General features: G+C 35.6%; 10 protein-coding genes across 12 annotated transcripts; 5 read left to right on the forward strand and 5 right to left on the reverse strand.

The window, feature by feature from the left end:
- The first annotated feature begins 2,036 nt into the window (after positions 1 to 2,036).
- On the forward strand, positions 2,037 to 19,804 carry LOC125814256 (E3 ubiquitin-protein ligase UPL1-like). The gene is made up of 18 exons (XM_049493718.1): positions 2,037 to 2,199; positions 2,359 to 2,485; position 4,009; positions 6,709 to 6,803; positions 6,877 to 7,083; positions 7,190 to 13,712; positions 13,820 to 14,883; positions 15,057 to 15,341; positions 15,420 to 15,624; positions 15,746 to 16,017; positions 16,104 to 16,378; positions 16,816 to 17,935; positions 18,018 to 18,164; positions 18,239 to 18,319; positions 18,396 to 18,621; positions 18,738 to 18,877; positions 18,961 to 19,067; positions 19,523 to 19,804. Exons 2-18 carry the CDS (start codon positions 2,390 to 2,392, stop codon positions 19,623 to 19,625), a joined length of 10,947 nt encoding a protein of 3,648 aa, XP_049349675.1. The 5' UTR covers positions 2,037 to 2,199; positions 2,359 to 2,389; the 3' UTR covers positions 19,626 to 19,804.
- A 1,186-nt stretch (positions 19,805 to 20,990) lies between these two features.
- LOC125814248 (uncharacterized) lies at positions 20,991 to 24,196 on the forward strand. Its single transcript, XM_049493710.1, has 5 exons — positions 20,991 to 21,203; positions 21,575 to 21,622; positions 21,741 to 21,863; positions 22,749 to 23,121; positions 23,211 to 24,196. Exons 1-5 carry the CDS (start codon positions 21,154 to 21,156, stop codon positions 24,024 to 24,026), a joined length of 1,410 nt encoding a protein of 469 aa, XP_049349667.1. The 5' UTR covers positions 20,991 to 21,153; the 3' UTR covers positions 24,027 to 24,196.
- A 1,512-nt stretch (positions 24,197 to 25,708) lies between these two features.
- On the reverse strand, positions 25,709 to 27,720 carry LOC125814093 (uncharacterized). Its single transcript, XM_049493548.1, has 5 exons — positions 27,666 to 27,720; positions 27,109 to 27,195; positions 26,885 to 26,965; positions 26,513 to 26,658; positions 25,709 to 26,050 (listed from the first exon to the last, which is right to left on the reverse strand). The coding sequence occupies exons 1-5, from the start codon at positions 27,718 to 27,720 to the stop codon at positions 25,958 to 25,960; spliced, it is 462 nt and encodes a 153-aa protein (XP_049349505.1). The 3' UTR covers positions 25,709 to 25,957.
- A 2,674-nt stretch (positions 27,721 to 30,394) lies between these two features.
- LOC125814223 (transcription initiation factor TFIID subunit 7-like) lies at positions 30,395 to 34,901 on the reverse strand. Its single transcript, XM_049493683.1, has 6 exons — positions 34,828 to 34,901; positions 34,443 to 34,553; positions 31,956 to 32,089; positions 31,738 to 31,857; positions 31,314 to 31,387; positions 30,395 to 30,853 (listed from the first exon to the last, which is right to left on the reverse strand). The coding sequence occupies exons 2-6, from the start codon at positions 34,549 to 34,551 to the stop codon at positions 30,697 to 30,699; spliced, it is 594 nt and encodes a 197-aa protein (XP_049349640.1). The 5' UTR covers positions 34,552 to 34,553; positions 34,828 to 34,901; the 3' UTR covers positions 30,395 to 30,696.
- Positions 34,902 to 38,212: 3,311 nt separating this feature from the next.
- LOC125814252 (protein CLT2, chloroplastic) lies at positions 38,213 to 49,552 on the forward strand. The gene is made up of 10 exons (XM_049493715.1): positions 38,213 to 38,659; positions 40,623 to 40,768; positions 41,054 to 41,091; positions 44,779 to 44,894; positions 46,367 to 46,466; positions 46,542 to 46,577; positions 46,714 to 46,764; positions 47,756 to 47,879; positions 48,743 to 48,868; positions 48,976 to 49,552. Exons 1-10 carry the CDS (start codon positions 38,259 to 38,261, stop codon positions 49,128 to 49,130), a joined length of 1,293 nt encoding a protein of 430 aa, XP_049349672.1. The 5' UTR covers positions 38,213 to 38,258; the 3' UTR covers positions 49,131 to 49,552.
- A 1,654-nt stretch (positions 49,553 to 51,206) lies between these two features.
- LOC125814206 (uncharacterized) lies at positions 51,207 to 54,963 on the reverse strand. The gene is made up of 8 exons (XM_049493663.1): positions 54,842 to 54,963; positions 54,663 to 54,750; positions 52,962 to 53,141; positions 52,702 to 52,878; positions 52,348 to 52,521; positions 52,115 to 52,269; positions 51,797 to 51,923; positions 51,207 to 51,321 (listed from the first exon to the last, which is right to left on the reverse strand). The coding sequence occupies exons 1-8, from the start codon at positions 54,874 to 54,876 to the stop codon at positions 51,310 to 51,312; spliced, it is 948 nt and encodes a 315-aa protein (XP_049349620.1). The 5' UTR covers positions 54,877 to 54,963; the 3' UTR covers positions 51,207 to 51,309.
- Positions 54,964 to 60,619: 5,656 nt separating this feature from the next.
- LOC125814209 (protein SABRE) lies at positions 60,620 to 117,335 on the forward strand. 3 transcript variants are annotated; one of them, XM_049493667.1, is made up of 23 exons: positions 60,620 to 60,923; positions 70,893 to 71,004; positions 77,914 to 78,174; positions 79,127 to 79,386; positions 82,073 to 82,289; positions 86,484 to 86,654; positions 86,775 to 86,852; positions 88,005 to 88,256; positions 92,758 to 94,848; positions 99,727 to 101,572; positions 102,663 to 102,763; positions 105,235 to 105,591; positions 105,759 to 105,877; positions 106,065 to 106,311; positions 108,388 to 108,612; positions 109,490 to 109,629; positions 114,316 to 114,388; positions 114,609 to 114,710; positions 114,818 to 115,000; positions 115,198 to 115,539; positions 115,630 to 115,797; positions 115,963 to 116,344; positions 116,667 to 117,335. In XM_049493667.1, exons 1-23 carry the CDS (start codon positions 60,853 to 60,855, stop codon positions 116,774 to 116,776), a joined length of 7,908 nt encoding a protein of 2,635 aa, XP_049349624.1. In that variant the 5' UTR covers positions 60,620 to 60,852; the 3' UTR covers positions 116,777 to 117,335. The 3 variants fall into 3 exon arrangements, with proteins under 3 accessions (XP_049349624.1, XP_049349625.1, XP_049349626.1); XM_049493668.1 differs by lacking the exons at positions 60,620 to 60,923; positions 70,893 to 71,004; positions 77,914 to 78,174; positions 79,127 to 79,386 and having other exon boundaries at positions 86,489 to 86,654; XM_049493669.1 differs by lacking the exons at positions 60,620 to 60,923; positions 70,893 to 71,004; positions 77,914 to 78,174; positions 79,127 to 79,386; positions 82,073 to 82,289 and having other exon boundaries at positions 86,495 to 86,654; positions 87,988 to 88,256.
- Positions 117,336 to 119,650: 2,315 nt separating this feature from the next.
- On the reverse strand, positions 119,651 to 125,312 carry LOC125814218 (GATA transcription factor 24-like). The gene is made up of 10 exons (XM_049493680.1): positions 124,658 to 125,312; positions 122,673 to 122,753; positions 122,469 to 122,599; positions 121,723 to 121,836; positions 121,508 to 121,622; positions 121,074 to 121,133; positions 120,660 to 120,728; positions 120,178 to 120,258; positions 119,985 to 120,049; positions 119,651 to 119,912 (listed from the first exon to the last, which is right to left on the reverse strand). Coding segments are annotated over exons 1-10 (1,035 nt in total). The 5' UTR covers positions 124,976 to 125,312; the 3' UTR covers positions 119,651 to 119,911.
- A 1,803-nt stretch (positions 125,313 to 127,115) lies between these two features.
- Positions 127,116 to 130,579, reverse strand: LOC125814094 (GATA transcription factor 25-like). The gene is made up of 7 exons (XM_049493549.1): positions 130,305 to 130,579; positions 129,372 to 129,455; positions 129,162 to 129,295; positions 128,038 to 128,118; positions 127,752 to 127,857; positions 127,297 to 127,353; positions 127,116 to 127,196 (listed from the first exon to the last, which is right to left on the reverse strand). The coding sequence occupies exons 1-7, from the start codon at positions 130,569 to 130,571 to the stop codon at positions 127,116 to 127,118; spliced, it is 810 nt and encodes a 269-aa protein (XP_049349506.1). The 5' UTR covers positions 130,572 to 130,579.
- Positions 130,580 to 134,693: 4,114 nt separating this feature from the next.
- On the forward strand, positions 134,694 to 135,931 carry LOC125814095 (uncharacterized). The gene is made up of 4 exons (XM_049493550.1): positions 134,694 to 135,210; positions 135,305 to 135,360; positions 135,703 to 135,748; positions 135,816 to 135,931. Exons 1-4 carry the CDS (start codon positions 134,694 to 134,696, stop codon positions 135,929 to 135,931), a joined length of 735 nt encoding a protein of 244 aa, XP_049349507.1.
- Positions 135,932 to 142,804: the final 6,873 nt, after the last annotated feature.

Here is a 142,804-nt window from a genome sequence, read left to right on the forward strand (position 1 = left end):
TACTCGACAGTGAGAAGATTTTTGGCAGAAAATTGAAAAGAGAGAAACGTTGAACAAAAAAAAAAGGATAAAATCAGAATTTTAAATTAAGTTTAACTAATTTTAGTGAATTAAGGAAACTAAATATTCTTAATAAGTTTGAATTCCTTAATTCGTGCTAATTAGTAATTGTCTACACTCAATTCAAATTAAATTAGCACCCCTATTTCAGTTTTTTACCTTTTTGCCTTCAAAAATGTTTTTCTTTTTGTTTTTTTTTTATCTTTTTCTTTTTTAAAACAAATGTTTTCAATTATTAAAAATAACTTTTTTTTAAAAATAAATTGTTAGAACCTGAAACTTTTAATGTTACAACTTGAAAGTTTAAATCTACTGCTATAACTTGAAAATATTAATATAATATATGTCATATATGAAATTTTCACTAAAAATATATAATTATTCTAGATAATTATATATCTCCTTTTTCGTAGATGAGACTATTAGGATAAGCTTGAAAATATATAATCATTTTAGCTAATTTTACATCCCTTTTCAGAAGATGAGATTAAGATGAAAGTCTTAGCCAAAATTCATAAAAATATTTAAAAACTCCTTACTTTATTTTCTTCACCATCATGATATAATACATGTCAAGCACTTAAATTTAATATTCGTACATTTAAAGATAATATCATATTATTATTATTTTTGGTAACAAATATAAATATTGCTTTTAGCAATCAAATCAATACACCTAAAAACACCTAACTTCACAACTAGTTTCGTAGAAGGGGACTATGTAAGTTAAGCCTTATATATCGCTTTAATTACATGACAATTTTTTGAACCAAATAGGCGCATCAACTTTACTTAATCTGTGTAATATAGTCACAATTATACCCCTATACAATCTCCAATTTATTGTCCGTCACGTGTGATATACTATTGAGCCTCAAAGTGCTGTGATTATCTCCTTGTACAGTTGCTTCCAGTTCTTCCTCATAATTTTGTTCAGTACTTGTTTAACATCTCATATTGAAATCTACAATCCAACCCATTGAACCATTGTTTTAGTGATTTCCCTGCTCCAGTCACATTTAAAAAAAAAGTAATTTTGTGTCCCTACAACTTGCACATCACATAAACTACATATTGGGTTATCCACTGATATATTCATCTTTGTAATATGTTTTTAGTCAACAACGTCCCTTGCACAGCTAATCAAACTATGAATCCATGCCTTGATTGAGAGTTTTTGTTCCAGATTGAATCAACCGTTCTCATCTTACTTTGGGCCCCTATCAATGAAGCGTAACTTTCTCCCCTTAACCAAACTATGAATCAATTTCTTTTATTACTATTATCTTTACAAATTATTTATGTCCTTAGCATTATTCTAATTTTAAATTTAAAACATATAACTCTTGATACTTTCATTTTTTTCTGTGATTATGAAAATTTCTATTTAAAAGAGATGACATACTTTAAGTGTTCAATTTAACTACCTAATAGACAAATGAAATACACATGTTTTTTAAACTATAATTTGAATCGAAAATATCTAATTCGAACACCTTATTAAGAGTTGAGGTGTTCAATTCAAACATAACTTAGTTCGAGCGTCTAAATCAAATATACTAACAAATTTAAGAAGCTGACTATGTCTTAAACCAAAAATAAGAACTCCAGATGTGAATTAAACAAAAATATTTCATGAGTTTAAACAGTAATCAAACTATTTTAATATAAATAATAAAATAAATCATTTTAAATTTTTTTTATCTAACACGTCAAATCAAATATAAACATAAATTAATTTTAATTTTTTTTCCGAAATTATTACACTTACCTTAAGAAATAATTTCTTAAAGGCAAAATTAGAAGAGAAGGAAAAAAAGAGGACCAAATAGCCAAACCGACTTGAATAGAAGTCCCTCAAATAGAAGAAGACTCAATTTGTGTGCATCTCTACGTGTATATAAGCTTCTCCCCTGTCATCGTTCCCAGGGTTAGTACTAGTTAGACCAATTTCACACACAAAAGGCAAAAGGAACCCCCTTACCCCCACCTCACCCCCCCTTCTCACCATTTTTCTCTTTCTTGGCTTTGGGGTTTTCCTTGTTCTTCTCCTTCTTCTTCTCTCTATAAACCCTATTTTCTGTACAGTCTTTACACACTCTCTGGATGAGTCGCCCGTCCGTGACTTTGTTAATTCAGGTACCGATAGAATAAATCAGTTACTATCGATTCTGCTTTTGTTGTGTGTTTATTTGATCGATTTAATGTTCTATGCGTTTTTATCTGATGTATTTGAATGTGTGCAGAGATTTTGTTATTTTTTCTCTGATTTGTGTGTTGGATTTGTGTTTTGGTTAGTGAATACAAGGAGAGAAAGTAGAGGTTGGATATGACGACCTTAAGATCGAGTTTGCCGTCCAGGTTACGGCAACTTCTCTCCAGCGAAGGAGCCATTGGTCCATCTATTAAACTCGACTCTGAACCTGTATGTACTCATTTTACTCGTTCCTTTTTTGTTTTTCTTACTTTTATTATGCATTTGGTTGTTTTTGTGTGTTGTTGAACAGTTTCTTTTCATAGTTTTTTTTTGGAATCATTTCACAATGTGCATTTTCAGTGTTGTTTTATTCCAGACGTGTAATGTGTGCTGTTAGGGTTTAGTCTTGCTGTGGAGTTGAGAATCAGAAGTTAATTATTGTATGTTCTGTTGTTTCTTAGGGTTTATTTTTTATTGGAAATCATATTTCATAATGTACCTCTTCTCTATGTGGTTTATTGTTTTTAACTGTTATGTAATCTATACTTTTATTATCAGTCATTTACCTGCTTTTTTTCTTTGAATTTTGTTATTTCTTATGATTGGTACGTGGAAATTCTCTGTCACAAGTGTACTGATGATGCCTGGGTCTGAAACTTAATGTTTCTGTTACAAGTGTATTTATGCCATGTGAGTCAAAAATTGATTATTTTTCTTGTGTAGCAAGAACAGAATTTATAACATACCTCGAGTTTGATTTTGCATTTGGTATTTGGTTACAAGATACTGAAAATATCTAATTGATTTTATATTTTTGCTTACTTCGGTTTGCCACTGGAATTACATTTAAGGTCCTTTCTGCTGCTAAATTTGTTGTTGATTAACCTTTTTGCTTCTTTTTGTGGTCGCTATTGGAAATTGCGGCTATTTGCTTTTATGATTCCTTTGGGTTCTTTTTGTGAAATTTCTATGACAAGTACCCAGTCGTGCTAATTGTTACCACGGTGGAATTCCAGCTCTGTGTTACTGCTATTAGCTATGTACCCATACTTCTTTACCAAGAAAGTATACCTGTCCTTTCCTTCAGAACTGATATCGACATGGTCTCAAGCTTGTTTGAGAGCTGATACTACTAACTATATTAAGGTTCCGGTAGTAAATGTATCAAAAATAATATTGATCTTGACTATCTTTACCAATCTTTACCAGTCAACATCACAACTTTGCAACCACTCATATCAGGGAGATGCTTAGCTCTAGATCCTAGGATCTGAGATTGGATTCTGTTAAAGTTGATGAGAGTTGAAGTTGCAGGCTAATGTATAGGGGATTTATGGATTGGCTATAGTGCTGCGTGAAGTAGCAACTAGCAACTTCTTGTGTGATGCACAACATTTTTTATTCTGATCACGTTTGACTTTTTTGTGTCGAGTAATTCAATTTCTGCAGTCAATGAGTAGCAAATATCTGCCATTGCTCAAAGAAGTCATTGGTTGTAGCTAGTAGGACATTATTAAAGATAAATTAAAAACAAAGAGAACAATTTGGTACATTATTTAAATGAAGCGGAAAATATTAAGGATACTAGAAGGGCTCAAAGCATAAAGATTAATGAAGTTCCCTAACCAGTAACCACTCATAAATACACTCACTAGATGTTGCTTTAAGAAGAATGTTTTTTCCATGGAGGATCACATATGTTAGTTGGTGTTTTATGTTTAAGAATTTAGCTGAAAGTGTAGATCCTGTAGCGTTGCAAGGTGGCTAGTCGGTTATGGAGGGTGGCTCTCAGTTTAATTGGGATGCAATGGGTGATGCCAAGCACAGGAAGGTGGCTCTGCAAAGTTGGTCTGAGAAGGGGAAATAGAAGTCAAACGATAGGGAGGATTACCCCTTTAGCAATCATGTGGGTCATTTAGAAAAAGAGAAATAGGAAGAGTTTTGAAGGGTTGAAACAAGATTTTTAAAGATGTCAAGTAGTGTTTTATCTCTAGATTCATTTGGTCTACTTACGAGGTCCATTTTTGTATAGAGGATTGAATCTCTTTTGTTGAGAACCATATTTGATGTAGGTTCACTTCTTTTGGTATATGGCTTGTATTTGGGGTTTCCCCAATGATAATAAAATTATTTACCTATTAAAAAAAAGAATATTTTTCCTCTTCCATTGGGAGCCGACCCAACTTGTTTGGGACTAAGGCGTAGCTATTGTATTTGTAGCATGAGTACTTCCCCCCGTATAAGCCTACTAGTGTACATGTAGAAAATCTCATTTTACATTTAAGCACAAAAAGGACTAAATTATAGTAGATTGATGCCTTCCTTTGAGGATGGTTTGAGTATGTGAAGAGAATTTGCTCAGATGCGCCGGTAAGGAGGTGAGAGGTTGGTTATGGTAACATCAAGGTGCTGGTTGGATATCACTAAAATTGAGTCTCATTATTGTGATCATTAGCATGTTATCTTTAGAACCTCATAGCTAATAGGATGATGAAATGGGATGACTCTGGAATTGAATATGACAGGAGCTGGTCTAATATGAGACTATCAATTGAAACTGTATAATGTACATGTGTGAATCTCAAATATATTTAGATCTCAAAATAAACAAGATCCATTCGTCTTGGTCTCCTTTAGGGAGCTAGAGTTATCTGATGTTTCCATTAAACTAGCTTTGCTTTTTCTTAAATTCTTCTTTTTGGAGATATCATTTCGTCCATCATCACATTTTTTGAAGTGTTTTAGTACAAACCAAACTGAGATCTATCTGGAAAAAAAGATAGTTTCAGACTGACAGTGGTAATACTATTACTTCGCCAGCATGCATTTATTTTTTGAAGTTCAACTTCAAAACTGTTATTTTTTTTTTGTCCTTTTCTTGTTTCAAACTGACAGTGGTAATACTATTACTTCGCCAGCATACATTTATTTCTTGAAGTTCAACTTTAATACTATTATTTTTCTTTTTGTCCTTTTCTTGTTTCAAACTTACAGTGGTAATACTATTATTTCGCAAGCATACATTTATTTCTTTTTGTCCTTTCTTTTCCCTGTTACTTCTCAATATCAAACAATCTGTCAATCAGCTACATCTCAAGTCCAAACTAGTTGAGGTCAACAATAGATTCTCTATTTTCTTTTTTTCTCAACTCGGGCCAGTCAGTTTTGTTCTGCTAATGGTAGATATCAACAATTTGATTCTTAGTATCCGTTTTACTTTTCGAGCCAACTCATTTTCATTCGACAGTGGTGAATTTGTCTCCTAAGTCAAATAGGAGCTCCTTAAAAGTAGAAGCTATTCTACTTCACACTTGTCCCCATACTAAGATTCAAGTCTAACCAGCAATTTTGACAACAACTGAGCTAATGTAAACTTGATCAAACCAAGACTTTATCCTATATGTGCGAGTACACAATTTTCGTGTGCAGTCTATCTTTTATATATACAACATAAGTTACGTTCTCCCAAAAAGATACAAAAGACTTAATCCTGACTAGGTGGGTACCGGTAAGAATACTTCTACTATGTATTGCAGTCTATCTAAGTTCCTGTTGTTTCTATGAAATTGTGGGGGAGGGGTTGCGACAATTTTCAGCCATTTGATTGGCTCTTCTTTAGCATCTTTGATTATCATTCTTTGGCGCGTATACACACTTGGACCATTCATTTTTTTTTGTTGAAACTTGTGATGTATTCCTCAGCATTTAGGATATGCTGGTGACCTCCATAAAAAGGCTGTAACAAGCCAAAACAGAAGAGTAATTACAGGAATCCTAAGAGATCAACTATCTGTTCAGCATCTTCTATGCATTGTTCTTTACACCAAAAATAGGAAGTTGCAATACAACCCACTTTGATTTTCTGCACAATTGCATTTCCATGACAATCATTGAATTTGATAGTAATTCTCTTCCTTGTTACTTTTCAATGAGTACTCGTTTATGTAGCTGAAGATGCTGGTGTGTTTTGAGGATTGTTATTGTTTATCTTGGTAAAAAATGTTTAGTGACTCTTATGTTTTCTCGGTGTGTTTTATGTTTCTAGCACTGTTGTGTTCCTTAACATCAGGCAAGACCATAGCTATCATAAGAAAACAAAAAGAAAAATCAGGCAATACCATAGTATATTGCACTTTTTTACATTTTATTTGGATGAACTGTGGTTATTCTCGTAGGAGTAATTCTTAAGTTTGTGGGAGCCTTCTAAACATCCTTTCAGGGATCTAGAAATATACATCGATTTAGTCATATGCAAGGAAATAATAAAGCAATAAATCATCTGATTAGTGTCTTGACTTCAGCTGCTTGAAAGAATTGCATGGACTTCTGCTTTTCATACTGTTCTCTGTTGCAGTAGATTCCCGCTTCTATCTTTCCTGCTTCTATCTTTCTTTTCAAGCCTTCTCTCCATTATCTGCTATGATCTTATTGTGCATTTATCTTCATGTCAGCCCCCAAAATAAAGGCCTTTATTGACAAGGTCATCCAGTGTCCATTACAAGATATAGCAATACCTCTTTCTGGTTTCCGCTGGGAGTATGGCAAGGTAAATCCATCTTACCTCTGTTTATCCTGCCTTTATACTTTGGACTTTTACTTATTTGGCCTTCCCTTTTCAGGGAAATTTTCATCACTGGAGACCATTGTTTCTACATTTTGATACATATTTCAAGACCTACTTATGTAGTAGGAAAGATCTTGGCTTGTCTGATAATATATTAGGAGATGATAGCCCTTTCCCCAAGCAAGCAGTTCTACAGATCTTACGTGTGATGCAGATCATACTAGAGAATTGTCATAATAAGGGTTCATTTAGTGGCTTGGAGGTAAGCTGGAGATACTAGAACTTTTCACTCGTTTTTGAATGAATGTCTGTAACAAGTATTCACATGTACTGATGATGTCTGAATTTATTTACTTTGAACCTGGCAGCATTTCATGCTTTTGTTGGCTTCAACAGATCCTGAGATCCTCATTGCAACTTTAGAGACTCTTGCTGTATTAGTAAAAATAAATCCATCGAAGCTACATGCAAGTGGTAAATTGGTTGGGTGTGGTACTATAAATAGCTGTCTCCTGTCACTTGCGCAGGGGTGGGGAAGCAAGGAAGAAGGTCTGGGCTTGTATTATTGTGTTACTGTAAACGAAAGAAGTCAGGATGAAGGCCTATCTTTGTTTCCATCCAATGTGGAAAATGACGGTGACAAGTCACTTTATCACTTGGGTTCCACCCTTTATTTTGAGTTGCATAGTGCCAATGCTCAAAGCAATGCTGAATCTGAGGATGGCGCAGTATCAACGAGCATGAGTGTAATTAACATACCTGATCTCCATGTACGGAAAGAAGAAGATCTGTCGCTAATGAAGTTCTGTATTGAGCAGTACAATGTTCCTCCTGAGCAAAGGTTTGCGTTGCTGACAAGAATCAGATATGCACACGCATTCCGTTCCCCCAGAGTATGCAGACTTTACAGCAAGATTTGCCTTCTTGCTTTCATTGTGCTTGTCCAGGCTAGTGATTCCCATGATGAACTTGCGTCCTTTTTTGCTAATGAACCTGAATACACAAATGAGTTGATCAGGATTGTCAGATCTGAAGAAACCATCTCTGGAAATGTTAGAACGCTAGCAATGAATGCCTTGGGGGCACAATTAGCTGCTTATGCATCATCACATGAGCGGGCAAGGATTTTGAGTGGATCAAGCATCAGTTTTGCTGGTGGTAATCGCATGATCCTCCTGAATGTTTTACAGAGAGCAATCTTGTCACTAAGCAGCTCAAATGACTTGTCATCAGTATCCTTTGTTGAAGCTGTTCTGCAGTTTTACCTGCTACATGTCATATCCTCTTCAAGCTCCGGTAGTGTTATTCGAGGGTCTGGAATGGTGCCAACTTTTTTGCCTCTAGTAGAGGACGCTGATCCTGCACATATACATCTTGTTTGCCTGGCTGTGAAAACACTGCAAAAGCTTCTGGATTATAGTAATGCAGCAGTAACCCTTTTCAAAGATCTAGGTGGAGTTGAGCTTTTGGCTAATAGGTTACAGATAGAAGTGCACAGAGTGATTGCCGTGGCTGGAGATGATGACAATTCTATGGTCATTGGTGAGCATTTTAAATCTAGTGAAGAACAAATATATTCTCAAAAGAGACTTATTAGGGTCTTATTGAAGGCACTTGGGTCTGCTACCTATGCTCCTGCAAATTCGGCCAGATCACAGGGTTCTAATGATGCATCTTTACCTGCCACTTTGTGTCTGCTATTTAGTAATGTGGAAAAATTTGGAGGGGATATCTATTCCTCGGCCGTGACTGTTATGAGTGAAATAATTCACAAAGACCCGACATGTTTTCCTGCTCTGCATGAGTTGGGTCTTCCTATTGCTTTTTTGTCTTCAGTGGTATCTGGGATACTACCGTCTCCAAAAGCTCTTACTTGTGTGCCTAATGGTCTAGGTGCAATTTGCCTTAATCCGAAGGGACTGGAGTCGGTAAAAGAAACTTCAGCGTTGCGTTTCCTTGTTGACATATTTACCAACAAGAAGTACGTGGTAGCTATGAATGAAGGTATTGTCCCGTTGGCAAATGCTGTAGAAGAGCTGTTACGCCATGTATCTTCACTGAGAGGTACTGGAGTGGATTTAATTATTGAGATTGTTAACAGTATTGCTTCACGTGGTGATGGTGAACATGCTGAGTCATCAGGGAAATCAAGTGAGACTACTGAAATGGACACGGACACAGATAACAGAGAGAGTGTTGCATCCAGCTCATTGGTTGAATCAACTTATTCTTCTGGGGAAACTATCAGTGATGAACAGTTCATTCAGTTGGCTGTCTTTCATGTGATGGTACTTGTTCATCGTACAATGGAGAACTCTGAAACTTGTCGGTTATTTGTGGAGAAGTCGGGCATTGAATCTTTGTTGAAACTACTCCTACGGCCGAGTGTTGCACAGTCATCTGAAGGGATGTCCATAGCATTACACAGCACCATGGTCTTCAAGACTTTCACCCAACATCACTCTGCTGCTCTGGCTCGTGCTTTCTGTTTCTTTCTCAAGGATCATTTGAAAAAAGCGCTGTCTGGATTTGATGTGGTTTCTGGTGCTTTTATGTTGGATCCTAAAAGTACTCCAGATAGGACATTCTCTTCACTTTTTCTAGTTGAGTTTCTTTTATTTCTGGCTGCCTCCAAAGACAACCGATGGGTAACTGCTCTGTTAACAGAGTTTGGAAATGGAAGCAAAGATGTCTTGGAAGATATTGGTCGTATTCATCGTGAAATTCTTTGGCAGTTAGCGTTGCTTGAAGAATCTAAGGTTGATGTTGAGGAAGGTAGTGCTGGTGCAACTGATGAGGCACGGCAGTCAGAATTGAGTACAACTGATTCTGAAGAACAAAGATTAAATTCCTTCAGACAGTTCCTTGACCCGTTACTTCGCAGGAGGATGTCAGGGTGGAGTTTTGAATCACAGTTTTTTGATCTGATCAATCTATATCGTGATCTGACTAGAGCTTCTAGTATTCAGCAACGTCAGACCACCGATGGTCCTTCAAATGTCCGGATAGAAGTTAGTCATCAATCACAACAAGCAGGTTCTCTTGATGATGCTGGTGCCAGTAATAGAAAAGAGGACAAACAGAGGTCATATTATCATTCTTGCCGTGATATGGTGAAATCCCTGTCAATCCATATCACCCATTTGTTTCAAGAGATGGGCAAGGTAATGCTACTTCCATCACGTAGGCGGGATGATACACTCAATGTGTCAGCTCCCTCAAAATCTGTTGCTTCAACTTTTGCTTCAATTGCTATTGATCACATGAATTTTGGAGGTCATGTAACTTCTGGATCGGAGGCATCTGTGTCGACCAAATGTCGTTATTTTGGCAAGGTTATTGAATTTATTGATGGTATTCTGCTGGACAAGCCTGATTCTTGCAATGCTGTTATATTAAATTGCCTTTATGGGCGTGGGGTTATTCAGTCAGTGTTAACTACGTTTGAAGCTACTAGTCAGTTGCTCTTTGCTGTCAATAGAGCTCCTACTTCTCCTATGGAGACTGATGAGACACATACCAGGCAGGATGGAGTTGAGGATGCGGACCGTTCATGGATATATGGTCCCTTAGGTAGTTATGGGAAGCTGATGGATCATCTGGCGACTTCATCTTTAATTCTATCTCCTTTCACAAAGCATTTACTGACTCAACCTTTGGTTAGTGGTGATATCCCATTTCCACGGGATGAGGAGACATTTGTAAAGGTTCTTCAATCCATGGTATTGAAGACTGTACTTCCCGTTTGGACTCATCCACAATTCACAGAATGCAATTATGATTTCATTGCAGCTGTTCTCAACATCATTAGGCACATCTACTCTGGAGTAGAAGTCAAAAACACAAACAGTACTGCTGCTCGTGTGTCTGGTCCTCCCCCAAATGAAACTACAATTTCTACAATTGTTGAAATGGGGTTCTCCAGGAATAGAGCAGAAGAGGCTTTGAGGCAGGTTGGTTCGAACAGTGTTGAGCTGGCAATGGAGTGGTTGTTCTCGCATCCAGAGGAAGTACAAGAAGATGATGAACTTGCCCGTGCCCTTGCCATGTCACTTGGGAACTCTGGATCGGAGGCAAAGGAAGATGTTCCCAAAGAAAGCAGCGTGACCATTGAAGAAGAAATGGTTCAGCCTCCTCCTGTTGATGAGTTGTTGTCCACATGCCGAAAGCTTCTACAGATGAAAGACTCTCTTGCTTTTCCTGTCAGGGATCTTCTTGTGATGATATGCTCCCAGAATGATGGTGAACATCGGTCGGCTGTGGTTTCTTTTATTGTTGAACAAGTGAAGCTTTCTAGTAATATGTCTGAGGATGGAAACCGCAGCATTCTTTCTAATCTCTTTCATGTTCTTGCTCTGATTCTTAATGAAGATACTGATGCCAGAGAGATAGCTGCAAAGAATGGTTTGGTGAATGTCTCATCTGATCTTCTTTCACAATGGATTTCCAGTACATTTGATAGGGAGAAAGTCCCCAAATGGGTGACAGCAGCTTTTGTTGCTATTGATCGGCTTGCTCAAGTGGATCAGAAGGTGAATGCTGATATACTGGAACAGCTTAAGGGAGATGACGCTACACAGAAATCAGTTTCGATCAACGAGGATAAGTATAATAAGTTGCAGTCTTCTTTGTCTCCAAAATATCTGGATGTCCAAGAGCAGAAGCAGCTTGTTGAAATAGCTTGTGGTTGTATGAGAAACCAGCTTCCCTCGGAAACAATGCATGCTGTGTTGCAGCTGTGTGCAACTCTTACAAGAACTCACTCTGTTGCTGTTAACTTTCTGGATGCCGGTGGATTGCAGTTGCTGCTTTCCTTGCCGACCAGCAGCTTGTTTATTGGGTTTGACAACATCGCCGCTACTATAATAAGACATGTTCTTGAGGATCCCCAGACTCTACAGCAAGCTATGGAAGCAGAGATACGGCATAATGTTGTGTCTGCTTCTAATAGACAGTCAAGTGGAAGGCTCACACCTCGTAATTTCCTGTTGAATTTGACTTCTGTTATTCAGCGGGATCCAGTGATTTTCATGCGGGCTGCTCGTTCTGTGTGCCAAGTGGAGATGGTTGGTGAACGACCTTATGTGGTCTTGTTGAGGGACCGTGAGAAGGACAAAAAGGACAAAGACAGGGAGAAAGAGAAATCAGAAGACAAAGATAAAATGCAGAATGCAGATTTGAAGTCTGGTGTTGGTAATGTGAGCCATGGAGTGCATGGCAAGAGTCTTGATGCGAGTTCTAAGAATGTGAAAGTTCATCGAAAGCCGCCTCACAGCTTTGTAAGCGTTATTGAGCTTCTCTTGGATCCAGTTGTCAAGTTTGTTCCTCCTTTGAAAGATGAACCAGCAACAAAAGAGAACCTTGGTTCAACGGATATGGAGATTGATATTTCTGCGAACAAGGGCAAAGGGAAAGCTATCGCCTCTGCTTCTGAAGCAAGTGAAGCTGATAACCATGAATTGTCTGCATATATGGCTAAGATTGTATTCATTTTGAAGCTTCTGACTGAGATTCTTTTGATGTATACTGCTTCAGTTCACATTTTGCTTAGAAAAGATTCTGAAGTTAGCAGTTGCATAGCTGTTCCTTTACGGACAGGGCACCTTGCTGGTGGAATTTTTCATCATATTCTTCACAAGTTTTTACCGTATACCAAGAGTTCTAAGAAAGAGAGAAAAACTGATGTGGACTGGAGGCAAAAACTTTCAAGCAGAGCTAGCCAGTTTCTCGTGGCATCTTGTGTTCGCTCAACAGAGGCAAGGAAAAGAATCTTTACTGAGATTAACAGTGTGTTTAGTGATTTTATTGAGTTTGGAAGTGGTTTTAGGGCACCTGGAATCAAAATTCAAGCTTTTATTGATCTTCTCAGTGATGTACTGACTGCTCGTGCACCTACAGGTTCTTCCATCTCAGCAGAAGCTTCAGCTACTTTCATAGATGTCGGTCTGGTTCAATCTCTGACCCGAGCTCTTCATGTCTTGGACCTGGATCATACTGATTCTTCCAAGGTTGTTACTGGTGTTGTAAAAGTTCTGGAGTTGGTAACAAAGGAGCATGTCCATGCGGCTGAGTCCAATGCTGGAAGGGGAGAACAGTCAACAAAAACTCAGGATCATAATCAATCTGGAACTGCTATTGATGCCCTTGCAGTCCTGGCTAATGAAACTTTATCACAGCCTAATGTGAATTCAGTGCCAACAGATCACATTGAGCCCTTTGGCGCAGCTCAAAACTTTGGTGGGTCTGAAGCTGTCACTGATGATATGGAACATGACCAGGATATTGATGGAGGTTTTGGTCCATCCAATGAAGATGATTACATGCATGAAAGTAATGAGGACACTAGAAATCTGGAAAATGGCCTTGAGATAAGATTTGAAATCCAGCCTGATGTACAAGAGCATCTTGATGAAGATGAGGATGATGAGGACGATGATGATGATGATGAGATGTCAGGTGATGAAGGAGATGAGGTTGATGAAGACGAAGAGGGGGATGAAGAACATAATGACCTCGAGGAAGATGAAGCTCATCACTTACAACATCCTGATACTGATCAAGATGACCAAGAGATTGATGAAGATGACTTTGATGAGGAGGTAATGGATGAAGAGGATGAGGATGAGGAGGATGGTGTAATACTTCGTCTGGGTGATGGAATGAATGGAATAAATGTATTTGACCATATTGAAGTTTTTGGTCGAGAGCATAGTCTCTCCAGTGAAACTTTACATGTTATGCCTGTTGAAGTTTTTGGCTCTAGGCGCCAGGGTCGCACGACATCCATCTACAATCTTTTGGGAAGAGGTGGTGACAGCATTGCTCCTTCACAACATCCCCTTCTGGTGGAACCCTCTTCCTTGCTGCAGTTGGGTCAGCCACGTCAATCAGGTATCTGTACTACTGGTTAATATCGTAATTTTTATCTGATGAGAAATCTCATTGCTTTTGTTTATTGGTTTCAAAAAATATCTCATTGCTTTCTTCCTTTTCATCAGAGAGTATCCGTGATGCTTATTCCGATAGGAGCTCAGAAGGAACCTCATCGCGCTTGGATTCTGTTTTCCGTTCTCTCCGGAGCAGTCGTCATGGCCAACGGTTCAATTTTTGGACCAATGATAACCAACAAAGCGGTGGATCAGGTGCCTCTGCTCTTCCACAGGGTTTTGAGGATTTGCTTGTTTCCCACTTGAGGCGGCCTAGCCCTGAGAAATCAGCTGATCAAGATGCTACAGAAGGGTCTCAGAATAGAGGTGAGGCCACCCAGTTTGTTGGATCAGGTGAAATGGCAGCTGAAAGTGCTATGGAGAACAATAACAACAATGAAGCCAGAGATGCCTCTACCCCCTCAACAGTGTTGGATGAATCTGGTGGTGCTAATGTGACACCTGTAGCAAATGTGTCTTCTCAGGGAACAGATGCACCAAGTAGCCAATCTCAACCTGTCGAAATGCAGTTTGAACAGAACGATGTTGCCATAAGGGATGTTGAGGCAGTTAGCCAAGAAAGCAGTGGAAGTGGTGCAACTCTGGGTGAAAGTCTTCGAAGTCTTGATGTTGAAATTGGAAGTGCCGATGGGCATGATGATGGTGGTGATAGACAAGGTTCAGCAGATGCTCGAATTAGGAGGACTAATGTATCGTTTGGAAATTCTACTCAGGTAAGTGCGAGGGACATTGCCCTTCACAGTGTATCTGAAGCTTCAGAACATCCAAATCAAGAAGCAGAACAAAGTGGACCCAATGATGAACAGCAACGTAATGTAGATGCTGATTCTGGATCAATTGATCCTGCATTTCTAGAGGCGCTTCCTGAGGAGTTGCGAGCCGAGGTTCTCTCAGCTCAACAGGGTCAAGCAACTCAACCACCAAATTCTGAGCCTCAAAATGGTGGAGATATTGATCCAGAATTTCTGGCAGCCCTTCCGTCTGACATCCGAGAAGAAGTGTTGGCACAGCAAAGGGCACAGCGGCTGCAGCAGTCGCAAGAATTAGAAGGCCAGCCTGTTGAGATGGACACTGTGTCAATTATTGCTACATTCCCTTCAGAACTACGGGAAGAGGTACTTCTTTAGATGAATTAAGTGTAATCGATGTGAATTTTTGTTTCATTTACTCTATTACAAGTAGCGACCTTGTTTTCCTATTTCTTTTTTTTTTTTTCAAGTTCTGATTTTAGTTTGGTTTTCTTGAATCCTTTTATGGCTATTATTGGATCTGACATTGTATCTCGCAGGTCCTTCTGACATCTTCTGATGCCATTCTTGCTAATTTAACACCTGCTCTTGTGGCGGAAGCAAATATGTTGCGTGAGAGGTTTGCACGTAGGTATAACCGAACACTTTTTGGTATGTATCCTAGAAGTCGTAGAGGCGACTCTAGGCGGAATGAACAATTGGACAGGGCTGGTGGAACCCTTTCACGTAGATCAGCTGGAAGTAAGCCTCTGGAGGCAGATGGGTCTCCCTTAGTCGACACTGAGGGCTTAAGAGCTTTGGTGCGGTTGCTCCGCGTATTCCAGGTATAAACTTGGTGAGGTTGAATTACTGTTTTTCTTGCTTCTATGATTTGAACATTGACACCTCTGGTTCTTTTGCAGCCAATTTACAAAGTTCCTCTACAGAGGCTGATGTTGAATCTCAGTGCACATGCAGAAACAAGAACTGCTTTAGTGAAAATATTTATGGACTTGTTGATGCTTGATGTCGGACAGCCTGCTAATGATCTGAATACAGCTGAACCCCCATATCGACTATATGGTTGCCAAAGTAATGTGATGTATTCGCGTCCTCAACATCTTGATGGTGAGACCTTATCATCTTGCTTAACTTTTTATCATGCATCAGTATCACTTCTATTGTTACTACTGTTGTATTTGTGTTGTTTTTTGCCTTGGCTAAATTTTATTTATCTCATGGCTTGTAGGAATTCCTCCATTGCTATCTCGTCGTGTTCTTGAGACACTTACATACTTGGCAAAGAACCATTCTTTAGTTGCAAAGACTCTACTTGAATTCAGGCTCCCTCGACCAGTGCTGGAAGGGCCAATAGTTCCAGATCAGAGGCGGGGAAAAGCTGTTATGGTTGAGGCTGATGGACCAGATAGATGGCAGCTTGAAGGACAAGTATCTCTTGCATTGCTTTTGGGCCTCTTGAATCATCCCCTTTATTTGAGAAGTGTTGCACATCTAGAGCAGGTAGTTTGCACAAGTAGGATGTCTCTTTGAGTAGTCATTATCTGGTGTTTCTTGCTGTCGTTAACTAATTTCCTTTTTGTATCTAGCTGTTAAATCTGCTAGATGTTGTAGTCCAAAACACAGAAAGCAAATCAAATGCGCGTGAAGAACCTGGCACATCCTCTACAGAGCAACTGACTGGTCCTCCAATCCAATCTGCTGCAGAAATGAATACTGAATCTCATGCAGCTTCATCTGAGGTTGAGGACAAATCTGGAGCATCGTCCTCTGTTGCAAGCAGAGACCAAAGTACTGAAAGTATTCTACTCAGTCTACCACAATTAGAGCTTCGACGCCTGTGCTCATTGCTTGCCAGAGAAGGGTAAGCTAGTTCCTAATCCTGTGATGTGTATTTGAAATTGTAGATACTATGGTTTGATGTGACAAGTTCTGTAGATATTATTTCTGTGAGACACTCCTTAATTTAGAGACTTGTGTGTTTGCCAGCAGGTTGATAATACTTTACTAATTTTGCACTTAACATATTTTCATTCTTGTTTTAAAAGTGGGATCAGTAAATTAACTGACTGCTTGGTGTGACGGTCTTGTCAAAATTTCCGTGCCTATGGCTTCTATTTCAGGCATTGAATTATCTGTTTGGTTGTACATGCACTTATTTGATATTTTAATACTTTGCTATTGTCTTCACATGACCAAGTAATTTTGAACCTTCAGTGGGTTATTTTTACTCGAGTCTCGCTGAATAATGTATTACTTTATTTGTTATTGAAGCTTTTTAATGCTTTCTTCTTTTATCAGTCTTTCAGACAATGCTTACTCTTTGGTAGCTGAGGTACTGAAAAAGTTGGTGGCCATAGCTCCTGCCATTTGTCATTTATTTATTACTGAGCTTGCTGGCTCTGTGCAAAGTCTGACCAGATCTGCGATGGATGAGTTAAACAAGTTTAGGGAAGTGGAAAAAGCACTGCTCAGTACCACTTCAACTGATGGCGCTGTGATACTCAGGGTTTTACAAGCCTTAAGCTCTCTTGTTGCTTCAATTGGCGACAAGAACAACGAGAATCAAATTATTTCTGAGAAGGAGCACGGTGCTACTATCTCCCTGGTTTGGGACATTAACACAGCTTTAGAACCTCTATGGCAGGAGCTAAGCACTTGCATTAGCACAATAGAGAGTTTTTCTGAAACAGCACCCAACCTGCCTCGTTCATCCATTGTTACCTTATCTAAACCTGCTGGAGCAATGCCTCCGCTCCCTGCAGGCACACAAAACATTTTACCGTACATAGAGTCCTTTTTTGTGATGTGTGAGAAGTTGCATCCTGGGCATTTGGGTGCAGGGCAGGAGTTCAGTATTGCGACAGTTCCTGATCCAGAAGAAGCTACTGCATCTGCTATGCAGCCAAAAACACCTACATCGGCAACAAAAGTTGATGAGAAGCACATTGCTTTTGTAAAATTTGCAGAGAAGCACAAAAAACTTCTTAATGCTTTTGTTCGGCAGAATCCTGGACTACTGGAGAAGTCTTTCTCCATCATGCTGAAGGTTCCTCGTTTTGTTGATTTTGACAATAAAAGGTCATACTTTAGATCTAAGATTAAACATCAACACGATCATCATCACAGTCCTCTGAGAATTTCTGTGAGAAGAGCTTATATACTTGAAGATTCATATAATCAGCTTCGCATGAGGACAACTCAAGAATTGAAAGGGAGATTGACTGTACATTTCCAAGGGGAAGAAGGAATTGATGCTGGTGGACTTACTAGGGAATGGTATCAGTTACTGTCCAGAGTAATTTTTGACAAGGGAGCACTATTGTTTACTACAGTTGGCAATGAAGCAACATTTCAGCCAAATCCCAACTCTGTTTACCAAACTGAGCACCTCTCATACTTCAAATTTGTTGGGCGAGTTGTGAGTATTTTCCTTCTTGGTTCTGTTTGCTTGAGTCATTTAATTTAAACAATAACTAATGTGCTTTATGTAAATATCCCAGGTTGGCAAGGCACTATTTGATGGTCAACTTCTTGATGTTCATTTTACACGGTCCTTCTACAAGCACATACTTGGTGCTAAAGTGACATATCATGATATTGAAGCTATTGATCCTGACTACTTCAAAAATTTGAAATGGCTGCTTGAGGTGCAGTGCTTTCTCTGTTCTCTGTGATTATATGGTTAAAAGTTTGCTCTGCTCACGTTTCTTGTTTTGTGTAGAATGACATAAGTGATATTTTAGACCTTACATTCAGTATTGATGCTGATGAAGAGAAGTTGATACTTTATGAACGCAATGAGGTATGAGTTCTTCTGCGGCAATTGAATTTTAAGCATTTTTGTTACTAAGGCTCTGATTGCAACTTTTTTAATGCAGGTGACTGACTATGAACTAATCCCGGGTGGACGAAATATCAGAGTCACTGAGGAAAATAAGCAACAGTATGTTGACTTGGTTGCTGAGCATCGGTTGACGACTGCTATCCGTCCTCAGATAAATGCATTTTTGGAAGGATTCAGTGAATTGATTCCGCGAGAGCTGATCTCTATTTTTCATGACAAGGAACTTGAGTTGTTAATTAGCGGTCTTCCAGACATCGATCGTATGTTTCACTATTTCCTTTGCTTGTTAATTCATGTGGTAATTCTATCTTAGATAGTTATTGTCAATATCAAGATAGAGTTGCTTCTTACAATTAATTTACCCCTTGCTTTGCAGTTGATGACTTAAGGGCAAATACAGAATATTCTGGATACAGCCCAGCTTCACCTGTTATTCAGTGGTTTTGGGAAGTTGTTCAAGCTTTTAGCAAGGAAGACAAAGCTCGCCTTCTTCAATTTGTCACTGGAACCTCAAAGGTAGTTTGTTGCTTTCATTTGATTATAGTTGCATGTTAAATGTCTCCTGCAATCATCTAACAAATCTTTGTGAACTTCTCCAGGTGCCGTTGGAAGGGTTTAGTGCACTGCAAGGAATTTCAGGTTCCCAGAAATTTCAGATCCACAAAGCTTATGGCAGTGCTGATCACTTGCCTTCAGCACATACATGGTAATTATTTAATCATCTGAAACTAAATTATGATTGCCCTCGTGATGCTGAAGATTTCTGCCAGTAAAACATCCGTGTTGCTTCTCCCAAGTTACTCTAACCTTCTTTCATTTATGATGCCATTCTAATTTACCTGTATTGCTGAAGATTCCAGTAGAAGTCAATGTTGCTTCCTCTTCCAAATTTTACTTCTCTTGCTTTCCTTTTTATGTGCATCCTAATTTACTCAATTGAATTGACCGCTCCTCTCTATGAGATGGGCTTTCTTATCTGAGTATTTCAATTAAATGTTGACTAATATTAGTATTAACCTAATCCTGAATCACATTTCAACTACTAACAGCAAGTAAAAACTTCCTTCTTTGAGATCGGAGGGAGTGTTGTGAATTCTACTTGTATTTCTTCTGTACTTGTTATACTGTGAACACTTCTTAACTATTATTTGCTGTGTGCAGTTTTAACCAGTTGGATCTACCAGAGTACCCCTCTAAAGAGCATCTGGAGGAGAGACTACTGCTTGCCATTCATGAAGCCAACGAAGGATTTGGATTTGGTTAAAACACTAATGGGTGTCTGAATTAGATTCTGTAGATAACTTCCATGTTAAAAAAGAGATTTTTTATTTATTTATACAGGAGAACAGTCTAAGGGCATTTTAAGTCTGTGAGATACCTGTCTATAATGCTGTACAGTCTATTTGCTATGCCAAATGATCCTGGCAGTTCTTTTTTTGGCAATCGTTTCTTTATCTTCTCTTTTCCCTTTGTTTCTCTACTTTCTGCTCGTCTTTGTCGCTGTTGTTGCCTGTAGGAGAAAAACATAAGGCGTTACAAATTTCTTACTCCCATGCTTGCTATTCTGAATGCTGCTGTGAGAGTAGACCATTCCTTTTTCTATGCGATGTTCTCATTATTGTCGTTCATCAAGTACCTTAAAGGTCAAACTGCAACACAGATCAAAGACTATCTGTAGTATATATAACTAATGGCGTGACATTTTCATAGGGACATGTAAATTACAATTTCTTGTGTACTTGCACTACTGTGCACTATGATAAGATGTAAAGTAGGTGTGGACTTTTGGCATAATTACTTCAACTTTTGCTGCTTATACTTTGGGTAGTTGGGTTCGGCCAAAACCTAAATTCATACCCGAAAGTTTAAAGTTTGAAGAGCCTGAAATTTATAATTTTAGGACTGATGGTAGGCTCTCTCGATCTGAATTTAAACTTCATTCATTTGTGATCGAGGAAGGCATAGAATTAAAAAATTATAAATCACTTGTTTTAAATGAGTTAGGTGTCTGGATCAAATCTCGTGAAGTACGGGAGCTAGAAACACAAATTTGTGCAAGTATGAATGTCTTTATGATATGTGGCCAAATATTAATGAAGGTTGTCAATGATGTCTTCAATTTAAAGAGTTAAGTAATTTTCGCGATACTTAGATAAATTCAAATAACTTTTCGCAATAAATAATAATGTAATAAATTTAAAGACAAATGACTATTAATAAAACGAAAAAGTAACCATGGTACTAGAGGGAATATTTTCTACAATATATCCTTCTTCTCTTTACCCTCTCGTGTAATAGAAAAAAAGAAATTAAAGAAAAAACAAATGCTTTGAAGAAAATTTACGTTGTACCTTAAAGTTGATGCACCTACCAAAATGCAATAATTGCTCTTCAGGAATTTTCTTTTTCGTCGACATGTGAGTTTGATATGATTTATTTTTTTCGAGTCTCAAATATGAAAAAAAACTTTTAATAGAAAGAACTTATTCCGAATTCATTCAATGTGAATTAAAATTATTCGTTTCAAAGCGAACTTCTAGTGGGAAACCAAAGAGTAAAGGTAGTATGAATTTATTTTCTATTTTTGTTTTCCTATGGATAATTGACCAAACATTGACTCCTTACCCTGAAAGTTTCTTCCTTTTTGCCCTTTATAATTCCCACTGTCATGTTTATTTCCCTTTGCTTTCCCCAAAACCAATAAAATAAGACATGCATGATTTGTAAAAATAAAATAAAAATTGGTTTAACAAGGAAAGCAAGAACTTAGACACATCACTTGGTTAGTGACAATGGGTTTGATCAGCTTTCTTCTGATTTCAGCTAAAATTTTGCTCTCTTGGTAAGTATTATCCATTCCTCTCCCACCAAGTCTTCCTCTTTCTTGATCAAAAAAAATAATCTTGTTTTAATTTGTTGATCAAAAAAGATAATCTTGTTGTTGTTTTCTAAGATTTTCATACTAAAGACATGATGGGGCTAAATAATCATAGGATGATTTTGGATTTTGTTAATAGTTGTAGCACATTGTGCTCTTGTGGGTTGTCAATTTTTTGTCCTATTTTTCTGGTATTTGTTAAGCCCCTTTCTATATATACACATGTAGAAAGAGAGAGAAAAAAATTAGCCTTTTAAGTTTTGTCTTTGATCAACTGCTCTTGACTTCCATATATCTGATTCTCTCTCTTTTTAATTTTTGTTTTTTTGCTACAGTTCTTTCTGGATATTTTGCAGACCATCAGTGACATTGCTGTGTCCTCTGTAAGTTGGTAAAAAGAGAAATTAATATTTTTTTTCTCTTGTTTGTTTGAGATTTTGTTGGATATGTGAATTGGGATATTTAGGCTTTTGAGTTATGTTACATTCTTGATAAAAACAGATATGCATCAATTCGGGCGATAGAGAGTGACAAAGAATCCAGCTACCAAAAGTGTCTTCAATATTGGGTCCTATTTGGATTAACCACAGTATTGGAATTGACTCTTGCAAAGCCTTTGACAGGGTAATTTTTTATTTTGCTTATATCCAAAGACATGTCTTTAGAATTCTTATATGTAAGTTGATACCTTATGATATTGGTGGTTAAACATCTTAATGCTTGGTATTATGAATGCAAGTCAGGTTATGGATTACTATAAGAGACGGAATTGCATTGTTTGTTAATCTTGGGAGCTTTGGTGCTTTATGTATTGTTACTTTTGGTCTCCTATGATCTTATTCTTCGATTTTAGTGTTACCTGTTTTTTTTTTTTGCTTTAGTTATTGTACGTTGTGTTGTTGCTACTTGTTCTTTTCTTAGTTGTTTTCAGTATTGGCTTCTTCACTACTGTATTTGTTTTACTTGTTTTTTGGATATGTTTTTCTTGAGCTGAGGGTTTATCGGAAACAACCTCTTTACCTTCATAAGGTAGGGGTAAGGTTGTTGTGTACACACCAGACTCCAGTTGTGGGATTACTTTATGTTGTTGTAGCTATGGTGCTTTATACTAAGAATTCTACTTCATTATAGCAAGCGTTGTGTAACGCTTATGTTGGGCATATATTTGTTTTCATAAATTGTTAGTCATTGATGAATACTATATGGCATAAGAACTACCAAAAAAGAAGCCAAGACTTATTTTAGGACTACCATTTCATTCATTCCTTGGATGAGTGAGAGAAATATTCAGCATCTGCAATTTACAGTGATGCCATCTTTTTTTGAATGAGAAAATGTATGGATTTATATGTTAATAAATACAAATTCAGAATCTTTATTGCAAGTTGTAGTTGAGTTTTTGGTTGTTCTTATCGTGCTCGGTTCATGAGTCTCACCAAGGGTGTCTCAAACCTGAAGGACATTTTTCAACAATAATTAAGTCTGACCTAAGTGTGTTGATTTCTTCAGGTTCTCGTTTTGGCATTATGCAAAAGGATTAGCATCCCTCTTGCTCGTACTGCCTCAGTTTGGTGTTGCTTCTTATGTGTATATGAACTTTGTTAAGCCATGTCTTTCCCCAAATCCACTCATAGAATATGTCACAGAAAAGAACGAGTGCATGCCCATGGAGCGAAGTTGCGCAGACTCTTCACTTTCAATGCCGCACCCGCGTCGGATTCTCCAAAAATACACTACTTTTGGAGAATCCGACACACAGCTGTTGACATGTTTTAAGAGTCCGAGTAACATAGTCATGGAGTGCAGTGATTATGTTGCTGCAGCATCCCGACATGTTGAACAGGATAAAAAGGACAACCTGCAAAGTTTCGTTAATTATGAGGTAATCATAGTTTTCCCCTACAAACACCTCTCCTATGATCTTAAGACAGTGACATGTTCATGAACATTTTGGTTATAATTCTGTTTCAGGCTGAATCTTCTCCTAAATGTGATCGGACAATTTATCCTAAGAAAGTTCAAAAGGACTGGAGCTGCCCGCTCTGTCTGGTGAGCGTCTCCAGCGAGAAATGTCTAAAGCAACACATCAAAGGTAGGAAGCACAAACTGAAGGAAGACGAAGAAAGGGAACATGAAATGATCATGGCAAGTAAAGAAGCTAAACTTGCTTCAAAGTTGGAGGGAAATTATTTAAAAGATTTACTTGAGAGTTTGAACCAGATAAAATCTCTTAAGTTTGTGGAATTAAGAGGCTTTAATTTGCCTATTAGAAGACCATTTAGGTTCTGCACTTGGAAAAAGCCCAAGCCTGGATGGACAAAGCTAAATACAGATGGATCTATAGACCGGAAAAGAGCTGGTCTTGGTGGTTTGCTTCGTGATTATGAAGGTGCTGCTATATGTGCTTGTGTCTCTGAAGTTACATGTGACGATATCTTCTTGGTTGAGTTACTGGCTATATGGAGAGGTCTTATGCTTGCTGTCAGTATCGGGATCAAAATGATATGGGTAGAATCCGACTCAATGAGTGCAGTGAAAGCTATTAACAAAGAGCAACCACATAATCAGAAAGCTGCTAGGTATCTCCAACACATTTGGAAAATTTTGAACAAGTTTCAGAAGTACCAAGTCACTCACTCGTGGCGTGAAACAAACCGAGCTGCTGATTATTTATCAAAGATGGAAATATCAGGAACTGACATTGTTATGTGGCCTAGAGATTTCCATAATCCCCTTTGCAAAATTATTGCTGAAGATGCTGAAGGAAGCTTGTACATTAGACGATAATCCATAAGTCTATCAAATGTGGCTCGGTAAAATTATTATATACATCAGCTTTTTGTTGCTAACAGAAGACTACCACCTGGAAAGTTGCAGGCTTGCTGTACATTATAAGGTAAGTAATTTTTGTTTCCTAAGTGTCGGTGCCAACCTGTACGCACCTTGACTAATCCACTGGGTCAGTACCAGTTAGTAGGTAATGTCCCAGTTGCAAATATGTTCAGTAATGCATCTTGTCTTCTGATGTGCTTCTTGTAATTAAGTGTTGCCTTTCTTGCCTTATTATATTATGGAAGTACAATGTTTATGAATTGAAAGTATCAAGTATTGGTTAAAACTTCCAACTTCTATCTAAATATAACACAATCTGTCATATGAGTTCAGTCTATCTTATTCGTTCTTATCTATAGATAACGGAAGAGAGAACTTCCAACAAGGAAATGTACGAATATGGAAACTTCTCTGCCATTTGGAACGGAAAAACACAATCAAGCTGGAAATATCTCATGCATCAAGCTTTACTGTTCTCTTTGAGTACTTGTTATAAAAATCTCATGATTAACTCTGCCTTTGTTATATACTCCTCTCTTTCATAGTTTTATTACGTTGCGAAACTAAAATCTATTTTTAATATATGGACCAAGTAAAATGAAATGGAGAAAGTGCCTTAGAACAAATTAAAAGTCAAACTCAAAGTAGCAGAATATCTTGTATGAATAGCACCCGGTAGCCAGTTTGCCCTATGCTATATTCAGCTTTCTTAAAATTCTTTAACTTGTAGCCAGATATTACATAAAAACGTGAAAATCAAAGCACTGCATAATCTTTTTTTGTGATGAGGATCTACAGCAAGATGTATATAATGCACGTCATGAACTTGAACCTTGTCACACGATTTGTATTATAAAATATAAAGTTGTGAAAAAGTGTGTTCCATGTTTAAAGTGCTGTGTTAGAGTCTAACTTATGCTATTCAAACTTCATATTTAAGGTCTGAAGGTAGGCATTGATAGTTCAAATTTCATACGCGCGGTTTGAAACTTCAAAGCTTAAACTCTGAAGTTTGATAATTTGTTAAATGCTTTTTTAAAAAAAAAAAAAAACTGGCTATATTTTAAACAATACCCTTAAAATCAGTTATTTGTGCCAAAAAGTAAACTCTTCTTGGGCCAGTGTAGGTAACACAGCCCAACGAGAATGAGGATGATTTTCTTCGAGATAATATAGTTTTGAAAGTTCTTTTCGTGGTTGAACAATTATACTCAACTAGAGAAAGCTCCAGAGATTCTATTGAAAATTTATAACATTATATTTGTATGTTATAGCTATGGTTTGCATAACTGTGCTCTATTGCAAATTTTATGTTTGTTATGGAGTTTTTGATTTGTATAATTCGCTAGATACATCCAAATTTATACAAATTGTTCAGTTTTGTATAAACTCATTTATACATTGTAATTTGTATAATAAGATCTGTATTTGTATAATTATAAGTGTATAGGATGAAAATATATGTATTTGTATTTGTATTTGTATATACACTTTTCTCTCGCTTTATACAAACACAAACATATTTTATACATTTGTATACCGAATGGGTAATTGTATACCGAAAATGACTAATTGTATATCGAACCAAATGGCAAAAAAATGAGATGTTTGCTGCGAATAACAAATAAAATAAACTATGACTATAACATTTAATTTGAATTAATAGTTTGTTATTTCATACAATTTTATATTACGTTACGTTGCCAACCATAAACAAGAATTATCAGAAATACTAAACAAGTAGTAAATAGAATTAAATGGATGTACCAACTACGAACCCTAAATGACAACCTAGTGATTAACTTAAAAAGAAAGAGCCAAAACTCTATCCAACAAAACTAGTCGTCATCATAATATTATTAAGCTGGTCTTCAAGGTCTAAGAAATCAGGCCAGTATGGTAGAACTTCTGCGACACTCACAAACCATATTCATGTAAAACTGACATTTGCTTAGGTCGCCTCCGTTGACATTGAAACACTGCAACAACGAAACACACCTTATTATCAATAGTTTTACCAATATTGGTTGGCTATTTGGATTCTCATCTTGTTAGTGAGGGTTCGATTCTCTGCTTTGTACCCTAATTTTATGAAAATATTAACTAAATACACTTTCTTATTTTACCACTATTTCAAAAATTCTCTATCATTTATACAAAAAAAAATCAAAAATCTATACATCTCTGATACATTCCTTCTATTTCTAATACATCTCTCTCCTATGTATCCAGATCCGGATGTGATATCCCTTTGTATCTGAAAGTCCAGTGATGTATGTATCCGAAATCCATAAATTTTAAGGAATTCTTGTAATTTGGAAAATAATAGAGAAATAATGTAATTAGTTTTTAACATGGAATTTAGGTAAATTATACTAATTTTACAGCATTAGCAAGCAAATGCAACAGAGAAGCTATAGGAAATTAGCATATATACATACCGCTTGGAAAGCTGTCATTGAGGCAGCACATGAAGCAGCTGAGGGGGCAGGATCAGCCACCTGAACCTCATGTTTAAAAACCCGAGGGCCTAACACGGCATCTGTTACCCTATGGCCAACTGCATTTCCGCTACCAAAGGCCATTCCTGTTTTTTACCACACCAAAATATGAGCATTGACATTGAGCATATACAAATTAACGCTATCAGAATCTCATGACCATGATTGATTTGGTTTTGTCGTAAACCTTTAGGTAAACCAATAGTTCAAACTACACTCAAAGGTAGGGCATTTTCAATTTTTATAGGAACTTCTGTACCAGAAACAATGCTATCAGAATCCGACTGTTGTCTATTTGAAGCAATTACTAACCATCGGTAAATGAGGAACCTAGACCTCCTGCTGCAGGTTGAGGTTGACTCTGTACAGGTGCTGGAGGAGGAGCAGGAGCAGCTGCAATATATGGGAACAAAAATTCCAAGTCATACAATAACAACGACATACACAGCGTAATTCTAAGTTATCAAAATATATAGTAATTTGAGGCATGCACTGCCAAAATTTTAGAAGGAATTAATGAGATGATGATGACTTGCCAGGCTTCGGCATTGGCGGATTCTTCAGTGGCTTGTCAGCAGCAAGACGAGGAGATGAGCGAGATTTTGACCATGGAAACCAACTTCCTGCAAAAGAAACTGTGTCATCTTTTCTTATCACAGCTTTTTGACACAACCTACATGCATGTTCATACAACTTTTTGGCGATAAAAGATACGAGAATATCAATTAATCTTTGCGAAAAAAATTGTTCCGTGTACCCAAGAACAATTTTGAAGTCATACTAAAAAGTTGAATCTCAAAATTTCAACTATGCCACATAAATCAAATTGGATGGAGTGTCTTTTAGTACTCCAATTAAAGAAGGCTGAAAGAAGCAAGTTAAAGGAAAAATAACACACATTCTTTTCACCTCAAAAGGAAAAATTAAGTGACGCCATTTTACATGGCATCCATGCACATAACGACTCGACCCTACAAACAGTTTGCAGTATTCAATCTACCTTTGCAAACCATGAGACTGAATATCAAATGTAATTCACTCAAAAAAAAAGGATATACATGTATATTCTACCAAAAAACCAATGATTACAGACCTCCGCCGCTACTACTACTTGATCTGAACCCACCACCACCACTTCGACGACCCATGATATTCAAAAGAAGAAATTTGAAAGCAAAAACTGGCTGTGAAAATGGCAGACTCAAGCTGAAGGGCTTGGGTTTATATAATGGAGTGGGGTTGGAGTAGCTTGAGGAACAAGATGGATTTCTATTGGCCAACACGTGGTGGAATTTTTCTTCTGCCACATTCATATTTTATTTTATTTTTGGATTATTTGCTCTTTTATCTCTATTTTGTAATTATCTTTAAAATTAATAATCTTTTCACATAGCTTAAGTTTATAATTCTATGCGAGTTATGGCTTGCATTATTTCGTTAGATATATGTTTGATTAATAAAAATTAAATATCGAGAAGCAAATCATGCAATTAAATGTCATAGATATTTTCTAATATATCCAAGATACTCCTGCAATCCAAATAGATACCTATAAAAGTCTAAACTGATCTAAATAAAAAAAGAGATGATATTTCGTCCGTTTCATTTTAAAATGAGAAGGAAGACTATTGAAACTTATGGTCTAAAACAATCTTTAGAAATTTGCATAGTTATAAAATATTTCATTAGAAGTAAAAAAAGAAATTTTGAAATTAAATTATTTTTAATTATAGTAAGGTAACATTCTGTATAAGTTTATGTGGTCAAGTTCTTCTTTTTGACTATATTAGTTCAATTCTTTTCATTCGATTTCTGATCATTTAAGAAAGAAAAATAGGGCCAAAATTAGGAGTATATATATAATATGTTGGACTGATTTTATTTGTTGTCTTTTCATACCAACTGAATGGATATAGAGATTCATATGGTAATTCTCAACTACGAGATTTGAGTGTATTTTATTCTTGTACGTAGCTACATATCATTAAATTATGAAGAGGACTTGCTAAGCTTAAGAATGTCCACTATGTTTCTCACTTGAACTTACATTTAAAGGTGTGTTTGGTATGAATGAATGTTTTTCAATTTTTTCACATCTAGTTTGATCAAAATATTTTAAAGGGGATTTTCTTTAAGAAAGCAAATTTCCTAAAAATGAGGAAACAAATTTCTTTAATGAAAGTAGGAAAAATAGGTTTCATAGACAATAAGTAACATTTCAATTTCATTGTCTCCTTACCACGCACCCACCACCCCTGAGCCTCCACCTCCGACCTCATCTCACCTTCATAGTATTTTGCTAGATATCATATAAATGCTTTTGGAATTTTTAAAAAAAAATCTGCTTACATACCGAACACAAAAAAATAAGTACTTATTTTTCAAGAAAATATCATTATACATGGAAGACATTTTCCTTAGCACCAAACACACCCTCTAGAGTTTCTTTGGCTTTAGGCTCAACAAGATTAACTTTTTCCTTTTCAACTTGCCTATTGTGCACTCACGAAACAGTATTCATTTGTTTGAACATTGGAACAGAAACGAGAAAACATAGTAATCCCACAGTTGAAAAACTACAACTCTGTCAACACAACTCAAAGTCTTCAACACAAATTTGGTCATCATAACTAGGCATAAAAACATTTTCACCTTCTGCATGCATTCAACTCAAGATATACAGACATAATATATGCTAAATCAACACCCATTGTCACAAATCTGACTCTGAACTCACAAGAAGGTGACCTAAACATCAAGTTCTCGAGCCTTACACGATTTAGCCTTCTCACCATGTTCCTATACTTCCATCCACTCTCTCAAGTCTCATCAAACACAACAAATTTACGAGTTCGGAACCTAAATAAGCCACAAAAAGATGAAAGTGATCAAAATAAGCCACTATTCTAGTAAGTAACAAAAATAAGCTTAGTGGAAGAAAAAATTTCGTTTTATACAATATTCCAAACGTTTTCCGTTAGACTCATAACGTGTATATTTTAATATATAATGGAACTATTTTTTACACTTTGTAAAACGGAACTATTTCTTACACTTTATAAATGGAAGAAGATTACATTTCAAGAAAAGTTACTTTCGTGAAATTCAGAATGATGGGTCTCTTTTTAATATATATATATCAAATTTTGCATTTCAAAAGTTGAATTTCTGGATCATGCTTTTTGGAGAATTTGAAATTAAATTTCAAATCATAATTTCAAATTGCATATTCAATCATTAATTATAAATCATGACTTCATATCGTATGTCCAAACACAAGCTAGACACCATCAAATCTATTTTTGTACTGATGAAATAGCGTGGTGCAGATTGTTGCTCGCGAGCCAGTGGAACCCAAATGATGTTGTTTGACAGAATATTATTTTTATAATTAGTTTTAATTTACCTAAAGGAAAAATATAAATCTTTCATATTTGACTAATCCTTTGATTCTTGGAGTAAATTGAGATTCGACATTTCTTCTTACTTTACGTTATACACAATGTGCATGTAAAGTAACTTTTCTTAAAGTGTAAGATTTTCTTCCACTTTATAAAGTGTAAGAAAAACTTACACTTTACAAAGTGTAAGAAATAGTTCCGTTATACAAGGTGTAAAAAATAGTTCCGTTATATATTAAAATATACACGTCATGAGACTAATGAAAAACGGTTGGAATATGGCATAAAACGGAATTTTTTCTTCCACTAAGCCTATTTTAGTTACTTACTAGAAAAGTGACTTATATCTTTTTATGGCTTATTTAGGTTCGGAACTCCAAATTTATCGACTCCAACCTCTCAGGGTGTCGAAGTTAATCAATTTTGCAATAAACATCTTCTTATTTTAGAACAAAATAAGCGAATTCAATACATCAAACTGGAGACAGACCATCACTTTACAGAACACAATTTGCAATTGTCATGCTCGCATGTCCGAAGTAGACATTGCAAACTGTTATATTACAGCGATATTCAAGCCTAGACTCGATAAGCCAACTGTATTAAAATACAAGAGCTAAAATTTCTAATAAATTCTGACGGCAACTAACCAGAAGTGCACTACAACAATAGTAAGACTTGGTAGCCACTATAACAATAGCAAAGGCTGGAAAATGTCCTCGGCTATATTGAATCATCAGAATCCTCAGACTCAGTTCTATCAGGATCCTCACCAGCTGTCCCGGGCTCGGAAATGTCAGGCTTTGTTGCAGGTTGTGTCACTTTCTTGTTCACATGGCGTGCACTTGCTTCACCTCCTTCCTCTTGCTCAACAACTTCTATGTGTAATCGATTAGTTAAGGAGTAACAGAAATGAGAAAGATGAAATTTAGTAAGTCCTCTACGTACAATGATATTGAAGTTCTAATATATACTTTCAGAACGAGAACTTGTTCTTGTTTACAAGAGGCCTATGCAAACAGAATCTCAGGAAATTTTCTGAAAGCTCAAAGCATTAAAGTTTCCCTGACATTACCACAAACCTCTTCCTGGTAAATGGTCAAACAGAAATTTTCACAAGTTTTTTCACCAGCAAAAGTTGTCCAACTGATTGTGGTCTACAAGCTAAAAAATGTCAATTTACCAACAGCATATCTAGGATTCGTTAAAACTCGCAGTTCTAATTTGTCAGAATATAGCCTATATAAACATTTAAAATAAGTCTATTTAGCTACTTCCATTCCCGTATATTGACCACGTGTCATTCTATTTAAAATAGAGGAGAAAGCAAATATGAAAGGATATCAATATTCTCAGCTGTTCCACCAGACATTATGTTCTGCAAGTCTTTCTCAACACGCCGAACAAGCTCAGGCTGCCAAAAGTATAACAGGCACATTGTAAGTACAAGGATACATACCAGGAAAAAAAAGGTGATATATAAAACTAGAAAAGGGCGGATCAAGGGATAAGGAGAGCTCCACTATACTTACGAACAGATTTTATTCCAATTCATTTATCGGCAGAGAAGCAGATAAAATGAGAAGCTTCAGGTAGAATAAGCCCCTATTTGCTTTCACACACATACACCAAACCCTCCCAAAAAAAAAAAAAAGACATACCCCCATTCCACATAGTAGACAGCCCACCCCTGACATTCTCTCTGTCGGGACAAACTAGAAAGTAAATAAATGAGAGTTTTTCTCAGGAAAGTAAGATTGTTACATTAAGATCTGGCTCTCTCCGGAATCTTCGTCTTCGTGCATCTCTCATTGGAGGTGTGAGGCCATGTCTATATTCCACCACATCTGGAACAGGATCACCTTCTTCTCTCACCATAATCATCTATCAGATCAACAAAGTTTACATTCTAGGAACAATGACGATTGAAAAATCATGTTCATATAACTGAAGGGAAAAAGAAAGATTAATCCCAACCCTACTTGACCAATGTCTGCGGATTTAATGAGCACATTGTCATCATAAGTTTTGTACGACTCCACTATGCAAGGAAGATTCAAAAGTGATGCAGGAAAGTGCTCGTCGCCTATGACAAAACTGCCCGTCTTTCCATCTTCTGAAAAGAACAAGACTTTTTTAAAAAGCACATACATGAACTATGATAAGATGCTTAAGAGATAAGTACTACAACAACAACAATAACAACAACAACATAGACATATAATTCCACAAGTGGGGGTGGGGGGTGGGGGGTGGGAGGGGGGGGGGGAGTTGGGAGGGTAGAGTGTACGCAGACCTTACCCCTACCTTGGGAGGTAGAGAGGTTGTTTTCGATAGACCCTCAGCTCATGGAAAAGCATATAAAAGCAGATCAAAAAAGAAATAATCAGAAGTTAATAATTCATGGAAAAATACAATAAAAGGCATGGCAAAGCATTCGGAAAAAAAAGTAACTACAACAAAATAGTGCATAATCAAAGTACAAGAGACAGTAGATAGTAACAGATGACTATATATCTTCTTCTACAAGTTCAAGAACATGATGCAATGGTTGGCATTTGAGTCACATTTGAGTCGCAAGTCAGAAATCACGGTTAATCTCGTAGGATAGTCGGGTATTAAATAAATTATAAAAAAGATCCAGAAAATGTGGTACTTTACCCCAACTAGCACCAAGTAATTTGTGGACATTGACAAGTCTCTAGAGCTAATTCTTAGTTGTATGTACATGAAACCTTATACTAATTGTCTCATGCAACTTTTGAATAAGAACTATTCCAGTAGGATTAAGATTGTAGCAGTGCTTCTTAATCCTTGGTTTTTATTTTTATTAAAATTTCTTCATAGTCTACCTATAAATGAGAAAAATTAAAAGGCTCCAGCTCTAAATCAAGAACCTGATATGAGATCATCTATCTTTAGATTGACGGAGTGATTGGTCTCACAATACCCCAAACTAAAAACAGAAGATCAGAACCTACCCTACTGTACATACAGTGAAATTCATGCTGCGAAAGAGGAGTAATCAATGAATAACTGTCTTCCAAACTCTTTCACCATTTCAAAAGGATTTGCGTATTCCTCTCCGAAAGGAAGAAGAAAGCAAGAGAACATTACAGCATAGAATACCTATGTCTTACTCCAACTCATTAAGACACACCACAGATATACTTACACAATCAGCAAGCTATAGATTAAAATAAAAGAAACCAGACAGTACGAGATATATATGTTTATATTTCCACACACGCACATCAATTGTGCTTAATATCAATAACTCAGAGTCTCAGACCACAATGTTTTCACTTATTAGCATATGAAAAAAGAACCTAGGTATGGTGGGGCACAATGGGGAAAAAAATCATGCCTTAGATATCAGATGAGGCCATGTAACTTGTGGACACCAAAGGCTATTAACTTACAAATTCAATCAAAACGACAGTAGAATAAACTATGCTCTATTGACAACTTCACACCCCCAATATTTTGGAACTTCTTATGGGTATTCCAGATAACCTCAGAGAATAAAAGTTGTTTGGAAAACCATTCCGTCTATAATTAATCATTTACATCTCAATCCCAAATCAATTAGAGTCGGATGAATCTTCTATGTATTTTCCCCTCTATTCAAGTAAATTTCATTCCAGTACTAAATACTTGACCTTTTTAAGACGAATCACAGATTCTCTAAACCCAAAGGTTCTCTAAATTAGAAGCAGTATAGGGAATCGGAAGAGCTAGTCGGGGGGAGTAAAAAGGTTCAGCCCTCATGGAGGTGGCTTAGTCATCAATAAAGTGGGTTGTGAATCATGAGGTCCGAGGATCAACAGGCAAAAACACTAATGATTTCTTTCTATTTGTCCAAATTTTGGTGGAAAGATTTACCTATTACTTGCGAGGTAGCAAGTTTAGTTGAAGTGTACACAGGTTGGTTCGGACACCACAATTATCACAAAAATAATAATAAAAGGTTCAAGGAATGACAATACAAACACATGGAAAGCGAAATATGGAAGGACTATGGTTTCCTTTTTTGATAGGTGATGCAAGAGTATTATAGATGTGAAACAACATAAAAGGAATGTTGGTGTGAAGTTGGACTAATTTAAATCTAAAAGAGTAAATGCCAACATGTCAAATAATTGTGTCAAAAATTATAAAGATAATGGCAAAAAACACACTTGAAATATCACGTTTTTGCGAGTTTTCTACCTGAACTGTCCGATATTCACTTTTCCTACCTAAACCATCACCAACTGATTACCAAAACACACCTCAACTATTAATTTTTTCCATTTCCTACCTTAACAATGGTCATATTTCAAGTAATAAAAGGGAACAATGAACACATGATTGTTCAGGTATAAAACTCACAAAAACATGACAGTTCAATGTATTCTTGACCATTAACTTAATTATAAGCTCTTGCATAACAATACTTAGAACTCCAAAAGAAAAAAAAAAGTTACCAAAAAAAGACAAGTCCAGTTTGTCTTCTGAAGAAGGATTTTCACTTAAAAGGCGGTTAATTCGCTCAGCAACAGAAGGTGGAACCCTCAGAATAAATTGCTCATCCATGGCTGCACAAATTAAGAAGAAAAATTGAATCTTTTGACCAAACAAATTAACTTCAGAAACACCCTAAAACTTAATTTTCTACTTTCAATCAAGTAACCCTTTTGACATCACTATCTTCTCCACAAGTATCATTCAAGAATCATATAATTTTCAAACGAGTAATTTCTACTCTACTTTGAATAAAATAGATCAAACAAATTCTTTCAAAAAAGGGCTTTAATAATTAAAAATTTCGATTCTTCTCTCTTTAACAGAGTAAATTGATAGAATTCTCACCACAAAATAATGCCAATTGTTGAAGCAGAGATGATGATCAAAAAAGAAGAAGTTGGGTTTCGAGAAAAGTGAGAGTATGAAGAGAGATTTTAATGGAAGAGTCTTGAATTTATGCAAATTGAAATACTAATTATAATTATTTTTTATGATTTTGGTGGTAAAGTAAAAAAAAGTTTAAAATAATATTATAATTAAATATTAGCAAATTTGATTTAAATAATAATAATAATATTAATAGTTTTTGCCTTGTGTCTCAGCTCTTTAAAAACTAGTTATTTTATATGTAGGCTCAAATTCAAAAAATTTAGCTAAAAGTAAAAGGAGTATTTATTATTGGAAGTCGAGCGTATGAATTGTTCGGATTCATTTGAAAATTTGATTTGAATATTTGGTTTTCAAATTGAAAAAAACTACCATTAAAATAATCTTGAATTGGATAGGATTCAATTTTGGATGAATTGGTGTGGTTACTGTGGTATTTTGAAATTTTGATTTTTGAGCCTTTAAGATCAATCATAAAAATTAATGGTCTAGTTAATCTAATACTCCTTCTATTCCATATTAACACTTTATTTTGATAGTTATTACATATTGTTTCATAATGTATCATATTATATTGTATTGTATTGTGAAGCAATGCACACCTATTAAGAAAAATATTTAAGGACATAATTTAAACCACATTTTTCACTATTGTTTTTTTTGTGAATCATAAATAAAACTTTGTAAATGGTGCAATTTATCTCGTAAAAAATATAAAACTTCATTAAAGGGAAGGACAAATATAGAAAAAAATTCAAACATTTATCTTGAACTTTAAACAATTCAATTATTTTGAGCAATAGAAAATTCTCAAAAATTCACTTAATACAGAACAAAGAGAATAGTTTTTTTTTTTATGAGATATAACTTTCTACAAAAGGATTGAGATCACTATACCACTCATATCATATAGTTTTATATTATTAAACTTATACTATAACAAGTACAACTATAGGATACTAATTTATTGGATTTTAAAAAAAATAAACTTATTGCTAGCATTTAGCACAAATGATATGGATAAAGCGAAAAATAAGACATGGAATTTTGTATCTTCAGAAATCCTACTATCCATGGTATTAGATTCAATATTCGATCAAAATCCATAAAATTTAAAAGTTAAATTTCAAAATTCAATTCCTAATTTAATTCAAAAAATTTAAATTTCGAATTGGCCCAACTCATCCCTACACACAGCTTATCACTCCGCTAATTAGATTTTCTATTATAAATGGGTGAAAAATATTTTTTCTTCTCGGTCATTGAAACATATACTCCTTAAGAACAAAAAAAATTTCTAGAAAGAATTTCAAAATAAAAAAAAATTCTTACCAAACCTGCCATCCAAATTAAGCTCCCCTTTGGCCATAAATTTTATTGTTGAAACTTGATACTTGAAAGTTTGAGTTTATGATTGTGATTTTAGATTTTAAAGTTCTGTGAGTGAAAGTCCTAAGAACTTAAAAATGGTCTGAGATAGTTCTTAAGATCTTGAAATTATTTAAAGGTTAGATTTTTAAAATCTGGTCAAATTTTATGGTCAAACAAATTTTTGAAGTCGAATCTTTAAAATTTTATTCAAAATTTTTTGGTCAAAACGGTAGCTAACAAATAAGCACTTAAACATAAAATTCAACTATTTTTAATTTTATTGAAATTTTGAAGTTGAAATTGTGTTTAATTATAATTTATGTAAGGAATATTTGGATTAAATATATAATCTATTAATGTCATAAATTGAATCCATATACGAGCTAGTGCATATTACTACATTTTATAATTTTTAAATATTATTGCAAAGATCGATTTTCTTGATTATTGTTGCACGTAATGATGTTCAGCACTCGACAAGTGAATTTACAATATTTATTCGCATATGAATTTTATATATTAAATGAAATACGCATGGAAAAAAAGTTGTCGTTGAGAGATTTTATCATAAAAAAATTTGTAGCTATTAGTTGTTGGCTATTTACATCGATTGATGGAATCACTATTAATTTCTTTTTCTAATTTTATTGCAGATGGACGATTCTTTTTTTGTGTCATAAAATAACTTACAAAGAATAAGAAGAATTTTAAAACAAAATAAAATGTAGCTAATCAGCTTATACTAGAGATGTAATTAATTGTATTGATCTTAATACTTACACCACCGATAAAATTTAAAGAATCTAAAGGAGTTTGAGTTATATATCTGCAAAATGTTTTTTGTCAAGATTTTTTGTTTTTTTTTTCGATCTACTCAAGTCTAACTCATTTAAACTCTTCAAAGACTTTAACCACGAAACACGTAGATTCCAAAAACACATTGTTTCTCCTTTAGAAATGACTTCTCTATCGAAGAACACATTAGATACTTACTTAAATTAGTAGGTTTTTGAGCTAATCTACGTTAGCTCTAAGTTCATTATACAAGGGTTCATAAAATATGGAATTACTATCTCTCTAAAATGACATTTTCTTTTGACCCATTTCTCTCTTTTTTTCTCCTCTCTCTCTTCTTATCATTGATATAAAAAAAAAAAAACTATGATAACAAATATGCTTTAAAAATTCTCTACTTCAAATAAAATATAAAAAGTTCATGACTAAAAAATAAAATTTAAAATAAAGTAAATAATTGATAAAACCAAACTTATCCTTAAAATACTGTGTTGTAGCTTGAAAAAGATAATCAAAGACGAACGTTATTATTTGTATTAAACATAAATCTCAAATTTTATATTGAAATACAATAAAAAAATAAACAATAATTCCAAGCGACATACAAAGAATACATTATGAGAGCTAGAATTTTAGTGCAAACATTTTGAGTATTAGCCACTTCATCCAATATTTGAATCGCTATTTATTTCAATCGAACATAATATATAATAATATTTGTACTGATCACTTTCCAATTTAACTTGTGAAACTTTTTTCATGTGTTCTTACTTAATTATTATGTAGAAGAATTAATTACATAATATATATCTCCTCCTTTAATTGAGTATATGACTAATCTCAACAAATCATAAAATTTAAATTATTAAATATATTCTAATTTAATATAACGTGTATAATTAAAGAAGATCATATAGATTTTTGATTAACTTATTTATATAAGGAATTTTTAAGTAATAAGTTTTTTTTTTAATTTAAACTGAAAATGTTTAATAGAAATACTTTATTATATGTTTAGATATTCAATTATGAAATTTCTATGTAAATTTTTGAGGTTGTCCATATATTATTATTTTCTTTCTAAATATTCATTTGCAATCTAAACAAAGTTTCACCTTTTTTTATTTTTAATGAGACCCAATAGAAGGTTTGAATTTTCACTTTATATGAGTAGTTCGTATCAGTGAGCTTTCCTCATTCACCTAACCAGAAAGATCAATTTCATGGAGTCTCACTCTCTATCTTCTCAAACCATTCGCGCCAAATTACCTACACAATCTCTTCCTCGTGCCTTCAATGGACCAAACCCTAAATCTCTCTTCTCATTGCCTTCTTTTCCAAGTCGTATTTCTCCGATGATGCCTCTTCTCACATCTTCACGGCGTCTGGAAATCCACCGCCGGAGTACCTCGTTTACTCGGCAGACTTCGAATTCGAGCTCAAAATTCCGCGCACGTGCTGTGGGAAGTGATTCTGGCCGCCAATTGGATGTGACTAGAGAGCTAATCGTTCTGAACTCTGCTTTGACTTTGGTGCTTGGTGTTGGGAATCGGGTGCTTTACAAACTTGCGCTTGTTCCGATGAAGGAGTACCCGTTTTTTCTAGCTCAGGTTACTACTTTTGGGTGAGTTTTGGTGTTTCTCTTTCAATTATTGTATGATCCCCGATCACAGATCACAGATGTTTACCTGTTTGATTTGAATTTTTTGTACTTCGAAGCTGAAAGTTGTTTTAGGTAGCTAATTTAATAAATTCTCCATTTCAAAAAGAGTGACGCTACTATTTGAAGAGTATGATTGTTTTTGTTTTCCTTCGACTGTGATTTTTTCACTCTTATAAATATTTTTAACGATAAAAAAATCACGATATATAGTCGTACTTTTTAATCTTCTGAATTTGTAATGATAATTACTCGTGACTCTTATACTTTGTACCTGATTCTTTTAGAGTTTATTAAACACTCGCATAGAAATAACTGTTAGCCCAGACTTGAATGTGAGTGGCGAGTATTGTGAAGAAAATGCAGAGAATTTGGTTGTCTGACTCTCCTGTCTGCCTGTTGTGAGCATAGAACTCCATATAACTTGTTTTTAGCTGTTTCAGAGATGTATGCTAGTTTCCTAGTTACCTTAGGTTGAATGAATTGCAATTACATGGTGCAGGGGTGGAGCCAGCCTTCTGTTAGGGGTTCATCCGAATCCCCTTTGGCGGAAAATTTTGTTAAAATTATTTTTTATGTATATATAATAGATGTTGAACCCCCTTCGATTAGTTCGTGTGTTTAGTTCTTCAGATATTAAACCCCCTTATTAAAAATCCTAGCTCCGCCACTGCATGGTAGATAAAAGTCGTTTGAATGTGGAAAGCTCATAATAACTGCAGCATAGTTGGCCGTGGTAGCTAGTAAAAAACATAACACATAAGTTTGCAATTACTGCAATATGCTGTCCGTTAATGACCTTGCAGATTCTTCCATAATCAGCTCCCCTCAACTATGAAAATAACATATTTAGGGTGTCCCTTAAGGACAGTGAAAAATACCATGTTTGTTACTATTTATAGGAAGATAATTGAGTGGATGCGGAGTTAAGAGGTTAATTTGATTTGTATATATTATATCAGTGCTAGCAGAAGAAAACCATTAAAGTAATTGTTGATGAATAGGTTTATAAAGTAAGCATCACATTAAAATTGAAAATTTGATTGGATTAATGAATTTTTGAATTCCTGAAAGCTGTGACAGTTGCATAGGAGTGGAAACATGACAAACATTTGGGAACTTTTCAAATTGAGAAGAGTATCATATTAATTGGAAAGAAGGGAGTGACGCTAACATCCTCAGTCCTGAAGTTTCACTTTGAAAAATCTGTTTATAACCAAAGGAGGATGAGGATGAGGATGAGATGACATCCAATAAGTTTATTGTCTTCTGTATGTAAAATCCAGTTCCAACCTTAGCTTGTGAGTAGTGACACAATATTCTTGACCCATTTGATTTTGCAATTGATCACCTTTCGTATTTACGAAGCCCAAAATTTTAACTGGACATCTTTCCTAGTAAATTTCTCTTGCATTGAAGATGCTGGGAGTGGAATGTTGAATAACTACTGTAAAGGGGAGTCACATAAGGTATGCCGATTGAAGAATAGTTTTCATCCCTCTGGATCATTGATTGCTTGAGACCAACTCCCCTAGCAGTTACACAAGTGCATTACATAGCTCTACACCATCTTGTCGTAAATCCTAGCTTGTTAAATATAAATCATTTACTATTGTTACTTAGTAAAAGAATGTAAATTATCAACATGCTTTGACCTACCTTAAATGCGTAGGAAAGTAAGTGACAAGTGAATTTTTTAGTCTTAGGGGTCAGCATTTGCCTACACTCAAGTCAATGACTATCTGAGATGCCAATCTAAATGAAAAACTCAAATATGCTGGTCAAAGCAGGTTGTGGTAAAACATGTCCGTGACTTTGACTTTTAGTAGGAAATGCCATTATCTAATTTAAGGTTTTTGATCCTAGTTAATCTATATTTGTTTTACTATGTAGAGGCTGATATTTAACGTGGTTCAATTAACTTCAGGTACTTGGCTATTTATTTATCCATATTGTATGCGAGATATCGTGCTGGTATTGTAACAAAGGAGATGGTGGCCTATCCAAAATCACGTTTTTTGCTCATTGGTTTCCTCGAAGCCCTTGGGGTCATATGTGGAATGTATGCTGGAGGTATTACCTTGTACTTAGGGAAGTTCTACGATAGTAAATTGAATGTTTCCTCTCCATCTCTAGATTAATATTTCTGCCTGCGTTGGGAAAAGACATTTAGTTTAGATCCTTATATTCTACTGCTTACTCTACATCTCGTCTTTCAACAAATATTAGTCTTTTCTCAGCTATTTGCTGTTTTATGATAAACCTGGAAAACAATAGTAAGTTCCACAGAGAAATGAGTATGGATGATTCTTTGAGTTGTAAATTAATTTCTGATTGCTTTATTTTGGTATTTTACAGCCATGCTTCCTGGACCAGCCATACCAATACTTAGTCAGGTAACACTAATAACATTAAGAATTCCCCTTTATCGCCAAAAAAAGGAGCATGAAATAGTTCTCAAGTTATCTTTGCCTTGGCGGTAGATCTCCAAGAGCATAGAAAATGGGATGCCCTTTTCTGGTGGAGTAGCATTCAATGCATCCTTGCTTTTCCTTTAGTATCTACAAAGTGCTATTGGAATTCAATACTCCATGGCAGTAGTTTTTGATGAATTGAATGCAGTCTTGGTGATTCAAATTAAACACATAGAAAGGTGATAATTAGCATTTGACTTGAATGTAACATTTTATGTTGTATTGAATATGTATTACGCTCTTCACTTCAAGAGCTTTTATCGAAAAATACCAGAATTCTAGATGGAATATGAGCTCAACATTTCATATGCACCGTATCAATTAATTAATTAACTACACCTCTTAGTGGTATACATTAAAATAGAATTTCCTGAAGCAAAAGGAGAAGTTATAATTTATATTAACATAATGGTCTATTAATATGAGATTGATGAGACACAACAAAGTAGGGAGGAGGTTTGCGGACGAACCCTGGAGTCTATAGGGTTCAGGTTGAGCAGGACTAAGACAAAAATTTGGAGAGAAAGTTAAGTACCATCACTCACATGGCAGATGTGGATGCTGTGTTGGTCGGTCAAGAAGTCGCACGTCCAAAAGATGCAAGTAGAGAAAATGAGTATGTTGAGATGGATGTGTGAGCATACTAGGAGAGATAGGATTATGAACGAAGATATCTGGGACAAGGTGGGAGTGAGCTCTGTGGTGGATAAGATGGTTTAGGCATGTGAGAGAAGATGCACACACACTCAGTGAAGAGGTTGGCTATAGTGGGTAGTAGGAGAGGTATAAGTAAGTTGAAGAAGTATTAGGGAGAGGTGATTAGGCGTGACATGGTACACCTATAGCTTATTGAGGACAAGACTCTTGATAAGAAGATTTGGATGTCGAGGATTATGATAAAGGGTTAGTATATAGTCAAGCATTGCCTAGTTTTCTTATCAATGTTGCTTTTATTACTCTCCTTTTATTTATTCTTCGACTCTATTGTCTCCTTGGTTTCGGTTATCATATTATTTGTTGTTGTTACTGATCTCTTCTCTATTGTTTTCCATATGATTTTTTCGCTACTGGATTAACTTTGCATACTTGATTTTTGATGTGCTTTACTAGAGCCGAAGGTCTATTAGAAACAACATTTCTACCTTCTCAAGATAGGCTTAAGCTTGCATACACACCACCCTCCCAAGACCCTACTTGTGGGATCACACTGGGTATGTTATTGTTGTTGTTGGTCTATCTATATGGGTCACGTATTTGGGAGCAATCTTTTAGAGGTAAGTGTTAGAATATGAATAGGTTTATACAATCCTATTAGAATAGGAATAGGTTTATACAATCCTATAAGAATAGGAATAGGTTTATACAATCCTATTAGAATAGGAATAGGAATAGAAATAGAAATAGGAATACTAAATAGTATCCTACTTGGTAAAGGATTGTATTCTAGGCTCTATAAATAGGGTCTCAATGTAATAATGTAGACACAACAACAATTCAATAATATTCTTTTCCTATATTTTTCACATGGTATCAGAGCCTCTACGAACTTGGTAGAGAATTAAAGAGCTTCCGCTGCCGGCGGGTGGCACCCATATATGCTGCCCGTCTGGCCAATGATTATGTTAGCAAAAGTTGGGTCACCGTGTATCTATCTGGTGACTATTTTCTCACATCTAATTTGTGTAGCACCGTGCCATCATTCCGGTGACTACTTTCTTATATCTAATTTGTGTAGCACCGTGCCATCATTCCGGTGACTACTTTTTTTCATATTTAATTTTTGTAGCACCGTGCCATCATTCTGGTGTCTACTTTTTTGTGTAGCACTGTGCCATCATTCCAGTGACTACTTTTTCATATATAATTTGTGTAGCACCGTGACATCCTTCCGGTGACTACCTTTTTTTTTGCATATCTGATTTGCGTAGCACCGTGCATCTCTCCGGACTACTTTTCATATTTAATTTGTGTAGTACTGTGGATTTTTCCGAACTATTTTGTCATATCTGAGTTGCATAGCATCATGTGTCTTTTCAGTGACTTCTCAGATTTGATTTGCATAGTTCCACTCGTCTTTCCGGTGACTCCTCAAATCTGATTTGCGTAGGGTTGTGCCATCATTCCAACCCTACCCATATTATTTCTCTTTTTCAATAGGGTCGTTCCATCAATTCGAACTATCCTATATTATTTCTATTTTCTAGTTGGGTTGTGACATCATTCCGACCCTACCCATATAATTTTATTTCTTAGATTGTGACCACTTTTAGCCATCAAATCTAATACTCCGGCATATGAGCATGTTCTGGCCAGTTTTTTCGGTGACTTGTTTAATATCGACTGTCTATTGATTCCAACATAAACCATGTACTTTATACTAGATTTTGAGCACTTACAATGTTCGCTGCATTGTGAAGAAATCTATATGGAGCAACCACCTAATGTTGTTGCTCAGGGGGAGTTTAGTAGCCTTGTATGTTGATTACGTAAGTCACTCTATGGTCTGAAACAGTCTTTGCAAGCTTGGTTTGGGAAGTTCCAACACTGTAATTTTATCACTCTGTATTTTATCAGCATTATGCATCAAATTCAGTATTTCATGAGAAGACCAAGCACATTGAGATTGATTGTCAATTTTGTGAAGTCGAGTGATCAACTTGCATCTCACCAAGCCCCTCATCGGTCCGCGTGTTAATTACATTTGTAACAAGCTAGGTACATGAATTGTATGCACTAGCTTGAGGGGGAGTGTTAGAATATGAATAGGTTTATACAATCCTATTAGAATAGGAATAGGTTTATACAATCCTATAAGAATAGGAATAGGTTTATATAATCCTATTAGAATAGGAATAGGAATAGAAATAGAAATAGGAATACTAAATAGTATCCTACTTGGTAAATGATTGTATTCTAGGCTCTATAAATAGGGTCTCAATGTAATAATGTAGACACAACAACAATTCAATAATATTCTTTTCCTATATTTCTCACAGTAAGAAACTGTTAATGCGTGATAGTTTCCAGATGAGTTATCGAGTCATTTATCAGCATTCATTGTTCAATGGAGCAAGCTATTGTCTTGGGAAACTGAAAAGTTTTATATTACCCATAAGATGACCCAGTACTTTGAAATCTTTTTCTTTATTTCCCTGTAACTTGCATCACATAAATGCACTTTGCAGTCCCACCACCCCTCCCAAAAGATTTATTTTTATAAAATGAAACAGGAGGGGAGAGAATAAATAGGATTTCTTATATTTTACGGAAATACGGTCTGTGTGGAAGTGTCTATATTATCAGTTTAAGAAACTGGAAATGGAATCAGCAAAGTGATTTTGGAGTCCTAGGATTCTGTCGGCACTGTGTCAGTAGTAGTTTACTCATTTTTTTAGTTGCATTTTTTGTAGCCTTACTGACAGCTCTCTTATTTCTTGATAATTGAAGCATGAATTGGGAGTAGCCTGTATAAATTGCTGAATATTCATGTCCTAACCAACTTCAAACAAGAAGAGTTATAATTGTATCCTCGAGATTGCTTAATAAAGTTCTCGCTCATGTATAAAAGAAGCAAAACAAGATTTCTTAGCAAAGGCCTTTCTATTGCAGACCTTCTTGGTATGGCAGTTGACTCTCTCTGTGTTCATTCTTGGACGAACATACTCTTTGAATCAAATTGCCGGATGTTTATTGGTTGCTGCTGGAGTGGTACTAGCTGTAACAAGGTCACACACTCTTCTCCTTCAGGATCCTAAAAAATGTTTTTCTTCTTAGATTGTAAGTCAAATTAGGATTTTGTTGAAGACCTAAGATAAATAATGAAATTGTCCACTCTCACAAATTTATCTTTAATATGGTGGTTATCCGTTATATACTCCACGTGGTATTAGAGTAGGCAAATGTCTAGTTCAAGTCTCATTATTACCTATCAACAAAATATTTTCACGTGTTTGACCCAAAGAAAAAAGAATCGGATCTGCACATGAGGAGGTTTGTTGAAAACTTGAAACGTCCCTTATTTAACAATTCAAGCTTTTAGATGAAGTGGTCAAATATTTTGGTCTGGTGTCAAAGAAGATAGTTATCCTAAGTTATATTGACATTGATGGGAAGACCCCACCCACAAGGTGTATTAAAAAAGAGAACATCTCAAGCAAAAAATATCAGTTCCTAGAAAGAGTAGCCAATAATCAATACTAATAGAAATGCTTTCTCAAAAAAAGAAAAAAATCTCAAAAATCAATACTAAGAGAAATGTCACACGAGTTCCAAGAATCTGCAAAAATACAAATAAAACAAAATTCCGCTAGTATGTAGCGAAGTGCTTTCAACCCCATTTTAAATGTTGTACGGTTTCTTTCCTCCCATGTGGTCCATCTGAGTGCCAGAGGACCACCTCCCTTGCTCTACTTATTGTTTACAGTAAAACTGGTTCTACTTCTTTTTAATTACATCATGTTAGTGCTTAGTTCTCTACCCCAACAAAGGTAGGGGTAACGTCTGCGTACACCCACTCCTCCCTAGACCCCATTTGTGGGATCACAGTGGGTATGATGTTGTTCTTGTTGTTGCATGTCGGTGCATAGGTGCCTATGTTTCTATTAATTGTATAATATCCTAAATTCCACGCTATGAGCCTTGGTATGCACCACACTGGTACTTCAGGTGTGTAACTGAGGCTTTTCCAATTCACTAGCTGCCAAAATCCTCTCCAACTTTTCACCCCTCCAAGATCAATAACTGAATTACAGGTCTATTGAACTGCAATCTCCCCCACCCCCCACCGCTGACTCGGTGAAATTACTATTTTATCACATTCTTTTATTGTATACTCTGATAGGTTTTGTATCCTAAACTCATTCCTTGTGATAGGGCCACCTGAATGAATCATCTACCTGAGAGTGCCTCTGACTTGTTAGCACAAAAAGGAGCACTCCAATCTTATTCATGAAGCTACAAGGGAACCTACAATATTTTACTTCTATTGACAAAGCTGGTTGGAAACATGCAGAGCTTATAATATATTTCTTGTTCTTTTTTTTCCGTCATTTAGCTACTTCCTGTGGCTGGTCCTTTTGGCAGATAAACTGTCATAGATAGGGTTAGGAAGTTGGTTCTGTATGATCAAACAGCTCATAAATTTTTTAACTGTTATTCTGCTTTTACTTACCTTAGCTCTTGTGATTGTGGAATGCAGTGGATCAGACTCCAACCAAATGCTGGCAGGAATTGCATTTGTATGGCCAGTATTGATGGTAGCTTCGAGCGCATTCCAAGCCGGTGCATCAATTATTAAGGTATTCAATAAATCACGATGTACCAATAGCAGTCTGGATCCTTAATTAATCATTTTAAGGGCTTTGAATGTGTAGGAGTTCGTTTTTATTGATGCTGCTCGCCGACTCAAGGTACATCTCTCATTTACAGAGCTTTTTGTGTGCTTAGCTTTGAATATGGGGTGCATGAAAGATACTCCATCAATCTCTTTTCAATTCTGTTGGTAATGTGTAATGCATAGTCCTGATAGATATTCAATTTATACAGGGGAAGGTGCTTGATATCTTTGTCGTCAATTCTTTTGGATCTGGATTCCAGGTAATTGGAATGAGCACAAGAAATTTTGGTACACTAACTTTTGGATCCTAAAACTCTGTTCTTCGGGGTTATTTTAGAGTTGAATGCTTACATAGTACTGAGTTAATTAGCCTTAGTCAAATGTCAATTACTGGTTCTTCTGTTAAAATAGTTGTATTCACATTTGGCACAATTTATTCGATTCCGTGAGTCGAGTGGAATTAAATACCAACTGCTGACTTTTATATCGACTAAAAAGTAGTCAGACTCAGCACCATTTATTTAGTCCCACCCGTCAAGTGGAAGATAAAAAATACTGTCATGAAATCTAGCTCTCACTGAAGTTTCATTTGCAGCTACGCAGAGCTCATGTCCGACAATTTCTGATAGAGAGAGGAAATGTTCAAAATATTGCAGTACAATATGCAAAATCTCTTTTTATTTTGATTGGTCCCGATATGTTTTTCATGGATTTGCAAGCCACTCAAACCCTATATGCTCTTCTATTTGCAGTTCATGTTGTTGCTGAGGTGTTATTGCAGAATTAATTGTAGTTTGTTGGAACGACCTTGCACACTATAGACAATGGATGTTTAGTCGAGAATTGCTATTTATATACATTTATATTACATGTGTGTGTATATTCCCTCCGTTTCAATTTGTTTGTCTTAGTTTTGACTTGACATGAAATTTAAGAAAGTAAAGAAACTTTTGAATTTTGTGGTCTTAAACTTCAAATATGTATAATTTACCAAAATACCTTTTAATTTTATGGTCTTAAACATGTCAAGTGGAATGTTGAAATTAAGAAGTTGTCAAATTAGAAAAGAGACATTCTTTTTGGAACAGACCAAAAAAGGAAAGGAAAGTACAATTAGAACAAACAAATTGAAACAGAAGGGAGTATATAAAAAAATAGGGAATTGCATTTTCAGAGAGTGAGTTGACCTGTTTACCGTTCAGCAACACTGTATTCTGAATGTTGCATCTGTAATGTCTGTTTTATTTGTAGGCTCTGTTTGTTCTCCTTTTTCTGCCTTTTCTTTCGAACTTGAAGGGCATACCATTTTCTGAGCTCCCTTCATTTCTTAAGAGCGGTGCTGGTTGCTTCTTCAACATAGGGAACAATGTTTCAGGTGCAATCTCTATTCTCTTGGACTTGTGTGTGGCTTGCATAAAAGGTCAATGTGCATCATTTCAGCATTTGTAAAATGAGTTGGTGAAGGTCATGATTTTCTAGAATTGACATATTTTCTTTTAAATTCTGCATCTTTTATTCACAATTATAAGAAGCTCCCCATTTCTTCCCAAATATGGCTTCTGCAATCCTGCTGAGGTCGAGTTTGATGAGAACCTTGATTTTATTTTTGGGGGGAACTGGTGGGAGAAAAGACTTAAACCTAGAATATTTTGGCAGGAAATTAAAAGTTACAATATGCTCCTGCTTTCCTCAGTCATTCACATAGAGGTTTCAAGGATATATTTGCGCCCATCGGAAAAAAGGGTGGAGATATTTTGGATAGTATGAATATATGTACTCAATAATTGTAAGTAGGTTGCTCTACTTACGTGTTAAACTGTCCATAGAACTTGGGGTACTGGAATAATAAAAACCAAGCATAGAAACTGGTTTTAAAAACTTACTGTTGGTTGCAACTCAATTAGTAAGTGTCTCTTAGGATTTGGTCCATAGCTGTACTTTATAAGTGGAAATCTCAACAAGAATGAAATCACAATTTTCTGGCAATTTCTCAAATGGGGCAATATACTGCTGGTATAATGTTCATTTCACAAGCAAATATTAGTTTCAACAGTTAAGATGTAATCATCACAGAAGTTAAGTATCCAAACAAAATTTTAGTTGTCTTTTCCCATAATAGATGTGAAGACATGATTATTTTATTTTTTTGTCAATAAATGATTATCAAGTTAGAAGTATTTTTCCTGAGGTAATGTATTGATGAGTCTGACTGTCCTTATGGCACCTTTTATTGGTCAGGTTGTGATGGAGCACCGATGCTACCCCTTCTTTACATATTTACAAATATTGCTTTCAACATATCAGCTCTCAATCTTATGAAGATTTCATCTGCTGTAATCTCATCCCTTGTTGTGATGTCATCAGGTTCTCTCTTGCAGGCACTCTGCACACAGTGCTTAGAGGTGTCGATTACATTTGAATTTTATGTAGTCCTATGACCAACCAGATTCTTTTCTTCTTTTCTTATGTAGTGCCTTTGTCAATGTTTCTTCTCTCCATGCCATTGCCATATCTCCCACAAGGTTCAAGTTTGAGCCCTTTCTTCCTTCTCGGCAGTGCTGTCCTTCTCATTGGTCTTATCCTGTATAACATTCCACAGACTCAGAAGAAAGACACAGAATTGTGACTCATTTGAGTCATTGCAACTGATGTTCTTCTATGGAGATTCTGGATATATGTTAGTCATGATCTCAGAAAGGCATGGGGTCCAGAAGAGTCTATAATCTCCATTACAAAGATCCATTCTGCCCTGGTCATACAGTATGGCCTTCCGCTAAATGGATCTGACAGTATCAGGGTAACTTGACTAATCCTTCCACTGGCTGTCATCATAGATGAGCAACGCGATTGCCAAAGGTACTTGCAATGTTAAGAGACTGTCTTAGCGTAACAAGTGGATTTTACAATACCGAAGGGCGCTTGCTATGACATGGCTTAGTTGGGTTAAAGAAATTAAATTTTGGTGTATATGTTACTGAGGTTTGCATGCACAAAAACAGTTGGTCGATTCTTTTGGTAGACAGAAGATACAGAAATAAAACTTCTACATGTCATATTTTGATTGCGAAAAAGCCTTTAGGCTTATTAGTGAAATAAGTTTATGTAATTACAGTTCTATTCTATTCTTTCAGTGGATGTTTCACCAGACGAAGCAAGTTATGTAAAGCAAACATCTGCATCCTGCATAGTAAACATTGAACAGTTCACTTAGCAATTTAACTTGAGTGTGAATAATACCAATCAGGAAGTTTTGGCTTTACACCAAATTAATGTATGCTAGAAAAGAATCCTCAATTCTCTTATCTTCATTCGTGGATAATCCAACGATATGCATTGGTAATGCTGAAATTAGTTATGTTGAATTTATTTCTCATCATGTTTAATTTGTTGTATTGAATTAATAGGGTATACTAGAATAAGAATAGTACCTCACATTGTTAATGTCATGGTTTACTATGCGTAAAAATTTACTCCCTCTATTTCATTTTACTTGTCTTATTTTTCTTTTTAGTCCGTTAAAAAATGTCTTTCTTTTTCTGACAACTCTTTAATTCTAATTTTTCATGTAAGATGCTTAAAAATTTACTCCCTCTATTTCATTTTACTTGTCTTATTTTTCTTTTTAATCCGTTAAAAAGTGTCTTTCTTTTTCTGATAACTCTTTAATTTTAATTTTTCATGTAACATGCTGAAGACCACAAAATTAAAAGACATTTGATATGTACATTTATATATTTTACTTTAAGACCACAAAATTCAAAAATCTTTTCTAATCTTTCTTAAACTCCGTACCAAGTTAAAACATGAAAAATATGGAGCTAAAGTGCATAGCCTAATACATGTACTAATTATGCATTGTTTGAAAGTGAACACTTTCAAACAAGGGAATACCTCCTACCAAACGATGCGTCTTGTTAAGTTTAGTCTATAGGTTTGAGTTGTTCTATGAAAGAATACAGATTACATATCGCCATTAAAATCTTCGAATGCTAACATGATTAATGATTATGACCAAAGATGTAGAGCCTTAATAACATCCATCTGGACATATTGATATTCGTTCATGCTTTACTTTGGGAAACTGGTTCTTGAATTTAAGCAGTACTGGATTTTCTTTTATTTTGTAATGTTTTCGATAAACCAAAACAGTACCTGTAATTGTATGTGCACAGGAAACACTAGTATCTTCAAATTACCATTGAGAATAATCGCAGGAAGAAAATGATTCAGACCTTGATAATGCACAGAACATAGGTATTGAATATGGAGCTAAATCTCAACTTTTGTAAACGAAAGAAATTCATGGCATGACATCTATCACTAAACTGAGTTTTCCACATCATTAACAAATTACACCACAGTTGAAGCCTAAAATTGGTACTACCCTGAAAATATATGCTCAGACCGTCCAGAAAGAGTTGGTTACCCTATCGACAAGAATTGTTTAGAATGAAGGACAATTTCCTTTTGATTTGCGAAGATGATAATACAACTACCATAAGAGGCTTCATTTTACCTATCAACTGACCCGTACTTTTCAAGAAATAAAATACTTGTGAACCAAACCACAGCCACCATAGCACTTCAGCCTTGCAGCAAGTAACTTTCAATAATCCATCTAGGCTTGAGTCATCACTGCTGACAACAATAATGAATACGATGCAAGATTTTAGAGCGACAAAATCCCCAAAAATCAATATCATGACAAAGCTGTACATGTTACATGAGACCAAGGAACATCTAACCATTCCAACCTTAAAGCCTCTAAATTGATGGATATTGATGTACTCACACCAGCAGTCGTATCAATTCCTCCTCTGCAATACCACATATATTAACAGTTATTTTCAGCAAGTTTCCCCACACAAAATAAAACTCATGTCCATGTACAAAGGGATATAGATCAAAACATAAACCACTACTACAAATAAGCTTCATTCTAATTGTGACTAAGATTGTGTTCATTATACACGCTATACTCGGAAGAAGCAGAGGGTTGTGAAGCATTGGAAATAACCACATAACTCATAAGCCAACAATTTCCTTCCAATTAAATCATTGAGCTGAGTAACAAACAAGATAATAAGTGTCCATACCAGAATATCAATATTTTATGCATGAACTAGATCGCTTATCACCTAAATGGGAATGCACAAGATTTATATATGTCTAGGACAATTACTACATCATAGCTAATGCAAGATTCCATATATAATACTCTAAAGCAGAACCGCACTTCAGATTTTGAAAGAAAACAAACCGAGGAGTAATGCAATCTCCCTAAACAATTACCTTACGCTTCTTCTGTTGTTTGATTCCAGTGCCGCCATTCTCAAAGTTTTCTGATTGTTCAGAAACAGGTTCCCCTAAAGGCAAACTTTTTATCTCATCATAAAAACTATCTGTCAGCCCAAGCAACCTAGCACAATCAAAGAAAGGAGATTAGCCTCCAATTAGTCCATTTTAAAAAAGAAATCAGAGCTCCACCTAATCTTCCAGTACTTTCCAAACTATAGATTAAGTTCATATCTGAAATGATCAAAAGACTGACCATCAATTGACTCTTTTTATAGTTAGTAAGATCGACCACACAGTTCCTACTGGACTTACCCATTTCTTGACTTCTTCAGATGTTTCATTTTCTTTTTCTCCAATTTTGTAAGTGGGGCACGATCAAACGCCTCTTCTTCTCTTTTTGCACGTTCTTTCATTTTAGCCATGTAGTTTGTCAGTTCTCTACTTTCAGATCCAACAACTTCTCTTACCTGTAATTTTCACCGTGATCAATAGTCAATACAGGATGGCTCAGTGAAGTTAGTATAAATAGTCAGATAGAGAACTACCTCTTCGGGTCTTCCTTCAAGATCATTCAACAAATCTATCATATACGGGCTTTGTTTAGCATTTCGCAATCTCTCTTTTTCCCTCCTCAATTCATTTCTCTCCTGCTTCGACATCTTCTCCTCGCCCATAGAAGCAGGTGCAAATTTGGGGGGTCGATATACATTAGCACCATCCTGTAGGTCAAGACAAAAAACATTCAACTATCTCTTTACTTCAAGAAATCATATGGGAGACTGAGTGAGTTAAATCATAACTTCAACTTTTAAAATTGCTAAAGATCGAGCCAACTCTTTATGAACAGGAGGAGAAAGGAACTAAAATGGTCATTTCATTGTCCTGTACCAAACACCAACCTCTGCAGTGTTACTTGTTTTGTGAACAAGCATATCAGGTTTTGGACGATACTTCAATAGGTCCTCCTTCTGAGCAACTGTTCCCTTCTCACTTATAACTGACTTCTCAGAAGCTGTGTCACTATCTCTTGTGAGCTTCTGAATTTGATACTGTAGTTTCTTGTCAATGGGGCGAATCTGCACAGAGCATGACAGTAAGAATACTGCAATTAAGGGCAGAAAATCACCCAAGAGGAGCTGGAGAGACAGCTTTAACATGCCTTCTCCAAAAACAATCTCATCTCCACCAGACTCCGAACTACTGGATGCCCTTCAATTGAGAGTCCTCTTGCCTTGCGGAGCAAATAATAGACAAGTGATTGACAATAACTCAGAAGTAGCAGATGCTTCGTTTCAAGGTAACTTATTCCATCTGCTGTTGGAAAGTGATCCGCTTTCACCTGCAGACAAATTGCATGGGAATTTGGAAGAAGAAACAGGCATGTCAAGTTGATATAGTGCTATTTTCATTCTTTCCTACACAGATGACACGTAAAAAATTCAAGGCACATTCAACTGAAATGAATCCATCAGTTCACTATTTTCTGTGACCGAGTTACAGGAGTGCCCTGCTAAAGGCATTAATTTTATGGATTACTAACATGGGGGGGGGGGGGGGGGGGTCACACATACATTGATATATATCCTTTAAAGACAAGCATGTATTTCAATATAGCATAGACTTGGACTTTCTCATACTGGCCATTTGGGATGATTAGTTATCAATGAAAAGTAACATGAACCCAACATGGATAGTTGGATACTAAGTGGGAAGATCATGTATTATTGATCCTAACATCTGTCATGTGGAAAACCAAAATAGTTGGAGAATCTAACATATTAGTTCAAACTTAATTGCTTAAATAGGAGAATATTGGATTACAGGCACCCAAAAGACTATTGTTTTAAAAAATGTTTTACAAAATGAAACCATTTACTAAATATTTCTTCAATGTTCGATTGCACATAAGGTAAAATGTAACCTCATAATTTCTCAAATTAAGAACTTGAACCTCGTAGAGGCGATGGGTAGCAGCATGGGAATGACGGCCCGGGGTGATTATGGGTAGCAAATATATATTAAAGTTTCTCTTCTTTATTTTGTTAGTAGGAAAAAACGTTAAGATATTGATAGAAGAAAGTGATCGATCAATCAATCAACTATGCCTTAATCCTAAGCTAGTTATAGTCGGTTATATGAATCCTCTGCATCCATTCCATGCTTCAAGTTCATTTAAATCAAATAATAAATAAGGTAAACTAACTAAAAGATCTCTAATTTCACACTTTTACAAATGATATACATGTCTCTTTAGCAAGAATATAAAGAATCTAGATAAGCACTAAACCAAATAAAAGTGTATCAGTTGATTTAGAAGATAGTAGTAAGAAGGTGTTTCAAATACAACGGAAATCATATTTTGCAGATAAAAGTTGATAGTCTACGACAGATTATCTTTTGGTGCAATTTAGAGCTAGTAAATGACGTTGAGACATTGGAAGACTTTATTAGTTCCCTGCACTTTTTGGATTACAACACCAATTTACTGCTGGTTTCATCAATAAAACTTGCCTTTTGCTAAAAGAATGTACCAGTATTTATTGGCAATAACTAATTAAACATGACTATTTGGTATCCAATATAGATTTCTTTTTTGTGTGGGGTGGCTAATAATGGTGTCCGGCCAACTTTCCGGCACCTCCAGTGCTGCACCAAGTTTTTTCCACCAGCACATGCATTGGGTAACTCTGTCGCTGATAATTGATGGGGAAAGGTTTCACCACATCCCAAAAACACAACGTATATCCTTAAAAAATATTCTAACTATATAAATTGTTAATCTTCTAATTTACCGAGTATCAATATTTAATAATCAACTATTTCCATGAACAATCATAGAATTAAAAAATAAAAAACTGACCTTTGCAGTTAAAGCTTGTACTTTTAAGCTCACTGTATCCAATCCTGCTTTCATCTCCTTCAATAACGTAACTAGTTGCGGAGCTTGCCTGCATATTCATTCACATCCAAAAATATCAATATTATTATCTATGTTCCATGATTTTCAGAACCTAAAAGACCAAAAAACAAAGAACTTGCCTGCTTATTCTTTGACTCGTTTCGAGTGATGCCATATTTCACTACTGATATCGCTGAGAGTGAAGAAGATACTCCGTTGCTGTCAATGGCGGCTTCCTCCCCGTTTGCTTTGAGGCAAAAGCTGAAAGAGGTTTGATGTATTTATTTTCCAAAAACATAGAAGAAAAAAAAGGAGTGGGTTATGATTTGGGGTTTATATGGGGTTATATGCAAAGGTCCATCTTTGAACCTTCAGAGCAAGGGCGAGCTACCATGTGGTCAGCGGATTATTCGAATTTTTTGACAGATGAGTGTAAAAACACACCTATATTATTTTATTTTTTTAGTTTCATATCTGAACTATTGAGAGAATAAATTTTATATCTAAACTATCACTTATTAGTTTGAGAAACACACTTTAGTAGTGTGTCATGTGTGTAATGCACTCTTTTTTATTTGAAAAAATCTTGACACATGACATTTAAATATTAAAGTTTATCCCAAGAAAATAATTTTTTTAAAAATAAAAATTTAAATTATTTTTACTCCACTCCACCACCTCCTCCCGTACCTCCCCCCTCGGACAATACCCCATCCTTTTATTTTCTTAAAAAAAAATCTTTTATAAAATATTTTTAAAAATTCATACTTCACCCTCCACCCCCCCCCCCCCCAGAAAAAAAACCACCCACTCATTCCCCAAAAAAATTGATATTATTTTATTTTAACCCCATCTTATTTAACCCTCCGCTCATAGTTTATTTATTTATTTTACATTTATGTTAGATTTTTAGGAATTTTTTCTACTTGTGTACCGAATATAACATAAATAAAAAATTTATTATAAAAAAAGTCATGTGGCGGCAAGTAAAAAATATTTTCGATATATATATAAAACGAGAAAAAAAATTGGAAGCGGAAGATTAGGTGAAGTGGGTAGAATTATTTTATTAAAAAAAAAACAATATCTAAATTAGTATTTGAGAGGGGTGGGGGGGAGTAAATAAAAATTAAATACTTTTATAAAAGAAATTTAAACAAAAAAAAACTAAAATCATGGGCGAGGTGGGGTGGGGGTGGGAGGTACGGTGAGAGGAAGTGATCGAGTGGGGTAATAAAAATATTTTACATTTTATTTTATAAAAAAATATTATTTTTTTGGGATTAATAATTTTTTAATCTTTAATTTTAACGAATGCTAATAATTTATTTAATTTTGTTAAGGTGGAAATGTGACAAAAAAAATTTAAATAAAAGAGATAGTGTATTACACACACCATAATGAGAGTGTTATAAAAGAGAGGGGTGTGTTTCTCAAACTAATAAGTGATAGTTTAGGTATGAAACTCACACTCTCAATAGTTCAGATATGAAACTCGAAAAAAAGGAATAGTTTAGGTATATTTTTAATACTTATTTCAAAATTATATAGTAATATTTATATATGATTAAAATAATTTATATAGAGAGAGAGAGAAGATGTCGAATTCTTCGACTGATTATGTGTCTATTTCTTCAAAGTTTATACTCCTTAATAAAAATCATAACTTTGTCGCTTGAAAGAATACCTAATATCTACCATTTCAAATTAGTGACATAATTTGTATTAAACTTATTATTTTTAGCACATTATAGGTAATAAGATATGGTAAATTTAATATATACTCTAGCAATAAATAAATATATAATACTATTATTTTAATTTTTCATCAGTCAAATTAAGCTCAGTATTACTACTTCAATATGTTTATTGTTTATGAAATTTGTATTATGCCCATTGAGATTCAAAGGTGAAAATCTTATTACTATCCATGTTTGAATGAATAACTTCCTCATCGATGTTGGAAATATATGCGATTTCAAGTTGTTTGTCAATTGAATATAACTTCATCTTTCATCGAGTATATTCTTCTTCTTTTTTATCTTGTGAACATGATATGTAATATCAATTAAGTTTATTTTGATTTAACAAACATGATTTGAGTTGAAAGTAGTAAGTTTTGATGTCAAATTCTCAAAAGCTAGACAAGTTTCTTGCTCCAGTGTCTTGCCTCGTTATCCAAATAATTACAATCAGCTTCTAATTATGTCTCAAAACTCGAAAGTAATAAATTCAAACATGAAAAACTTTGGCCAAGAATTCTTCGTTTGGTAATAATGCAAAATTCTATATTGAAGTTATTTAACAAACTTTGATATTATTTCAACTTTTATAAAACTATAAATATATTTGTAAAATGATATATAGAAATATTTAGGGCCTTAAATTTTGATAGTAATTTTATTTTGTGAGCGATGAATAAATAAAATTGATATTTATGAAAATATTTTATTACATTATTTTACAATCACGAGTCATTAACGTGTTTCTTTACTTATTCTTATTCGCTTTATCTTGGTGAGTGAAACTAACAAAGATACTATTTCAGTAAAATTATGATTCAAAAGGTTAATATTCAATTAGATGCAATAAGACGTTTGGATTAACATATATTTCAATTTTAGATACTAACCCGAGATAGATTTCTTTAATTTTGCAAAAAAATAATTATTTTTTATTTTATAAACTAGAGGATTCATTTAAAATCGAGATATTTTGAGACTATAACCATGATTACAATCAGGATTGTTCAACTATCTATATGAGATATATAATACAATAATTGTGGTATAAAGTTATCTCAGTTACAATTAATATCTTCAACCAAATACATAATAAAGCTAATTCCAACATGTATAAACTAAAATAAGATCAAATAGTCTTACCTCTTAAGGGTTGGTCAATTACAGTTAAACTTCATTGTCACTAACAAAAATTCGTTATAACAATATTTCAGTTATAACAATTCATCGGACCAAATGGTCTCAACTCCAAGCAGTGGCGGAGCTTGAAATTTCATGAAGGGTGTCCAAGAATTATATAAGAATTTTTTTTTTGATGAATGGGTGCACTGAAAAATTCAAAATCGAACTACGCAATATTAATATTTTTTTAGGGATAATTTTAGAGATATTCCCTCAGGTCTGGCTTAATAACATGAATCTCCCTTGTAGTTTAGGATATTACATTCACCTCCCTTATTCTGATATTTTTGTAACGAAACTAGTTTAAATGATAAATTATCCATAATATCCTGAAACTTTTCTTATTTTTATTATATTCTACTTTTAAAATATAAATCTCCTCTCAAAGTTTTTAAAAGGGATAAGGGTCTGAAAAATACCCTAACTTTGGTCGGATTTGCTGTTGCGATACTAAACTTTCATAAGGACCTATTACCTCCCTAGACTATTTAATACCGTATTAAATAGTCTAGGGAGATAATAGGTCCTCATGAAAGTTTAGTATCGCAACAACAAATTCGATCAAAGTTGGGGTATTTTTTAGATCCTTATCCCTTTTTAAAACGGTAGAAAATTTCAAGCAACAATCATCTTTGTGTGTAGCAAATCAATGTCATTCCTCATAAAACATTATTATTTTTTTCCTTTAAACTTTTGCTAATAAGAAATAATGATTAAAATATAAATTTCACGTCCTCGTATTGGTTCATAAGCTATTGTAACTTTTCCAAACACAAAATTAACGTAAACTCCACCTCAAATTGAAGAGTTTGATTGTTATTCTATTTTTTAATTTTTATTTTGGAAATCTATGTTCACTTAAAGTTTAAAGGGTAAAATTTGTTACTTCAACTGCTGCAATCTGCAGATATGGCCTAGCTAACAAATACCCATGCCAGGGAGTTTGATATTATATGTTAGTATCAAGTAATCACTTATTATTCCTTATAATCATCTTTCAGTTTGAAATAAAATTGAGAAGTGTTTATATTTAAGAACCTAAATTTCTAATAAAATGCGGACAATAAGGGTAGTTACGGGAAATTATGGAGAATATATCATTTAAAATAGTTTCGTTACAAAAATATCACAATAAGGGAGATGAATGTAATATCTCAAACCACAAGGGAGGTTATTGTTATGTAGTCGAACCTGAGGGGAGGTCTCTGAAATTATCCCTTTTTTTTTATGAATAAATGTTCCAAAATTTTAAAAATAAAATCGTATGATATGTAGCTTTAATATTTGTTTTTAATTTAATATGAAGTAAATGAACAAAGTAAAAAAAAAAAAGGAGAGGGGAGGGGGGGGGGGGTTCAACTTAAAATGAAATCATTTTTACGTTTTAAACTTAAACTAGTCCTTGGTGACGACAACAATATAGAGACATGAAGAATGGAAGCAGAATCAAACGAGGTCTTCTTTTGTTCGTTTTTAACAACGTTGTACAAATATTAGAATTTGTTTATTAACTTTAAATTAAATAATTACATTTAAGTTTTATTTCAAACTTTGATGAAAATAAATAAAAAATCAAATTCATTGAAAATTCAATTAGCTTTATTAGATTTTTAATTTATAGATTTCTAAGAAATTTACTAACTATTATTTAGAAAGTCCTTTAAATACCTTAGACAATTTTTGGAATAATTAAATATGAGCTCTTTAAAAATGATTATAAAGATGAGTGGCTGCATGGATTCGAACTTGCACGTCTGGGCTCCATGAGAGAGCCTCCGGCCACTGAGCCACAATAACTTATTGTGTTAAGGGTGTTCAAAGTGTTAAATTTAACATTTTGGACAACATTTTATTTAGGTGTACAATATAATTTTACGACGAAGGGTGTCCAATTGGACACCCTCAACACACTGTAGCTCTGCCCCTGACTCCAAGGGTTAGTCAATTATAGTTAAACTTCGTTGTCACCAACAACCATTAGTTATAACAATTTAATATTCTCTAAAACTATTTTTCTTTTCATGTTATATGTAGCGCTACTTTTAGAAAAATAAAAAAATAAATAGAAAGTAGAATTCCTGAACCTGATAGAAAGTAATTCACTATTTTCTGTAGGCAAGTCTTCAAAAGTAAAAGAAAATTTGTCCAATTGATGATTCTCCTCCATAATAACAACCTACTTATAGTAATAATGACATTCATTATAGTAGTGTATTTGTTTTATAAAACTCGTTTACATAACAATTATATATACTCAATCTGTTGTGTAAGAATTTTATCATGTATATAAACAAATATAAAAATATTTATGGTAATCATTAATAATATCACAAACATATAAATTTCAAATATTTAATGATGGTAATTTATTATGGTCATAACTTCACAAAGGAAAAGGAAAAACTATTGTTATTTACCTTATTTATATTCACATTTTTTCTATTTTCTAAAATTAAATTTGACTAACAAATTACTCTTTCTTCTTCTCCACACACAAACTAATCAAAATAATTTTTACATATTTTATAACAACCATAAAATTTCAAACAAACACCACAACTTTAACAAGCTTCAATTGTAATTAAAACTATTACAAAAAAAAATGTAATTAAAATTAAAAAGCTCAAATCCCAAAAAGGACTAGTTAGTCAATTAACACGAAACAAAGACATTTCATGCAAGTCCATCAAAGAAACCAATAAACAAAAACAAACAAATAAATAAATTAAAATAAAAAAATAATCACAATAGTTCCCCGTACATCCCACCGCACCCGATCCAACTCAATAGTCTTCTCCATTTCTCCAAGTAAAAAAAAAAAAAAAACACAGAAAAGAGTGATACACCACCACTTTCTCCCCTATTTCTTCTCTAAAATAAAATCGCAAAATATCTTTATTCTCCGGATCCATCTCTTTTTTTTTTTTTCTTTCTTCTTCTTTTCCTTAAATTATAAATATATATATTTTTTTTATTCATCACTTCGTTTCCACTTTCTCCACTATTTTTCACCTTCTTCCCCTTTTCTTCTCGAATCTTCTCTCCCAAAATTCACCATTTGATCTTCGTTTCTACACTATGAACATGATGTAAAACTTCAATTCCTTGTTTTCTCTTTGAGTAGTTCAGTTGTTTCGGGGGGTGGAATCGGAGTTTAAGCAAATGATATAACAGTTGAAGAAGGGAATAAATTATTAGAGGATCGGACGGGTGGACGGACGCCGGCAATGGATGTTTCACCGGCGAAGTTTCTATTTGGATTCCTATTTGCTTCTATAATACTATGGAGTATTTTCGTGTAAGTCAATCTGAGTCAAAGTTGTATTGATTATCAATTGACTGGTGTTTATGTGTTGTTGATGATAATGTATTGTGATCTTGTTTGAATTGATTGATCTCATATGTGCTTTATGTTTTTGTTTGTTGAATTGTGCAATGGAAATGAGTTGACGCAATTTGTTTGAACTACACATTATAGGCTCCGATTGAACTAGCATTTTGTAGTTTTTACCAGATTAGAGCGAGCAATTTCCTCTTTTTTTTTTTTTTTTTTTTTTTTGCGGCAAGAGGGATTGGGATTTAACTAAGTTGAAGAGACTCTATGTGGCTTTCTATGTAAAGAAATCCAAATTATTTCTCATGTGATAGCATGATAATTGTAGTTGAACAATATCTCTTTGTTTCTCTTACTGAACTTTTATTTTCTTTGTGTTTGCCCTGTAAGATTTCTTCTGTACTGAACTTACTGATATGGTTTGTGCCATGTTGCAAAAGTATGGTTTTGCATAGCTTCAAGAATATGTGAATAAGCACGGCTGGGGATAGCCCCCACCGAATGTGTTCTGAAATGGACTCTCACAAAACTATGGTTTAAGGTCAAGGAGAACAAGGGGCATTGGCTCTAATAACATTTGAAAGAATATGCGCATTCCATTCAAAAACTTAAGGCCATGAGTGAATTAGCCCAAACCATTTAAACCCCTTTGGAGACCTTTTTTTTTTTTTTTTTTTTTGATGAAAACCTCTTTGGAGACCCTTACTAAACCCATGAGAGATAAGTGAAGTATTCTCGTACTATTCTATTTTTGTCTTTCATTTCTTGGCATCGAGATTAGTTCACTTGGAAAGTGGGTCTCTTTCTACCAATCGTTGATGGTTTGTCCTTAGTCTTTTGGATAGGTTTGAAATTAAGATACGATAATTTGATTATAGAATGCAAGAACTACTTTATGTGGATACTCAACAAAACATTGAGACAGATTGAGGAATGTGCGAGCGATCTCAAAGAAATGTCTATTCTTCCTATCCCTTTATTGTGCCATAGGTACGGAATGTTTGATGAATAATTTAATGAGAAGCCATAGAATGTTGGACTTGAAAGGATAGTCTAGTGCAATATCACCAAGAATAATGTGAATATATGTATTCCTAATCTGTTTGAAGTTTGGAATACATGGAACAACTCAAAACAATGTTTGATCAAGTTTATTTTGGATACTCATTAATGAAGCTGGAAAAAAAACTTTTTTTGATCAAGTAATAAGATTTTATAAACAAAGGGCATAAAACACATGCATACAAGAAGTATACCAAAACATAGAAAATCTTACAAAAAACGCACTCCTTTCATCCCATTTTATAAGAGTTAGTTTGACTTGAGTCACTTGACATAGAGTTTAGGAAAGAAAGATTTTTGAAACTCTTGGTCTAAAAACAGTGATAGATATTTGTGTGTTTATAAATTATTTCATTAAGGGTAAAATACACATTTTAAAGTTATATTATTTTTTGCTATAGAAATGTGTCATTTTTTTTAGGACTAACTAAAAAGGAAAGTGAGTCATATAAATTGGGACAGGGGGAGTATGACTTTTTACGAACCACACCCAATCTTCTATACATACAGGGATTGGAGCAAGAGTGGAATGGAAGAAAGAAAGTTGCCCTTATCTTCTTCTTCTTCTTCTCCTCCTCCCGACATGAAGGAATGCTCGATAATCCTTCGGGGGATGGTATGCCCTTTCAGTTCTGGTCTGGGGAACGCCGATCAGTGAAAGCACAAATCTCATGGGTGCACCAAAAGAAAATAAGGGGCAAAAAACTATTTCTTTTTGACGGAGATTCCTTTTCAACAATACTATTAAAAACTCTCTAGTTTTTCTCTCTCCAAACAATCCTCATAAGTTCTAATGGAGCAACATCCACGCCTTGCGCCTTTTCTGTCCATGCCTGACATCACCCACTGAAGACCAAACCAACACAATACTTCCCACCACAAATGTCACACTACCCGATCATGTAAGAGGAGGTGATTGACATCTTCACCCAAATTTTTGCACATAAAGCAAGGAAGTAAGGGATAAAAGGTGTGCCATGTGCCTATCACTAGATTTGTTCTATGATTTTGTATGTATTAGATTATGAAAGAATGTAATTGAATAGTTAGGAAACAAGCCAAACGATTTAGTGATATAAGATTAAAGGGATAACGTGGAACGTAAAGAAGATAATTTAAAATTAAAGAGGGTTAGGGCTTTTCAAGAGCAACTCTAGTTGACTTTGGGATCCTTTTGCGGAGGTGAATGGACAATGAGATCAACTCTAGTTGCCTTGGTTTGGAAACTGTTATTAAATAATGGTTGGTAAAAGAGATTTATCACCAGAAATACAATTAGAGACACTTGATCAATGACTCAAGGTTCAAGGATGGGCTGCGAGACTCAAGTAGCAAAATTATTCGTTTGAGCGACATAGGTTGCTTATGTATATATGTTTGCTTACTCGCCTGTTATTGAAGAAACTTATTGGTTTACCTTTGACAAAAATAAGAGAATATTGGGTTAATGGTTACACTTGGTCATAATTTTCCAAAATGGCCTCATCTGATTCTCTAGTCTTGAGGACGAAAAAAGAGTATGCATGTATCAATTGGATGCAAAATTAATAAAGATGATTTACCTTATCAAACAAAGAGTATGTAGTTGTGACAAAATGAGATATTAGGGTAAAAGAGCCAGTTGTGATAAACCACCATATGACTACACGGTGTAGTAGAGCACGACAAGCAAGAGAAAAATTCATCTATTGTAGGAACTATAAAACTATCCAAAATCTGGCCAAGCAGACCACCTGGAAATTCGGCTAGTGTTGATAACTAAACTATATTATATTGTTGCTTTCGTTGTTTCCCAATGCTGATGGTGCATCGTTGTTAAAAGCCATTGCGTTGTTGCTTAAAACGATGGAGTGATGCGAAGCGAGGGGGTATCGCTTCATGGGAGAAGGCTGTGTTTTAGAGAAAATGTGCACTTTAAACAATGACCCACAAAGTGATCCAAACAAGATGCATCTGTTTTTTGGATCTCAACTTTGAGGAGTTGGACTAATATCAACTTCATGGTATTTTGGATGCGGAAAATAATTATGTAACTTCAATCTAATTTTTATAGAACTAGAATTATATATGTTAGGTATTTTTATTTTTTCATAAATTGTGCACTTCACTTCACTTCAAAAAAGCATGCTCCACTTCTCATTTTTACGCTTCAAACCTCATAAACCTTGTCATCTTTTTTTCACTCCGCTTTTAAAAACATTGTGATGGTGAATGACATCAATTTAGCAAATTCTCCATAACTGCGCATACCCGTCTAAGTGGAGATGTCCTAATTCTTGCGTCTTTTAGTTTGTCATTTCAAAAACAACACCATAAAAGCGAGAAATATCTTGTGTGATCCTTTTCTAGAATTGATGTAGAATAGTTGAAAAAATACCATCAACTTAGTATTAATAGATTGTCATAAAATGCTACACAACTGAGCAACAATCTTCTCTTCATGTGCTGGATCCCTCACATCAATATCTACAACTTTCTTAATGAGGTGATCAAACACCTTACCGATTGCACCATAATTCTAATAGAAGAAAACCAACAACAAATACACCTCAATTCCAAGCAAGTGGAGATCAAGTGTATGAATCCTCACAAGAGAAACACAAGATAAATAGTTTGCACCTATGGTCAAGGGTTATAAAGTGATCTTGGAACTCAGGATGTTTCAAGGTTTGAAACTCGGTGGAAAGTTAGTTTGCTCCTTCAACCTTTTAATACAAACTTAGTTCCCACAAAATTGAAATCGTGACGCATGTCTACATCACACACTTAATAGCTCCACTGAAGAGCCAAAATTTAGAGGGTACTAAATGCTATAAATATGGAACCGGCCTTATTCAAGTCTAAGTGACATTGTTGGAGTGGAAGGAGTTTAATGATAAATATAGAACTTGATTCATTTTATAGGTGCATTTTACAAAGTGCATGTGCATATATGTTCATTTTCAATAGGGGAACTTATACTAAGGGGTCGTGAAAAGAAGGAAATTGCGTTACACTAAGGGGTTCTGAAAAGAGGGAAATTGCGTCTTTTATGTTAAGTCCTATATGTGAAGCTTTTGAGAGAGGAAATTGTTTTCCACATACCTCGAAAGGGATTCTTAGAGTACCCAAAAAGGTGTGCTTCTTCACTTGACTAACCATAAGAGGGTGATCTTGACAACGAAGAACTTGAGGAAGAGAAAATTTACTAGTGTTAGTTAGTGCTTCATGTGCAAAGAATCCGGGGATGACGTAACCTACTTTTATGTTGTCGAGTAGCATCTTCGTAATGGGGGGAGCTGATGAGATAGTTTGGTTTTGAGTGGGTAATGCCGAGAACTATGAAAGAGACAATTTTTAGCTTGGCTTGAGAAGACGGAGTAGGAGATGTAGGGCATGTGAAGCTGCACTTTTAGCAGTGATGTGGACCATATGGAGAGAGAGGAATATGAGAACTTTTGGTGGAATAGAGAAAGATCTCGTACACTTGAGAAATAACCTCTTTCCTCTTATTTCTTTTTGCTGCACCCGTGTGGTTACTTTTGTATAGATGATTGGTGACTTTCGTAGAAAATCATATATTTTTGTAAGATTATCTAGTTTTTGGTATACTTTTGTATTCGGGCTAGTTAATGCTCTTTTGTTAATGATATTCATACTTCATCTAAAAAAAACTAAGGAATCGTTTGGTTTATAAACAAGTTATGCAAGGATAATGCATGAATTATAACATAGAGATTGACGGATTGTAATGTAGGGATTAATAATTCATGGATTATATTGAAATTACTATTTAGTGTATATTTTAAAATATGGTTTTATTTTTTTAACAAATTTTTGGTTACTACGTGCAGTATTTTTCGTCATTTAATAGCTTTCACCCATGTATTGCTGGTTCCCACATTCTTATTCCATATTCTCCCTCTCAAAAAATAATACATATATTCCTGCATAAGTTTTGTGGATATTATTTTTCAAGACGATAAAAATAGTAACCAAACAATGCATAACTAATCCAAAGCTTATTGGGACAACCAAAGAAAAGTGACAGAACTATAATAACTAATACATAGTTTAATACGTCTAGTGTACTATCTTATGCTGCAAGCTATGTAGTCCCAAGTATAACTACATTTGCTTGGTTATTTACATTTTCCTAACATATGTTTTTCTTTGAAATTGGTAGCTTTGTATTCCTAGTAATGCTGGCCACCTCCAAAAATGTAGGGATGGTGACCAATCTATACCATTCAGCCATCTAATTTACCTAACATGGCCGAAGTGTAGGCTACATATACACTCTGTTGTATATGATGTGTATATATGTTTTTTGAGATAAGGGTAACTTTGTATTCACAAAAAATTCATCATCCAAGGGATGATGAATTACAAGTTTCCTTTAAAATCGACCATCTCTATGCTTTCCCCTACCAACTCTTGCTTACACCAAAAAAATAAGAGACTTAAGCATTTCATTTCTATCTTCTGAAACTATCATTTTGTCCTTCAAAACACCTAGCATTCCTTTCTTTCCATAGAGTCCACCATATACATGCTGGAATAGTCTTCCACCAATCTTCACTTTTCCCTCTGTTGCCAATTCTTGTCCAGCTATTAAGGAGCTCCATGGTTGTCTTTGGCATCACCCAGCTAACCCCTAGTATACACAAAAACATATTCCACAATTTTGAAGCTGCTTTACAGTGAATGAACAAATGATTATTTACTTCTGCTTTCTGCTCACACATAAAGCATCTAGAGCAAAACTACATCCCCCTTTTTTGTAATGCCTCATGTGTAAGGCAAGCTTTTCTTATGACCAACCAGACAAAACATGCTACTTATATTTTGCGTATATATATGTATATTATATGTATACGTGGTATGTATATTATATATATATGTGGTATGTATATTATATATATCTAAGTATGTACAAATATGTATAGGTATGTATATTATATTTATATGTATATGTATGTATATTATATGCATATTAGTATTAAGTATAGACTACCTTACATTGTGCACATATTTTGTAAACTCGATGGCCCAAAAGTATTAAGTTGTAATTTTCTTTATATTTACATTATGTGTGTAGTGTACTATATGATATGTATAGTATATGTATATTTAGTATAAGTATGCACAACCTATACATTTTGTACATCTTTTGTTAATTAGTTGGCCGAAGTGTTTAGGGCCGTAATTATCATTCTTAAATAAGGTATATGGTGTAGCTCCATGGACATGCTTAGAAACAGTGGGAAGATTTTGAAGGAATATCACTCTTAAAGAAGGTAGTAGAATTACAATCAGTTAATGGTGAAACCTCTGATCTTTCCAGAATTTCCAGCTTATCAAGTAACAGTATTGGCCCATGCAAGGAGTAGAGAGAAGTACTTTTGTATTTAAATTTTAGAAGAACTTTGTTAGATTGGAAAATGGAAGAACTTAATAGTCGGCTTGAATTACTTTACAAGAAAAATCTAACTCATAGAACTGATATTGATATGGTCATATGGGAGGGCAGAAGTATGATCTTCACAGTGTATTATTTCTATAGAATATATGGATTTGTCTTGCTTTCATACGAGTCCCGAGTCCCTAAAGCAAGAAACTTCCTTTTTTTTTTCTTTCTTTCACGGACAACAACATGGGGAGCCTTGGAATAACGGAGAACGTGAGAGAAAAGTGACAATTTACATTAGCTAGTGCTTGTGTAAGTACGTGGTGGAAGATGTCAATCGTCTACTACTACTGCTGCTTCCCTTCCCTTCAATTTATTGTAATACGTGGAGAAGAACATGAGAAGTTACTCCTCTAGCGTTCATGGAAACATATGGATAGAGAGAAACAAGGAGCCTCTGAAGGAGTAGAAAATATTGTATTGTACATATCAATGCTCACTTTTTTAATAACATTTTCTTTTTAGAGCACAATTGATACTCTCGTCAAGATAAACTGACACTCTTTATGAAGAGAAAAGTGACATCTCTAGTTTGTGTACGCTTTGCTTCGTAGTTATAACCAATCACATCAATGAACTAGTGACTTCATAAAACCATTTTTTTTGGAGGAATATATAGCATTTCATATGCTAATGTGTAATGTGCTGCGTGGTGACAAAACCACCAACTCAGGTGTCCTTGAATAACATGTTGCAATGTGTATTTATTTTCCTTGCTTTTTTTTTTTTGAACTTGGTAACTTTATATTATATCACAAAACAGTACATGGGTCGTACTGTAACCTTATATACAAGTGTACTCCTGATTTCACTTCTCTACGTCTAAATTGAGTCTAACACATCAATAATAGAGACAGTGTCATTAGAGTATAATTGATTACACCAAAAGACTAAAAGTAAAATGCAGTTTAGTTTAACTTTCTGCACATTGTTCTCTATGCTCTTAAAACATCTTGAATTCCTTTCTTTCCAAACAGCCCACCAGATAGCCCCTGGGATAATTCTCCATCTACCTCTGTCCTTAGCATGTACACCTGCTTCCTCCCAGCATAGTAATGCCTCAGCCACCTTCCTGGGCATTGTCCAAGAGATGCCTTTGAGGCTTAGGAATATTCTCCACAGATGATGGGTGTACTTGCAATGTAAAAATAGATGGTTAACAGTCTCAGATGTTTCACCACATAGGAAGCACCTGGAACACAAGGTTCTCCCCTTCTTCATAACATTGTCCTGTGTAAGGACTGCTTCTTTAGCCATTGACCAGACAAAAAAGGAGACTTTGTGAGGGATTCTGCTATTCCATATTTGCTTCCAAGGCCATCTTGAGCATTGTTGATCTGTCTGATCCATCAACTTGTAGGATTTGTTGACTTTGAACACTCCCTTGTCATCTCCTGTCCACCACAATTTATCCTCACCTGGCTGTAGTCCAGTGAAAGTGTTCACAATGTTTAAAAATTCAGCAACTCTCACTATTTCCCAATCATTAAGGTTTCTTCTGAAAATGAAATTCCATCCTTGTGGTGACCAAAGATCTTCTATAGTGCTTTGTTGAAACATGATTAGGTTGTAGATGTCTGGAAAGAGATCTTCCATGTTGCCTTTCTCATGCCAAATGTCCTTCCAAAATCTGGTCTTATTCCCATCCATTACTTTTGCCTTTGAGTTACTTTTAACTTCATTCCACAAGCTTCTGATGGACCTCCAGAGGCTAACACCATAAGGAGTGGTTACTTCTTTAGTTATCCAGTTGTCCTCTTTTTCATATTTAGCTCCAATTACTTCCCTCCATAGCATCTGGTTGTTGTTTGCATACTTCCACAACCACTTCATACTAAGAGCCTTGCTTTGCAATTTCAAATTCTTTATTCCTAGACCTCCATTTTCCTTGCTTGTCATGACTTCTTCCCATTTAACCAAATGAAAACTTTTCTTTTCTTTGTTGCCTTGCCACAAAAAATTCCTCCTGATACGATCCAACCTCTTAATGACCCCTGGTGGGATAGGAAACAGGGACATCATATAGGTTGGCAAAGCATCAAGTACTGAGTTAATAAGGGTCAGTCTACCCCCCTTTGATAAGTACTGAGACTTCCACTTGGCCAATTTCTTCTCACACTTCTCAATCACACTATTCCATATGTCTATGGACTTGGATTTAGCCCCCAAAGGCATTCCCAAGTATATAGTAGGCAGAACTCCTATTTCACCACCCAGAATTTATTTTCCTTGCTTAATTTGGTGCATTATATTCTAGGGTCTTTAATCCAAGGAAATGAGGAGATTGATGGTGGTGTCGCACATCGTATTAGTGCGGGGTGGATGTAATTGATACTTGCTTTAGGAGTTTTATGCGATATGAAGATACCACTAAAACATAAAGGTAAGCTCTACGAAGTGGTAGGTAGGTTGACTTTGTCGTATGGGGCTAAGTGTTGACCAGTTAAGAACTTTTTTGTCCAGAAGATGAGAGTTGCAGAGATGAGGATGTTGAGGTTGATGTGTGGGCATATCGGGAGAGATAAAATTAGGAATGAAGATATTCGGGAGAAGGTAGGAGTGACCATTATAGTGGACAAGACCAAATAGGCGAGACTGAGATGGTTTGTACATGTGAAGAGAAAATGTGCAGATGATCTGGTAATGAGGTGTGAGAGGTTGGCATGGGTGAGTTTAATGAGGGGTAGAGTAGGATGAAGAAGTACTGGGAGAGGTGATTAGACAGGACTTGACACAACTTTAGCTTATCAAGGATATGATCTTAGATAAGAGGATATGGAGATCATGAGTCAGAGTAGAAGGGTAAAAGGTAGTTGAGGGTTGTCTCACTACCCCTGCGGGGAGGCTTGGTGGGTAGATAATATTAACATTTTTTGCGTAGTTTCTTGTTCTTCAATTACTGCTAGTACCTGTTGTTTCTTGCGTTTCGTTTATCACATTATTCAGCTCTATACCATATGCTACGCTTTCTCTATTATTTGCTATGCCTTGTTCTACCTATATATTGTCTTTTTCAAACTACCCTGTTATGTGTTGCTTGAGCCGAGTGTGTTTTAGAAACAACCTCTACAGCTCCACGAGGTGGGGGGTGAACTTTTGCGTATACTCTACCCTCCCTAGACCCCACTTGTGGGAATACACTGGGTATGTTGTAGTTTGGTGCATAGTATGATACTTATTATATGTCTTTGACTTTAATTAGGAAGCACTATTGTGTAATTCAAGCCATTGCTCTTACCGTGGGCATTTAGAAGTCTAGTTCTTTAAGATTGCTAAAATAAAAAAGTTCTAATTCTACACTTAAATATAACAGAGTTGGTATTTAATCTCTATTTCACGATGTTGAATAATTACTTCATTTTTTTTTCTTCAACTTTATTGAACTTCCGCAGTCTGCTTATTTGTGCACTTTCCTGTCTTAGGTTTGCTTCCCGTATGCTGGCTTGGATTCTAAGCCGAGCCATGGGAGCATCTGTTTCATTCCGCGTTGGAGGATGGAAATGCTTGAGAGATATCGGGGTGAAGTTCAACAAGGTTGGTCCCCCCCTACCCCCCCCTCTCGGTTGAGCTTGATGTGGGTTTATCTATTTTATGCTGTGTGGTTTCAGGGTTTTGTCCGATGGTCCATCTTATTACTTTTCTTTTTTTTCTTTTTATTGTATATTATCTTCTGGTTAACTACATGTGAAATTCATGCGTAACAATTACTACCATATCAATGCTATATTGTGAACCTTTTATAGGTGCACTTTGAAGTTGTATTGAATTAGTTAGCAGATCATCTGCCAGCTTTACAGTGTTTTTTTTTTTGAGAATGGTAAAGTTGTATTCATCAGCAATGAGGGTATGCTGGCAACCAAACAAAAAAATTCCAAGGCGAAGTAGTCATGATTACAAATAGCCTAGGAAATCTACTAACTGATTTACATCATCTATACCCTCTTCTTTACACCAAAAATATAGAGTATTAATGCAGTTTTCTTTAACTTTCTGCATTGGGTTAGTAATATTCTTAAAGCACCTATTGTTTCTTTCCTTCCAAATTGACCACCATATGCAAGATGGAACTAGATTCCACCATTTTTTCTGTGTTTTACTTCCCCCTCTTCTCATCCAACAGTTTAATAGGTCAGCAGTATGCTCAGGCACCACCCAAGGATCTTGAATAATGCTTTGAAACAGATACCATATCTGGGCAGTCACTCTACAGTGAAGGAACAAATGATTGTTTGTTTCCTCCTTCTCATGGCAAAAGAAGCACCTAGAAACAATCTGAAATCCTCTTTTTTTCAGTCTCTCCTGAGTCAGACATGCTCTTCTGCACACTAACCATGTGAAACACTTTATCTTGGTTGGGGTGTTGGATTTCCAGATTTGTTTCCAAGGTCCAGCAATCTCCCCCGGCTGTGTTGCCAGGTCTCTTTTGTACATTCTTCCAACAGAGAATTCCCCATCCCTATCATGTTTCCATCTGATTGCATCAGGATTAGTGTTGAGTCCCGGAAAATCTTCCAACCTCTGCAGTAAATTGGCTACTCTATCCACCTCCCAGTCATTTAAGAGCCTCCTAAGGGTTATATTCCACCCTTGTTGAGACCACATCTCAGCAATAGATGCTCCAGGGTTGTCACAAAAAGAGTACAAATCTGCAAAGTCCTCCATGAGGGAGTTCTGTCCTATCCACTTGTCTTTCCAAAAAAGGATCCTAGTCCCCTCACCCACCTTGTAGCATATGTTCCTCGTTAGTTTTGGCCACAAATTTCTGATAGACCTCCAAACTGAGACCCCATAGGTGCTGGTCACAGTGTTGGATGTCCATGAATCAGTTTGTCCATACTTGCTAACAATAGCATCCTTCCACAGAGCTTGCCCCTCTTTACCAAACCTCCATAGCCATTTTGACAGTAAACACCTATTTTGCAGACCTAGATTCTTAATGCCAAGACCTCCTGATTTCTTGCTTAGTTGGGCAGTTTGCCATTTGACCAAGTGAATGCCCTTTCCTTCCTTGTTGCCCAGCCAAAGAAAATCTCTCCTTAGTTTATCCAATCTGTCTTCCACCTTAGCAGGTAGGGGGAAGAGAGACATAACGTAAGTAGGGAGAGCATCTAAGACAGAATTGATCATTGTTATTCTTCCTCCCAGAGATAGGTATTGTGTCTTCCAGGTGGCTAATTTTTTCTCAGTCTTCTCCACAATTCCATCCCATATTTCTAATTCTTTGTGGTTGTTACCCAATGGCATCCCTAGATATGTAGTTGGGAGATTTTCCATCTTACAACTCAAAATATTTGCTAAACACTGGATGTTAGCTACGTCCTTGACTTGAAACATGCTGCTTTTTCTCCAGTTCACAGAAAGCCCTGACACTGCCTCAAAGATTACTAATATTATTCTGATGAAACACACCTGCTCAGCCTTGGCCTCACAGAAGATCACAGTATCATCTGCATACAGTAATTGGCAAATTTGTAGATCTTCCCCAGCTTGGTTACCCACTTTGAACCCTTTTAACCATTTCTTCTGAGTGGCCACCCTTATCATACTATTGAGTCCTTCCATAGCTAGAATAAAGAGGAAAGGAGAGAGAGGATCACCCTGCCTCAACCCCCTTTCTGAGGGAAAAAAACCAGCAGGTTCTCCATTAATCAATATAGAGAACCTGACAGTTTTAATGCAAAATCCTATCCACTTCAGCCATTTCTCTCCAAACCCCATTTGTCTCAGGATGTTAATAAGGAAATCCCAGTTCATATGATCATAGGCTTTCTCAATATCAAGCTTACACATGATTCCTGGGGTTTCACCTTTAATCCTTGAATCTACACATTCACTAGCTATTAGAGCTGCATCTAGGATCTGTCTGCCCTGTATGAAGGCCATTTGATGTTTGTTGACTAGCTTGCTGATTACTTTTTTCACTCTTTCTGCCAGAAGCTTGGCAAAAATTTTATAGACTCCACCAATAAGACTTATTGGTCTAAAGTCTCTAAGTTCAGTTGCCCCTGGCTTCTTTGGAATAAGGGCCACATAGGTGGCATTGAGGCTCCTCTCAAACTCTTGTCTTTCGTGAAAGTGGTTTACTGCATTCATAAAATCAAACTTAAGCACCTCCCAAAAACTCTGAAAAAAACACATGGGGAAGCCATCAGGGCCAGGTGCCTTGTCACTAGCACATGACTTGATGCACTTCAAAACTTCAGCCTCCTCAAAGTGAGTTTGCAACCAATCTCTTTCTTCCTCAGTAATAGTTTCCAAGCCTTGCAACTTAAATTCCGGTCTCCACTGTTCAGTCTCTGTGTACAACTTTTGATAAAAGTTGATGATTTCTCCTTTAATATCTTCTGGATCTGAGATAGAGTTTCCTTCCACCACCAAAGTGTCAATAGAATTAAATCTTTTGTGAGCTGTTGCAACCCTATGGAAAATTTTTGTGTTTTTATCACCTTTTTTAAGCCATTGTATTCGAGATCTTTGTCTCCACGCTATTTCTTCTTGTTTGGCAACCTCCTCAAATTCCATGGCTAGATGAACCTTTTGGAGTAGTTCATCCTCTGAGAGTAATCTCAGCTCCTGCGTCTTTTCCATCTCTGCTAACTGTTGGAGGATTTCCTCCTTTTTACGTTTCCAATCATTTCTATGTGTCATTCTCCATTCTTTCAATTTTTGCTTCAACATCTTTAGTTTAACAGCTAAGATGTAAGAACCTGTGCCATTTATATTGAAAGACAACCACCATTCCTTAATCTTATCAGCAAAACCGTCCACCCTCAGCCACCATTGCTCAAATTTGAAATAGGACTTATTCAAATTCAGTTCCCCACAATCAAGCATGATGGGGTTATGATCAGAACCTATTCTGGGCAGCAAGTTCTGTTTGATCCGAGTGAAAGATTCATCCCATTGAGATGAATATAAAAACCTATCAATTCTGGAAGCTGAGCTATGGCCATCTCCTCTTCTCCAAGTGAAGGATCCCCCCAAAAGCGGGGGGTCCACGAATTCCATCGCATTTATCTATTCCGTGAACTCCTGCATGTCCCCTGTTATTCTGTGTCCTTCTGATCTTTCATTTGGGTACCTTGTGACATTAAAGTCACCACAAGATATCCACGGGCCACTGCATACCTCCTTGATGATGCTCAACTCTTGCCACAACTCTCTTCTAGACACAGTATCACAGGAAGCATACACTGCACTAAGGAACCAAGTAAGAACTTGGTTGATGCCATCAAATTTTATTGTTAGACTCTGGTTGGTAGTTGACACGACTTCCCCTCTCCAATATCTCTTGTCCCACATTACAACTATCCCCCCACTTCTACCCGTTGCATTCAGATGACACTCCCCCATCCACCTGTTCTGCCACAACTGCCTAAAAACATGAGTTTCCTTTTCTGTCAGTTTCGTCTCTACTAACACATATATATCTGCCCCCCATTGTTGTATTATTCTCCTCACTAACCTCCTCTTATATTCACAATTTACCCCCCTCACATTCCAGCTGAAAATTTTCAGCTTCATTGATAACTGGCTGATGTTGTCCTCTCTCTACTCCTTGGCTCACCTTCTTTAAATTTAACATGGAATTCCAGGTTCTTAATCTCTTTTGGAGTGAGTTTCTTACCACTGGTGGATGCAATAGATGCTGCCTTTTGTGTTAATTCACCCCTTTTTTGATCAATTCTTAAAAAAAGATCAAAGGCCACCTTATCGCAGCCTTCAAAGGCAGCCCCAAACAATTGGCTGAGCTTTAGGACATTTGACTGGACCCAAAGAGAAGCTTTATCTTCAATTTCTTGCTCCGAGAGGGAATCATTGATTTGGAGAGGCAGTGGTTCTTCGAAGTTCGTCAATTGCCCAACTCCTTCATCACCTCGAGGTCCCGCTTCCCTATCAGAATAATTAAGACTTTCCCCTCCCCCATATTCCTCAATAATAGCCACAGGTCTGTTCTCCCCCTCCATTGAACCATCCCCTCTCTCTTTAGCACATTCTAGGGGTCCAGGAGAGAGGCTTTCCAGCATGCCAAGTTCTTCCTCAGAGAGACATGGTCTCGGTGAAGGCGTAGCCTCTTGCCCGAGAATATCATCGATGAAAGGCTCTGCTTCAGGAGTTTTTGAAGTGTGGAGACATTGGACTTCCTTCATTCCTGACTCTTTATTATTTTTTAAATGGCCCAAAAGGCCTAACAGGCCCAACTGCTCTTTAATTAAATCAGGCCCCATCTTTTGAATTAGGGCAACCACGTGCCCTTCAGTCAAAACCGCGTGGTCCTCTTTTCTTTTTGAAATAAAAGTCTCCTGCAAGCCTTTGTCCGCATTGTACTTTCCATTATCCAATGGGTAATTGGTCTGAGAGGTCCCCATCAAGCTTGATTCACCTCGAAGGGGTTGTTTCCTTGCTTCTCGGTGTTCGAGGACTTTATCACTGCTGGGCCTGAACCTCGCCGGAGCTTCACACCATACTGGCAAGGTGAACGTGAACTCGCCGTCGTCGACCTCAACTGTTGTCGGTATCTCTTCCATAGGTCCTCTGACTCTAATCCGAGCCCATCTCAAGTGGTTTCGAAGTTGGGTTTCCTCTTCTGTCTCCAGCCACCCGCCACACTGGTCTCCTATGTCTTTCATTACTTCATCCGACCATAGTTGAAGAGGGAGCCCTAAGATGCGAATCCAAAACCAATCAAATTTCTTTTGCATCGGAATGGCCCCTGTCGTAGGGGACCACCATTCTAACTCCATGCAGTGATTATTTCTTCTCATCCATCTTCCTGCTAGGACATTTTCAGCATCTCATCTTGATTGAAATTCGAACAGAAACTGGATCCCATTCAAATCGAAAATTTGGATGTTGAAAATGCCCTGCCAATTCTGATGAACCCATTTTCGAAGGTCATTGCGAGTTGGGATCTCGTCACAGCCAGGAAAGCATCCCACCAGACTTCTTCTCAGCGGATCTGTATCATCCTCGTTGTTGTTCTTCTCCAAAGACTGTAATGAATAGTTTGCCGACCATCTATTCCTAAGGATTGCATCCTTGTAACTCCCCTTTCCTTTGTCCCCTTTTGTACTTGTTCCCCCTGTATTACCATTCAATTTCTGTACCTGTTTGGTATCATTAATGAAAGGCTCAATTTTTTGCAATACATTGGTCCACCCTTCATTAAATGCGTTCTCCGGAAGAATAATCACAGATCTCTCCTTTCCATTAACTGTAATAACAGACAGAAACCTCCCAAACGTATTGAACTTTAGATTGCAATAAATATGTGTAGTCCTATCTCTGCATTTCCAAGCTTTAAAGGATTTTCCTTTGATATCTGAAGCCTCCTGAAATCTTTCACACAGCCAAAAAAGAGCAGCTCTGCTAAGCTTCATCCTGCGCATATATAATCTTGCATCCTCCACCCATTCAAACCAGGTTCCTGAAGGGAGATGTGACTTTGTCAAATCATAAGACTTTCCCCCAAGTCGGAAATAGATCCTATCAGCCATCTAAAAGAAAGAAGATGTGTGTCGTTTTAAAAAGGGAAAAGAAAGGATTAGGTCTCCGGTGAAGGAAGTTCACCGGAGGTGGTGTAGCTCAGGGCCAGAAGGGTCCCTAAGCTTTTACCTAGGGAAACGTGCCTGGGAGCAATTTTAAAATTCAAAAGACCGACATATATGGCCAGCTTTACAGTGTTTAAAGATGTGGTACAATCCGACACAGTTGCTTTAGAAGACAGTTATACAAATGTGATCTGATTAAGAGAATACTAGTAGGCATCCATGAGATATGTTCAATCTTACACCAAGGATTCCTTCTTTGTTTCACGAGCTACATAAAATATAATTTTTCATTCTTGAAGTGTATGTAAGGGAATGTAGAGGAACCAGAAGACTTAGATGGTAAAGCAAAAAGAGCAGTGACAACTTGGATCCAATTTGGTCAGATGTCTGGGGGGCCAATTTCTGAGTATATTGCCCATATCTTGGGGTGATATCACATCTCATCTGGTTCCGTAATGTGAAATGGATTGAAAAGGAGTCTCTGTTAGGAGAGATTCTGCAAAAAATGTCGGCAAGCATTTTTCTTTTAGAAAATTTGGCGTTCTGAAATTTCAAAGATTTGTTTTGTCATCTTAGATTGATGTCTTCGAGTTCCAGCATAGAAATTTTCCTGCATGTGGATCACTTTTTTTGTTTCTCTTCTTTTGTATCTTGTCAAAAGGAAGCTGCCACTGTAATTACACCAAGCACAGGAGTGCACAATGACTTGGGAGGTCCCTCATTTAGGGAATTTGCTGAAGGGTGTGAATAAGATGCTGTCAGTTTATCTTAGATTCAAGTTCCACTTTTGACTACTGACTTATAAGGCAACGATTAAATGCAAGATTTTCTCTTTGTGTTCATCAGTTGTATTTATATTTGATCTCATATCACTTTGAAAAATAATTTACAGGGTGCAGTTGAAAGTGTATCCATTGGCGAAATTAGACTCAGTATTCGGCAATCCTTGGTCAAGCTTGGGGTTGGTTTTATATCCAGGGATCCGAAACTACAGGTGTTAATATGTGATTTAGAAGTAGTAATGAGGGCTTCCAGTAAAATCTCAAAAAAGGCAAAATCTCGTAAATCTCGCAAGTCAGGTAGAGGGAAGTGGATGGTTGTGGCGAATATGGCCAGATTTTTTTCGGTTTCAGTGACTGAGTTGGTTGTGAAGGTAACCATTGTTCTCATTAAACTTGGTCTTATGGGTGGTCATTATTGGTTGAATTTCCTCGCATTCACTTTACTCATGTATCCAGAAAGACTGTTAGCTATTGTTGGCAGCTCTTCCCTTTAGTACATTTTATGACTGTTTGGATGCTAAAGATTTTGCTTACAAGTGTATCTTTAAATCATCTTTGATTCGTGGAGATAATTTTTATTTGCATGCAAGTTCATGTGATGAATCATGGAGAATTGTATTGCTTTTGCTTGTGGTTGGCGGCTGTCTAAGTTCCTTTAAGTTTTAACTCATACATGTCAGAATTGCAGTGATGTTGTAAGATTTCCGTCAAAGTGTGCATTGACTTGTGGTAACATATGCATATCCATGTTAATTGATAACGACAAAAGAGGCCAAACTAGTGATCTACTGCACACTAATGCTAATAATGTAATCTAGAACTTACAGACAAGATCTAAATAGCTGTAAGATTCAGATTTTTAGATTTTAGTGTGTTCTTGTTTATTATTCCTCTCTCTCTTAAAGAATTTCATATGGATAAAAATGCAAGGAGACATTTTACACTTTCCTTAATAGTGTTTTGACTTTTGGGCATTGAACATTATGAGGGATCAATAACTGGATATTTTGGGAGATTCTTCTGACTGGTGATGCAGGCGAAAATGGTATTTACATGCTTATTGCGTTAGGTGCTTGAAAATCATTTCACATTGACTGAATGAATGCTTTTTCAAGTTAGGTGTCATGAATTTGATGGAGGAATTAGTGTCCTGCTTACTTGATGTCTTTGTGTAGTATCTCACTGTAATGATAGCTAGATGAAGTTGTTCTTTAGTGGACATTATGTTACATTGCTAATTGCTTTCTGGTGCGTTTGTTTAATTTATTTAGTCATCTCTCATGGTTTTCGCATACATGCTGATTATTTGTATGAACTGTTTAGACACCAAAAGCTACTGTTGAGGTCAAAGAGTTGACACTTGATTTATCTAAAGATGGTGGATCCAAGCCAGAATTGTTTGTCAAGTTGCTGCTTGCTCCTATCTTTGTTCACTTTGGTGAATCACGAGTCAGTTATGATCAGTCATCAATGCATGGTGGATCTTTTCCCTCCAATGATAGAATATTAACCATGACTGAAAGGATTTCTGCTCCTTTCAGTTGTGAAGAATTTTCTCTCATGTGTGAGTTCGGCCATGATAGGTATACCCTCTTTCAACTGTTCCATTTGTTTCAGTTATTTTATGTAATTGAATCAACTTCTTTGGTAATTGACAATTCATGGGACCTCTCTAGTTTTTTAATTCGACTTCTCCTGAAGTCTATATATATGGTGTTTCTGTTGGTATGTATTTGCTGGCCGAATTTCATCCCTTGATTCGAGCTTTTGAAACGGATGTACATATTCCACACCCAAACATTAGCAGCATGAATCTCATTAGTAGTTGATGTTCTAAAACATCTGCATTGTTACACTGTCAAATGATCAGATGGAACACCTCTACATCTACATGTTCTTTTTTCACCATAACTCAACTTTAAATTCTTAATAATATATGCACCTCTGAACATTCATCTGTCAGTTTGGTTATGCGCTTTTACAGAATCTGTTCCTACTCATGTATCTAATTTTGTAATGGAAGTAGTATTAATTTTGTTTTCATTACCTTGATCAAGATTACTGAAGTAAATATAGTACAAAAAGAAAGAAGAAGCTTTTGTGCAAAGACCAGTATTGAGCTATATGTGTGTGTGTGTGTAATATATTCCCTCAAATCATCAGCAGTCATTTAACACAAAATATCAGCCTCTTAAACTTTAGCCTTTAGGAATTCCTAAATAACCATTTTTTGTAGTCAGCTTTTGTAATTTGCATCTTCTTGATGCTCTTCTTATGAAACACCTTACTTCATAAAAATAGAGAGGAATGCCTAAACAATCACTCTATCCCATATACTGCTAGTAAAAGTGTGGTTATGAGCTTATGACAATGCTTGCATATTTATTAGTATATTATTTTTTAATTTTTTTTTGGACACTGGTAACATTAGTATATTATTATTATTATTATTATTGTTATTATTATTATTATTATTATTATTCTCTTTTTCACATGCACTAATCTATAGCTAATAATATATAAACAAGTATGATCCCCCTTTATAAAGTTTCCACAGCTCCCAAAAATTTAAAGGGAAATTCTATTAAGCATTTTAATATGACTAAAATTTCGTAAGAGGGGAAATGGTTTTTGTTAGAACATGAATTGGTTTATACAATCCTATTAGAATAAGAATAGGTTTATACAATCCTATTAGAATAGGAATGGGTTTATACAATCCTATTTAGAATAGGAATAGGAATAGAAATAGAATGGTTTCAGTACAAGTGGAAAAGGAGACATCTGTATATAATGGTTTGAGTACAACCCATGTACTGTTTTGTGATATAATACAAAGTTACCTATTTCAAAAAAAGAGAAAGAAATAGAAATAGAAATAGGAATAGTAAATAGTATCCTACTTGGTGAAGGATTGTATTGTAGTATCTATAAATAGGGTCTCAATGTAATAAGGTAGACACAACAACAATTCAAGAATATTCTTTTCCTATGTTTCTCACAGTTTTCATTTATAGCTGCCTTAATGTATGCAAGATGAGTCTTAATTCTCATTATAATGTGAATGAATGACAAAAACATCTCAAAATCTTTTCCACCCTCATGTGAAATACATCATCTTTGGTCAATCTTAAGAAAGAATTTCGCCAAATTCCTTATTTGTAAAAAGAGCTGTAGTTGTACTCACAACGTACATTGGAGTACAAAGTACTGAGTTTCCAGCTTGTTGACCGTATTCAACTACATTGAGATAAAGAATGAAAGACTATCTGAAGCTTAATAGATAGTGTGAGTTAGGAAATAATTTTTCATTGATCATGTCAAAGCTTAGTCTCTACAGGGAAATAATGAGAGAACCTTAAAAGTTTCTTGACTTAAGCGATCCTGAAAGTTCTTTGGGAAAAAACTAACAACATACCCAGTAAATCCCACAAGTGAGGCCTGGGGATTCTTTTGGTTCCGCTGTTAGAGGCAAATTTTCATTGATGATCAGTAGATATTTATAGCTACAAAGATGGATCTGATAGATTTATTTAGGAAAAGGAGACTCTAAAATCCCATTCTTAGCCACTAAAATTTAGTCTTCTCAATCAAGAAATTACTTGCTGGGAAATAAATAAAAACTCCTTAAATTCTAGGAGTTGGATAATGATAAATTTATCATGTTAGTTAAGAAGCATGACATGACGATGTCAATATTTGGGCTAGAGCCGCTGACGCATGAACAACAGTTTCAATTGAACATTGCACATGAATGTGACTTAGTCATCCAGCTTGGTTCTTTTGGTGCAAGTCCTCCTGTGTCAATGGAATGTGCATTTTTTTTTATCTTTGCTGGATGAAGAGCAGGTGATGGTTATAACAACCACATTTTTTTTGAAGCTTTGTTGGACAATTTTAAATCCATTGAACATATACCTCAATTTTTACTCTTTAGATGAGCCGGAAAGTTTTATCTGATAGGGCCTGTTTTTGTACTATGCTTGTGCTTTGTACATCTGATATGTGCCTGTTGCAGATCTATTCTCCTGTAAACTAGAATTGTAGCTTGCTTACTTCTCCCAGTAATGGTACAAAGAACGAGCTCTTTGCAATTGTAGATGCTTAAATGAAAGAAGCTTTGGTATACGGATTGTATACTGGGTTTCCCCAATTGTTAATAACATTAATTACCTTATCAAAATAATGAAAGAAGCATATTTGAGATTTTATCTGAGCTTAACTGTGCGTTGTTACTACTCTGCTGTGTTCTATTCCTTTTCGTTTTAGGGAAGCAGGAGTGGTTGTTAGGAATGTGGAGATTGGCACTGGTGATGTCTCCATTAATTTGAATGAGGTGCTGTTACTTAAAAGGAAAGGTGAAGATGCCTTTTCTTCTACAGATGTAGCTTTGAAGGAAGTCAATGAATCTGGTACTGCTGAAAAGCCAGTGAAACCCCCAGCTAATTCGGCTATTATGAAATATGCATCAATGTTCCCTGAAAAGGTCAGTTATTTCTCTATCCTCACTCTCTGCAGCAAGATTGACAATACTTTTTTGTTTATAGCTAACATATAAAAAATAAGGATATTTTGTCCTTTGTAGCTTTGTGCTTGTCAAAGTCACATTTGACTTGTCTATTATTAAGTGTTTAGTTTTTATAGTGTATAGGTTTGAAAAAATTGCGGTTTAAGCTTTTCTCTAGAATGATTAAGGAGAAAGAAGTTGGAAGTACAATGATATGAATGGAAGGAGGGTCTTAGATTATAGAAATGGTTCCCCCTTTTCAGGAATAATACAGTTCATAATGAAGTAGGGAGGAAATGGCCTTTGTAGCCGGCTCTAATATGTAATGCATAAATCGTTATTTCCTTTTAATAAATTTAAGTTTCTCAAACCATCTTCATTCCATGTCTTTGAGTTATATAATAGATAATTTAAATTAGTTCCTTGAGCTTATTACTTGCTTTGGAGGAAATAGGAATGAACTTCAATGTCAAATGATTTCCAAAAAAGAGAGTTGTTAGAATAGGAATAGGATTGTATATAGTGTCCTTCGTGGAAAAGAATAGTAATGTAGTGTCTATAAATAGAATTTGGTCTATAAAAGGATTGTAGTCTAATAGCCTTGTATGTTGATTGCGCCGGTCACTCTATGGTCTGAAACAGCCTACTCGAGCCTGGTTTGGGAAGTTCAACACAATAATTCAGGAGTTCGGCATTGCTCGTAGTGAAGTTGATCACTCTGTGTTTTTCCGACATTTTGCTCCAAATATGTGTATTTTTTGGTGGTTTATGTTGGCGTTACCATTATCACTGCTAGTGATCAAGATTGTAGTACTAAATTAAAACATATCTTTCAACATTGCCAGACTAAAGACCTCCACAGATGAAATATTTTTTAGGTATTGAGGTTGCTTAGTTCAGATAAGGTATTGTTATTTCATAACAAAAGTATGCCTTAAACATTCTTGAGGAGACAAGAATGATGGGTATTGACACTCCTATGGATCCTGGAAAATATAGGATGACTGGTTGGTAAGTTGAATCATCTGTACTAGACCTGTCATTTCTTTTCCTCTGGCTGTGAGTATTGTAAGTCAGTTTATGAAGGACTATTTTTTGAGGATCGAGGCCATGAGAAGATTGTTGGATATATAGACGCTAATTGGGTAGGATCACCTATTAATAGATATTCTAGATCTGGATATTGTGTTTTAGTAGGAGGTAATTTAGTGTCTTAGAAGAGTAAGCAACAAAGTGTGGTTGAACGATCTAGTGTAGAAGCAGAATATCGAGCAATGACTATAACAACGTGGAGCTAGTTGGATTAAACACTTGCCCAGAGAACTAAAATTTGATATTGACATGATGTTTAAAGATGCGGAACCAAGACATAGAAAAAAATCTCTCTCTTGTCAATCAATGAGAGTTACAATTGTTTCCTGGAATGTTAGGGGGCTCAACATGGATAGTAAGCTCTGAATAACTAGCTCAACAATAAGCTCAATTGTTTCAATGTTACCTTGTATAAAAAAGCTCAATTGTTCCATTACTTGCTCCTCCATTTCCTGGGATGGGAAGTATAGATAGAAAGGCTTAGAAAAGGAGGCGTGGGATTAGAACTGATGGAAGATTGAATGACACAGATCCATGGTGATTTTGTCTTTGCAAAGCCATAGCTTATTGGTTCTAGTTGTTTCGTTTGACGTTTGACACAAATCAAAGTTTCTATTTTTATAATAACTAGGGACGTCAAATGGTGGGTTGCATGAAATTTTGACGGATCAAAATAGGTTACATCAATGGACGTGTCATGACCCACCCATCCAGAATTCGTTTGGGTCCAAAGGGCTCTGATCAGATGGGTTGAATTGCGGGCCATAATCCAACCCACCCAAGTTAAAATCAATAACATGCCATGGTTTACATTGCAGTATCCATAACATAGCCCACTGCCTGTTCTTTTTTGAAATTAATTCGGTTTGCTGTTTCCAGCGTCAATTTCTTTCTTTCTTCTTCTTCTTTTTGTTGTCGGACTTATTTCTTGTTTGGTGCCTGTCTTTGTCAACAACAGTTTATCAAATTGATCATATGATGACTTGTTTTGGTTCAACCTACCTTTTTGCTTATAACAATACACTACTTTCCTGCTTCCATTTTTTTACAAGTTGTTCCTCTCTACTTTAACTATCAACTAAGATATCAACCTTATTAAAAAAGTTAAGCTATTAAAAGTTTTGGGTTCAAATTCTATCCACTTATTGTATAAATGTTCAAATATTTATAAATGAATGGATTTCTTTTTTGTTCTCAAAAAATTCTATCCACTTATAAATATTTGCCCATCTAGTAGTTGATATGTGTGTGTGTATAATTAGTTATTGTACTGGAAGCAAGTAGTCTCACCATTTTGGTGAACAAAACAAACATAATAAAATTGATAACAATAATAATAATTTAAGATTGATAAACAGAATAGATAAATTTGAATTCTTCTTCTTCTTCTTCTTCTTCAAAAAAAGGAAAAAGGTCTGAAAAATACTCCAACTTTGGCCAAAATTGTTGTTACGATACCAAATTTTATGGAGGACCTTTTACCCCTGCACTATTTAATATAGTGTATTTTAAAGGTATATATGTGCCCACGTGGACACATTACTATTTATAATGATGCAATATTTATGATGTCCACATGGACACATATATACCTTTAAAGTACACTATTAGATAGTGCAGGGGGGTAAAAGGTCCTTTCCAAAGTTCGGTATTGTAACAACAATTTCGGTCAAAGTTCGAATAGATTTTCGACCTATTTTCCCAAAAAATAATAATGCATAAATTTGTTAATTACCTAGTGTCCAAGTGCTAGAGAGTGGTAAACAAACAAGAAAAAGAAGGTTTACAGTATCAGCTCTATCACGCCAGGCAAACCAACTCCATGTTTCTCGTTAATGAAACTCAGGGTTGTGCTACACAATGTATGCTACTTCATGTGTTGCGTAGCTGACCAGTTCAGCAGCCCAAGTTGACCCGTTTAAAAGGTGGGTCAGCTTGAGTTACAACCCAATTTTACCCGGCAAGAAAATGTTATCGACCCATCGTTAAATTTTGGGAGGTTACACATCTATGGATCAAATTTGTCACCTCTATTTATAACTTATTCCTTTAAGTTGTTCTCTAGTTTTGTTTGCGCTTAGGGGTCGTTTGGTAGCTGGATAAGGCCAAAGCTAATACATGGATAACTTGGTTATTCATGTATTAATTTTATACAATGTTTGGTTGACAGATTTTCAAATGTTGTATAAAAGTTAATCATGTATTATTTTTATATGGTGTTTGGTTGTGTTGTTTGTAATCCTACATAATTAATACTTGTATAACTTATGAGGGAATGTATGTATAATTTATGTGGGATAGAAGGTGGAATAAGCTCGGTGGGTATTAGTTATACATGTATTAAAATGACAAATTACACATTCACCCCTATTAATTTACTCTTAAATATATATTAATTTACAGCAAATCAAATAATCAATAGATATTAAAATAAGCATTACCATTTTTTTTTCTTTTGAGTTTTTTGTCTTGATAATTGCTTAAATTCTTGTTAATTGTTTTCTTTTTAGTTAAAAATACAAGTTTTAATTTTTTGCTTAAAAATACAAGTTTTAGTTTTTTCTTAGTTATCTATTGTTTAGTTTAATTTAAATTACGTACTACTTAATTACTTAATCATATTGAGTACAAATTACTTAATTACTTTTAGTTATTTGTTATTTACTTTGTTATTTTTAGCTATTGGTATTTATTTAATTTTAATGTGTTATTTATAAGATTGGTTATTTTAATGGTTATAATAATTATTAGCTCACTAATAACTTTTGAAATTAAGAAATAAAAATTTACTCACTAATATATTGTGATCTCTACATAACTAAACCCTGCATAACTAATACCTACATAACTAATACATGTATACCTAAACCCTACATAACTAATACATGTATAACTAAACCCTGCATAACTAATACTTGTATAACTAATACCCACATTACTAATGCCTGCATAACTCTATCCAACTTCCAAACGACCCCCTTACTGCATAGCATAGTGTTGGGAAGTTGGATATTTTTTTTATAAGAATGTTAGGAAGTTACATATAGTTTGATTGACATAATTATTGTATTTGTTTGATAGCTTAGCTTCGTGTTACCCAAACTGGATATGAAGTTTGTGCACCGTGAAGTGGGTCTTATGGTTGAGAATAACATTATGGGCATCCAACTGAAAGGCACAAAATCTCGATCCTTTGAAGATGTTGGAGAAAGTACGCGAGTTGATGTTCAGATGGAGTTCAGTGAAATTCATGTATGTTTGTAGTCATCAGTTGTTCCCAACTTTTTATGCCAAAATTTATATGATGTTTCTCCTATTCTTACTAATATGGTATCTTTTCTAAAGAAATGAAAGTGACTTTTTATACTGCAGCTACTGAAAGATGGTGACATATCAGTTGTGGAGATATTAAAACTTGATGTTGTCTCTTCTGTATATTTTCCACTTCAGGTGTGTGACAATTTTACTTTGATAACATCATTTTCTATTCTCTCTTGTGCTATTTTCTGGTAACTGCTGGGCAGAACAAAATACAAAGCGCTACAGTTGCTTCGTTTAATTGTTTTAGAAGGCAAACTTGGACAGACTCTAGTTATCTGAACCAAGATTTTTGGATTTTAGATACTACAATAGCCATGATTGGATAATTAACCCCCATCCCTCAAACTTGTTGGATGATACCTAGGATTGGGGTCTTGGCCGTTGTATGGGCCTTATCCTACACTTAGCATTATTTGAGAATTACACCCATCCCTCCTCCCCTCATGCGCAAAACATAGTACTCCTTCCGTCCCATTTTATGTGAGGTAGTTTGACTTGGCATGGAGTTTAAGAAACAAAGGAAGACTTTTAAAACTTGTGGTTCAAAATGAATGATAGAAATTTGTGTAGTTGTAAATCATTTCATTAAGGGTAAAATAGATATTTTATGGTTAAATTGTTACTTAATATAGAAATGTGTCAGTCTTTTTGGGACTGACTAAAAAGGAAAGTAAGTCACATAAATTTTGACAGAGGGAGTAAATGATACCTGGGGTTGGGGTCTGGTTACTGTATATGCCTTTTCTTGTCTTTATTACTTGCTCAATGCCTTAAATTACATGTAAGGGTTAGTGTCTTGATGTCCAGCATTTTACTCTAGTGATAATTCTAACCGCAATTCAGTCAGACATTATTAATAAACAACACATTATTATTCCTTGCCTTTCTCTGTTCCCCGGGTTGTTTGTGAATTAATTCAGTCAGTCTTTATTAACAGACAACACACCGTTATTCCTTGCTTTCCTCCATGCATCATACCTGCCTTGTTTGTGAATTAATTCAGTCAGGCTTCAGGATTCTGCCACCTCCCACTGTTGAAAGTTCCTCCTAAACCTCGAGTCCTAAAGGACTCCAATATATTTTAGCCTTGTATCTATTTACACGTGACTAGATCTATTTGGTTTGCAGACTGCTATTTGAACTGGTTCTATACATAGCATGTTCTCATTTGATGCTGTATCATCTTTGATGCTTTCCCGATGGCGTTAATTTTATTTTTTCAAGGCTTATGTTTACTTTTTCCTTTATTTATTTAATTGTTTAGGATGCTTTACTTTACAGCCTGCTTCACCCATCAGATCAGAAGTTGATGTCAAGCTTGGGGGTACTCAGTGCAACATGGTGATGACTAGATTACATCCGTGGATGCGCCTTCATGCTTTGAGAAAAAAGAAAATGGTTCTTCGAGGAAAGAGTACTACTTCTGAAAGATCTCACTCATCTGATCATAAAGCATTCATGTGGACCTCCACTATTTCAGCCCCAGAAATGACTGTAGTGCTCTATGATTTGAATGGCTCTCCACTCTATCATGTAAGAACCTTTTACGTCATATCCACATCTTTTACCCTTGTTAAATGTATTGGTTTTTGGTTCCCGACCAGTGTTATCAAAGCCGAAAAGCGCAAAAAAGCTCTAAGGTCTGTGGGGGCTTTAAGCGCAAATAATGCGTAGACTTTAATGAAAAAAGATGCAAAGGAAGAAAAGAATACAAATATGTATGTTTAGTCCAAGACTAATAATAATAAACACGAATGACAAATATATGAACAAAGAGGTTGAATTTTTTTTATGATAAGGTGAAATATCAATTATTTAGTTTCACTTCTTCATAAGAGGCTCATTTGACAAGGAACCTTTTGCCTTAGAACCTTGATGACGACACTGAAGCGCACATAAAGCGAGGCGAAGCGCTCAACACGTTTTGAGCCTTGCTTCAGGGCTTAAACGCGTCTTGGATAACACTCTTCCCGATTACTTCTCTTATCTTTTTTAAAATCATCTTGTGTGCACATGAGAACAACGAAGTTTTGTGAGTTCTGATTTAACTTTTCTGCATGTCATCTATGCTTATACTTATTTCCTTTAGCCTGAAAGGGTCTAAGTTGCTCGGACTCTTCACTTTTGGTGCTGCACCTGTGTCGACACAACATGGGTGTGGGATCCGTGTTCGATTTGGTCAACCGATTTTGGTACTTTGACCAAAATCGATGGGGAAAGTCTGGATAGTTTTAATGATTTCTGTTGAAGAAATTGGAATACCTTTTATGTAGAAATTTCTGTCACTCCTTTTCCTCTAATCCAGGATTCTCCTCAAGCTCTCCACATAAGATCTCATAATTTAGGTTTTTATAACTCTACTTTTAGATATTTTAATTATTTTAAGGCAAATCCCCGCACCCGTATCCATACATGGATCCATATCCCCGAATCTTAAAAATTAGATCATAAGGGATCTGACCTCTAGATTCGCACCCGTATCAGATACCCCCACCCGAGTTCAAGCAACTTAGATCTGAGTAGTACATTATGCCGAATGTGTGGGCTGAGTTGAGGAAAGGTGATTGAGGCCTTTGTTAGGATTGTAAGATTGTCCAGAGTGAGAATCTTACTACTCAACATAAGCTTTTGGTGATGGACTGAGAGAGTGTTAAGATGTCCCACATCGGTAGAGGGATGAGAATTTGGTCTCCTTATATGAACTTGGACAAACCTCCCCTCATGAGCTAGCTTTTGGGGTAGAGTTAGTCCCAGGTGTCATAGCTTTACATGGTATCAGTGCCAGGCCCATCCCAATTTGTTGTTTACCGATGATGACCCCTATTTAGAAGTGTTCATGCTCTAGTTGAGGTCTGGGCATGCGGGGTAGTGTTAAGATGTCCCACATCGATAGAGGGATGGACATTTGGTCTCCTTTTATGGACTTGGACAAACCTCCCCTCATGAGCTAACTTTTGGGGTTGAGTTAGGCCCAAGTGTCATATCTTTACAGAGAGTAAGCGAAGGAAGAGGAAAAAGAGTTTATATGTTTGACATAGGACTAAATGGGGTGTTTTGACACCTGCCCTCTCCTATGTAATTGGGGAGAAGTTGGATGATGGGGCTTGGAGGAGTAGTGGGGATGAGGAAAACATGTGGGATAAGACATCTAATTGCATTCAAAAATGGTTAGAGAGGTGTTGGGAGTGCCAAAAATTAACTTTGATGGACGCTGAGGGGATTGGTGGTGGAATGGGGAAGTTCAAGGCAAAGTGGAAGCAAAGAAGGTTATGCATGCAAAGTGGGTGGACTGCACAGACGAAGAGGAGAAGCGGATGAATAGGGAAAGTTATAAGGCGTCAAAGATAGAGGCTAAGTTAGTAGTTACAATAGCTAAGACAACTTTTGAAAGACCGTATATTGAACTAAGGGACAAGAGCGGAGATAAGAAGCTGTACAAGCTAGCAAAGGTGAGAGAGAGGAAGGCCTGAGACTTGGATTAAGTGATATGCATCAAAGATGAAGAAGGCAAGGTGCTAATGAGGAGACCCTCATTAAGCATAGATGGCAAGCGTACTTTCACAAACTATTGAACGAAAAAGGGGACAAACACATTGTGCTATGTAAGTTGGAGCCCTCTTAGAGACCCCATGATTTGGGGTATTGTAGGCGTATTAAGGTTGAGGAGGTGAAGTGTGCTATCGGTAAGATGAGTAGGGGAAAAGCGCCGGGACCAGTTGAGATCCAAGTGGAGTTTAGGAAGAGCACAGATAAAGCAGGTTTGGAGTGGTTGACTAGCTTGTTCAATGTCATTTTTAAGATGTTGAAGGAATAAAGGTGGAGTACAATGGTTTCGTTGTACAAGAACAATGGTGATATCCAAAATTGCAACAACTGGTTCCTAAGTTGTTAAGACACACTATGAAAATGTGGGAGAGAGTGGTGGAGGTGAGGGTGAAAAGGGGTGTGTCTATTTTTTAGAATCAGTTTGGATTCATGCTAGGGCGATCAACCATAAAAGCCATTCATCAACACATTATGAAAATGTGGGAGAGAGTGGTGGAGGTGAGGGTGAAGAGGGGTGTGTCTATTTTTTAGAATCAGTTTGGATTCATACTAGGGTGATCAACCATAAAAGCCATTCATCTCGTGAGGAGACTGATGGAGAAATATCGGGAAAGGAAGAGGGACTTGCATATGGTGTTCATTGACCTTGAGAAGCCCTACGATAAAGTCCCAATGTAAGTCTTGTGGTGATGCCTTGAGGCAAGAGGTGTATTAGTGGTTTATATTAGGGCAATAAAGGACATGTACGAAAGAGATGAAACATGGGTAAGAATGGTAGGAGGAGATTTAGAGCACTTTCCTATGGAGATGGGGTTACGTCAGGGATAAACTCTTAGTCCATTTCTATTTGGCTTGGTGATGAATGAATTGACGCGAGAAATTCAAGATGAGGTGCCTTGGTGTATGTTATTTGCAGATGACATAGTCCTGATTGATGAGATGCACAGTGGAGTTAATGCTAAGTTAGAGGTGTGGAGACAAACTTTGGAGACTAAAGGGCTCAGGTTGAGCAGGACCAAGACAAAGTATGTGGAGTGCAAATTCAGTGATGCGATACATGAGGTAGGCGTGAAAGTGAGGCTTGACACATAAAGTATCCCAAGAAAGGCAAATTCAAGTATTTTGGGTCTATAATCCAGGGGAGTGGGGATATTGAGGATGATATCGCACATCGTATTGGTGCGGTGTGGATGAAGTGGTGGCTTGCGTCGGGTGTCTTGTGTGATAAAAACGATACCATTGAAACTCAAAGGTAAGTTCTATAGAGCGGTGGTTAGACCGACATTGCTATATGAGGCGGAGTGCTGACTAGTCAAAAACTCCCATATCCAGGAGACGCTTGTTGTAGAGATAAGGATGTTGAGGTGGGTGTGTGGTCACTAGGAAGGATAAGATTAGAAATGAGGATATTCAAATGGAGGTGATAGTGGCCTTTGTGGTGGACATATTTAGGGAAGCGAGATGGAGATGGTTTGGACATGCGAAAAGGAGATGGGTAGACGCACCAGTGAGGAGGTGCGAGAAATTGGTTATAGAGGGTACATGGAGAGGCAAATGTAGGCCGAAGAAATATTGGAGAGAGGTGATAAGACATGATATGATGGAACTTCAGGTTACCGAGGACATGACCTTAGATAGAAAGGTGTGGAGGACACGTATGAGGGTAGAAGGTCAGTAGGTAGTGTAGCTTTGACTTGCTTAGGATGGTTGGTTTTTGCCAATGTACTAGTTGTAGTATTGTAGCTCTTGTTTTGGTACTTTATCTTTGTTTAGTATTGTTTTCAATAATCTATCCTAGTATGTTCTTCATTGTCTCCTTCTTCTTTGTACCTGGATTTGCTGCACTTGAGCCGAGGGTCTTTCGGAAATAACCTCTCTATCTCTACAATGCAGTGGTAAGGGTTTGCGTACATTCTAACCTCCCCAGACCTCACTTGTGGGATTTCACTGGATATGCTGTTGTTGTGTGGGCTGAGTTTTTATGTTTGTTTCTCTATTGTCTAAAGCTGTCGTCTTTTGTGTCTTAGCCCAGAAAACATAAAGTGATCCGAGTTTAACTAAAGAAATAAAAATCTTTTCATGTGCTTTTTAATCTGGCTATTTGGATAGTTGGCTTGAGAGGAGTGTAGGATATCTGAAACAGTATATTGCCTCTGATAGGTGTGGGGTAAGTTCGTGTTTTTGACTTCACCATTGTGTAAAACTAATTGTCTTTGAACTGTTTCCAACAACTTGTGTCTTCTCAACTTAACAAGGGAGCTAATGAACTTTGCTTGAGTTGATTTTTTTTGGGCCCTTTCTATGTAATTGAGGGAATGCTACTCTTAAATTTCATTCTTCCCTTTTGACAATGAATATCTGTTTTGCTGCGAATTACTAAACGTTAGTCATCAGAATAAGCACAGATAGTCAACTGTTCAGCTTGTGTCTGTAATTACTTCAACCTTTTGTCTTAAATGGTGGTGTCATGTTCCTTTTTACTTTGCAGGGCTGTTCACAGTCATCACATGTCTTTGCCAATAATATATCAAGTACAGGCACAGTGGTGCACATGGAGGTTGGTGAATTTAATCTGAACATGTCAGATGAGTATCGAGAATGCTTAAAGGAGAGTCTCTTTGGGGTTGAAACAAACATGGGTTCACTTATTTATATAGCAAAAGTCAGTGTTGACTGGGGAAAGAAAGATATGGATTCACCTGAAGATGGTCTCAAGTATAAAACAGTTCTCTCTGTTGATGTTACCGGGATGGGTGTTCACTTAACCTTCAGGCGCATTGGGTCTCTTATGTCTACCGCTTTGTCTTTCAAGCGCTTACTGAAAAGTCTTTCTGGTTCTGGTAAGAAACCAGACAACCGGGTGACAAAATCGTCCAGGCCATCAGGGAAAGGGATTCAACTCATCAAATTCAATCTAGAAAAATGCTCTTTAAATGTTTGTGGAGAAGTGGGTTTGGAAAATTCTGTTGTTCCTGATCCCAAACGTGCCAATTATGGATCTCAGGGAGGTCGAATTGTAGTTAGTGTTTCAGCTGATGGTACACCCCGCACTGCAACTATTACACCTACAACTCCAGTTGAACTTAAAAAACTGAAGTATTCTCTGTCCCTTGATATTTTCCACCTAAATATGTCCATGAACAAGGAGAAACAATCCACACAAATGGAGCTTGAAAGAGCGAGATCAATCTATCAAGAACATTTGGAAGACGGTAACCTCCCTGGAGCAAGAGTTACATTGCTTGACATGCAGAATGCAAAGTTTGTGAGGCGATCTGGCGGTCTTAAAGAGATTGCAGTGTGCTCACTCTTTAGTGCTACTGATATATCAGTCAGGTGGGAGCCTGATGTGCATATAGCTTTGGTTGAACTTGGGCTGCACTTAAAGTTACTTCTGCACAATCAGAAGCTTCAGGAACTTGCTAAAGGCGACTTTAAAGTAAATGGGCAGGTAATTGAGACTTCAATGGAGTCAGTACCACTGGAGAAACACAAGAAAAGAGAATCCATCTTTGCTATTGATGTGGAAATGCTTAATATATCTGCAGAAGTTGGAGATGGTGTTGAGATGACTGTCCAGGTGCAGTCGATCTTTTCTGAAAATGCTCGGATCGGTGTGCTTCTTGAAGGGTTAATGCTCAACTTGAATAATGCAAGAATATTTAAAAGTAGCAGAATGCAAGTCTCTCGCATTCCAAATGCTTCTAGAAGTGCACCAACTTCAAAACACGAGATAGGCACACCATGGGATTGGGTTATTCAAGCCCTTGATGTCCACATATGCATGCCATACAGGTTGGAATTGCGGGCCATCGATGATTCTGTTGAGGAAATGCTTCGAGCTTTAAAGCTTGTTACTGCTGCAAAAACTAAACTTTTGTTTCCCAATAATGAAGAGAAATCAAAAGCTAAAGAGACCAGTTCATCGAAAATTGGACGAGTTAGATTTTGCATAAAGAAACTCACTGCTGATATTGAAGAACAACCTATACAGGGATGGCTTGACGAACATTATCAGCTGTTGAAGAAGGAGGCTTGTGAAGTAGCTGTCAGATTAAACTTTATTGATAAGCTTATTTCAAAAGGTGGAAAATCTCATGGTGTTGCAGAAAGAAAGGATTCTTTTGAAGATGGTAAAGTCCATTTCAATGGAGAGGAGATTGATGTGGAGGACACTTCAGCCGTTCAGAAACTGCAAGAGGAGATCTATAAACAGTCATTCAGGTCGTATTACCAGGCATGCCAAACTCTTGTGCAATCACAAGGATCAGGGGCTTGTAGTGAAGGGTTTCAAGGGGGTTTCAAGCCTAGCACTGCCAGGAGTTCTCTCTTTTCAGTTTCTGCTACAGAGTTGGATGTAAGTTTGACAAGAATTGAAGGAGGTGATTCTGGGATGATAGAGATTCTGCAAAAGCTTGATCCAGTATGTCGTGCACATAGCGTCCCATTTTCACGATTATATGGTAGTAATATCAATTTGCATACGGGTTCCCTTGTTGTTCGGATAAGAAATTACACATATCCACTTCTTGCTGCAACTTCAGGAAGGTGTGAAGGACGTGTTATACTGGCTCAGCAGGTTTGATCATTGTTCTTTTCCTTGTTTTTTCCCTTCGTCAAACTGTCAAAAAAGTGTTTTTATGAAAATATGTTCACAAGAACTAATTGCATTTTTGTGTAACCTATACAAATCATTTCTCTCTGAAGGACGTGACAACCAAATTGGCGCTCATCACAAAAAAAAAGGCAAACCATCCAATATGTTCTAACAAAACTATTGAATCTATTACCATTGCTCCTTAAAAAAAAATCAATCTATTACCGTTGCTAAAAGCGGTTCTGTTTTAATTTATATTTTATCCAAGCCTTAAAATGTAGTTTACATATTTTGGGATTGTGTAGATTTTCTTTGCTTCCTTGCATATTTACTTTCAGACTTTTGGGAATTCTGAAGCATATCTGTAATTTTCTTGTATTTTAACACTATCTAATATGTTTTAACAAGACCCATGCATATCTGTTACCATTGCTAAAATGTGGATCAATTCAAACAGTTCCTTTCTTTTAGTCAAACTTTAAAGCTAGTTACTTATTGTAGGGCTTGTGTTGATTTTCCCCTTGGTCTTTTTTCATATTTGATCTTTCAGAATTATGGGAAGTCTGTACATACTGGTAATATTTTCTTTTGTATATTCAACACCATATTGGCGTGACTTAGTAAAATTTAGTGTTATTACTTTCTTTTGAAGGCTATAGTAAGGACTGCCTTGCAATGATTATTCTGATAGATGCATTAAGTTTTCCAGATAATTCATGCGAATCACTAATCAGTTGCCTTTTTCAATATTAATACTGTGAAAACACGCTATCTGAAATAAAACTGATCTTGTGGTCTTACCTGTACTTCTCTGAATATGGATGCAGTCATATTAATGCCACTTTATGTTATATTTTTATACAACAACAAGAACAACAACAACTATGCCTTAGTTCCAAACAGTCGTGTTTGACTATATGAATTGAACCTTCATTTAAGCTCATTTCATTATCATCATCATACTAAATAAAATTAAAGTGATAAATAAGTGAAATATATATAATAACAATAATATAATAATAATAGTAATGACAATAATAATATTAGAAGTTCTCTAACAAGTCTAAAATCTATCCTCAACTAGAAGCTATCTCCTATATTAACCTTTTTCTTCCATTGTGCCCTATATGTAGCTAAATCTGCATTGATACCAAATATTATGTAATATTTTTTTTCAATGACAAATATTTCTCATCTACTCAAACTGAGTTATTTTGTGTTCATTGTGCTTCTATCTTCATATCTGTTGCTCGACTCCACTGATATGCTGCAGCAAGAACTTCAATATCATCACTATTAGTGATGATATTTATAAGTGCCTTATATTGGTGGAGAAAATGACCGTTGTCTCATTATACGGTCTTAGACAGTCATTAGTTACCTTTTGGGGTTGAGTTAGTTTCAGAGTCCATTTTTTCATGATATTTGAGTCAGACTCCTGCTTTTGGTGTAGTCAATGTTGGGCCATTGTATTATTTTATCCAACCCCAGATATGTAGTCTTGGACGTGCGAGGGAGTGTTAACTGTTAAGTGTCCGATATTGGTGGAGAAAATGGGTTGTTATTCCCTCGTGAGCTAGAGTTTGAGGTTGAGTTAGACCCAAAGTCCATTTCTTATCAGATATCTCTAACATGTTTCAGACTGTTGAGGTTATTACGTGATTTGTATTGATTTAGGTTGATTTTCTTTGGTTTGATTTGTTTGATTTGATTGCTATACTTATGCGTAGATTAGATGTGTAATCTTGTCAAATATCAGTTCACTAATTGTTATATATGCCATAAGTATAAATTATTTCCATCCAAACTTAGGGGGATAATCAAGCTTTACCATCATTTCTCAATCTTTTCTTCCCATTCCACATGGTATTAGGTCATGGCACAAGAAACTGAAAATCTTAGGACTCTGTTTGTCCTAAATAATTCACCAGTCATTATTAATATATGGGGTCGTTTGGTAGAATGTATTAACAAAAATAATGCATGCATCAACTTTGTATATTAGTAATACCTTGTTTGGTATACTTTTTTATGCTATGTATAACTAATGCAAGGGAATTTAACTCACGCATTAGCATGGTTAAAGACCCAATTACCCCTCAAAACTCTTTTTACATTTTTTCTACCATAATTGTGGAGGGTATCTTTGTAAATAAATATTTTTATGCAATACATGCTTTTTTTAGTACACCAAACCAAACAATGGATAAAAATAATCTATGTATTACTAATGCAAGCATAACTAACACAAGTATTTTTAATGCAAGCATTACTAATACACTCTATTTTTATACACTCTACCAAATGATCCCTATTTGTGTCAAAAGCCTTGACTATGGTTTGAACTCTGCAACAGGTTTTGCTGGAGCAAAATAAATTGTATAGTTTAACATCCAGAGAATTCAATTGGAGATTAGATTACTGTGAATTACCTTTGTTCAAATTAGTGGCTTCAATTGAAACTATATCACTTGAATCGTCAACAGATTGCGAATCATAGTTGTTTGCCATGAACCATAGCTCAACTAGGCAAACATGACGTGTAGTTACTACTACCTTGCCCTTCACAATGTTGATAATAGAATTTGAATGGAGAAGTTTGATGTAGCATGTGTTTGTCCTGTTGGCATTTTTTTTCTTTGGGAAAGCATGTTGATGCCTCTTTTAATTCTATAGCTGCTCTTAGATGAATTAGTATCTAAGGTTTGATCAACAAGTTAAACTTCCTGAAGCTGGGGATTTAGTCTAGTGGAAACTGTGGAAAGAGTACAACATGTGATATGTGGGTTAGACACACATCATAGACTCGGAGCTTGTTTTAGATATATGCCTGGTATATAAGTGGGGAATGGTAGAAGAGGAGTATTATCCATCGAGTTTCGAACTGTGCCCCTACTAGTCCAGGGGAAATCTCAGTTATAAGAAAAAGTTGAACTTTCTAAGATGGGTTAGAATCTCCCCTATCACCCAAGATACTCTGTGACTTGATAAAAACGTTGGTAGTTCTTACCAAACTTCCTTTGAGATTGCTCACTGACTTGCCCATGCATTCCCCTGAACAGTCTTCATACATATGCCCCTGAACTGTGATGCAATGGAGTAAACTCCTGTTTAAACCTCCACCATTTCCCTTCTTTTTTTCGTCCTTAGTATGATGATACCCCCATTCTTATATGATTGTAAGATTTTCTTTTGTCATGATTAATAAATGAATTTGTCAATGAAATGGACTTTGAGTTTAATTCAACTCTAATATGTTAGCTCAAGTGGTGAGAATTGTCCAAGACCATATACGGAGGTTATAATCTGTAGTTAACCAATGGGGAATTCTTACACACTCTTGAATGCTCAGGGCTGGACATATGAAACATAATGTGGGTGGCCCAACATTGGGTAGCCATGCATTAGGGATGTGTCATGTGTGTGGCTACGATACCTTGTTTAGCAAAGTAGATTCGGCTCCAACTCAACCTTGGTATCCAGTTCAAGTGGTGAGTGGTGTATGTTAATAGCATTGTCCTAACATGCAATTAACGGAATGAATTTATCAACTCAAGCAGCATTTTGTTCAGTCACTTTCAGACTAAATTTAGATAGATTAAAGTACTTTGTGGGGGTCGAGTTAGCGAAGTCGATGTTAGGCATTGCAGGCTTACCGGAAGAATCATATATGTTAGATTAGAAGCGCACTAACCATCTTGTCTTGTGTATACAATGTATAACTTGTTCTTGATCTGGGTGAGTCACTTGAAATCTTTACAGATTCCAGAGAGTGGTACATAAGCAAGCTAAATTATCTCATAGTCACACAATCACACATTTTTCTTTCTCTTAGTTTTTCAGTTTTCATGTTGTGGCCATTGGGATATTGTAATCATGTTCTCATGTCAAAGGGGATCCAAGTTGAGGATTGTTATCTGAATACAAGGGTTACTCACCCATTGTTCGGTGTTTATATGTTGATTAGGCAAGTTCTTCCCCAAATAGACGATCTACTTCTGGAAGCTGTATCATGATGGGAGGAAATCTAATATCCTGGAAGAATAAAAAATAAGTTGAGCTATGACCATCTCGACTTATGGGCTTATAAGTTATATCGTTAAAACACCTTCTCCATGAGTTTAGGTATATCAAAGTCAAAAGAGATGAAAATGGTATATGCTATCAAGTTCCCTTTCATATTACTTATCTTATTTTTCACAAAAAAAAAAACAATATATATGGAGGTAAATTTTTATTTTATTAGACATGATTGAATAAGGAGATGCATTACGACTGTTTGTCACCTCAAATAGCCAATTAGCTGATGTTCATACATAATCTTAGAGGCCTTCAAACCGAACATTTCTAACACGCTTGGCACCCATGACATAAATACACCATTTTGAGTGGAAGTGTGGAGATTAGTTTGAGTGGATCTAGACTAATTAGGTTTGGTTTGATTGGTTCGATTTGGCTGTTGAAATTTTGTACAATCTTTTCTAGAATCAGTAGTTCGCAAAACTTTAACATATGTAATCGTTATATATTCCTATCTAGACTCTGTACTGGAGAGAACAATCAAGTTTTTCCCACATGTAATCACTAATCACTGAAGTGCTACATTCTGAAAGTTAGCATTGGAAAATTGTCAATGTGATAACTGTAAGCCTCCAATTGAGATAGCATTATCAATTTGAATATCTATGTTTAATCTTGCTCCTTTGTGTTGTATATTGTGTTAAAGCGCTAGATATATTATATTCCTCATTCTACTGTATTTGACTCTTGAGAAGCAATCTTACTTGGTTTTAAATGCTTTGAATTTCAACAATAGACTCGTCGACACAAAAGTAACCTTTTTATCTATGTGGGGTGCAGGCAACTTGTTTTCAGCCCCAAATCCACCAAAATGTATACATTGGGAGATGGAGGAAGGTCCGTTTGCTCCGTTCTGCTAGTGGGACAACTCCACCAATGAAAACATACTCTGATTTGCCCTTACATTTTCAGAAAGCAGAAATTTCCTACGGAGTGGGTTTTGAACCAGCTCTTGCTGATATTAGCTATGCTTTCACAGTGGCCATGCGTAGGGCCAATTTGAGCATCAGAAATCCAAGTCCAGATCCTCCTCCACTGAAAAAGGAAAAGAGCTTGCCATGGTGGGATGAAATGAGAAACTACATTCATGGAAACACCTCCTTATATTTTTCTGAGTCCCAATGGAATATTCTTGCCAGTAGTGATCCTTATGAAAAGTCTGACAAGCTTCAGATAAGATCTGGGTATATGGAACTCCAGCAGTCAGATGGTCGTGTTTATTGTTTTGCAAAGGACTTCAAGATTCTACTGAGCAGCTTGGAGAGCTTGTTAAAGAACTCTAATTTGAAGTGTTCATCTGGATTTTCCTCTACTTTCATAGAGGCCCCGGCCTTTAGTCTTGAAGTGATAATGGAGTGGGAATGTGATTCTGGAACCCCTCTAAACCATTATTTATTTGCATTTCCCAGTGAAGGAGTGCCCCGTGAAAAAGTTTATGACCCGTTTAGATCAACTTCTCTGTCACTTAGGTGGAATCTTCTGCTTAAGCCATCTCTTCCTATGCATGATAATCAGTCAAGCTTATGTTCTGTGGGTGATCAGGGTGTCTTGGATGCAGCTGGCTGTGGTGCAATGAAGCCTGACAGCTTGTCAGTTTTCCCAACACTGAAACTTGGTCCTCATGATTTGGCATGGGTACTGAAATTTTGGAGCTTAAATTATTATCCGCCTCACAAATTGCGGTCTTTCTCTAGGTGGCCACGTTTCGGAATTCCAAGATTTCCTAGATCTGGCAATCTGTCATTAGATAAGGTGATGACAGAATTTATGTTCAGAGTTGATGCAACACCAGCATGCATAAAGCATATGCCTTTAGACGATGATGACCCAGCTAAGGGGCTGACATTTTCTATGAATAAGTTAAAATATGAACTTTATTATGGCAGGGGGAAGCAAAAATACACTTTTGAGAGCAAACGTGACACTCTTGATCTTGTATACCAGTGTCTTGACCTCCACATGCCTAAGGCATTTATAAATAGAGATGATAATAGCAGTGTTGCAAAAGTAGTTAACATGACGAGGAAAACATCACAATCTGCATCAACAGAAAGATCTTCTAATGACAGCAGCACGGAGAGACAGCGTGATGATGGTTTTCTTTTATCATCTGATTACTTTACAATCAGAAGGCAAGCCCCAAAAGCTGACCCAGATAGGTTGTTGGCGTGGCAAGAAGCTGGTGGGAGAAATCTCGAGATGACATATGTGAGATCTGAGTTTGAAAATGGGAGTGAAAGTGATGACCACACAAGATCTGACCCAAGTGATGATGATGGGTATAATGTCGTGATCGCTGATAATTGTCAGCGAATCTTTGTCTATGGTCTTAAGCTTTTGTGGACACTTGAGAATAGGGATGCAGTTTGGTCTTGGGTAGGTGGAATATCTAAAGCTTTTGAATCTCCAAAACCATCTCCTTCTAGGCAATATGCCCAAAGAAAGTTGCTGGAGGATAGTGAGGTAATTGATAGAACTGAATTACCTCAAGATGATAACCAGAAGTCTCCAGTCAGTCATGGTGCCAGTTCCTCTTCTCCACAACATGTCAGGCCATCAAAAGCACAAGTAGAAGCACCTCTATCAAGTGAAGTTAAAGTAGAAACTCTTCCATCTACTTCCTTTGGTAAGCTCTAACTGGACCTTAATTCTGTATCATGACTTAGGGGTCGTTTGGTAGAGTGCATTAATAAAAATAAAGCATGTATTAGCTTTGTGTATTAGTAGTACCTTGTTTGGTCCACTTTTTCATGCTATGACATTAGTTATACACTCTACTGGGAATTAAGGAGTGTATTACTAATACATGGAAATCCATGGTATTAGTAATTCAAGGGAATTTAATGCATGCATTAGCAGGGTTGAAGACCCAATTGCCCCTCAAACCCTTTTTTACATCTTTTCCACCATATTTGTGGAGGGTATCTTTGTAAATAAATATTTTTATGTAATGCATGCTATTTTTAATACACCAAACCAAACAATGCATAAGAAATAATGTCTGCATAATTAATGCAAGCATAACTAATACAAGCATTACCAATGGAAACATACTCTATTTAGCATTATTCTTATACACCCTACCAAACGAGCCCTTATAGCATTAGATGTATGTATTCTTCTTTGCAGATTAGTGAAACTTAACTCAATTCTAAACTGCTTGTAATCTCTTGTATAGTTAGCTATTATACACTACTCTCTCCAGTCCACATTAAGTGGTGCTTTTTTGCTTGGGCATACCCCTTAAGAAATCGACTCACTCCTAGAAAGAATTGTTTTTACCAACTTTACCTATTTAATATAGTTTCTTGGTTAACATTAACCCTACTGTTCTAAATAGGGGTAAGTTTGGAAGGAAACAATTAATAACTTCTTGATTACGTGGAACACCACTTATTTTGAACCTAAATGTAAAGGTAAAAACACCTATTAATATGGACCAGAGGGAGTAGTAGTTTTAATTTCTGATCTAATATTTACTGCCGAAGCTGTGGAACCTATATTTCCGAGTTCAAATATTTGGCACATCTAATCTACCTTCTGGATTAGCTTTATTTTTTTGACAATTGATTAATTGTTGCAGCTTGATATGGGTGCATTTGCACAATAGAAATGTTTGTATGATATTTGAGACATGGGTTATAATCTTTGTTGTCCTTCTCACTGCAAGATGTTAATTTTTGTAAATTATCCTTTTTATTTCTATCTATTACCAGCGAAGCTTGCCGACATTGAAGACAATGAGGGGGAGGGCACTCGCCATTTCATGGTCAATGTCATTGAACCACAATTCAATCTTCACTCAGAAGATGCAAATGTAAGTTAACTGTCTGCTAACAATTCAAAGCTGTAAGAACTAATTGTCTTGGTTATGGATCATAGCTTCCTAGTTTACTGTGTCCTTATTCAATCTTGTGTCTGTCCTTATTCACTCTTGTGTCATCGGCATTTGTTTCTTTTCCTTTTTGATTGAAATCCTCTGATCCTTATGCTTGCTTATAATATTCATTTCCCTTGAAGGAAGATCTGCATTGAGGTGTTTAGCCATTCATGAGACTGGTAAAAGCCACACTTATCAGTTATTCGTTCCTACTCAATAGCATCTTTACCATGTTGTTAGCTTCTAACGACACGAAATTTTGTCCTTCATTCTAAAACCTAAAATAACATGGAGGGAAGTTGTCTCAAATGACCTACAATCTCTTTGAGTATATGCAGATGGTAGACCTAGCAGAAAATAGGATACAATGGAAGAAAAAGATCTATATAGGTGGTATCAATTAGTTAGGATTATGTTTTCGTCTACTTGGTACATTTATTTTAGGTCTTGTGTTCTCTAGGAGTCTTTAGTCATGTCAGAGATTTATGTCAGTAGAAAATGTAGAGAGCTGTTAGTATTTTTTTAACTTTTATTTTGTATAATGTTGTTGTTCACTTGTTTGAGATGAGCTTAAATGAAGTGACAATGGTGATTCCTAATGAGGTTGTCGATGGTTCAGTTCGGTTGGTTATCTTAAGAAATTTATACCATAAGGGATAATAACACTGGGTATGTTATTGTTGTTGTTTTACCATACTGATTTTTCGTTTACACCAGTGTGTCTAACCAAAATTAAACTTTTTGAACTGTCCTAATCATCTTGGTTTGTCTTTGATGTCAGTACAACTTGGTTAATTTTCGGTACTCTCATATTTAAAACATCATGTAAGAGTTACACTGTTAGAGTGTCTTATTTGTTATGTAAAATAATGTCAAGCCTTATCCCTTATGACACATAAACAATAGAGATAAAGGGGGATGAGGACATTAGTTTCAGGAAAAAAAAAACTCAGGGATTTCGATACCATGGAATGTTACTGGTTAAAGAGTGCACAATGTTATTACACAACACCAGTAAAGGAGAAGCAGAAAAGTAATGGAAATAAATAAGAGGGAAGAAAGAAGAGAAGAATAAATAGGGTGAAGAGGAAAAGGAGAAGAGCAAGAGAGAAAAGAGTGGGAAGAGAGAAACATAGTAGGATTTTGATTCCAAATCAATATATCGGATGTTATTCATCAAGTCTCCTAATGGAGGTCTATTTCTATGACAGCAAGTTCTTAACAAGTTTTGTACTCTCAAAAATTAAGAGCTCTTTATTTAACGGAAGATATAAGACTATTTTCCGTAAATATATTTCATTTCCAACTAATGGATAAAGATAACAGTATTAAGTGACATCAATATGTTCATGACTGTGTCATGTTTACCAAGTGCCTCTTAAATTTGTTTTGTCCTGCAGCATTGACTGCTTGAAGATCATAGAAGTACCCTCCCTACTCTTGTAAGACTAAGAGCCTGTTTGGATTGGCTTTTGCCTTCAGGCTAATAAGCTAAAAGCTAAAAGTCATAAGTTAGAAATTCAAACTTACGGCTTTTGGCTTATTTTTATCATTTAACTTAAAATTAAGTGCTTATAATGAGTTTTGGGCTAAAATCATCCCTTATTTATGGGAGTAAGTTCATTTTGTTCCTTCAAATATAACCTGAGCATTTTTAATCCATTAACTTTGCTAAAGTGGAGCATTTTTGATCTCCTTAATAGAACCCGTTTAAAAGTAACAGTGTTAAACCCTTAAACCCACGTAACACTCACGTGACTTGTAAAATATAAAACCCATCGGACAAACATTCTCCTTTTCTTAGATTGTGCTGTCGCACCTTAAGGCCATTTTGTTAAATGGTTACTATTTTCGAGTGGGGAAGATTGTTGTGTTCTAAAGTATTGTCTTCTGATATAAATAGCTATTACTATGTTAATCCTAAGAAATGAAGAAGGCAAGAAGAAATAAAATGTGCATCAATCAAGAAAGAGATAGTACTACAGTTGAAATTAGCAGCGATAGAAAAATTGTATTTGCCATTAGTTCTTAACATTGTTATGTTAGGGAGACCAAAAGTGCTCCACTTTAGCAAAGCTAAGGGATTAAAAATGCTTAGGTTATATTTAAAGGACCAAAATGAACCTACTCCCTTAGATAAGGGATACTTTTAGCCCAAAACTCTGCTTATAAGCACTTCTTAAATTTACCCAAACACTAAAAAAGTGCTTAAAAGAACTTGAAATAAGTCAATCCAAACAGGCTCTAAGTCTCTAATTTCTTAGCCATGCTCAATTGGGAAGTGGTTGCCAAAATCATGACTCTAAATACAAAGGAAGGGGAAAACCTAGTATAACTCTAATAACTCTATTGCAATGCTTTAATTTTTCATTGATGCTAATGCTATTTGCACCTTTTTGTTTTAACAGGGTAGATTTCTGTTGGCGGCTGTGAGTGGCCGTGTTTTGGCTCGTTCATTCCATTCAGTTCTATCCATCGGCTATGAAGTGATTAAACAAGCTCTAGGTGGAGGAAATGTTCAAATTCGTGAATCTCAACCTGAAATGACATGGAATCGCATGGAGTACTCTGTGATGTTAGAACATGTACAGGCACATGTTGCCCCAACTGATGTAGACCCAGGGGCTGGACTGCAGTGGCTTCCTAAAATTCGAAGACGCTCAGCAAAAGTGAAGCGCACTGGAGCTTTACTGGAGAGAGTTTTTATGCCTTGTGATATGTATTTCCGCTATACTAGGCATAAAGGTGGAACAGCCGACTTGAAGGTATTCCCTGTTTCTAAAGTTTGTGATGACCTAATCATGTCGTCTTATGTTGTGAGAACTCTATTCAACTTATCAGACCAATTTTTTGTTACATCTTATGGTTTCATCCCTTGATTTTTTCGTCACTTGGTTCTCAATCATGACTATGTGTTATACTATTGTCACAGGTGAAACCTTTGAAGGAGCTTTCATTCAATTCACAAAACATAACAGCAACAATGACATCTCGTCAGTTCCAAGTTATGCTGGATGTTTTGACCAATCTTCTATTTGCCCGGCTTCCGAAGTAAGGACTGTTATTAAGATCTTTAATCATTAACATTACCCAACTTATTATTGTATTTAACGTGCTTTTCGAGAACTGCAATCTAATTCCTCAGAAGCCTCTATTATTGTACTTGGTTGTGATGAGTTGCATCTCTATATATTTATCTTAAATTTTTGACAGAATTAATTTGAAATTTCTAAATCAGGCCTCGAAAAGTTAGTCTGTCGTATCCGGCAGGTGACGATGAGGATGTTGAAGAGGAGGCTGACGAAGTTGTGCCTGATGGTGTTGAAGAGGTAGAACTGGCAAGAGTGAATCTAGAACAGAAAGAAAGAGTGCAGAAGTTGATCCAGGATGATATTAGGAAGTTATCTCTTTATAATGATGCATCTGCTGACAGGAACTCGGTAAAGGAGGGTCTTTGGATTATTACTGGTGGAAGGTCCATATTGGTAAGACAAGAACTTTCTGAAGCACTTTAAGATTGTTTACATGTGAAGTATGACACAAGTTCATTTCCAGTTTGAGAAGTTGATTATGAAATGATATCTTAAGTCGTATCCTATGATATGCCCTCCTTACTAGTTGTTTCTACGAGGTCCAGTTCCCACTATACCGTGAACTATTGTTCAATGCCATGGAGTTATGGACATTAGGGTGCCCATGAAGGGCTCCGTAAATGTCCACCTTTACATACCTTGGTTCTCACATCATGTCCTTCTGTTGGGCCTGGACACTTGTCAATCAGATGATCCCAAGGAAGAGCTGAATACATATTGTTCACCTAGGCTAATCCCTTCTTATTGTCTTCCATATGTCATTAGTGAAAATAGGTCACAAACTCTCTTGTAATAATCTAGTCCCATCACTACGTGATCCTAGCAGATTCGCAAATCTCCGATGTTCTTCCTGTTGAATTAGGAGGTTTTACATTTCCCTCTTCTCCCTAGCACTATCATTTTTCATGGACTTTAATAAGTAATGCTGGGGGCGATTAATGGGCACAATCATGACTCGGTCCAACCATATGCCTCCACTGGCCCAACTTCCTATAAATTACACATGGTCAATGTATGCGTACAGGCCAAAGTGGTTTGTCTGAGTTGGATATCAATGATGATGGATCGTGAAAACCTTCTCAATAATAAAAGAAACCAAAAAAAGGCCCTTATCACGTTCTCTTAGCATGCAATAATGTAGAATAGGAATAGGTTTATACAATCCTATAAGAATAGGAATAGGTTTATACAATCCTATTAGAATAGGAATAGAAATAGAAATAGGAATACTAAATATTATCCTACTTGGTAAAGGATTGTATTCTAGGGTCTATAAATAGGGTCTCAATGTAATAATGTAGACACAACAACAATTTCAATAATATTCTTCTCATATATTTCTCACATTATCCATAGTTTCTCCTCATATCATAAGCAAATCAACTTCAATTTACCAATTTTTGTGAACAGTATTTCATGAGATAAGCTTGCTGCACTTCTGTCCAAATTTCAGGTTGCTTTGAGATTTCTCTTCTCCCTTTGGAGGTTTAAAGAGATCTGTTCCTGTGCATTGTAGTGATACAAATCTGGTTTTGTGTAATAAGCCCAATAAATACTTTGATTTCAAGGCCTCTCTTCTCTTGATTTTAGTTTTACTGTTAAGTTGTCATTGAAAAGTTATAGCTGAGTTGCACGTGCCTATTATTTCCTTCTCAGTTCTTAGGTAATTCTTGTCGATTATTTTAAGGTGAGAAGTAACTGGATGTAGCTTTTTGTTGTTTGCTTTGTAGTGCTGTCATTCTGATACAATATGTTTTAAATTACACAGTGAGTGTGTCAAGGAATTTCTTGAAATGGTGTATAGAGAGGCTTTCTTTGTGACTTGCTATATTTTCTTCTTTGTATCTGGAATTGCTGCATTTGAGCCGAGGGTATTTCGGAAACAGCCTCTCTACCTCCACGAGGTAGTGGTAAGGTCTGCTTACATTCTACCCTCCCCAGACCCCACTTGTGGGATTTCACAGGGTTTGTTGTTGTTGTTGGTGTATAGAGAAGCTCTATCTGTAGATATGTGCCCTTATTTTCCTTTTGTTTTGGAGAGTGCAGTTACCAGTGTAATTTAAAAGAAAGTGATTATGGAAAGATGGTAAAGAATTTTGACAGTTCTACTGTCTATTTTGGTGAACTAGAAGTTTTGGTGGTGCAAAGGTAAAAGATATTCTTCAAAATGGTTCAAGGGTTATTTATACCCACTTTAACCTAACTTTCAGCGTAAATAAAATTGGTATGTGTGCTTAGACTCCATGTTCTAAAACCCATATATGCCCCAATATGCAATCCAATCGCCCATTGGTTTTGACGAGCATATCTGCTTGTTATAGTTTGCATGTGGTAACTTGTGTCCTTTGGTAGTGAAGCCTGTGAAGTTCACAAATTTCTCGGAGTTCTCCTTTGAAATATAAATTCATTACAGTAATAGAAATATAAGGTATATTAAGTTGAAGGCATAAAAGAATCAACTTTCTGCAGGTGCAAAAACTGAAGAAAGAACTGGTAAATGCTCAAAAATCTAGAAAGGCGGCATCTGCTTCTCTCAGGATGGCTCTACAGAAAGCTGCACAACTTCGATTGATGGAGAAAGAAAAGAATAAAAGTCCTTCTTGTGCTATGCGCATCTCTTTGCAAATTAATAAAGTGGTTTGGAGCATGCTTGTGGATGGTAAATCATTTGCTGAAGCTGAGATAAATGACATGGTGAGTCTCTACATTGGCTTCAGTGCTTTTGGTTTTATCCTTGCTTGTATAAATTCCTGTAGAGAGTTCTTGATCAAGGTAACACCAGTTGAAAAATAATGATTAGTAGGATCATATATGAAACTAACTGGCTGCAATATTCCTGACATTCTCGCAGGAAATAAATAACACATACATGCAATGCTGGTATGTAGGTCTGGTGATGTTTAGAGTTATACTTTTTGTTTAACCTGTCTCATTGTGATCTCCCTTTGGTTCTTGTACTGCCATATTTCCTCTAACAAAATGAAGAAGAGATGAAAAGAAAAACAAGAATTTGATTATTTTTTTATGACAAAAAAAATAAAAAAATAAATAAATTAATAGCACTCTAATGTCTAGACAATTACATAATTACACTTAAGAGTAAACTACAGCTAAATTTTCATTTATTTTGAGGGGTTAAAAGTTGAAAACAATGAGGTAATATTCCCTAAATTGGAGAACTTTGTTGCAGGGTTTTACCTTCTTGAAATAGATCAGTTGTAAATCCATGAATTTTGTATCTCACTAATTGGGTGTCGTCATTCAAAGCTTTTTATTCAGTGCCAGACTTGGGGTTTATCAGATATTGCGTTGCTGGTTCTAGTCATTTTAGATGGAAATAGATTCCGATACCACAGTGTGCAACTTTTCTAAACAGTTTTAGCTAGACAATTACACGATAAAAACTGAAGTGGTGTTAGTGAAATTCGATACAGGACCCTGACACTTGAACTTTAAATTACTGTGTCCTTTATGCAATCCCTGAGGTGTTTAAACATATCTTGCAACCAGAAACTGTTTCATTGTTGATGAACTGAAGGAAAGGAATATAATCTGCTGTTTCTTTTTGCAGATATATGATTTTGACCGTGACTACAAAGATGTTGGGGTAGCTAAGTTCACTACAAAGTACTTTGTTGTGAGAAACTGCTTACCAAATGCCAAGTCTGATATGCTTCTATCAGCATGGAATGCTCCTGCTGAATGGGGAAAGTATGCAACAATTTCAGTTTATTCCTTGCTCTGTATGCTGCATATCTACACTGTATAGTGCTTATGCTTCCATTTTCTATGGGTTGGTACCATGGTGGAATGACAAAGGGAAGGATATATTAAAATTCACTTTAGCTTATGATTTAGTTGTAGCTAAGACATATTTTAAGAAGAGGGATCTCGCCGAATTACTTATAAGAGTGGGAGTAACCACAGGCAATTAAACTTTATCCTTATAAGAAGACGAGATAGAAATACATGCAAGGACTATAAGATTATCTCAGGAGAAGTGATGACCACCCAACATAGGTTAGTAGCCTTAGATGTAAAGCTTAAGAGTAGAGTGAGAAAGGTGACGACTTGCAAACGACCGTGAATTAGTGGTGGGCATTAAGGGGTGCTAACCAGTTAGTGTTTCAAGAAGATACTACTGGAGAAGGGAGCTTGGGACTTACAGGGAAGAGACACAAACATCCTAAGGAAGGAATTGTTGGGTTGCATTAAAAACGTAGCAACTGAAGTGCTAGGTGTGTTTAAAGGTCTAGGACCTCTACCATAAGAATCCTGATCGTGGAATGAACATGTACATGAGTTATTAAAGCTAAAGTAAACTGTTATAGGAATTTGTTAAAAACAGAAGATGAAGAAGCTTTTGAAGAATGCTATTAGTAAACCCCCCCCCCCCCTCCGGGGGGGTTTGATGGCTTGTATCAAAGGCTAGGGACGTGAAGAAGAGAGAGAAATGTTATGTAGCACGATTAGGAGAAAAGAAGGGTAAGGGTTTAAACCATGTGAAGTGTATTTTGTTCAACTCAAACCAAGAGAATAACATTTTAGACCTCCACATGTATGTGAACGATAGCAACTTTAGCTACACTCATAGAATTAGGATGTCATGGAAAATATGACGAGTAGAAAACTTGTGGTACAGATAGTATTCCCTTATAGGTTTGGAAGTGTCTTGGAGAGGTCGGATGGGTCTCCAAGTTGCTCATTTTTTTTACTAACAAAGGTAGGATGCCTAATGAGTGGAGGAAGATTACCCTGGTTCTGATTTATCATAACAAGGGGGATATCCAAAGTTGTGCAAACTATTGTGGTATTAACTCCCAAGTCATATGGCGAAACTCTTGGAAAGAGTGATAGGGTGTAGCCTTAGGAACATGACAAGAGTGAAGGAGAAAAAATGTTTTTATCCCTGGTAGATCTACCACAATTGCTAATTTTTTGCTAAGATCGATGGAAATCTATTGCAAAAATTTGAAAGATCTACACATGGTATTTATGAGAATGAATTTTTTTTTTTTGAGAATGGATCTACACATGGTATTTATTGACCTAGAGAAAGTAGATGATAGAGTATCACACTTGGTCCTTTGGTGGATGATAGAGAAGAAAGGAATTTATATCAAACATACAGATGCCGTAAAGGATTTGTATGAAGGAACCATCTCTAGCATGTAAACAGTAGGTGATACAAAGGAGTTTCCCATAACAGTAGATTTACATCAGAGATCGTCATTGAGACCCTACTTATTTATCCTAGTCATGGAAGAGCTAACCAACACAATGTAAGATGAGGTCCATGGTGTATTATTTTTGATGATGGCATGCTGTTAGTTGACAAAACTAGCAATGGTATCAACCAAAAACTTGAACTATGGAGATTTACTTTAAGAGTGCAAGAGTTTTTAGGATAAATAGAACACTGAATACATGCATTGCAGGTTTAAGCAAGCATTAGAAGAGAGAAGTTTAGGTGAGACTAGATGGGAGTGCAGTGCCAAAACGCAAACAATTTAGATATCTAAATGGAGACAAATAATGGATGCAGCCCTTGTGGCAAATGAAGTGGTTAATTCCATGAAAAAGAAAGGTGAGCCTGGAATTTTATGTAAGATGGATCTTGAGAAAGCTTATACTATCATGTGAATTGGGATTTCTTGGACTACATCATGTCAAAGATGAATTTTGTGGAGAAGATGGATCAATTTTGATTCTACTGCTAGATTCTCTGTTATGGTGAATGTGAGTCCATATGGTTTGTTTGGGAGCTCGAGGGGATTGAGACAAGGGGATCCTTTAGCTCCTATGTTATTCATTTTGGTTATGGAGGTGTTGCGCAAAATGATGGATCGGGCGGTCAGTGGAGATTTTGTGAAGAGTTTTGATGCTTCATTAGAGGTCATAGCAACGTGACAGTTACACATCTTGCAGGTGATACATTAGTTTTCTGTGATGTAGAGGTGGTCCAGCTGGATCGTTGGTGACAGATCCTTATTTGGTTCCAGGTTATGTCAGGCCTTAAGATTAATCTCAATGAATGTTTTCTTCTGGCGAAGCTTCTAGCTCTAAATAATAGGAATTCAAGTATAGCAAGAATACTGTCAACCATTACAAGCGATAGCGAAGCCAAGCCGTATAAAGGCAAGCAGCCCTTACTGCAATAGCAAACGGCCTACTTATAGCCTATCAACAGGTCAGTCAATATCAGTAGGGGTCCTCTTGCCTAAACAAAGGAGTCAGCCCAACATGGACAATGATAGGCAGACCAAAGATTTACGCAGTCCTTGCGTGCTTGTTTTGCTCTCCGGCATAGCAGAATTCAAATCCGCTGGCTCAGATGAGTGGCTCTTGGATTCGTAAACATATCTATGTTCTTGCTTTTTCACTACCAATGAGTAGGCAGTGATTACTCTAGGGGTTAGTGATAACGTTAAGGAGATGACACAGGTTTTGAATTGCAAGATGGGTACTCTTTCAAGCTTGGGTGCTTCTAGCAAGGATGTTGCAGTGTGGAATTCAGTGATCGAGAGAGTGGAGAAGAGGCTAGCAGGTTGGCAGAAAAGGCATTTATTGGAAGGGATAAAAGAACTATTGATTAAAAGTACGATTTCCAGCATTCCTACTTATTTCATGGCACTTTTGCAGGCACCTGGCGAAGTGATTGAAGGTTGGAAATACTTCAGCGTCAACTTTTTGTGGGACACAACTGAAGGTATTAGGAAGCATCACCTCGTGAATCGGAGATTTTTCACATCTCCAAAGGAATGGGGAGGTTCGGAGTTAGAGATCTCAAGGTGTTCAATAAACCTCTGTTAGCGAAATGTATATGCAGATTTGGGATGCGGGAGAATGTTTTTCGGAGGGGGATGGTAGCAAAGAGGTATGGCCTGATGGAAGGAGGATGGAGGACTAGTAACATTACAACGCCGTTTGGGTGCGGCTTGTGGAGGAGTATTATAAAGGTGTGGGAAGACTGTTGTACACATATCCTTTAAAGGCTAGGGATGGTAACAAGATTAGTTTTTGGGCACATAAGTGGTGTGGGGAGAACATTTTGAAGGAAGCCTTCCCTAATTTATATCGTGTATCTAGCCAAAGCAAGATACCAGTCCAACAAATTTGTAATTCTCACGAGGGGTTTTTCACTGGGACTTAAGATTCAGAAGGAACCTTAGGACTGGGAGATGAAAGTTTTTCACAATTTGATTTTGTGTATGGGAGCTAGACACACCCAACAACTTGTTGGATGTATGGAGCTGGAAGGAGAGAAGAAATGGTCTATTCAGGGTTAGCTTTTTTTATAAGAAGCTACTGATGAGAGAGGAATGTTCTTTTTATGGTTGGCAGTTAGGAGTGCAATCTTAACTGTGGAAAACCTGAGAAAGAGGAGGATCAATTATGTCAGTTGTTGCTTTTGTGTAAGAGTGCAGGTGAAAATGTTGATCATCTTCTTTTGCACTGTAAGGTGGCTAATTTGTTATGGAGGATGACCCTCAGTTGTTTTGGATGTAATGGGTGATGCCGTGTACAGTGAAGGAGGCTGTGAAGTTGGATTCATATGAAGGGAAAAAGAAGTCCAAGGGCATGGAGTATTGCCCCCATTAGCAATCATGTGAGTCATTTGGAAAGAGAGAAATAGGATGGATTTTGATGGGGGGAGCAAGATTTTGTAAAATTGCAAAGAAGTGTTTTGTCTCTAGTTACTTTTTGATGTACTTATGAGGTCCCTGTTTGAATGCAAGATTGGATCTCCATTGTTGAGAACTACATCTTGTTGTAGGTTCTCTTTGTCTTGGTATATGGCTTATATACGGGGCTCCTATTTGTTAATAAAATTATTGACCTTATAAAAAAAGGATTAAAACAGGATGATTGAAATGGAGAAGTGATACTGAGATGTTATTTGCTAGACAGATACCTACATAGTGAAAGATAAGTTCCATGAAACAACCAAGACCGACAATTCGTATGGTAGTGAATGTTCGTCTGATAAAGTTCAACATATCCATAAGATGAGTGTTGTAGAGATGCGGATGCTAAGATGGATTGCGGTCATACCAGATTAGATAAGATTAAAAATGACTACATTTGCCAAAAGGTGCAAGTACCAGGGGGGAAATGTTCTACAATACAGCTTTTTGCCTCTACCTCCGTAGTTTAACAATTGACTTTAGCATGATCATTGAATATTTGTTATTGTCAGTTTGGTATTCACTTCTTAAACTTCAGTGGCTAGTTGATTTGGTGCCATATCTTACCATATGTGCCTCATACGGAATACATGTTTTTAGGGAATGCTAATATGCGGCCTTAGGTGTTGCAAGTATTCTTGAAACCACAATTTTCTGGATTTTGTACTGTTGAATTCTGATCATATAGTTTCACTTTTCATGTGTACAGAAAAGTGATGCTTCGCGTGGATGCTAAGCAGGGGGCTCCAAAAGATGGAAACTATCCTCTTGAACTATTCCAGGTAGCAATGCGTAGGATTTTAAACCTTTATTTTTATTTTGACTAGGCTAACTTGTCATTGTCTGGAACTTTACACTTCTGTGGTGTTGGTCATGGCATTCATCACACTGAATAACATGTCAAACTTTTCTCCTGGCTGTTGAGTGGGAGATTAACCCTTTCTCAAATTTTGGCTTCTTTTATATAATACTATAACATGTTTAGATTCCTCCGTTGCACAGGTGGAGATTTACCCCTTAAAGATACATTTGACTGAGACGATGTATAGAATGATGTGGGAGTACTTTTTTCCAGAAGAAGAACAAGACTCCCAGCGCAGGCAGGTGTGTGTAATGTCCATGTATCAGAAATACATTGCTGATAAGTTTTTCCTCAGGTGAAGATTAACGAATTTACAAGATATTGTTGCTAAATGTTTTTGTGCTTACAGGAAGTTTGGAAGTTTTCCACTACTGCTGGTTCAAGGCGTGCACGGAAAGGCTCATCAATACAGGAACCACCAATATCAAGTAGCCATCTAACAAAAGATCCTCAGGTCTCCACCAAATCAAGCAATTCTGCATTACCAGTTACATCGACAAATCAGTTATCCTCTTCTGCTGATTCCTCCCAAGTGAGTCCCTGATCCTTGGTTGATTGTGGGTTGCTTCTTAGCTAGATAGGTGAAGAGTGGCTTTTCCTTCGGTGTAAAGTTTACCTTACTGATCGGCAAATTCTTCAGTATTTATGCTTAATCTGATTTTCTTCATACCATCATTCTCACATATTTCTTCTTAATAAGCATGAATTTCACTTGCCTGAACATTGCAGGTGTCAAAGTTGCAGAACTTAAAAGCTAATATTGTTTGTGGTTCAACCCCTGAGCTAAGACGAACATCATCCTTTGATAGAACATGGGAAGAAAAGGTAGCTGAATCTGTTGCTGATGAACTTATGCTGCAGATGCACTCATCAAGTGCTACTTCTTCAACAAGTGGGCCCTTTGCTGGTATTGATCAGCCAGATGAAGGTAACAGAAACAAATCCAAAGAATCAAAACTAATCAAATCTGGCCGCTCCTCTCATGAAGAGAAAAAGGTGGGCAAGACGCAGGATGAGAAAAAATCTAGGCCTCGTAGAATGAGAGAGTTTCACAATATCAAGATTAGTCAGGTTAGTCCATTATGTGGGCTAATAACTAATTGTAGTTTCGTCAGTTTTTTCTGTTTCGGAACTAATTCATGTTCAATATGCATGGGCTAGGTTGAGTTACTTGTTACATATGAAGGATCAAGATTTGCTGTGAGTGAATTAAGATTGCTGATGGATACATTCCATCGTGTTGAATTTACGGGAACCTGGCGGAGGCTATTCTCAAGAGTTAAGAAGCACATCATCTGGGGAGTCCTAAAATCAGTAACGGGAATGCAGGTTAATTCTTTTGAAATTATCTTCATCCAAGTTTCATGATCTGTAATTATTCGATATTTCACCACATTAAGTATACTTTCCATTGATGTACTAAGTATATGTATTCTTAGGTTACCTTACAAGAATCCAATACTTCAGTAACCTTGTCCTCTTATACTAATGCAGGGAAAGAAGTTTAAAGATAAAGCACATAATCAAAAGGAAACTTGTGTTCCTGGCGTTCCTGATATTGATCTTAATCTCAGTGATAGTGATGGTGGTTCAGCTGAAAAATCAGAGCAAAATCCTTTATCCTGGCCTAAGCGTCCCGCTGAGGGTGCAGGTGATGGTTTTGTCACCTCTATTAAAGGCCTTTTCAATTCACAGCGTCGGAAGGCCAAGGCTTTCGTGCTTCGGACAATGAGGGGTGAAGCAGAAAATGAGATTACTGGTGACTGGAGTGAAAATGAGGGAGAGTTCTCTCCATTTGCTAGACAACTAACCATAACAAAAGCCAAGAAGCTGATTAGACGGCATACAAAGAAGTTCCGTTCAAGAGGACCAAAAGGTTGGTGAAGCTTTTTCGATGTTGAAAGTATCCTGTTCGCTCTTTTGGAGTCCTATTATTTTCCTCTTGAGAAGACCTAATGTCGGATGCCATTCTTCCCTCTCTCTTGAGCCAGCAGAATCCAGCATAATAGTTTGTTCAATACACAATTTTATGATGTATAGGTTGCTAATTGCTTAGTCACAGTTGATATTACATTCCCTAATTCGGGCTGACAGTGTGGTCCGTTACTTTTTAAAATACACTTCGAAGTATATTTTTGATTTCCAATCTGAATCTCGTCATCTATTAAAAGATTGTTACTGACACAAGACCTTTCCAGGTTTATCTTCTCAACAAAGAGAATCACTTCCTTCATCGCCAAGAGAGACCACCCCATTTGAAAGTGATTCGTCAAGTGAATCCCCACCTTATGAGGATTTCCACGAGTAGATGAGCTTGAAGACATTGAAATGACGTGTGTTATGGGATCCAAAGTGGACTGGAGCAATTCTTGGTTATTTTAACAGTCCGCTATGATAGCAATTTCAATTGATTAGGATTTGGTGATATCCTTCTCTCCTACTTTGACAGTGTGAGGTGCTCTTCCAAAATCCTTAGGCAAGAATTGCGAGAACATGCGGAAAGAAGTCTACAATTAATAACATTTCATTGCCTTCTTAGAGCTCTGGACTTATCCTGGAAACAGAGCAAAGGTGAGTCCCTTTTGTTGCAGTCAATTCTTTTCTTCTTTAACCTTGTATTTATTGTATTACCCAACACAAACGACATTAGGACTTGTAAGAGTCCATAATTTTTGTAACTATATACCTGTCTTTAGCGAGAGAGAAAAGGTTTATAGTTTCTACTACATGTACAGTAGACACAGAATAGAATTAGAATGTGTTCCCTGAAAAAAAATTATGCATTGTAACAGAGGAGCTAAAATGGAAATGAAAGTCCCAACTCTTCAGTCTCATTACCAAAGCAAAGAAATATTGCATTATTTCTACTCTGCCTGTGTTTGCTTCTATTATTTATTGACTTCTGATGTACTGATTCAAGTTCTTCATATGGAGTCAAAAGAAAATTATGTTAATACAAGCTATCAGTTATGTTTAACATAAAACATGTTAAACACCACTTTGATGTTAGAGAGAATTGGATCGTACATTGTAGTTACAGCTTTTAAGATTCATTGCCTCTGAATATGGCAAAACAATAGTAAGAATTTGGTCTGTGCAAAATCATGTGATTGAGGTAGTTTCTTGATGTAAGGTTACCATGTTTAGATCCATTTTCCTGCAATGTAATTTTGACATTACTATCTTCATTGTTCAAAAAGGGCACTTGTCAATTGTAATTTTGCACTGTCAAGTGAAGAGAAAAAAATGAATGCCTATGCCTTTACCACCAGTTTCTGTTTTTTTCTAGCTCTATGCTCTATCTGTTATAATCGTTTCTTTATCTGTATGTCTACCTCTAGATAATTTTCTTTTTGTTATATATTACAGTTACGATAATATATATTTTTGTTTGCTTTGTAATTCTGTGGGCTGATATTCTTCTACTGTTGAGTTTCCATCAGTTTGCCCTTGGCATGAACAGTCTGGTGATCAAAAGGTCACAATTCTACAGTCGAAAGAAAATATTGCTGTCAGTTTTGTTCACTTGGGTTCTTTTGTTCTGTGAGATTGTATAGTTATTCTTTTCCAGCAGGTGGTGAAGTTGGGGATACAAAGATGGGCTCACCATTTTATAACGAGAATTGTCTTCCGTGAAACATGATGTTACTGAAATTCCTTTGTCATCAGCTGGCCAATATCCGTGCAAAAAGAAGTCCTTGGGGGTTCTTAATGCAATCGTCAATTTAGTCTCGGCAGAATTCCAGTCCCCATGCCATGTATGCACTAATAACATAAGCTTATAACGATCTTCAGATCATCCAGGTTTACAATTAGTTTAGTACAAGGTTGACAAGATATTTTATTTTTAAAAAAAAGAAGAGGAACCGAGTCCATATTTTTATTGGATAATTTTGACTTAAAAGAGGCATGATGATGGTACCTGAAAGTTAAGAGTGAATGAACGCACATATTTATACAAAAACTGCGAGAGTTCCTTTAAACCTAAGTGACTCGACACTGATGCTTATTTTCAAAATTAGAAGTGTCGAGAGAAATATTACAATTTACCGCTAGAAGATATCACTCTTACTATAATAAAAGTATTTTATTCTTTTCCAAATGTTTATAAAGGAGAGTGTAAGTGCTTGTTAACTTAGAGCTCGTTTGGATTGACTTAAAAAAAGTAACTTTTAAGTTAAAAATAAAAAGTTAAACTAAAATGACTTTCAAGTCAAAAAATAAAAAGTAGGGGGAGATCTTGCCAAACATTTCATAACTTATTTTAAGTTATTTTTTATCTTGCCAAGCACTTCGTAACTTATTTTTAGTCATTTTTAACTTATTTTAAATTATTTTTTATACTTGTCAAATACTTTCAGAAATAAAAAATTGACTTAAAAGTAGATTTGATCAACTTTTAAGTCAATCCAAACATGATCTTATATATAGGGACGGTAATGGGACAGGGTGGTTGCAGGATAAACCCGCAAAGATTGGACCCACCCCACATAGCAAAAAATTGTGTTTTTAATGCGCCATGCCCCACCCTGCACTGCATAATTTTTTTTTCTTTTTTAACTGAGTCTGACAAAAAATAAAATTCAGAATTTGTGTTGTCACCTTGCTGCAACAACAAAATGAAACATCTATTAGTTTGATGCGACTATATTAAATAGATTAATTCTGTTTGGAAAATTTTGCAGTGCAAATGTTCTCTGTTAGATCATTTTAAAAGTTCTTTCTATTATCAATTAACATACAGAAATCTTTGCTTAACAAAAATCCCACATTTTTGTTACTAGTTTGTAATAGCAACTGCGAATCCCTAACAGAATAAAATGAGCAAACAACCGCAGTAGTCCGTCAGAGAATTTGGCAGTCACACATCCTACCTCAAACAACCAAAGTTTTGGTAACCCCTTTAGGTCTTTTCGCTTTAAAAAAGTGCCCTTTAGGCTTCGGACTGTGTGCATAAAATTCGACATTAGCAATTCAATGTCTAGTTAATTGATATTTTTACGAAATTCAGCATTTATTGTAAATATTTGGTTAGACGCTTTCTATGTTTACACAAATAAGTAGACCCGTTTTTGTATCAGGCAGATTAAATGGGTATAACAGACCTGGGTTAAAATCATGCTCATCCACACAGAAGTCGGAAACCCAAAGACATTATCAGTATTAGCAAGCTGTTACAATATACACAGTCAAACGACACACACATATATATATACAACCACAAAGTGTAGAATTCCAACTAGCTTACGATGTACAGGACACAATGAATCACACTTCGTATGTATTGGTTAGGCACCAATAATCTTTACTTGCTCATTTTTACAGTCATCAAATTTTACACATCAACGGCAACCATTCCAAATTTAACAGGGTCAGTTTGAAATAGTAGCGTCTCTCCAGAAAGGAAATGGGTATGTTACAACAACAATTTACAGGCAGTCAACCTGTGCATGGTTTAAAATGTTAGCAAGACAGACTCTGTTCAACTAATGATGTCTTTAAGAATCAAAACTTACTAGTCAAAGTTTGCAGGAATGACGACCTCAGTTTTGGAAGCATTTCCAAAATCAACTAGAGTTTCCTGCAGACCCAATTTTTTAGTGACAAAAATGCATTTTACAGATACTAAACGGATCCAAATAGTCTCTCATGAATAAATTTATTAAGGCGAATTTCAATAGTGAAAAAAAAATCATGAACTACTCTCACCTGCTCAACAAGATTGCTCGAAGAACTAAAGATACCCACAGGAATATCATTTTCAAGGTTGCTACCAGAGCTGAATAGATTCTGAACCAAAACAGTGAAGTTTCCATAAGGTAAAATTTTATATCATGAAGTTTATATATATACACAAGAAAATGTTACCTTCTCAAAAAAAAAAAAAAAAAAAAGAACACTGAAAATAACGCTGTTACAGTGTCCAGTTTTTATTGCATTTGGCTCAACGGAATTAGAACTAAATAAACTTGTTAATATCTTGTGACTGCACCTCATGAAGTGAGTCCTTTCTTTCTCGTTCAGCCCGTCTTTTAATCATTATATTTTGGTGTTATTTCAATTAGATTTTAATGTACTACAATATAACCTTATGAGGAACCATTTCGATATTACTACTGAAAAGTGTGGTGTAATATAACATACGAGGAAATATTTAATGATTGATACAGTCTTACAAAACCAACGCATACCTTTTCCAGATCAGCACAATGATCAAGGGATCCTTCAGCAAATGCCTTCACGGGATTGTCAGGAGTTCCCTGCATGCAACATAAGATGCCTGAGAGATGATTAAGCTCATATTTGGTGGAGTATTTTGTAACAAAGTGCTTCCATATATGACCATCCTGGCAATTTATTCCACCTTCAAAATTGGACGTGTGACATCCAAGGATGTCTTACCCCGTGGACAATGCAAAACTTTGATCTTCTCATGTATCACGAACACTAAGATGAATGGATAAGTTGAAATTTTTCAGGAAGCCCTTTTAGGTGAAGGAGAAATAGCATGTATACAGAGAAATAACAGGATACTACATAAAGCATAGAGGATTAAGTTCTTCAGAGCCACTAACATATTTCTCATTCTTGCTGATGAAACATACCAGTTCGTTTGGTTCAACAGAAGTTTTCCTTCCTGCCTTGCTTAGATCTCTCAATGTTCCCTATACATCCAACAACGGAGCCATTAAAAACTTGAAAGAATTTAAGTCCAATAGAATGCACAAATATTGGTTAAAAGAAATAGAATGAACAAATCAGCTGACATGATTTGGCAAAGCCAATTCTATTTTGGTGATTGGTGCAATTTTAGAGAGCAAACCCAGAACATAGGTGAAAGCAGGTTTATTCAAATCTCTCACTCCCAAAAGAAATGAGAGGATAATCATAAAGTGGAGTATCAAGAAGAGGTAGGGGAGAGAGAGGGGGTGCGGGGGGAGAAAGATGAATAGAATGCAGGAATTCTATCACGTGAAAAAACAAAAGATCAGGAACATGACAATTAAAATACAGAAAAAGAAAAGGATGTCTTGCGTACCTTGTTTGCCCACTTAAGTCCACATGCATTGCAGAGTGTCCTTGGTCCATCCGGCCCACGACGCATCGCTGGCGTACAATTTTCACTCACACCACAATGGTGACACTTTCCAGGACTAATAATCCAAAAGAAATCAAGCAGGAAAAAACATTGGTCTTTAGCAGTTGCAGATACTACAGGCTGAAGCACTAAAGTGTGAAAAAATGAAAACTCACACAGTTACAGAATGTTGTGTGTCGTGTCCTTCAAGGCTACTCTTGGCTGAATCGCAGCTAGAAGATCCAGAACTTGATTTCAAAGATGCAAATTGACCATTTTTCCTATGCATCCTAATATACATGTGGCCAAGTAAGTTCATTACTCAAAACATTGATATCTGTATCAGAAAATGTTTCTAATTAATTTAGAAAATAAGTTGCTCTAAATTTTGCCAGAATATATATATATTTTTTTGGGATGCGAATAAAAAGAAGTTATGTTTCAGTCCTTCAAAACATGTTTAAATAGAAATCAGACTCTGGTTTTCACTTAGACATACACTTCCAGGGATAAATTCTTTAAATTCTACATTTACAAAACAAATCGACCAAGTCCATATTTCTTCTTTTATAAAAAAGCTAACAACCATCGACCAAATCGACCAAATCCATATTGCAAATACATTATTAGGTGAATTCCATCAAAGAAGTACTCCTAAAAAATCAAAGATGAACGAAAATTAAGGACAGACAAACATCATGTTAAATTGGTCAGAAAATGACATTGATACCATGGTACTAACACTTGGATATGAAAGGGTTTGTTGAATAAATATCAAAGAAAGCGTGCTGACGGCAATTTATATTACCAATGTCATCTTTTATTCATTTGTTTGTAAGTGACAATTTCACATTATCAAATATCATTGCCAGGTTAAAGTCTCAAAGAAAACCAAAAAATGGAAACAAGGCATATCATTTACCTTTGAGCAACCTCTTTCCTGACACTATATCTAATTTTCTTGTCAAAACATCTCTCCTTTCGCTTCTCTCGGAACCTCACCAAGGAGGCAAATCTTTTCGAAAGATTAGCTTGCTTTGGCAAATCCTCAACCTAAAAATAATACTGATCATCCAAAAGTATCATCAAACTATGTAGTGCAAGTTATAGAATTTGAATAGAATACCTTGTTGTCGAATGGAAGTTCAACAGTGGGCACAGCAGTAGGAATGTCGCATCCCCCCAATAATAAGAGCACTGCTTGCACCTGTTTTTACCAAAAGTATGCCAGAGTCAATTTCCACAGCTTTGCCAGTCATTATGCTACAACAACACATGATTGACACAACACAGTAACAACTCTGTCCAAATACGGAGAAAGAACCATGATTTATATGACAGACAATAGAAGCAAAACACCATACCATGTAAGATGGAGACGGAATCGTATTTCACTAAACATGCCTCCTGGATGAGAAGGACCATTATAAAAGTGAAACCCGAATATTTCTCAGCTATTTCTGATTCTTTCTTCAGAATCTGAGAAGCTGAGTAGAGGTGAATCACAGGAAGCAGCTGCTTCTAACTTTATATAGCAGGAAAGAAGGTGCAATGACACATAAAATTCCCAGCTATATTCTCAAGAATTTTCTTTTGGAGTAATATCTAGTAAACGGGCACAGAGAAGGAAATTCTCAGCCAAGTTACTATATCCAAATTAATTCTAGGATGTAGAGTGCAGAGTTAGCCAGACACCATTTCTATAAATTATGTCATTCCATAGTTGGACTGGCAAGGGCCAACGGACTATAAGGGGGATGGAAAACTTAAAGAATCACAAATTCCATTAGAATTACAATAGAAATGAATTTTTTTCACTAGTAGGCCGCTTTTAAGAGATGGATCGAACAAAAAACACTCTTGCGGCAGAAAATCAGAATTGAAAGAGCAAAAAACAACCAAGTAACAATTAACTCAGATGCCTCATCAAGAAGCCCTTGATATGCAAGAAAAATATGTAGAGGACTAAAGTAGAGAATTAAAGACAAAATATGTTCTTAAAGGAAATAAGACAAAAATATGTCCTGAAGAGGGTGGCTGATGTTGAGACATGCAAGATCCAAGGTTTGACTCCCAGCTACAACACTCGAGCAAAAGTTGCACTCATGTGCTGTAGTAGGCTAATTGGTGGGTTAGTCATGGTACGTCCAAGTTAGTCAGTCACCAAAATCATTCGAAAAATAATAAATAAGACATACAGATTAAAAATTTGTCCCAAATCATTCTTTATTCCCACTTCAACAATGTCCGATACTTCAACTAATCAATAAATAGCAGTACTACAACAACACAAAATTCGCTGAGCACAAAATATGTAGAGTTACCATCATTATTTTTTTTATGACAAGGAAACCCGCAGCTGCCACCCTTTGGGTGCGCACAAGGTAAAACCTCTGCTCCTATGCAATAGCTTGCAAACCACATAGGATAGGTAACCCGCACTAGGCAAGCCCGGTGCGACAAGCTCAACCCAGAAGGCGAACCCCTTGCTTTCGTTGGCAAGGGGTTTTGAACTTGAGACCTCCAACATGGAAGTCCCAAGCCCAAACCACTGGGCCACCCCGAAGGGTATATGTAGAGTTACCATCATGTCAGTAGCTAAGAGTGTACTCAAAATTCACTACATTTGCACACAACATTGTATTGTATCTACTGGTGAAACGAAACACTTTGTTTGGAACTTTGGATAGTTGTTACCTATTATTTCATAATCCATCGTATTATATTGTACTGTATTACTTTGATTAATACAACGTTTGAATAGATTGTATTATTTTCCGTTGTTACATAATGTCACGACACATCAACAATTTAAAGGACAAACCTACAAGAATATATGGTACGAGGTAGAGCTATTATTAAGGGTAGAGTAAAGGATAAAATAGGATTGTTACCACACTAAATCGGTTGTTACCTAAAATGAAACTTTCCGTCGTTAGGTAACAATGATTTAACAATAAGATACGATAATAATTAAATAACAATTGTATTTACACTAAAAGCACAATAAAATAGGTAAAGCACCTAATCTATGATTTGATGGGAAGTTCCAAAAACAGAAAATAGAAAAAAGCAATTAAATAGGAGTATCTGTCTAAAAATAGTAACTACCTTATCAGGAGTGACTGCAGGAAAAACATAGACTTCACCTTCAAAAGCAAGAGTAAGCTCACTTGTTCTAGAAACTTCCACAACTCCACCTCCGCCTCCGTACAACTGTTGGCTCTGTCCTCCATATTGATGGTGATTCAATACCTTCATGCTTACATCCTCAGCCTCATCCATAGTCTCTTCTCCTCCATCATCCTCATATGCGCCGTCATCATCGTCCTCCTCCTCCTCTTCCTCCTCCACCATCCGTATCGACGGCAGCGGCGCGTGATCCTCATACGGACGCGCCTGCAATGGCCGTGGATTCTCTGCCATCATGATACTCCTATATACTATATAAACGCCATGAAATCGTTAACCTAATCCTTCAAAATCACGCTAATTTTACAACAAAAATCACTATCCACAATAAAAAAAAATATCCAAATTTCTTCATTTACTAGCAAAATTTGAACTCCTAAGTTGAATCGTGATGGATTTCTCCTTCGAATTTCATGATCAAATTCAGATACAGAGAGTTTTGTTTGATCTTTAGGAGAGACGGAGAATGGTGATAACAAGGATGACGAGGAAAGTGTGAAGGAGACAAAAGTCCTTTTAACAAAAACACACCTTGAAAATGGTTGAATTTACAGCTTCTGCCATTGGTACTTAATTTCCTCAACGAGACTCTATTTGGGCAAATATTAAACTATGTAAAGTAAATAGTGGGAGACATATGTGGAAAATAATGAAGAAGAGAACGCTCACAAGTCACAACAATAAATGAGTAATAAAATTAATATGGATTGTGGTGTGGTGATCTGCATCATTCTTAATTAGAGGTTTGGGTTCGAGTTCTGAATACGAAGAAAATTCTGTTGGAAGTGTCACTCCTGAATATCTTGCAGAGCGCCATCTAGATTAGTCGGAGCTTCAATGTGGGTTTCGAACATCGATGAAAAACCAAAAAATAAATTAGACAATGTTATTACATTTTAATATTCGACCCTACTACTTATTTTCCATATCTTTATATCTGTAATAATATTAATAATAAGATGTAATTGTGTCATGTCCTTAATACCACCATTTAGGATTATATCCGTAGAAAATCTTGGATTATATTTTAGTGGATAATATATTATAGGATTATACGTGGAGAAAATCTTGGATTAGATTTGGAAGCATAAGTTGCTACTTGATTAAATTGGGTATGGGGAAAGTGGTCGGGTCTCATGATTATTTTTTTCTGGAAAATTAATACTCTATGTTATCCAAGTCTATGTTAAACTATAATAATTGACTACTTAAATGATAATTAAAGGTCACGTGTGTTTTTGTGTGTGGATGTACTGGTAAATAGTTTTTTTTTCACTGTTGGGCGGGTGGGGATTTGAAAAGGATATATACACGAATTTAAACCTCCACCTCTATCATTAGAACGAAGGTGTGAGTTGTTCTCCAACTAAACTACACGTAAAAAAAAGTAGAAAGATAAAAATAAACTTAACATGTTCATACCAATCTAATTGATTAATGAAACATGTCATAAATAATGATCTTTCACTTAAAATAACTCTGATTAATTAATTTGTTGTGTTTGCATATAATGATAATGTGTTTTTTACTTCTCTACTTTTTTCTAGAGGGTATAATGGCCAAAGAGAATGCAAACCCCATATTGTTGAAAATAAAATAAACATACTGTACCATTTCCAATATCTCCCTGCTGTCTACATCCAACTTAATTCTACTAATATGCCTAAACATATTGATTTTGATTAAATACATTGTCTAGCATTTCTAAGCTGAAACAGAAAAACAAATAAGAATCATCCCATTTTCATGCGAGGTTCGAGGAAGAGCTGCACCCATAGGGGCGTGATGTAGTCAACCTAATGCAAGCATCAAATGGACTAATGACCTATCACCTATATGCCACACGGAGACAATTTTACTGTTGTTTCAAGGCTCCCCTCGGAGGGAATATGAAAAATAAAATATACATCAGTCATCACATGTGGAAGTATAGATCATATGATCATTCTTCAGAATAAGATTATGATTATCCAAAGAGACAAAGTTCGATATACATCAGTAAGAAGCTTAATCTAAATTCTAGATAGGTAACAAGATCCAATATAAATTTAAAAGACTGTTTAATATATCAGGTCTTGATGCGAGAAACTGCAAATTCCTATTGAACTTCAAGTAACACCGGTAAATACAAGTGCATGAGAGAGATCCTTTGCTTTAACCAACAAATTTTAGCTAAGTTGTTAATCTGTCAATATAAATTTCAAAAGAAAAGAACAAAATTTGTGATAGTTCTCAATCGTGTCATCAAGTTGTTGAGAAAGTTTTAGTGATGAAATGTACCTGTAGTACGTATATATAATCTTTCAGTTGGATGAGAAGAAGATATGTTGATATAGTATGGCTTTCTTTCTAAGGCATCAAAGTCTTAGTCGAGGAATCACTGGCAGACTGATGAAGAAACTTGATAAGAGACGGAACATGGAGGAGCTCCATAGTCGGTGTTGTTGCAATCTTCATCCTACATGGATTAAGAAGTAGGCCGTGCAAAACAGCTTTAGAAAGATTCAATTCTTACACCAACATAGGATTGCTATTCAGCAATAAAATAAACCAATTACCTCTAGTTCGAGCTCAGTATTGTCATAGGATGCCTTATAGAGAGTCCTCATTATCCCCTGCAGAGTGATATAACAAGAAGTAAGGAATCAATAGTTTGCGAGTTTTTTCTGCCTAACAAGAAATTGTTACAAAAAATGCTAGAGGAGCCATTTATCAAACATAGGAAAGGCGGGCAAAGCAAACATTCTATGGTAATTTGTAACGATAATTTACATATGCATGCATTGCAGTATTTGATTGATTAGGCTTTCAGACTTGGTATTGGAAGACGAGCACTTTGTAGGTCCTAGTCCTACAATATATGGACACCATTCTTTCCAAATAGACCAAAATGCAAGTAAGTTAACATGATATATGGTTGTTCAGATGTATAAAGGTAAAAATATATTAAAAAGAAAAGAACATCTAAATGAAGGAGTAATCCTATGAGTGTTTTGATGATGTACATGCCAACCTTATTTGCCCAAGTGAGGCCACATGCATTGCAAAGATTCCTTTGGCCATCAGGACCACGCCTCATCATAGGGGTGGCCTTTGAACTAGTTCCACAATGGATGCACCTAGGAAACGAGATAGAGAGTTAGAATTAACATTGCTTAGGCATCCAACATCAACAAAATATTTCTTGCATACAAAAGTAGTTTTGAACACAAACCAAACAATACACATCGACTAAGTTTTTAGAAGAGATTATTCTTCAAGATAAAAAGCAGAACTATTGCTCATATTCAAAAACATACCGAGTTTCTTCTGAAGGGATGTTGTCCTGTTTTGGTCCAGTCGAACCTTTTCGAGCAAATAGGCCATTCTTACGCTTCATTCTGATTATTTATAAATGTGAATAATAAGCAGAAGAAATCAAAAACTGGAATAGAAGAACAGCTGTTAAATCTTCCATGCATTTTTTGATGACATTCCACAACCTGCTTAAACAAGAACAAGAAACTGTGGAAGGTGGCAGATATGTGTGTGTACTGCAAGAGCTATTGTCATTTAGGAAATGTTTTGCATCGTATTGCAGCATTTCATTTCTTAGAACAATGAAATTCTTGCACACCATTTTTATACTAAACACACATGTAATGAATGAAATGTCATACTCATCAGGAGTGTTACTTGTCAGAGTCAACTTTCTAAAGCAATTATTTTTAACGAATCCAGCGTTGTTGCAGGCTGCCATATGACTATTAATCTATTATAAAAGATAGTACATCTACACAATCAACACACTTCTTTTACCTACAGAAGTAAATCAGTGAGTTTTTCCCAGCATATTAAATAGCCAGTTCAAATCTTTAAGATGGACATCCCCACTTAATTGAATCAAGCAAACTATCTTCTTGGTTACTTTATTTCCTAACTTAAAATCATAAGAGAAAAAGGTCTGGAATGAAGAAGTTTCCAAACATCAGATTCAGGTAATAATCAAATAGTTGTGTGTTACAGGAAACTGAATGAGAAATACAGCACGAGTTATTTCTCATATGTTATCAGAAAAAGGGAGATATAATTAGTAATTATGGTTTCATGGAGACTAATTTAGTGATAATGGAGTCATGGAGGTCAACAGAAGAACTTATCCCGTTCAAGTCAAGTAAACTCTATATGCAAAGCTTTGAATTGTAAATGTGATTGCAATATATTCAAAAAACTTTTGGTTTTGTTGGTAAAGTTTGATCAGCCTCTTTTTTTTTTTTTAATAACAGTGGTGTCCGGGCAAAAAATTGATCAGCCCTGATAGGGATTAATTTCATAGAGCAATCTTGTGCATAAGTTCATTGGAGTGCTAGAATTCTACTTTTACTGAAACAAAAAAAGAGGAGATAGAAGTTCCATTTAGGCAGTAGTAGATCAGTCAATTTACCTGAACGCAACTTCTTGGCGGATACCATATCTGATTTTCTTTTCATAGCATCTCTTTTTCCTCTTTTCATAAAATCTAATGAGGGATTCAAGTCTTTTTGGATCTGCACAGTGCACTGGATGGTCCACATAGTCCTAAGGCAAAAAATCACCAAATATTACAAGGATGCAGATGCAAACCAAAAGAAGAAACTTGCATAGAAAAGGATACCTTCTGGTTTGCACTCGACAAACCTAAAGCTTGTGTGCCTGGAGAATACTCATATCCACCCAAAAGTTGAAAAAGCGAATGGACCTATGACATTGAACCATCGTTACTCGTTAGCCTAATGCTTCACAATCAGATTAAAGAAATATCCAGCCAAATGCAATAGTCAGTTTTCCATTCCCATTTAAAGAGTAAAGCTAAGAAACAAGCCAATAGAGACATAATTAGTTAAATAACTATTGCAGGCTCATCAAGAAGTTTCTTGTTCATCCAATACCGCCCCTCTCTCAACAACTACCACTACAACATAATCCAAACTAACTGAAGTCGTCTATATGAATCATCAATATCCATCCTGCTCACTAAACCCCTAAAGATAATTCCTTTATTGCATAAAAGAAAAGAAAAGCCCTGAACCTCGAGACAATCAAGCTACAAACTTTAAGGATACGCCATAAACACTGATCATTAATCTCATGTGTTGGCTCTTCAATCTGAATGATCAAAATTAAACCGGCTTCAACACATTTAAGCACGCCAAACACATTAACACTAGCTCAATCTCTATGGAAAAAAGAAGAAGTATAGAAAAAAATCCTCAAACATTACCGGGAATAAAAGAATCAATATCAATCCAACTGCACCTCAATTACAAATTAGCTGGTGTCATCTATAAACTTAAGCTACATACAACTCTTATTACAAGTGGATTGAGAATCATGAGGTGTAACGATCAAATCTCAACACTGACAAAAACACTAGTGATTTCTTCCTCATCTTTCATAGCTTGGTTGACAGCTTGGAATTAGTTGAGGCGTGCAAAAGCTAGCCCGGACACCATGGTTTATCAAAAAAAAAAAAAAATCTTAAAGCATTTTTATACTGATCCTCAACTTATACATACACTTAACAAATTACACAATTAAAAGTGCTCACCTTATGAGTAGTAACACCATCAAAAACATAAATTTTGCCACGAAACGATATAGTGAGTTGATCAAACTTAGCCTCTCGATTTTGCAGAGCAACGACATCAGAAGCACTACAAACTGTGTAATGAGGCATCGTGACCTTAACACTATCCACCCGACCTCCGTACCCAACCGGAAAATTTCCAACCGCCTTTTCATTTCCCGCCGGAACTTCCTCGCCGGCGCCGGAAAAGTGGCTATCCACATTCATCGCTTGCATTTGACAGTTCATTTTTTGCAGTTCACAGTAATACTATTTGTGAAATCATTTAGTACTATATAGAAATTTCGATTTCGTACTGACATTTTTCTGCTGTATGGGAAACAGAGGAATGGAAGAAGAGAAGAAGGGTGTGAGGACTGAGGGAACAGAATTTGCCCCTCAAAGTTGGAGATAATTACGTGATTTACCAGCTTGTTAAGAGCGGGACAGTGGGGATATTTTTGGAATTCGCGGAGAATGTGTTAACGGAAAATTGTCGTCCGTACCGAAAATAACAGAGTGCCTTTTCGCGCTTTTTTTTTTTGTTTTTACGTTTTTAATTCGTAATAGAATGTTTTAAAGTAATAATGTAATTTTTGGAAGTTTCTTTATAGAACATTTTGATTGAGAAGTTAATTGATCGGAACTTTGGTAATATTATTCACAATCAGTACGGTTTATATTAGATTATATATAATAATGTTTTTGAGAAAAGGTGATGAAAATGTGGGTGAGAAAGAGTGTCGATCCATTTTTAGTATCAATTCAGATTCATGCCACGATATTAATACAAAAGTTATTATCTTGTGAGGAGACTAATGAGAAAATATAAAAAGGAAAAAGATGACTTACCTATAGTGTTCATTAACCTAGAAATGACGTACCTAGAACAAAATCCCATGGAAATTTTATGAAGATGCGTAAAGGCTAGATGAGGCTTACGTTATGATGAAAGACATGTATGATGAAGTCCAAACTCAAATAAGAATTGTGGACAGGTGGGTGAAGACTAAGAACACTTTTCAGTCGAGATGAGATTACACCAGTGATCAGTGCTTAACCCATTTTTATTTGTCTTGTGGATGAATTGACACAACATGTTCAATATGAAAGATCATGATGTATGTTGCTTGTCAGTGACATAATACTAGTTAATGGGACTCATAGTTGGATGGGTGGAGACAAATTCTAGAGTCTAAAGGATTCAAGTTATTGAGTTGGACAATAGCATAATATTACAATTTCAGTGATACACACATAAGGTGAAACTTAATAATTCACAAATTATTCCAAAGAGAAAAAAAAGTTTTAAATATCTTTAGTTTGATCTAAGAAAATGAAGTGATTGACGATGAAGTCACACGTCGTATTGATGAAAATCGTGCCTCCAGAGTCTTATGTGATAAATAAGTACCACTAACCTTAAAGGTAAGTAACTATACATAATACTGATAGTTAAATCTACTTTGTTGTATGAGGTAAAATATTAATCAATTAAGAACTTTCATGCTCAAACCAAATTGCAAAAATAAAAATATAGAGATAAATGTGTGTATACACTATGTCATCAAAGAAGTGACTCAAACCATATGAATGATCACTTAATCTTAGATAAGCGGCCTATCATAGTCACTCAACTTTGGATATGGATGGTGCAAATTAAAAATTGATTAGCAAAATCAATTTCTAAAAAAATTCAAAAACTATGAAAGATAACTGCTAGCATAAAACAAGATGATTTCAATTAGTTACATAAAATATGAATTTAATTAGCTATTTGAATATATATACTGTAAAGGGGCCGATCTTTGAACACAAGTAGTTCACTGATGTAACCCGCTTTGGCAGCCAACAACCTTGTCGACTTCAGCCTTTCAACACTTAGCCAAATTTAGGACTGTTTTGGTGTTAACTCGAAAAATAGGCAGCAACGTTTTTGAGTCTAACTCTTGGACATTTTAAGCAACATAAAACAGTAGACGACAATATAATTAAAGCCACGAAAATATAAAATGAGACAAAGGCAACCAGCTTTACAGAAAACTTAATTTCCAACTTGTATTAATAAAGAATACAAGAACACTCTCAAATCGTACCAACCTTGGTACTATAAGATCACCCTAGACCTTAACTAAGATTTGACACTCTAATTAGTATTCCCTAATACTTAGAACAATCAAACCCAAAATTACACCATAGGCAGCCTGCACATTTATAATACTATGTGCAGTCAACTACCGACAAGTGGCGTAATTAAAATAAAACACTTGTTGGCCTTAGCCTGATCCTTTCCTATGTAGTTGACAACCCACAACTACTTGGTATATTCAAAATAATTCAAACAAGGCGCCAAACCCAAGCTCTACACGAAATGGGATAATGCTGCACTTTTTAGTAACGGCCGGTCATGTGTTTGGTATGTGTTTTGTAACCGCCGGTCATGTGTTTGGTATGTGTTTTGTAACCGCCGGTCAGCTTTGACTTTGCTTGCCTTTTGGACGAGCTCTTCCCATGTTTAACACTGCCATACTTAGCCTTTTCAGCCTTTCATTGTTCCCACTCAATGCTGCCACACCAAGGTCACAAATCTATGGCATTGCTTCATCCTGTGTTGGCATCAAAGCCCTTTCATTGATGCCTTAGTCTTGCTGGTCGTTTGCCCTTGTTCTTTCTTTGAATATCAATGCTATGCCCACACAACATTGTTAAGCTTTCATCTTGTCAAGTCCTCACCAAACTGCCTTGTCTTCAAGTCCTTGGTCCTCACTTGTTGCTTCGAAATCAGGCCATGGTGCCATTGCGCACACCTTAGCTTCGTCAACAATCCGTTGTCAACTTAGCCTTGCATGTTTGTTTCCTTGGCTTATGCAAGGGACAAGGTTAGCATGCTTAATACCTTGTCCATGCTGCCATTTAATTGAGTGACTTAGATCAGGAGTCTAACATATACCTAAGTAAGTAAAGAAAGAAACTTTTAGCAATGACCACCAAGGAAATTGCCCGCAATCTGGGGTTGATTCGTGGAGTGGAAGAATTCTTCCATTTTAAAATGTACTCACAAGAAGGTTGCTTCAGTTTCTTCCATTGATTGGTCATTGAAACTAAACTTTCATTGTTATTTGTTGCGGCTTGTAGTTGTAAATATTTTTCAGATTTGGACATATATATATTCTTTGTTATTTTTCCATGTTCTTCCTAGAGATTTCTTAAAAAATAGAGATAATAGAACAATAATTTTCTTCCCATTTTCAATCGATCACTCAATACTCAAAAACGTCCGTCGAAGCCCCACCGATAGAAACCTCCCAAAATTTTACTCCTTTTTGAAGTAATTTATTTCTTGGTTGTTTCTTGTTATTGGTTTATTTTAAGCTTAATGGGGTGTGAAGAAGATGAGGAGGGTGCGGTGTGAAGAAGAAGAGATGTGGGGGTGGGGCTTAAGAAATATTTTGAGTTTTATTTTTATTTTTACTTTAATAATTATCTGACGCGCATGATTTTTTAAAAGTTATTATTATCTTGTCATGTCAGCTTTAGGGGTAAATAAATTTACTTTTAAATAGCAGAGGTGTGTAACAAGTCGTTATGATAGTTTAAGCGTGTAACTGACTTTTCGATACAATTTAGGAGGAACTATGCCTTTTCCCATTCAATTAGTGAAAAATTACGAGAGATAAATTCTTTTTATGGAACTGCTAAAATTAGATGATATAATCAATTATAGAAAATATAAATTTAATTATTTAAGTATACCCCATATTCCGTAATATATCTAAAATATTCATATTTAAGACAAATACCATATTAATAATTCGATTAATGAAGAATAACAAGCAAAACAAAAACAAAAACAAATTAAAGAACAAGAAAATAATAATAATAAATTTAACTGAGAACTCAATATTTAGGTTTTTATCATTTTGTTTCAAAATAAGTGATGTTTTAGTATCTTAAAGAAAAAATATTGATCTCATTCTTCCCTAAATATCCTTATTTTAATACATAAAATTTTACATCATTAAAAATTACTTTTTAGAATTCCCAACTTCTTAATTAAGAGATCCAAATTAAAAATATCAATATTTCCTTTTTAGATGGGATTGGCTTTACTAATCCAATTTGATATTTGTCCTACTTAAACTCTGTTACGTAATTGCTTGCTAAGCAAGGAAGACAGAAAAATCAATACATTAAAGTCTAATTAGTTCCCTAACCTAACTACTTCAGGATTCTAATTTCAATAAATTTGACAAAAATTCTCTTAATTAACCATACAACATTAGGATTCAAGTCTATAAATAGGGTACGTTGCTCTGTTTAATCACATAGAAATTAAGTTTAGATACATATTTTAGGGTTCTTCATAAAAACATGGATATTACTGAAGTTGATCATTATGTTGTATTGGATTTACCATCCGGTGAACAAGGTGCCAAGCTTTCTCAGAAGGAAATATCGAAAGCCTATCGAAAAAAAGCATTAGAATTGCATCCAGACAAGAGGCCGGATGATCCGAATGCTCATGAGAATTTTCGAAAGCTCAAGACTTCTTACGATATTCTCAAGGATGAAAAAAATAGGAAGTTATTTGATAGTACTCGAAAGATTACGATATCAGATCTCGATCTTAAGGCAAGAGCAGAGGCAGAGGCAAGAGAGCGTGCTGCTGCTGCTGCTGAACGTTATGATTTCGTCGAAAAGGAGGAACTAAGATTGGCTAGGATTGCTGCGCATAATGCTCAAAGAATGGCTGGTAGAAAACACAAAGAGGCTGGACGAAAAATTAACCATGGAAGGGCTCGAATTCGTGCAATGCGTTATGTAAACAAAGTGTCACGAAGTATTTCTAGTGGAAAAACTAAGAAGGAAGCTGATCGAATTCTGGCCAGTTATTCAAAGAAAAAGCTGTGATGGTTGAATTTTTTTTAATAGTTTGTGGTCAATTTCTTACCTGAGAGTTTTTAGTTTGTTTTTGTTGGCAGGTATTAATATTATGCTCTCCTCTGCTCTTTGGGACATGGTAGAGATTTCTTACTTGGTACTATAAATATTTAGTTACTAAAAAATTATGTTTCTCCAGTTTTGCCCAATGGTCAGAAAGTTTTAAATTATTCTCAGGTTAATTTTGTGTTGTGTTTACATATTAACTATAGTCTATGTTCATGCTAAATGTGTTGTTTTATTATTTGACATATGAAGGTGCTGTGGATGTGGATAGCGAAAGTCACGATTGATCAAACACCAATACAACTTTTCATCTGACCTCCGATTCCAATTGCTCATCTGATCCTATTTGATTGTATTAACCTACTCTGTATCAACTTATGGATTCAACTACTCATGTGATGTGCTGAATTCAAAAATTGTTCTTGTGAACCAGGGCTCACCAGACGGAGCTAGATTTTCCGTTCTGAAATTTAGAGAAGGTAACTGATTGAGTTCTAGAGAAATTATATCAACCTCTTTTAACTATAATTTTTATCACAAATACAGGATCTAAGCCAAAGTTATTGGATTCTGTCAAACCCCTAAACGACCAGCTTCGAAACTGCTTCCAAGCGCTCCCGAGCAGCCCAACCCTCAGAAAAAGGGAAAGAGCCTTCCATTAAGAGATATAAAGCCATATAGAAGAGCTATAAAGCCAGATAAATCTTGGCTCAAACTCATCATTACCAAACCTCTTCTCAAGCTCATCATAACTTCTTTTGGGACTCGACTCAAGTTCATCCTACATAATTTTATTTCTTCTTCTACGTAATCTATTGATCACAAAATGGCTGCAAATCCGCAATCTTCTTCTTTCTTAGTTAAAGTTCCCTTTTTCTTGACAGCTATAGTTTCTAAGTTGGACGATTGGTATTCTGTAGATGAAAGGTAAATTCAGGTATGCTCCTCCTTCTTAGAAGGATCAAAGGGACAATCTTGCCTTCTCTCCTAACGAACAAATTCCCATTTGTTACTCCATTTCACTACTTGGAGGGAGGTTTTCTCTTATTATAGATAATACGTGCACACATGATCTATCTAAATAATGGACTAGGTTAACCAAGACGCATTCAGTCTTCGATAGCGACTTTCAGACCATTCCAATCATTGTATTCTTCTCAACCTCTCCTCGGTCACTGGACTGGATTACTGAACTCCACCTTCCAAATGTACCTAGACGACGAGTCAAACGCATCAGAGCGACGATCAAGGAGTTGGTTCCCCACTGGAAGGGGGACTTGAGATTTCCATCTCAAGGCATATCACGACATGCAGGCAACACCAGCGAGACCTTGGAAAGCAACCTGATTGGGTGTCCGAGAATTCATAGTACTTGCATCCTCCCGAACTTTATATTCATCATTTTTTTTAAAACGAGGGGAGGGGATCTCTTTTCTGCAACAGAAAAAAAAGGGAGCAGATTTGACGTGACACAACCTAACGATATATACATCAAATACCAATGCTACATCCATTACCTCTTGAATTTTGGATTTGAAGGGGTTATCCCTTCAATCCTTATTTGAAAGCGAAAATAATAATTATCTTTGTGAGGATGTAAAGCCTAAGCATATACAAATCTTTCCAAAAGATTTGGTATTCGATGGAGAGCGAGAAATCTTTGAGCTGACTGTTATCCTTAATTGGTTGAAACAATGGTTGACTTGGGTTTCTTGGTATCATAGTATTGTATTATCACCAGATGGCCAATATCCACTACTTTAACGAACAATTGTATTTCGTTGCTCACGTATTGATAGAGACTTTTTTATTGACCAGTTATTATGGACCCTTGCAATCCCCAACCACCCCACTTGATTGTTGAGATGGAGGATAATATATCTAGTCTAGGCGGTATGTCGCAATCTGAATTTTTGATTGAAAAGCAGATAGTAGGGTCAACATTTTTGCTGCTACAAAATCCCATGCTACGGAATGAATCTAGTCACCATCTGATTTAGCTCTTTTAGTATGGATATGACTTAAGGAAGCGAATGACTTGAGTTCAAGTAGTTCGGCTAAGCAGACAAAAGAGATCATGGAAAAAGTGAATCGTGAGACTCATGTGTTCAATTCTGGTTGAGGTATCTGGTGCACTATTATATGTTACATGAATTCATGAATACGAGGAACTAGATGGTCCTAAAGGTGGATGTCACACCCAGGGCCGTCTTAACCACTAGGCCACTAAAGTCATTGCTTGGGGCCTCATATTTTTGGGGCCCCCAATTTAAATAAATATACTTATACATATTACTTAAAATTATATGTATTTTTAAATTAAAAAAAACATGTAAGAAGTATAGAAAAAAAACAAAATAGTTGTTAGTTTTCCCCACTTTTCTAAGGGAATGAAAGATTTTTTGAAAATAATTTCCTTAAGTGGGAAATTGTGTTTCCTTATTTATCTCCTAAAAATTTGACCTTATATTATTATTTACCTTATACTCATCTTTTTTATTCTCCATTTTCTTATTTTTATTTTCAATATTGAACTCTCTTCTAAAAAAAATGATTTATTGTTGCTTACAAGTTAAAAAAGAATAAAATTTGCTTTTGAGTGTCTTCTTCAAAATCTTAAGAAGTGCAACAAGCAATCATTATATTGAAAAAACGCAACACTATTTCAACATTATTATATCAACTTATCGAATTCGTGAGCCAGGTTTTATTATTCTAACTTTATTTTATAATTTTTCGTGAACTTTTGTTATTGTTAATATTCTTAGTTAGTAAGTATATATATTCTTGTTTTAGTTATTATTAAGAGAAATAATACAAGTAGAAGATTATGATTTAATGAAAATACTCAATCAAATAAAAAGACTTTGATTCTTTTCCTAATGCGTATATTGCTTATAGAATAATGTTAACAATTCATGTAACTATTGCCTCGGCCGAAAGAAGTTTTTCGAAACTAAAATTGATAAAATCTTATCTGAGATCAACAATGTGAGATTGAATGCATTAGCTATATTATCAATTGAAAAGAAATTACTAAAATAAATCGATTAGAAAACAATAATTAATGATTTCACATCTAAAAAGGCAAGAAAAATAGATTTTAAATAGATATATACATGATTATTATTTATTTTTTAAAAAATAAAATTACGCCCCCTCTTTAAGGTTTGGCTTTAGGCCCCCAATCCTGTTGAGTCGGCCCTGGTCACACCTCTGATTTTTGGGGCGTAATGCACCCATTCCCCCCATAAGAGGGAACAACCATCTCATTCAACACTGTAGGGATCTGTAAAAAGATAAATTGAAGTAAATTAGATCAAATTAAGAAGTAATAGAACGTAATTGTAAAAATCAATAGTATTTGGATTGGTGTGGTTTAGTTCGAAAAAAATCGAACTGAAATCGACAAATTATATACATATATTTTATTATTATACATACATAATATATTATTTTAAAAAACAATTTTCTTATATGTGTTTTTATCAAAATTTATTTATAATTTACTTATGAAAGCAAAAATGCTCAAGGTGAGAATATTTATCTTATTGGTTTATGTATATAAGTGTCTATGACAATTCTTTATGAGATTGAAATGTCAATGTCTCTTCCTTCTAAGCCAAAATAATGAATTGTGAAGATTTATTCATAGTAAATTCAATGATTGAAAGTTATGTAATGCCAATCATTCTAACTATTTTTCATTTTGAATGGATTGTTGTCACTTTTTTCATGTTTTGAATGAATTATTTCTTTTATTTTTGTCTATGATTAATAACCGCATAACCGAACCGAAATCGATATATTAGATTCGATTTGGTTTGGTTTTGATAATTTTAAAAAAGATTAAGTTGGTTTGGTTTTGACCAATAACTGATCCAAATCGACCCGTGAACACCCCTAGACTTGTACATAAATCTAAAATTGATGGAAGCATAACTAGTCATTGCATCGATTTTGAGCGGAAAAAAAATCACAATTTCAAATGAAGAAGATATTGTTATTTTTGGTGAATCCATTCGGTCACAAAAGTGGATGGAGTGTCATGATCCGCCATATCATCATATCAATTAGGCATTATTTGGCATAAAGTTATTGATATGGAAAGCTTACATAGGAAGAAGGCTAGTCTATAGTGGAAGATTCTAGAGATATGTGGAGATTTATCATTGAAGATCTTAGAATTTCACGGATTTGATGAAAGGTCCTTGGGATCTTCTAGTTATGTAGAGATAAGAATGACTTATTTGTAAACTAGGTAATGTTGCCCGTGCTATGCACGGGCACGGGCCCAATAATATAAATGGAATGTTTTGGGGCTAATAACGGAGATTTTGAAGCGATTGTTTGCGTGGATAAAGGAATAAGTTTTTTTATCACAAACTTGTATTTTATTTGACGCTATTCAAGGCACAATAAGACTATCCACATACAACATTTTTGAAATATTTTATGTTGTCAATTATCATGATTTATAGTATTTTTACGATAGATTCACTTAAAGAATGAGTGGAATTTTTTGTATTTTTTTTCAAAACATATTTTATGTTGTCAATTATCATGATTTATAATATTTTTACGCATTTTTTAAATATAAAAAACCCAAAAAAAAATAAGACAAATAAATTAAAATGGACCCAATATATGTTATTTTTGTTGTCTCAATTTATGTCACACAAATAAAATTTGGAGAGTCATCCAAATTTTAATTTTTTTTTTTAAAATGTTTTAAGTTATTAATTATTGTGGTTTATAATATTTTGATGTAACTTTCAAATAACCAACATTACTGGTCACTTTGTCCTAATTTATGTGATATGGATAAAAATACAAAATTAACCCTTTTAAAATGTCTTTCAGATATTTTAAGTTGTTAATTATTATTATTTATAATACTTTTTTGGTAATTTTAAAATGATATGTGTTATTTTTTCTGTCCTAATATATGTGAGCCTGAAAGAATTCTGAGAGTGAACCTATTTTATTATATAGCTTTTAAATATTTTAAATTGGTAATTATTCTAATTTTTAATGCTTTTTAAGTCATTTGTAAATGATATATGTTGCTTCCTTTGTCCCATTTTATATAGTATAAATAAAATTCCCGAAACCAACTAAATTTTTAATATATTTTTAAAAATATTTTAAATTATTAATTATTGCGATTTATAATATTAAAAAAAAAGTACAAAACTTGTATCAGCCTAAAAAATGACCACGATAATTCGAAGCCTACAGAAAGCAATATGGTTGTACGTAATTTTTAAATACTTAATATATATTACTCCACTTGTCTCAATGTATGTAGCATTGATAAAATTTCAAGATTCAATCAAATGTTGTTAATTGTTAACATTTATAATACATTTTACGTAGTTTTCAATAATTTCACATTAAACAATACATATTACTATTTTTGTCTCATTTTATGTGACATTGATAGATTAATTTTAAGAATCAGTCAATTTATTTTTTCTGTTTTTTTAATAAATATTTTAAGTGGTCAAAATCACGATTTATTGTTTTATACATAATTTTTAACGATAGATTAATTTCAAGAATTAATCGAATTTTTTTATATGTATTTATTTTTGAAATATTTTATGTTGTCAATTATCATGATTTATAGTATTTTTACGCAATTTTTAAATATAAAAAAAATTAAGACAAATAAATTAAAATGGGCGCAATATATGTTATTTTTGTTATCTCAATTTATGTGACACAAATGAAATTTGAAGAGTCATCCAAATTTGCATTTTAAAAAAAAATGTTCTAAGTTATTAATTATTGTGATTTATAATATTTTTATGTAACTTTCAAATAACTTACATTACTGGTCACTTTGTCCTAATTTATGTGATATGGATAAACTTACAAAATTAACCATTTTAAAATGTCTTTCAGATATTTTAAGTTGTTAATTATTATTATTTATAATACTTTTTTGGTAATTTTGAAATGATATATGTTATTTTTTCTGTCCCAATATATGTGACCCGGATAGAATTTTGAGAGTCAACCTATTTTATTATATATCTTTTAAATATTAAATATTTTAAGTCATTTGTAAATGATTTATTATATTATATATATATATATATATATATATATATATATAATAAAAGGGGTTTTATTATGATATTATATAATAGTAGAATATATATTATATAAACTCCCTTTTATTATATAGTAGAAATTACAATTACAAAATTAATCCTTTTAAAATGTCTTTAAGATATTTTAAGTTGTTAATTATTATTATTTATAATACTTTTTTGGTAATTTTAAAATGATATATGTTATTTTTTCTGTCCCAATATATGTGACCCGGATAGAATTTTGAGATTGAACCTATTTTATTATATATCCTTTAAATATGAAATATTTTAAGTCATTTGTAAATGATTTATTATATTATATTATTATATATTATTTAAACTCCCTTATAGTAGAAAAATAAATATATATTATATAGTAGAAAAAATGATTTATTATATTATATATTATATAGGGAGTTTATGATTGGACATTACAATGTCCCATCATAAACTCGCATATAAGAGAATATATCAAACTTGTCTAATAATTATTATTACATAATATCTCTTAAATAAGTAGAGCAGCACCCATTTATAAAATAATTAAGAATCAAGCAAATTTTTCTAGTCTTCAATAATACAAAAGTCTTCTTTCTTAAATTCCTCAGCAATCTATTACTAATATAATTTACGAGGTAATTATTACCTACTTAAGAGTATAATTTATAGGATAAGTTTATTATAAATAAAATTTGACTAGTTGTTGAATATATTTTTATTTGATATAAATGATTTGTAATCAACTAATCATGGACTTTCAATTATTCAGAGTCGCATCCCTTTGTTAAAATACCATTCCAAAAAAGCTGCTTATTTGTCTCTTTCAAGAAACCTCACATTCTTCATCATCATTAATGGGCTTTGACAGGAATAAAAACGAGTTGTTCATTCAGTTTTGGTTGGTGGACGACTGATGACTCTCTCCAAGTCCAAGATTCACATCAATCTAAATTGGGACTTTAGCAATTTTGCATAGGAAAGTTGATTTCATTTCTCAGTGGGTGGGATTCTGTGGGAACCAAATGACAGTAAGATTTTCTTGCTGTTTTTCTGTATGGGGTGTTAGATCTTGCTTTGCTTTATAACCCCTTTCTTGTGCTTTTACCCAATTTCTGTATATCTTTAAGTTGATTAAGTTTTTGCTGCAAAATCTTGAAACTCCAATTCAAGAAAGTTAGGGTTCTTTCCCTCTTGAGTAATTGAGTTTTGATGCTGATCATTCTGTAGTTTTTTTTTTTTTTTTTTATGAATTTCGGAAGTTATAGCAAATTCTTGAATCTCAATTTAAGAAAGTAGGTTTCTATGTGAATGATTACCCCTCTTGAGTAATTGAGCTTTGATGGGCTGTTTGGTAAATCATTTTGTAGTTTTTTTCTTTAATGAATTTGGGAAGTTAAAGCAAAATCTTGAATCCCAATTTAAGAAAGTAGG

The sequence above is a fragment of the Solanum verrucosum genome, unplaced genomic scaffold (genome assembly GCF_900185275.1).
Source record: "Solanum verrucosum unplaced genomic scaffold, falcon-dt-bn FXZP01000230.1, whole genome shotgun sequence".
NCBI lineage: Eukaryota > Viridiplantae > Streptophyta > Magnoliopsida > Solanales > Solanaceae > Solanum > Solanum verrucosum.

What these genes read in the sequence shown, in the direction of transcription:
- LOC125814095 (XM_049493550.1), top strand. Translation starts at nt 134,694, where the DNA reads ATGGATATTACTGAAGTTGATCATTATGTTGTATTGGATTTACCATCC. An exon ending in TGGTAGAGATTTCTTACTTG is followed by an intron (nt 135,361 to 135,702) that starts GTACTATAAATA and finishes CTTGTGAACCAG; the next exon opens with GGCTCACCAGACGGAGCTAG. An exon ending in CGTTCTGAAATTTAGAGAAG is followed by an intron (nt 135,749 to 135,815) that starts GTAACTGATTGA and finishes TCACAAATACAG; the next exon opens with GATCTAAGCCAAAGTTATTG.
- LOC125814252 (XM_049493715.1), top strand. Translation starts at nt 38,259, where the DNA reads ATGGAGTCTCACTCTCTATCTTCTCAAACCATTCGCGCCAAATTACCT. An exon ending in GCTCAGGTTACTACTTTTGG is followed by an intron (nt 38,660 to 40,622) that starts GTGAGTTTTGGT and finishes AATTAACTTCAG; the next exon opens with GTACTTGGCTATTTATTTAT. An exon ending in CTTTTGGATCTGGATTCCAG is followed by an intron (nt 46,765 to 47,755) that starts GTAATTGGAATG and finishes TTTTATTTGTAG; the next exon opens with GCTCTGTTTGTTCTCCTTTT.
- LOC125814218 (XM_049493680.1), bottom strand. Translation starts at nt 124,975, where the DNA reads ATGATGGCAGAGAATCCACGGCCATTGCAGGCGCGTCCGTATGAGGAT. An exon ending in GACTTAAGTGGGCAAACAAG is followed by an intron (nt 121,134 to 121,507) that starts GTACGCAAGACA and finishes TTGGATGTATAG; the next exon opens with GGAACATTGAGAGATCTAAG. An exon ending in CGAGCAATCTTGTTGAGCAG is followed by an intron (nt 120,050 to 120,177) that starts GTGAGAGTAGTT and finishes TTGGGTCTGCAG; the next exon opens with GAAACTCTAGTTGATTTTGG.
- LOC125814094 (XM_049493549.1), bottom strand. Translation starts at nt 130,571, where the DNA reads ATGAACTGTCAAATGCAAGCGATGAATGTGGATAGCCACTTTTCCGGC. An exon ending in ATGGTGTTACTACTCATAAG is followed by an intron (nt 129,456 to 130,304) that starts GTGAGCACTTTT and finishes TCAATGTCATAG; the next exon opens with GTCCATTCGCTTTTTCAACT. An exon ending in CGCCAAGAAGTTGCGTTCAG is followed by an intron (nt 128,119 to 129,161) that starts GTAAATTGACTG and finishes ATAAATAATCAG; the next exon opens with AATGAAGCGTAAGAATGGCC.
- LOC125814209 (XM_049493667.1), top strand. Translation starts at nt 60,853, where the DNA reads ATGGATGTTTCACCGGCGAAGTTTCTATTTGGATTCCTATTTGCTTCT. An exon ending in TGGAGTTCAGTGAAATTCAT is followed by an intron (nt 86,655 to 86,774) that starts GTATGTTTGTAG and finishes TTTATACTGCAG; the next exon opens with CTACTGAAAGATGGTGACAT. An exon ending in CTGTATATTTTCCACTTCAG is followed by an intron (nt 86,853 to 88,004) that starts GTGTGTGACAAT and finishes TTTACTTTACAG; the next exon opens with CCTGCTTCACCCATCAGATC.
- LOC125814256 (XM_049493718.1), top strand. Translation starts at nt 2,390, where the DNA reads ATGACGACCTTAAGATCGAGTTTGCCGTCCAGGTTACGGCAACTTCTC. An exon ending in GGTTGCTCCGCGTATTCCAG is followed by an intron (nt 15,342 to 15,419) that starts GTATAAACTTGG and finishes GTTCTTTTGCAG; the next exon opens with CCAATTTACAAAGTTCCTCT. An exon ending in TCAAATTTGTTGGGCGAGTT is followed by an intron (nt 17,936 to 18,017) that starts GTGAGTATTTTC and finishes TAAATATCCCAG; the next exon opens with GTTGGCAAGGCACTATTTGA.
- LOC125814223 (XM_049493683.1), bottom strand. Translation starts at nt 34,551, where the DNA reads ATGGATGAGCAATTTATTCTGAGGGTTCCACCTTCTGTTGCTGAGCGA. An exon ending in ACTGGACTTGTCTTTTTTTG is followed by an intron (nt 32,090 to 34,442) that starts GTAACTTTTTTT and finishes TGTTCTTTTCAG; the next exon opens with AAGATGGAAAGACGGGCAGT. An exon ending in AATCCGCAGACATTGGTCAA is followed by an intron (nt 31,858 to 31,955) that starts GTAGGGTTGGGA and finishes TTGATCTGATAG; the next exon opens with ATGATTATGGTGAGAGAAGA.
- LOC125814206 (XM_049493663.1), bottom strand. Translation starts at nt 54,876, where the DNA reads ATGGCATCACTCGAAACGAGTCAAAGAATAAGCAG. An exon ending in TACAAGCTTTAACTGCAAAG is followed by an intron (nt 53,142 to 54,662) that starts GTCAGTTTTTTA and finishes ATTTGTCTGCAG; the next exon opens with GTGAAAGCGGATCACTTTCC. An exon ending in CTGAAGAAGTCAAGAAATGG is followed by an intron (nt 51,924 to 52,114) that starts GTAAGTCCAGTA and finishes TGATTGTGCTAG; the next exon opens with GTTGCTTGGGCTGACAGATA.
- LOC125814093 (XM_049493548.1), bottom strand. Translation starts at nt 27,720, where the DNA reads ATGGGTCGTCGAAGTGGTGGTGGTGGGTTCAGATCAAGTAGTAGTAGC. An exon ending in AAGTAGTAGTAGCGGCGGAG is followed by an intron (nt 27,196 to 27,665) that starts GTCTGTAATCAT and finishes TTTCTTTTGCAG; the next exon opens with GAAGTTGGTTTCCATGGTCA. An exon ending in AGGTTCCTCATTTACCGATG is followed by an intron (nt 26,659 to 26,884) that starts GTTAGTAATTGC and finishes GGTAAAAAACAG; the next exon opens with GAATGGCCTTTGGTAGCGGA.
- LOC125814248 (XM_049493710.1), top strand. Translation starts at nt 21,154, where the DNA reads ATGGGTTTGATCAGCTTTCTTCTGATTTCAGCTAAAATTTTGCTCTCT. An exon ending in GCTAAAATTTTGCTCTCTTG is followed by an intron (nt 21,204 to 21,574) that starts GTAAGTATTATC and finishes TTTTTGCTACAG; the next exon opens with TTCTTTCTGGATATTTTGCA. An exon ending in GTGACATTGCTGTGTCCTCT is followed by an intron (nt 21,623 to 21,740) that starts GTAAGTTGGTAA and finishes TGATAAAAACAG; the next exon opens with ATATGCATCAATTCGGGCGA.